At 39.7% G+C, this 144,179-nt stretch overlaps 1 protein-coding gene across 2 annotated transcripts; it reads right to left on the reverse strand.

Annotated features, from left to right (window-relative positions):
• Nucleotides 1–744: 744 nt before the first annotated feature.
• Nucleotides 745–113,224, reverse strand: LOC134220037 (hormone receptor 4). Of its 2 annotated transcripts, XM_062698981.1 has the most exons (8): nt 111,239–113,222; nt 42,790–45,065; nt 20,634–20,786; nt 20,309–20,564; nt 19,405–20,084; nt 19,145–19,337; nt 18,957–19,072; nt 745–1,467 (listed from the first exon to the last, which is right to left on the reverse strand). In XM_062698981.1, the coding sequence occupies exons 1-8, from the start codon at nt 111,249–111,251 to the stop codon at nt 1,387–1,389; spliced, it is 3,768 nt and encodes a 1,255-aa protein (XP_062554965.1). In that variant the 5' UTR covers nt 111,252–113,222; the 3' UTR covers nt 745–1,386. The 2 variants fall into 2 exon arrangements, with proteins under 2 accessions (XP_062554965.1, XP_062554964.1); XM_062698980.1 differs by having other exon boundaries at nt 18,957–19,337; nt 111,239–113,224.
• Between the last annotated feature and the right edge of the window lie 30,955 nt (nt 113,225–144,179).

Below are 144,179 nucleotides of genomic sequence, written 5' to 3' on the forward strand. Positions count from 1 at the left end.
AAGAAGAACAACAATGAATCGATCAATTAAATATATAAAAATATATGTGTTTATATACGCTCGTTTCATGCACGACATATCTTCGGGGCATTCTATTTCATTTATGCGCATTTTAATACGAATATTTGTTTGATGTTGTTCAAATATATTTCTGAAGGTGAGAACTTTCCTTTTTTTACTCGAATTTCCTCACTTATCAATTACACTTACGTTCACGTTTTTTCCTCAAATTTTTCTCTATTTATTATATAGAAGGCATTTAATTTCAGACTTCCTAGTAATGGAAAATTTCGCATTTTCCTCGAATGTGAATCCATGCTATTGTGTTTGTGTGCTTTTTTTTCATGTTGTGTTCGATTTGGTTGTTGTTGCAGCAATCATCACGCGCAATAAGCGTCTAACCAGGCTCACGGCAATCGCAAGCATTTTCTTTAGAATTACCATTTACATTTAATCGCCCGGGCATCAATGCACAATACATTCAGGTTTAGAGTGAAACTTTTTCGTTTATTACATTAGGTATATTTCCATTTACATATCAGTGACAAAGTTTTTTTTTGTTCTGTATATATGGGTGTGTTTCGTGTATATGCAAAAAATGTTTACTTCTCTCTATTTAATCCAGTTTTGTATATAATGCTTTATAACTACTCTGTTCATGTGTTAAAAATTGTTTTCACCTCTCTATTTTACGACACTTTCAACGCTCAACGAGAAATCGCAAAATTAGAACAAGGTAATCGGTAAAAGGTAAAACAGTTCATATATTAAAAATGAAAACAAAACGAGAATCGACTCGATCTTGGAACAAATTAAAACAAATAAAAAAACTACTTTCATTTTCCTCACTAAAAAAAACACAATCGTTCCGATGTTCCTCACTGGGGCTGGTACTTATGATGAATTTAAATCGTAATTAGGCGGAAATCAGAATCACTCGTCAGGTAACACTGTTTTGATGACGAAAATCGTCACAGAACCATTGTTGTTGCTGCTGTTGTTGTTACTGTTGCTATTTACTGAATTGGGCAGTGTTTGTTGTGATGGCCGCGGTTGCAGCTGAACGATTTGCTGTTGCTGTTTGACGATTGTGGCTGATGGCAGTGTTTCACGCTTCGGGACGCTCCGTTCTGGCGCGGCTAAGGGTGATGATAGCTGCACAACCTGTGTCAATGGATATTGTTGTTGATTATGCTGTTGCTGCTGTTGTTGACTAACGAAATCCATGTCGTGCAATTGTTGTTGCTGCTGCTGCTGTTGCTGTTCTTCAATAGCTAAGTCATGCTGCTGCTGTTGTTGTTGTTGATGATGTTGATCTTGCTGTTCTTGCTGATGCTGCTGCAGTTCATATTGGAAAGGTTCGAGCATTCCTTGCTCGATCATCTGCTACCTAATGTTGGCGGAATTCAGAACGAAGGGTACGTAGAACATTTTACTTTCCAAAAGTAAGCTAGCAGCGGTTTGAATCTGAAAGAGTAAAAATAGTAAAACATATTATTCAAATGAGTTTTAGTTATCGAGGAGAAGAATGCAAACTATCGATAGGAAGAGAACCAAAACCCAATACAAGATATTCAATTCACAAAGAGAAACTGTGATATCATCTTAATCCTCTAGCCGACAACCAAAATGTTTGCCCTTCTCATACAACAAAGATGTGCCGAAAGGATCACATCAACAAAGACCCAGAGTGATACATAGCACCAATTGACTCAGTTAGACGAACTAAGCTGATGTCTATCACCCATATTCTTGTTTACGTACGTATGCGTTTTCAAACGAAAGTTGGAGCGCATTCTCGTTTACGCCAGCAAAATCAAATGTCGAAACGGTTCGAACGAATCGCACTGATGATCATGCGAGGACCATACTGTCACGCTTTGCCTCATCCTGGAGCAGGTCAACGAATTTCAAGAATCCCTCTATTTAGTACTGATTGACCATCGGAAAGCAGCGCGGGCGGTCGCGCTGCATCAAGGTACCCGGCAGAACGTGGAACGCCTTAATGCCGTCTACAAAGTGATATCCCAGATCATCTTCCGATGTCACCATTAGTGAATGAGTTCGTGGGAAGTTATCAAGCCGGCTTCGTTGATAACCGCTCGACAACGGACCAGATCTACACTGTACGGCAAATCCTCCAAAAATGCCGTGAATACCAGGTCCCAACGCACCATCTGTTCATTGATTTCAAGGCGGCATACGATACTATAGACCGCGTAGAGCTATGGAAAATTATGGACGAGAATAGCTTCCCTGGGAAGCTTACCAGACTGATCAAAGCAACGGTGGATGGTGTGCAAAACTGTGTGAAGATTTCGGGCGAACACTCCAGTTTGTTCGAATCGCGCCGGAGACTAAGACAAGGTGATGGACTTTCGTTCCTGTTGTTCAACATTGCGCTAGAAGGTGTCATGCGGAGAGCCGGGTGTAACAGCCGGGGTACGGTTTTCAACAGATCCAGTCAATTTATTTGTTTCGCGGATGATATGGACATTAGACTGGCCCAGGAAACAAAAAGTTGTCGATATCCACGGGACACCCCCCAGGATTGTGTCTTTGGGTGAGAAAATCAATCTCAAAATCAGAAGGGTTATGTACAAGACACAACCGCCCAACGTAAACTACGTAAGGCAGTTTTGTTCATTGAGGATTGTAGTGCCATCATGCATGAATTTTTTTAGAAAATTCATTTGATTACTTATGTCACTGGTTTCGAACAAAACTAGCGTATCTTAAGATATGAAAATTGTTGGATACGACAATTGTTTAAAAAATTTACTATGAAAACCCAAATTTAGTCCTCAGTGGTGATGATGCCTTTCTTGGATCCGAATTGCCTACATTTGGGTTTTGAAGCATTTGATGAAATATTTCAATAGAAGAAGCCCTAGGGAAGCATCCTCTTTTCCGTTTGCAACATTTATTATTCAGAAACATTCCAATCATAGGCTTGTCATATCTTGTTTTTCGTGCATCACTAGAAATCATAAAATGTCAATCATGTACCAAAACCCAATTAATTTGGTTGTGGTGCGCGCGAGTAGTAAACGTTGCGGACGGGAAAAGATAGTGTGTGTGTTATTACATTCTAACTCCTACTGTCTGGCAGTGTCACCAGTGTTGGTAAAATCTCAAAATCTCAAATCTCATCGGCGATTGAAACCATGCGTGATTCAAATCCCATCAGAATCATGGCCGAGAGATTTGCTCATGATTTGAATCGCAATTTGTAGCATTGCATGATATTTACGTGTTCTTCATCGTTGAATGTACTGAATTAACTATTTTTCGTCTAAAACAATGGCTAATAATTATATATAAACAAAACATACGCCTCGATTACGTTTTGACGCTTTTTAAAACGAAATCTTTTTTCGATGAGTGAGGGAAGCGATGCGATTCTGGCCGAGAAACTCAAGCGCGATGCTTTCCCTACAGTATCGCAGGCGAGTTAGCTCGTGCATGAAACCTCGATGATTCAGATTTGAGTATGATTCTACCAACACTGAGTGTCATTATGGATAAAATATTCGTGCAAACATTTTATTAATATCATTGCAAGACTTCTGAATCAGGGATCAAGAAGGTGATAGCTCTATTGTATCTCATACAGCCCGTTTTAAGAACGTATGCGTTCCGAAGCTTTTGTCGTGTACAATAAGTACCGCATTATTGCACCCACGTATTATAAAAATATCTTAAGTGCATTCACACTTCCTGAATCAAACTTAAATCCTTCTGATTCAGGCGCGCATTTAATTGGACAAAATATTATTAGGCCGATATAAATATTATGTTTTAATATGTCTTACCCCCCCCCTTTCCAATTGTTTTGCTCAAAAATAACAACTTGAGGGGCAACAAAAAAAAATTCCGGTAAATTTTGAAAACTTTCAAAACATTCTTTAACAAATCCGAGGAGTTTTTTTTATTTTTTTTTTTCATTTTAATATTTATTTTTTACTAGCAGACCCGTCGAACTTTGCTTCGCTTAAAATTGATTTATTCTCTGATTAATTCTCGAGTTATGCAGAAATTTTTGGTTCATTTGCATGGGAGCCCCTCTTTCCAGAAGGGGGAGGCGTTGCAAGCCACCACAGAAACATATCTTCTCTTCCAAAACCTCCACACGCCAGATTTGTTTCCATTTGCTTGATCTCGAGTTATGATGAAATTGGTGTTTCATTTGTATAGGAGCCAGGTTTCAAAGAGGAGAGGGGTCTCTAACCATCTTAAGAACTTTCCCCGGCCCCAAAAACCTCTGCATTCAAATTTTCATGCCGCTCGATTCAGTAGAAGAAGAAGAAGATTACCCCCTCCCCCTTGACTTTGCGGAGACCATAATCTTCTATATAATAAAAATTAAATGGTCTGTGTTCGTATCCGCATAACTCGAAAATGGCTGGATGGATTTTATTCATTCCTTCAGCAGTTACATTCGTTATAGTTTCCGACGGGTTTATATGATATTTCCTCAGTCGAAAATCATTAGTAAGTTGAGTAAATCGTGAAAAACTAAAATTATGAATCGTATGGAAATTTCGCATGGGCAGCTCAGAACGCGCATTTTTTAGGACGCGCTATGCAGGACAACGTCTGCCGGGTCGACTAGTTTTTAAAGGGTTTCAATAAATATGTGTAACGGCCTTATTAGTTTTCAGTTTGCAAAAAAAATGCATTTTCCAAAGTCGTTTTTTAATATAAATTGATTGCATTACTAGCAAGGGCATTGGCATTGATAACAATTGATCGTCTCATGCCTGCACAAACATGCCCCTATCTGGATCACTTCTTATACACAATGCACTACATTACGTATTTTTGTTACATTTGTTTCGACGGCGGTCACTGGTCCGGCTCCATTGTTCTACTTTTTGTGCGAAACACCGCACAAAAAGGAGAGTCCAAAAGCCAACCGCACTGAACGGCGACGGCCGAAACGAGACTCTTGCGGACAAGAAAAGAGGGTGCTGCCAAAATGATCCGATACCCTATTTTAATATTCATTTCCCAAAGTTCCAATATAATTGACAAATTGGTAGATAATTTCGGAATCGATTGATATATAAATCTCAAAAATCCATCGGAAGATAAAGGCGCTACTAAAGTTCAAAATCTTACATGATTTCGTGACGGTCTCGAATTTGGAAATTTTCATTTGTCACCCTGTATCCGAGTCTTCCCTTTAGACGTAGTTTACGTCAAAATTTCAGCTCAATCGCTTGTTGCATAAGCTGGCGCATTTGATTTTAAGTTTGTATGGGGATTTCAGACAAAATATATAGGAAAATACACCTCCATCACTCATTTGATCTGGTTTGAAATTGGTTCTGATTGCTCGATTGAGCTCAGATTGAGCTGGGCCAGTCTAATGGACATTGTCGGCCGAACATTTGCAAAGGTGGCAGAACTGTACACACCCGCTTGAAACGTGAAGCAACAAAAGTTGGACTGGTGGTGAATGCGTCAAAGACAAAGTATCTGCTTGTGGGCGGAACCGAGCGCGACAGGGCCCGCCTGGCAAGCAGTGTTACGATAGACGGGGATACCTTCGAGGTGGTCGAGGAATTCGTATACCTCGGATCCTCGCTAAATGCTAACAACAATGTTAGTCGTGAAATACGAAGGCGCATCATCTGTAGAAGTCAGGCCTACTATGGGCTCCAGAAGAAACTGCGGTCGAAAAAGATTCGCCACCGCACCAAATGTGTCATGTACAAGACGCTTATAAGACCGGTTGTCCTCTACGGACATGAAACATGGACAATGCTCGAGGAGGACTTGCAAGCACTCGGAGTATTCGAGAGATGGGTGCTTAGGACCATCTTTGGCGGTGTGCAAGAAGACGGTGTGTGGCGGCGAAGAATGAACCACGAGCTCGCCCAGATCTACGGCGAACCCAGTATCCAGAAGGTAGCTAAAGCCGGAAGGGTACGATGGGCAGATCATGTTGCAAGAATGCCGGACAGCAACCCTGCAAAGATTGTGTTCGCTTCCGATCCGCCAGGTACGAGACGGCGTGGAACGTAGCGAACGAGGTGGGCAGATCAGGTGCAAAACGACTTGGCGAGGGTGCGGCGCATTCGAGGATGGGGAGATGCGGCCTCGAACCGTGTATTGTGGCGTCAAATTGTTGATTCAGTGTTATCTGTTAAGATGTAAACTAAATAAATGAATGAATATACCTGTTGTTGAAAAAAGAGAGGTGCAGCTGCTGGCCGAAGTATCAGTCAGTAGCCTGCCATAGAATGGAGTAGAGGGAAGGAACTCTAGTGTTTGTCTTTGCGAGGAAGTTCGCTTGTTTTCCAAAAATGTTTACCCATTTGGACGTAAGGACTATTACAATACTAGCATATATCTTTATCAGCATAAATATCCTATACCTATAGGGTCACGAATATCAAGAAGACTTTTGCATACAAATTATGTCTGAGCTCCCTTGAAATATGTGGCCGAACCATTTCTATCCACGTTCTATTTTTATCGGTATTTGATGGCTTTTATTTTGAGCGGCACACGATATCTAGCTATAGGGCCATCCAAATTATAAATTTTAGTCATCATCTAAGTTATCTTTGCTTATATACAACACGTTTCACGATAGATTACAATCGAATTTTGATGCGTGGATCAATCCGGTTGGGTCTCCAAATAATAAATCGCGAAGATAGTCCCAGTCTTTCTAATTCTTGCTTCATGTCGAGTCAATGAATGGCAAATAAAGCGACACTTCCAACTTGTTGACCTGCTCCAAAAAGATGCGGGGCAAAATATTGCATAATAGTTGCTACAACATTTGCACAGAGATCATAGAGAAGGTTGAAAACCAAAGCCTGCCAACATCGGGCGGTGGACCAAGATCAACATAGAACATGGCGATTCAATCGGTTCAGACAATGCACCAAAGCAGGTGACTTCAACGCTTGGGCGGTGGACTGGGGGTTCACCAACGCTAGAGGTCATATTCTGCTAGAGTCTCTAGCGGGACTTAATGTAGTCCTGCTGAATGAAGGCCAAGTGTCAATATTCAGAGGACCGAACGGTGAATCATGCATCGACGTGACCTTCTGCAGCGCGGGATGGACGTTGAATCCGGATTGGAGTGTACATGAAGGATTTACAGCTAGTGACCATCAGGAACTTCGTTTTATGGTTAGCTATACCCCCACTGGTTCGAGAGCTACGAGAAAGGTCAGAGGTGCTGACCAAGGATGGCGCACCTCAAGTTCGATCGAGAACTGCTGATTAAATCATTACAGTGGGAAGATCGGACCTTGAACCTTAATAGTGACGAGTTGACCGATGTCTTGACACGAGCTTGCGACATGGCTATGCCAAGGAAGTGTAAGTCATATGGGAACCACAAACCAGCGTAATGGTGATAGCTGAACTTCGTAGATCTTGCCTTAAAGCCAAAAGAAGACTACGACGTGCAAGAAACGAAGTTGTTCGATTTGATAGACGCCGGACGTTCCAAACAGCAAGCAGAGCTCTAAACTACGAAATAAAGTGTAGTAAAAGAGCCTGCTTTGAAAGGCTGTGCAGTATGGCAAACAACACTCCATGGGGGGATGCTTACAGGATAGTGATGGCTAAAGCAAATAGCACGCCTCCTGAGAGATTTCCGGAGATGTTAACTAGGATCATTGAAGGGCTGTTCCCGAAGCATGATTTACCAGACTGGTCTGATACACCGTATAAGTCGGTTGACGTGGTCCCGTTAGTGACTATCGAAGAGCTTATCGAAACCGCAAGAGGTTTTGAGGTCAATAAGGCGCCTGGTCCGGATGGTATTCCGAACGTTGCCCTTAAACACGTGATTCTTGCCGATCCAGATATGTTCAGGAGCTGCCTCCAACGTTGTCTGGATGAAGGACACTTCCCAGATCGTTGGAAACCGACAGACCGATTTGCTTCCTCGATGGAGCTGGTAAGCTGCTTGAGAGGGTTATTCTGAACAGATTGTCGACCTATACCGAGCGTACTGGTGGGCTATCAAACAACCAGTATGGCTTCCGTAAAGGTCGTTCCACCGTCGAAGCAATTCGTTCGGTAACGGATACGGCCAATATAGCGAGAGATTTGAACAGGCGAGGTATTAGATACTGCGCATTGATTACACTTGATGTAAAAATGCGTTTAACAATGCTAGCTGGGCAGCTATTGCTGACTCCCTGCACCGATTGAGAGTTCCGGATTACCTGTGCAGGATACTGAAAAGTTATTTTCAGAATAGGGTGCTGATATACGACACGGATGCTGGTCAAAAGTCGATCGTAGTGTCTGCGGGTGTTCCACAGGGATCGATCCTCGGACCGGTTCTGTGGAATATTATGTACGACGGAGTATTACGCTTAAGTCTCCCGGCCGGTGTGAAAATAGAAGGCTTCGCGGATGACGTAATGCTAGAGGTAACAGGAGACACTCTCGACGAAGTCGAACTGAAGGCTTCATACGCGATTGGCAGAGTGGAGGAATGGCTCAACTCGAGGCGGTTGTCCCTTGCACATCACAAGACGTGGTGGTGCATAACCGCCATGGGTTGCAGCAAGCGAGGATAAGAGTAGGGACCTGCACAGTTAACTCCGTGATGTCTCTTAAGCATCTGGGCGTGATAATCGACGATAAGCTCAATTTTACGAGCAACGTCGATTATGCATGTCAGCGGGCTTCATTGGCGATAAAATCTTTATCACGAATTATGTCCAACAGATCGGCGGTGCATAGTCAAGTACGGAGGTTGATAGCGGGCGTAGCATTGTCTATCATCCGCTATGGATGGCGTACCGGCTGGGCCTGTAAAGAAACTGATCAGAGTACACCGGCTGATGTGCCTACGTGTCGCGAGCGCATATCGCACCTTAGCATATGAGGCGGTGTGCGTTATAGCTGGGATGATGCCGATAGATATACTCCAAGAGAAAGATGTGGAAAGCTACAACGAAAGGGACTCGGTGCAAGTGCGACGTGTCATGAAAGCAGCCTCGTTGCTCAAATGGCAAAGAGCATGGGACACCGCAGTCAAAGGTCGTTGGACCCACAGACTGATTCCGGATGTGTCCAACTGGGTCGATAGAAAACATGGTCAGGTCAACTTCCATCTTACACAGGTGTTGTCTGAACATGGTTGCTTTTAAAAATTCCTACACAGGTTTGGCTTCGCAGATTATGCGGAGTGTCCAGAATGTGTAGGTGAGGTAGAGTCGGTAGAGCATGTGATGTTCGCATACCCGCGATTCGAGGTAGAACGCAATGCCATGCTGCTTGTTAGCGGTATGGATACAACCCCGGACAAATTCGTCGAGAGGATGTGCCGGGATGCAGTTATATGGAATGCGGTGAACACAGATTATGTCGAAACAGATTATGTCGAAACTGCAGCGGTGGTGGCGCCTTGAACAAAACCAACGAATGCAGTAAGGGCACCTGTGATGCAGTGACCACTTTGCTCACCCCGACAACCAACATGTTGCGGGTGGGCTGCGGGGACCTCCGTATGTAGATATAGAGGTCATTGCGGTCCATGCGCGGTGATTGTTGTCGGGGTGCTCGTCTCCAAAGTGAGATTATGATACGGACCGCTAGGTTACTATCATAGCTTGCGATCGACGGGTGGTGAGGTTACCACCCTTGAAGTCGATGTGTATTAACGTCAAGTGCGTTAGCATAGGCGTGAGCGTTCTCAATAGCCCCCCCCTGATGTATTGCTTAATTGCGGGCCGGGGGTACGGACTGGCGAAAGGGTTTCGGTTTTAGTGGGTCGGGTAAGAGTTACATGACATACCCATCCCCACACTACCTGAGTTAACCTCCTCAGGTGTCTGGATGCAGATTTCCGTTTACCCTTGCTAAAAAAAAGGCAGTGCACCAAGCCTCGAATACTCAACTCTCACGTAAAATTTGTGATGTGAGATTTGGTGCGTATTAGCAGAGATCACATAGATTTGCAAGTATTTATCAACGATGTCTACGTTTCACAGCTCGGGCCTGGTGGCCTCACAACTGGTTCCCGCATACTGAGCCTCATCGACGATGCCATCGGAATCCGATATCGACAGCGACTCCACAGTGTGAATGTATGGAGACGAAACCTACAAGCAAGCGCTGGATACGAATCCGGCAGGACATCGCAGACCTACGATCTACTGGCGACGCAACCTTAAATCAGACGTGGGCCCACGCCAATGATGGAAACCATTTATTTTGGGTCTATGAGCCCCAAAAGGTGCTTAGAACAAAATAGTCAGTGTGTGAGGATTGGATTTCACTTAATGAATGCCACATTAGGGCAGTTTAAATTTCAAAAATATTCGAAAATTCCAACTCCCATATGTCTACTTGCATCAGTTTGATAATTTCATTTCATTTATTGTCCAGTAGTGTAAGATATAAATCTTTTTGATAATTACTACCTCCGATTTGGCAAACGACACAAACATAATTTCTTAATAAGAACATAATCATTATTAACTAATTTAACTATTTATAACATCAGCCGGTTTCAAAAATAGATGCAACCTCTCTTAAAACTTACTTCCGACGTAGATCGTTTTACCCCGGATGGTAACGAATTCCAATATACCACACCTCGGACGAACAATGAACTACCATAACATAACGTTCTGTTAGCTGGAACAACTAGGTTCTGTAAACGACGACCACGGGACTGAATAAGCCTTTCATGAAGAACCGCTGGAGACTGTGTAAGCATTAAATTTCTCAGAAATATGCAGGAGCGATGCGCATAAAAGCTTTGTAGTGGACATCCAATAAGGTTTTGTTGTAGATGGCTCACATGATCATAGCGGTCTAGGTGATATACATAAGGTATCCCACTTAAAATCGTTTTGAAGGACGAAGCCGAGGTTATTTGAACTTTCTGACCATCCATCTCGATTCCAGGGACTGGCGGGGTAAAACCACCGGCAGTACGCCTACTAGTGATAAACAACGCTTTACTTTTAGCTGGATTAACATGAAGATTATTTCTCCGTGACCACTCTGCAACATGTTCAAGGTCCACATTCACCATCCTGATGAGTTCTCGCGCGCAAGGGCCAAGCCGAGTAATGTAAAGTTCTACATCATCGGCGAAAATTTGTATTGAGCAGTATTTGAGTAATGTTGGTAGATCATTGATGTGACAGCTGAAGAGTGGAAGACCAAGGACTGAGCCTTGTGGTACACCAGATGGGAGTCCCGGCAAAATTTCAGGCAATTCGGTGGCCATTTAGGGGTGGCGCGAAATCAATTTATATTTATATGGAAATTTGTATGGCAAAAACTTAAAATTTATTCTAGTCTCCCTACAACTGTCAAATCGTGATGAATTCAAATAAACATCCGTTTAGAGATTGGGAAGCGTCTGGGCAGTAACCGCCGTGGATGAGCCGAAATGACCTCCTTACGACTATACAGAATCCTGTCAGCTCATCCACACATGCATCTTGCATGGGTGAGTTTACTCTACAGACTCTACGGGTTTGTCCGAAGTCGTATCTATGCCGCTAACAAGGAGAATGGCATTCAAATAATTCTTGGAACGTGGGCATGCTGATTTGGAAGCGTCCACAAATTATGTAACGCTTAGAGGTAGAGGGGGGGCTGAGCAAAGTGTGACGATCCATACAAAATTTTGAGATGTTTCATACAAAAAGTGTGACATAGGGGGGAGGGGGGTTTGAAAATTCCCGATTTTTGCGTTACGTAATTAATGGATCTTCCCTTTGACGTACTCCACCGATTCTACTTCACACTTCACCTATGTATTTCGTGTAGTCCGGGATGTCTGCCATTCCGAACCTGTGCAAGAACTTCATAAAACGGCCATGTTCAGACTGAAATCTGTGATTTCAAAAGTAAATCTAACCATTGCCCCTATTGATTAAAAAAAATATAATTCTAGCAGTACTTTAAAAGTTTTGGTGTTATTGATCCGACAGTTTAGAGTCCATCAGCATAAGCGTCGTTCGTATGTCGTTCGTTGATGTCGTTGTGCTGTGCACCCGTGCCTCGTACCGATTTTACTGTTTGTTATGTTGTAAATATCGTGACATTTTTCAACTGTTCGTAGTAGCGCTGCACTTTTATTGTAGTTACGTTTAAAAAAGCGATAAAATCAATCTGCTTCATAGAATCAATAACGAAAATTTGTTCAGTTTCGTCGTCAAAATACATCGTCGTTGTAAAATTCAACAAAAACACAACGGACTCTATATATTCGTGTCAAATTTTTTAAGCAGTATGTTAAACTCGCCAAATGCTTAGCCGGGGCTTACAAAACCGAAAAATGGACCGCTGTAGTAAGTAGTGGTGTCGTGTGGAGGTTTATGCACCAATCGACGTAGTTTCCATGCCAAATGTGTCGGATTATCGTACTATTAAGGATGTACCCCTTTTTAAATAGCAACATTTTCTGAATGTGCGATTCATGTAGAGATGTGATTGAATACGGACGATTCTTAATTGCTGCACCTGAGAAAGTTGCCAGAGAAATGCTGTTCGCGACGAAACAGGAAGTAGAAAGTTCGAAGACGGAAATATTAAACATAAGCAAACAAGTATCGCAAATTACTATGAAATCTTCCAATTCAACTCTCTATCGCGATTCTGAAAATTGCGCTTAGAATGCAAGAATAAACGTCATTCAACAACCACCCGATATTTTAAATCTGCATATTTCAAACATTCCAAATGACGTTACCGCATATGAAGTTCAGCAAATGGTATGTGAAGGTATAGGAACGAAAGAAGTTTTTAGTAAGAAATGTCTTTGCTTCGTTATGGGAAGAACTATTTAAGAAGGAAATAAAGTTTTAGAATATCAATTATTTTAAAGTGAATTTAGTTATTATGATACGAGATTTCGTTTTACCTGTGTTCATGCTATGGGTAAACGCAGGTAAAACGAAATCTCGTATCATGCTTACAAAAAATTATGAAATTGTAGAGCGGAAGTACACGAAACAAAGAATATAAAAAAAAGCAAAATAAAACTTTGAATAACTAAATTCACTTTAAAATAATTGATATTCCAAAACTTTATTTCCTTCTTTTTTATTATTTTGATAATCAAAGACTTCTAATAAATATACCGGATATTTTAAAATGCTTTCGTAATCTTCAGTGATCATATTTACGGTACTGCAGTTGAGAAAATGAAAATTATATGTTTAAAAAAAAAATTCAAAGCCATGTTCATTCTACAGAATTCCGCGCAGTTGATCCAATTCAAATTTCACATCTACTCACGGTTACTGGCTAAAGCCCATTAATGGATAAAAAAGTATACATTTTTTGATGATCTATGAAACTGTCTAAAAAGGGGTAATTTTAAAAGTTGTTCAATGGGTAAAAAAATACCCATGTTCAAAATTAGAAAGAAGTTTAAAAATGTATATTTTTTACCCATTAATATTTTCAAATTGCTTTTCTGTTTTCTCCCAGTTAAAAAATTCAATCAATGAGCCCTCGTATGGACGTAAGTAATCTACTTTAATTTTATTTAACTAATATTCACTATACTAATGTTAAAACTATATAAAACTACTAAATTATTTTTTTGTTAAATATCTTGGCTGTGCATATGCACAGCATATGTTTCGAAATGGACAAATTGATATGAAATTTGCGAAAAAGAATCCACGTGTCTTGGAGGGACTCGAACCCTCAACCTCCTACTCTCTAGATAGGCGTGATAACCCCTACACAACAAGACCACTTAAAGGTCACGTTTGCGGAAAAGCCATCAGAATCCGAGTACCAACCTCCACCGCGGTTAGCTCTCTTTTTTGCAAATTGAATATCTTTCGGATGCTTGATTTGTCCAATCTCCACATGTGCTTTACTATTGTATACCCACAGCCAAGCAAGTGCACATTGTTTATTAAACGAGAGGATCGCACTCCATGCCCCCCAGTAACTGTCTGGGCGGGACGGTATAGAATGCGAATGGTAAGTATTTGGAATAAATCATTAGAATTATGTTTCAAACTGGTTGATGAATCTGAACTATAGGAACGCGCGACCGGTAGAGAACGCGGATCATCGTCCAGAGACAAACCATCGCAATCATGGACAAGATTGTCAACCGTCATAAGCATCCGGACTTCGGATCAAGTCTAAAGCAGTCATCACAACTTTTTGGATTTTTGGTAGTGATTAACTTGTTTGTTATCATATATTAACAAGAAGATGAATAAAAATGTGTTTTTCCACTGATTTTAAATTTTATTGCAAAAACAAACCGCAAAAGGCTACTGCAACTTATATGTGACCAGATTCAGTCACAATCAAGTTGCTGCAACCATTTATGACTAACTTGTGCTGTTCGGGCTAGTTCTATGAGCGTCTAGACAAGACCTACAGAGAATGCCGAAAACACGACGGGAAATTCATCATCGGTGACGCAAAGGCACAGGTCGGAAGGGAAGAGCTTTTTCGCCCAGTCATTGGAAAAAAGAGCCTTCACGCAACCGCCAATAACTTGAGACTGAGACTCAATTTTGCCGCATACAGAGGAATGGCTATCTGTAGCACATATTTGCACGCAACAATATTCGAAAGCACACCTAGCACCCAAATGGCAATACGTGTTCTCAAATCGATCATGCTTTGGTGGGCGGTTGGCATTTCTCAGATGCCGTAGATGTGAGGACCTCCAGAGGACCAAATATCGTCTCTGACAACTATCTGGTGCTATGTAAGATTTGCACAAGGCTGTTCAGCATCACCGGTTTTAGGCGTGAGAGAACATACAGGTGAGGTTGAACATACAGCGACTGTCGGGCGAGGGCGTTGCGGAGCAATTCGCTCATAAGCTCGACGAAAGAATCGAAGGACACAGAGGTACTTGGTACCACACAAGGAAGCAACGGAAAGTCTAGTTTGATGTGGAGTGCCAACGAGCGAAAGATTAGAAACATCAGATCAGGAGCCACATACGGCTACACGCCAAAATGAAGAACGATATAACGAAGAAAGGGCAGCTGAAAAAAAACTTCACCGGCGTAAGAAACGGGGATACGACGAAAAAGTACTTTCGGAGGCAGAGGGAAGCTTTGCCAGAAACGACGCACGGAAATTCTACATAGCGATCAACAACATGCTCAAAAAAGCGCACCGGCGCCAGTCATGATCAATAACAGCTCCGGAAATCTTTTGACCGACCGAGCTAGTAGGGTAACTAGTTGGTGGAAGGAGCACTATGAGTTATTGTTGAATGGACAATCGGACAGAGAGGGTACAAGCAGACCGGCCGAACGAAAAAGAACCACCAAGAGATTACCATGAAAGAGAGGGGCAGGGAGAAGCAATGCCATCGAGCTGGCTTGATGGCCTCATATGTCTCATCTACAAGGAAGGGAACAGACTCGATTGTGCTATTTATCGAGGTATAACACTCCTCAATATCTCCTACAAGTTAATATCACGAATTCTGTTTAGCAGCCTGCATCCGTTTTAGAAGACCTTTGTCGGCGAATATTAAAGCGGTTTTTGAGAATGACGATCAACAACAAACCAGATGTTTACTTTGCAACAAATCCTTGATAAATTCCGGGAATATAACTTGCGGACTCATCATCTGTTTGTAGATTTCAAAGCAACGTACTCAGTGAAACAGAAAGAACTGCAATTCGAACATCTGGTGTGCAAAGAAACGGAACCATCATCAACAAGTCTTGCATGCTCCTTGGTTTTGCGGATGAACGGAAGACTGAAAGATTAGGACTGATCATGAAGTCTGTCAAAACTAAGTACAGAGAACGTGGCAGTCCAAAAGGAATTGGTCCCGAGATGGAAATGGATGGGATGCGATTTGAAGATGTCGACGAATTCATATACCTTGGCCCGAGTAGCTCCCTTTTTTCAGATTTGGTTGCAGCAACTCAAGCATGACTATATATCGTTAATTTGTTGATATTTTTCGGTGAAAACTAAACACACACTTTGCATAATTTTGCATAACGTTACGGCCTACTGCTTTTCAGCCATCATCAGATCTAAAATTTATTAAAACAATGTTAACAATTTTCATTTAAAAAAATTACAAAATACAATTTTCATCTACCCACTTGCAATTAATCAAACGTTCACCACCAGTGTGGTTTTCAAACTAAAAACCCCCCTAAATTTCTGCATCCCACACGATGCTCTGCGTGACGTCACCCATCTTCTCTTCGTGTTGTATGTGTTCTGAGTGATGGGTAGTGATTGGGAGAGAAGATGGGTGACGTCACGCAGAGCATCGTGTGGGATGCAGAAATTTAGGGGGGTTTTTAGTTTGAAAACCACACTGGTGGTGAACGTTTGATTAATTGCAAGTGGGTAGATGAAAATTGTATTTTGTAATTTTTTTAAATGAAAATTGTTAACATTGTTTTAATAAATTTTAGATCTGATGATGGCTGAAAAGCAGTAGGCCGAAACGTTATGCAAAATTATGCAAAGTGTGTGTTTAGTTTTCACCAAAAATATCAACAAATTAACGATATAAAAGTTCACGGTGACCCAAACCCTACCAAGTCAAGCATGACTAGTTTTGGTCGTTCACAAGTCACAGGAACTTATTTCTATCCAGTGCGTTGCTTGGGGGAACACTCGTTACATTTGATAAAGATTTTTGCCGCGAGGTGATAATACGTATTGCGGCCGCAAGTAAGGCTTTCTACGGTTTGCGTAGCCAGCTAAAGTCCCGCAGCTTACGAACACGGATAAAACTAGCTCTGTATTAATCGTTGGTTCGTCAGGTCGCTTTGTACGGTCATGAAGCATGGGCGTTGAAAGATGCAGACTATCGAATTCTTGGAGTGTGGAATGGCACAGACGCAAGAATTACGAGCTGTACCAAGTGTATAAAAATGCAGACATCGGCAGGCTGGTAAACTAAGACAGATTACAGTGGGCTGGATATGTAGTACGTATGCCGGAAGAGAGACCACCAAAAATAATGTATAGCAAAGATCCTGGAAGAGGACGTCGGCTTCGGGGTACCTCGCACTCACTAGCTGTGTACAGTCGCGGAAAATGTGCGTGCGACCGCTGTACAGGAAGACTGGTGATTGAAGGCCCAAGTACGAACGACCTGGAATATAAAATTACATTCGGTTGAGCTCCAGACAAAACGGGAATCTCCGAAGTTCGAATTAAAGTATTTACAAAAAATGTCTTACGGATTTTCCGTGAATTTGTGGATAATTTTATAAAACAACACTTGAGAGAATATTTCAAGAAATTTCTGAAGGAATTTCCGAAGGAGCCCCTGAAGTAAATTCCCAAGGAATTACTAAGAATATCAGAAAAAGTATGATCATGATGGTGAAAAACCTGCAATATCGATATTTTAAATTTTTTTTCTCGTGGCATGCAATCTTAAATTCTAGAGAAAAAACATTAAACTTCTGCCAGTTGTAAGACCCGGTTTAGACTTTGGAATTAAGACTGCATGCCAACACCCTAAATCGAGATTACAGTCGATCCATTATCATACGTCTTCAGATATTCTCAGGAATTCCATAAATGGGAAGTCTTTGGAGAAACATTTTAAAGAAAGAAATCCTAGAGACTTTTCCAATAATGTATTATATATTTAATAAAGATGAGATACAATTAAAATTTCGTAATATTTGAAACTGAGATGATAATGTTTATCTTCTCTTCTATCTATATACATAAAAATGAATTTCTGTCTGTCTGAACCTTATAGACTCCGAAACTACTGAACCGATCGGCGTGAAAATTTGTATGCAGAGGTTTTTGGGGCCGGGGAAGGTTCTTAAGATGGTTCTAGACCCCTCCCTTCTTTGGAAAGGGGGGCTCCCATACAAATGAAACAGAAATTTCTGCATAACTCGTAAATTAAGCAGAGAATTAATCAATTTTAGGCGACACAAAGTTCGTCGGGTCTGCTAGTATTGAATAATTGACGCCGAAATTGCTGGTGCCCCATAATAACCAGAACTCTGGCGCCACCAGTGTGAATGTTGTATGCAGTAAATTGTGGAAGTATCCCTTCCATGTTTGTCGAACAATAAAATAAATCGGGACTGATTTGCGATTTGGGCGTAACTTATTTTGTAAACAAACATTGCTTTATGGATTACGAAGAATGCAAGCGTTTTCATCCTAAACTAATTCCCTTATCTGGTGGAGGAAAGCTTAATCTGTCGGATCCATACCGTGGTTTCCTTATGAAATGCTTGTTTTAGCAGGAATTCGCCTTCCAATGTTTGTTTACAAAATAAGTTACGCCCAAATCGCAAAGCGGTCCCGAAATGTCGCATGAAGTTGTGTACGTTGGCGTATTTTAATAACTAAATATGGAGTCGCTTGGTCACTCATTGCGAAAAGTATGACTTAGAAGACCCACTCTTCAAACTCAAATACAGGGAGTGTTTTGAGTGGATTATGGGGCTTCTATGAGGTTAACAGACATCTAGATATGCATTCCGGTGGCATGTCATCGGTTATAAGGCAGAGATACCTATTACAAACATTTCAGACTCTTGGAAGGTTGGCATCGTTGTAGTTCGACGATGTGTTCATAGGCAACAATGTCAATCAATAGGTTAAACGTAAAGTTTACTAACAATATGCCAGCACGAATACGGATTTCAGGACAAATTGACATGCTTGTAATGGACGCTCCCGCTCGATCGATCAGGAATCAGGAGACATCGAGACATTTGGTTCGATAAGACGATGGAATAGCGAATGTGAAAACTGTTAGAATTGTTTTGTTTAAACTGCATGAGTCATATGACGATTCAAAACACATTCTCCAACTATAGACTTGTAGTGAATGTTTCTAATCGTTTGAATTGTTTATAGTTTTTGGTGTTCTCTATTATTAATGATTATTCTAGCATTGAAGTGGAAACCTGTGTAAGGATCTATCCGATCCCATCCTATCCATACTTTGTGAATATGTTCTGCATTATAAATCATGAACTTACCTCAGGTATGTGAGCTAACAAGTCCGACAACCGGTTCGGACTGTGTGGCACGGTATGCTGCAGATAAGTTCTAAGTACTTGAACATACCGTTCCTGTATGCTTTCCAGCTCGACTTCTATAGGAGAAATAAAATAAGAAACATCTTTGAGTACATTTGCGAACATCATTCCTCCTCGAATAGACAAACCTTTGTTTAACAGAATGTAAACCTTCAGGCAGACGTACTCTTCCATCCTAAGTTTACTCCGTCGAAACATTATCGTAATCTGGGTCATCTTTTCAACCATTTGACCGACGTCAATTTTTAGCTGCTCGATCGAAATCGGATGCCCCATTAGGGTTGTTAAGCAGGATTGTAACGTATGAAGGTGGGCTGTGATCTGTAATGATGGGATTAACGATAGTTTTGTATTTGTAATAGATTTTTTGTTTAACCTTTCTGTTTACCTCTTCGACAAACTCTGCGTCCTGTTTGTCAGGCGCGAGGACCGTTCCACCTCCGGGACCGTTCCCGCCTATGCTTTTGTTGCCGTGTAACGCCTGATAGGCGGCGGTCGTCAACACCAGAATCTCGTGCCACTTGTCGGTGAGCAGCTTGGTGTGGATCTCCACCGGGATGTCCATGTAGAAGGGCAGCTTGCGAGTCCACGAGACGAGCTTATGTACAATCGAATCACCTATATTACAGAGCTTATCGCCAATTTCCGACTTGTCGGCGAGGAATTCACTAAAATGCGGTAGGGTCGCTATGTCTTCCATAGCATCACAGTCTATAAGGGTATGTATCATGTTCAAGGCTTGCTCGTACGAGATCGACCGATCCTTGGACGAGCTGACGGCGTTGTCCAGTCTATGGCGTAAATGCACGATTTCGCTCGGATTGGTCAGGGCGGTTTTCAGTATCGTCCCGTTGACCAGGTGCGATGGCAGACTAATACTTTCTGACTTGATCGGCGGCGTCGTTGACGACGTCAGATACAACGACTTTGGATTGTCACCGGGCAGGCCGAGCTTCTGGTGGTTGTTGCCTTTCTGGTTGTTTTTCTTATGTTTCTTATATTTTACTTTGTACAAGTTGTAAACCGCGCCACTGTTCCGCCCACCCGGCATGCGATCTTCTCGAACAGCTGAAAATTATAAATTATTTGACATTGTAATACAGGAGAAAACAAGTACTGAAAAGATGTATTGAGATCGTCAATTTATTAATTTAAATTTGTGAATTTGTTTTGCTTTTCTATCACAGACATCAATCAAGAGTACAGATTCATTGCATCCGTACATACGAATTTCCGATGTTTTGAAAGTTTTGTGGCTGTATGAAACACAAAATTGACGACAACGCACTTACCTTGAAGCACCATCCCTTGTTCGATACACTTCTTAAACCTACAATACTGGCAGCGGTTCCGCTGGGCTTTAGTAATTTCACAGGTACCGTCCGCGACGCACGTGTAGACCCTTCGGTTCTGCACGGTTCGCTTGAAGAAGCCCTTGCAGCCTTCGCAGGTGATGATGCCGTAATGCAATCCGGTTGCCTTGTCCTCGCAGATCATGCACACCAACGGTTGTTCGTCCTCATCGGGCGGCATATCGTCGAGTAGTTCCTTAAAAAAAGGAGTGACGATATTTCAATATTTTTAATCTTGTTGCACGAGAGATCACAGAGATAATACCTTTTTTGGACCCGGTGGCATATTCCACGGTTGCGGCGAGGTGAGATTAAGAGCATGCATTTGATGACCAGTGGGAAACTGGCTGTAATCCCCTGCCCACAACCGTTCCATATTCAGGGGTAAGCCGGATCGACTGGGAGTCCATGGTTGAGCCTCGAAGAAGAGAAAGAAAAACGATACAAGCGCCATTATAAAGAGTTGTGGCTCAAGAATTGTAAAGCCAGATCAGTTTTTTTCTTTTTCAAATTTTGATAATATCGACAAAACACTGAAATGTGGTCAAATGCTATGTTAGAAGATGGTTAACATAATTATTACCTTTCAGATTTCGTCTCCATAAAAAAGATTTATTATTAATTATTAGCTTCCGCTACCAACGATCAGAACTCTTTCCAACCCCCGAAAAGCGACACTTGCTCGCAGTTAGACCCCGCGATGATCGGATGTAATAGATGCAAGGTCCTGTAGAGGCCTGATCATTGATTGGGGCCACTATCTTGTAGAGCACGACTATCCAGCGTCAACAAATACCAGGCATATTTTCTTTAGAATCGATCAGCAACGGATCAGATGATTAACCTGCGGATGATCTTTGATAAATTCTGGGAGTACTACTTGCAGACTCAAGGCAGCGGTTCAATGAAAACAATGTGGCTGATAATGTCTTAACATGGTTTTCCGGCGAAACTGATTAAGCTGATACATGCAGCATTTGATGGCTCGAAATTAAATATTTGGCCGCTGTTCAACGTTGCATCAGAGGACACGATTTAGGTGATCTAGAGTGCAGAGAAACGTCACTATCATCATACGGTGACCTTTATGATCATGAGCTTTGCCGAAAGCATCGACCCCATTAGAATCGATCCCAGGGCAGTAGTGGAGGTTTTTATTCTACTATACAAGAAGACGACGAAGAAAGATTCAATCAATAAACAAATTAACATGAAAATGGTTTGTGGTACAGAGGCCTGAATCACGAGCTGCGTCAAGTGTTCAAAGGGGAAACTACTGTGAATCGTCTGAAATACAACCAACTTCACTTAGAGCCGTATCACTGTCACTTAGAGCCGCATCACCTTGAGAAAGCTCTTGTCGGTGATGCTACTGGAGTCATCGGCGTGAAAACAATCAGCGATGGAAATAATGACCATGCCATCGTTTGCTTTCTGGGACCGAAGACAATTCCCAACGAGGGTTTCGGTAAGTTGGTCGAATCCATCAATAGCCATGTAAAAACCTGATATTTCTCAGCCAAGAGCTAATTGGTGTCTCCAAATTCATCATCGTCCATTTGATTTCTCGTTCGACAACCAAGAAACAGTGACTATAAAGCGAGGAGAACTAACAAGCTACGAGGCTACAAATGCTTATGCGATGGGCACGGTGTGAAGAACTGCCTATCGAAGAAAGCCTGTTCGAGATGCAACAAGAGGCACTGAAAACTACAACACAATTGGTTGCTGCGTACCAATGTTCCAAGATCAGGATCCAGCAAAAGCAGCTCCGTGTACGCAAAGCCCTGCTAGACTACGGATTCCATAACAGTCAATCATTAGTCACCATTGTTGGTATTGGTGTAAAAGAAGTGAACATTCTAAAAGCAGGCATAGGCAGTGTAAGGTCGACAATTAGACAAAAATGTACAATACACCTTCACTCTAGAACAAATGATGTTTCCTTCACGTTCAATTTTTTTAACATGTTGCATTGCTCAAGATGCAGATGCAGAAATATTGGGAGGTACAAAGAGTGCAAAAGAGGATAATCTTTCCAGTGAGGAGCAGCAGTGTGGAAGGACAGTTTGCTGCAACTTATCGTCGAGACAACAATGGTCGTTTCATCGTTCAATTCCCATTCTTCAAAGCGGCCGGATTCTAGCACCATGGCTTTGTGGAGTTTCTCTAAGGTCAAACCGAAACTACAACGCCATCCGTATTTGAAAGCTCAGTATGAAGACTTCCTGGAAGAGTGCGAAAACCTCCGACACTGTTGAGAAGGTACGAGAACGTGATAATCCCCCCGGAATGTTGAAATAGATAGATATGTGATACGCTAGAGGCGCTGTTATCCCAAACAGCATTTGTGATCAACATGATCATAGTAACCCGGATTTTGCATAAAGGGTTTGGTTGCTACCTAGGATGTCAAATTTATTGTTTTGGTTTGTTTGTTCACAAGTATAAAATTTGGCCTACTGTGATGAAAAACATGAACATCTGACGCATAAAGTAACGTATTGAACAAAACATGTTGATCACAAGATTTGAAGCCCCATTAGCAATCTAATACTTATGCATCTACTATTGAAATGGTAACTGCCTCACCGCGCGTTTACGCCCTTGCTTCGAACACAACAACCAAGCGTCGCGTTGTTTTTGACGTGTCCGCTGAAGTTTCTTTTCTGTCACTCAATGATGTTTTGTTGATAGAACCTACCGTGCAAAGTCTTCCGACGATCAAATGCGCGTTCTTGAGCTTTCAACTGTGACTTATGAATTATGACACCGCTGCAGCTCTCTTCATGGCTACTCGGTCCCTTCTACAGCTTGCACGTTATTAACTAAAAAGATTTCCAATGACTCCGTAGGTCGCCGAGAAGAATATCGACATAGATGACACTCTCTTCGGTTCGGATGACTTTCATCAGGCGCGTGAAATAGGATCACTACATTTTAGTTTTTTTTTCTCTGACAATCCCAAGAAACGAGCTACTATCTGTTCATTTTGTACAAGATTGGCTATCAAGGTAGAAGCAGTTTTGTAGATAAATTTCCACTCCATTGTCCTATACATGGTCTGATAGCCAAATTGTGTTGGCGTGGATGCGTAAATCTCTTTGCAATCTTCAATTATTCGCTTGCCATTGCGTGCGAACCGCCGCTACATTTGAAAGTATGTCCGTACCCAGCTTTCCACGTTCGCCATAATGGCGGATGCTATAAATTTTTTGACATTAACTGCTTCCCGATGTTGTGTCTCGATATGAGATACGTTCTGAAATAGACTGATGAATTACATACAGTGTGCTGAATTATCACTTTTGCTTCTTCATTATTATTTAGTGTGTAATGTATATGTCATTTGACAAGCTATTAATGTAGCGTCAGTATATAAATATACAAATGTATATGTATGCAATTTGAGTTGAAATATAAACCAACAGTAATGAACTGGTGTCATTCCTGTTCTGGACGTCAACCGATTTAGATATTATTTCAAGGTGTTATCCCGAAAGTTTCCCTCTGCAGTACTTATCAAGTGGCGACGAGGTAAAAAGTTATTGAAACGTGCTTATTGACGAACGCTGAGCAACTTTGGTTAGTGGTGATTTTGGTGCGGTGGCCCGGAGGATAATCTGCATAACTACGGCGTATATACGGGGTCATCGAACAACAAAAAAGAACGGATCGAACTGATTTCGGGTGCAGTGGTTTAGGACCTATTATCTCGCCTAATATTGAAGTTGATCTGCCGCTAATTTGTTGAAGTTTCGTTCGGCGGGGTCGGTGGCCATTGAAACGCGAAAGAACAGTGTACGTTAACGCCGAAGTTGACGCTGATTGGCATCCATACACTCTGCTCAGTGGCGAGAGCTTTGGTCATCGGCGATAAGGACTCAGGCGACAGGTGAAAATCGGGTGAATAGACGAAACTGTGGTTGGACACATCTCCGCCGCATCCTATTCGCTAGCTAACTGGCTAGTGCGAGTTGAAGTTGGCAGATATCTGGTAAGCTACCTCCTTATTTTTGCGCATTTTTATTTGAATCGCTTTTGTGATGGCTTTGACAACCATTATGGAGCCATATAGGAAAGGTACTCCTTTTAATGAATGGGCCGAGCGATTGGCCTCTGTTTTTCGATTAAATAAAATTAAAGACGAAGATAAAAAAGATTATTTTGCCACTTTGTGTGGACCAGCTGTGTACAGTGAAATTAAATTGCTATTTCCCAATAATAAATTTGAAGATATCGATTATACCGAAATGATACAAAAGTTGAAAAGTAGATTTGACAAATCTGAATCGGATATGATTCAGAGATTTAAATTTAACCACCGTGTGCAGCAGCCAGATGAAACAATAGAAGATTTTGTTCTTTCTGTAAAGCTGCAGGCGGAGTTTTGCTCATTTGAAAATTTTAAACAAAAAGCCATCCTAGACAGAATAATAGCAGGAGTTAAAGATAAAGCGTTACAGCAAAGGCTGTTGAGTGAGGATAATTTAACATTGCCGAATGCCGAAAAACTGGTGGTTACTTGGGAAATGGCATCCAGCAATGCAAAAAAGATAGGGTCTAGTGACAATTTCGGACAGATTGCTTCCCTTCGGCAGCAGGGACCAGCTGGTTTAGCATTCAAAAAGCTTGCTGAAGCATATCAGCTAGCAGGTCATAGTCATTCGAGGTGTCCAGTAAAGAGTCGGTTAGGATACCAGCAACAAAAATGGCAGCGACCGTATAATCGTCAGAAACAATTAAGCTGGAACAAAGGGTCCCCGAAAAACAGAGAATTCAGTGAAGACAGAACTTGCGATTTTTGTGGCGTGAAAGGGCATTTGAAACGTAAATGTTTTAAATTAAAAAACCTAAAAAGGGATTCTGTACAGTTTGTGGATGAATGGAAAACGGATAACAACATTGATAAAGATGGAGACACCAGCATTAGCGGACTGTTCAACCGGCTTAAGACTGATAAATCCGATAGTGAGGACGACGACATGGATGCAGGTGAATTTAAATGCATGATGGTTTCTTCAATCAATAGAATTAACAATCCATGTTTAGTGAGTTTATTGGTCGAGGGTAAATATTTGAATATGGAAGTAGATTGCGGGTCTTCGGTCACGGTCATCAGGAAAATCAATATTTACGGAGTGTAAATAAATCGTTGAGCAAGTGTAAGAAACAATTGGTGGTAGTAAACGGCAATAAGTTGGACATTATGGGGAAGCAAATGTTTCAGTTACTTTTAGAGGGAAATCAGCAAATCTGAAGCTTTTGGTTATTAACTGCGAGAACGAATTTATTCCATTGCTGGGCAGAACCTGGCTTGACGTATTTTTTGGGAACTGGAGAGATTTTTTTTCAGGCTCATTGACAATAAATGGATTAGCGGAACACAATGCATATGCGACAATACATGAAGTGAAACAGAGATTTCCAAATGTATTTATAAAAGATTTTTCGACACCCATTGATGGATATGAAGCAGAGCTCGTATTGAAAGACGAATCACCCATATTCAAGAAGGCTTATAATGTGCCTTATCGTTTACGGGACAAAGTTATTGAATATTTAAATCGTTTAGAGCGAGAAGGTGTAATTACTCCAGTCAAGTTTAGTGAATGGGCATCTCCAATTGTCATTGTTATGAAAAGGAACAATGACATACGACTTGTAATAGATTGTAAAGTGTCGATAAATAAACTGATCATACCCAATTCGTACCCTTTGCCAACAGCTCAAGACTTATTTGCTGGTTTGGCAGGCTGCAGGGTGTTTTGCTCGCTTGATTTGGAAGGGGCATATACTCAACTATCATTAACAGAAAAATCTAGAAAATTTATGGTTATAAACACGATAAAGGGACTTTTTATTTACAACAGGTTGCCACAAGGAGCTTCCTCGAGCGCAGCGATATTTCAGCAAGTGATGGATCAAGTGTTGGACGGTTTGAAATATGTATATTGTTATTTGGACGATGTGTTAATCGCAGGTGTTAACTTTAATGACTGTAGAGAAAAGCTTTTATTGGTGTTACAAAGGTTAAAAGATGCAAACATTAAAGTTAATTGGGAGAAATGCAGATTTTTTGTCGCAGAGCTTGAGTATCTCGGTCACGTTTTAAGTGAGAAGGGTTTGTCTCCATGTCCAGATAAAATCTCGACAATACAAAAGGCAAAGGCCCCTAAAAACACTACTGAATTGAAATCCTTTTTAGGATTAATAAATTATTATAATAAATTTATTCCTCATCTTCCTTCCAAGTTGTATTATTTATACAACTTGTTAAAAAAAATGTTAGGTATGATTGGGATGAAAATTGTGACAAGGCTTTTGAGATTGGTAAAAAATCCCTGCTGGAAGCAAATTTTTTGGAGTTCTATGACCCGAAGAAACCGATAGTCATAGTGTCGGATGCTTCGAGCTATGGACTGGGTGGAGTTATTGCTCACGAAGTGGATGGAATTGAAAAGCCTGTGTACTTTACGTCGTTTTCCCTGAATTCTGCTCAAAAATCGTACCCTATTCTTCATTTAGAGGCTCTGGCGTTAGTATGTACGATAAAAAAATTCCATAAATATCTTTATGGCCAGCATTTTAAAGTTTTTACGGATCATAAGCCCTAGTTGGAATTTTCGGGAAGGAAGGAAGAATTCAATATTTGTTACTAGAATCCAACGATTTGTTATGGAATGCGCAATTTATGATTTTGACATATTTTATAGACCTTCAAGGAAAATGGGGAACGCGGATTTTTGTTCTCGATTTCCCCTGGACCAACCGATACCAAATGGTTACGATATTGAACATGTAAAAAACATAAATTTCTCAAATGAGTTTCCAATTGATTACATAATAATTGCAAATGAGACCGAACAGGATGAATTTCTAAAAAAAATTATGTTTTTCATGCAGCATGGCTGGCCAAAGCGAGTCGAAAGACAGTTTGTGAATGTATTTGCCAATCAACGTGATTTGGAAGTTGTAGACAAATGTCTCATGTATCAGGGGCGAGTGGTTATACCACGTAAAATGCATAAAGACATACTAAAATTAATTCATGCCAATCATAATGGGGTTGTTAAAATGAAGCAATTAGCACGACGTACGGTGTACTGGTTCGGCATAAATAGTGACATAGAAAAGTTTGTGGCTCAGTGTGAAACATGTGGTTGTATGGCAATAGTACCGAAGAAAACAATAACGTCTAAATGGACACCTGCCAAAAGGCCTTTCAGTAGAATACACGTGGATTTTTTCTTTTTCTCTAGCCATACATTTTTGTTAATAGTAGATAGCTTCTCTAAATGGATTGAAGTAGATTGGATGAGAAATGGAACGGATTGTCCAAAGGTGGTTAAGAAATTAGTAGCCTTTTTTGCACGTTTTGGATTACCTGATTGTTTAGTATCTGACGGCGGTCCTCCGTTCAATTCTAGTTCTTTCGTTCAATTTTTAGAAAAGCAAGGCATAACTGTGCTTAAAAGTCCTCCTTATAATCCAGCCAGCAATGGCCAAGCGGAAAGATTGGTAAGAACGGTCAAGGAAGTTCTAAAAAAGTTTTTATTTGATCCAGAGGTTATGCAACTAGATTTGGAGGACCAAATTAATTTATTTTTGTTTAATTATAGAAATACCTGCTTAACGGAGGATGAGAAATTTCCATCCGAAAAAGTTTTATCATACAAGCCAAAGACAATTCTTGACCTAATTAATCCAAAGATGAACCAAAAAAATAAAATTTCAAATAAAATTGATCACTCAAATGATGATTCCTTAGTAAACCCAGTTCGGGTGAACAAAAATGATCCTCTGGCAAATTTGATGAGTGGCGATACTATATGGTATAAAAACCATAATCCTCATAACCCAGCCAGATGGTTAAAAGCAATATTTATAGCGCCAATTTCTCGACATGTTTTCCAGGTGGAAATTGGAAGCGTGCGAACAACAGCTCATCGCACACAAATTCGACCGTTTATTGAACCGACCGTGCCAGATCGACCTAACTTGATGCTCCCTATGACGAATACTCGTAGTATGACTAGAGCAATCGGCGAGTCAGCTGAGATGCCTACACCGGACATTAGTTGTGAAGATCCTGGAGCGGATGCTGGGAAGCCAACTCGCTCGAGGCGGAAGAGAAGGATGGAGAGCACAACGCCTATTGAATTAAGGCGTTCGAAACGATCTAGGATGAGCAAGACCGATCCGGATTTCGTGTATTTTAATTAGAGTTTGAAGTGTGAATAATTGTCCGTTCGGATTGAAAGCGACAGTTAGAGAAGAACTTGCGTAAGGGTAAAGGAGTTGTTGTGTCTCGATATGAGATACGTTCTGAAATAGACTGATGAATTACATACAGTGTGCTGAATTATCACTTTTGCTTCTTCATTATTATTTAGTGTGTAATGTATATGTCATTTGACAAGCTATTAATGTAGCGTCAGTATATAAATATACAAATGTATATGTATGCAATTTGAGTTGAAATATAAACCAACAGTAATGAACTGGTGTCATTCCTGTTCTGGACGTCAACCGATTTAGATATTATTTCAAGGTGTTATCCCGAAAGTTTCCCTCTGCAGTACTTATCACCCGACAGTGAACTGAAATTTTAGTCTAAGCAAACATTGATGTTTGCCGTTGCCACTAACAACCAATGCGTTGTTTGTTTACCGTCAACAAGGAAAAATTTGGTGATCAATATCTTTCGAAAAATACTATTTTTATTTCTAATACTACAAAAATTAATATGTTTTCTTCTATTCTAGATATATAGATAACCTTATAACGCCCACACATTTATTGCTTGAACGAAATATCATACCCTCAGGAACGGCGAATGATAAATCAGTGATGTACATTTACAGTTTTAAAGTTGACGCTATTCTAATTTCAAAAAGATAAATACAACCACTTCCGTAGAATTTGAATTAAGATTGTACCTTTAAATATGAAGCAATACACGAGCAAGATACTTTGAGCCGAATTTCGGTGTGCGGAACCTTTCACTGCTCATCGTAAATTTATTTGATCCACATCGAAAATCATTTGCTCTTCGTGACTTGGGCAAAGGCCGGAGTTCCGTAGATAAAGCTTTATAAATTCTTATCCTATGTGCGCCATACATGTTTGAAACAATAAAATGAAAGATACCCGCTCTTCCTTTAGGTCCGCTGACTTTTAGGTCAAGATTTGATAGTTAGCCCATTTATTTACTGTTAAAACTTGCCCTTTTCGTCAAGTAACATATATGTTTAGTTTATCATTCATTAAACAATAAAACATTTTACCTCATTCTACAAAAACCGTTTCGCTGTCTGAGTAGAAATACCTGGCCTGGATTGTTTAAACATTTCATTGCTAAAGATTTAATCTGGTTTCGAGCATTTCTTTGATACCTTAACCACTCGTGAGAGGCAAAACCTATTATGTATCGGGAAGAGTTTTCAAATAAAGAAAAGACCTTTGTGATGGGAGAGCTGGTGACGTTCTATTCAACGCTTAAAAAATTTAATGCACACATCGGATATAAATTTATAAAATATTTAGCTGTATGGATGAAGTTGTGAGAGCTTCACCTACTAAGTCCCAGCTGCATCCAAGCCACGGAGAGCAAAAGAACTCCGATGTAGGCTAATTGAAATTATGATGAGCAGTGGTTCAGTACTCCAAAATCTGGGTCTTTTTTAGGTCCATAATAATTCGGTTCAGCGTAATTTTTAAGTAACATTGACATCAAAGAATTACTCCAATTCCAGCATGACCGGCATGTTCTTTTTCAATAACTAACTGTAATCTCTATCAATAGAGTACTGTCCTGGAAGTAAATATCATGTTAAAAATTCGAGCAAGCGGGAACTATTTGGATGTCCATTCTATAAATGTGTTGGCCTCATAAGTGGGGTATCTCAATAACTAGAACGAAACAAAAGTTAGTAAAATAAATAGTATTTGTCGAAAGACATTCATAGCCAATTTTTTTCTTGTTGACAATAAACAAACAACGCATTGGCTTCTAATGGTAACGGCAAACATCAATGTTTACTTAGACTAAAATTCCAGTTCAGTGTCGGGAAGCAGTTAATGTCAAATATTTTATAGCATCCGCCATTATGGCGAGCGTGGAAAGCTGGACAGATTAGAATCCCGTCAATAAAGTCTTCCGAGGGCAGTCCGCCAACGACTTGATCGTTAACGACCAAAAATTGTAGAATGGTTCACACTCTCTGAACATCATCGACTATCGAGAAAAACGGCGGCAATCGCTGCAGGACTGTGAAATATCGGAGCTGAAAACAGAAGTGACGGCACTATCGATAATTAAATGCCGTTCCCGCTATTAACTACGTTCGCTTCATTTCGGAATACGCAGCGAATTGTAGCCTACATGCTACGGTTTTTGTCGAACGCCAGGAGGAAGAAGGAATATCGATTGGTGACTCGGTACCATACCATTCCAGTGTTTCGCTTCAATCGTATTAGTCAGAGACATCCAGCATCAGGAGTTCTCCAAGGAAATTGAGCGTATCAGGCCAGGCCTATCTAATCACAATAATTTGAAGCCGTTTTTAAGGGACATTTGCTGCGATCGGTCGTTCTCAGCTCCCATTCAACGCAAGGTCAACGATTCGAAAGGTTCTGAGAAGCTGTTTTACTTAGATGTTTCAGAACCAAGTCCCTCACAATCAATCAGCAGATGGGAGATTTGCCACCTAGTTGGATTATTCCAGTATCAGTCATCGAGAGAATTGGGGTCTATTTTGATTATGCTTGATCATAACTACTTTCCTGTGAAACGACAGCTTTTTTTATAATAAAATTACGTCACTCCATGTATTAAAATTGTATATGATTTCCAATCAATAACACTCATGTTATTATGTTGTAATGTTTAAAACTGCCTCCCTATTTTCAGAATTCAAGAATTCTATTTCAAATTCAATTTTTCAATACCATGGACGCAGTTGATCCTATTTGAAGGAAGCAGTATGACTGTATCAGCTACCAGAACTTCCACAGCTGCTAACCCAGTATGAACAGACGCAGCCTCCAAATCGGCCATAGTTGGGCATTGTGATCAAGTTTTCAATGGAAGCAAAGGAGGACAAACTAAGTTGGTGAGCATGTTCCAGTTGTTTCTCTTAGTGCTTCAGAATATTATGTTCATGACATTTTACACTAAATACGCACAGGGCATCGTTTGCTGCTATTGCCGCGGATATTGTGGGAGTCCCAGGTATCCGGTTCACGCTTTGGTTTGCAACGGTGGCTCTTCTCGACCTTCTACTCCTTGAGTAGTTAGTACGAATAAGGGCGTCCTTGTGAAGTTTTGCTGTACCTGTTATGAATAACTAGTACATCCCATTCCCCACACTACCTGAAGAAACATTTCTTCCTTCAGAAGTGGATCCTTTTTATGGTACTAGTATTCGTAACAAAAAGGGCACCGTTACGGAGCATGAGATTTGATCAAATTATTCGTAGTACTACTTAATCACCACCCCCAGCTGGGTGAGGGATAGAGGATGACGCACACACACACATAAGTTATCGAGAGAATTGGGCTTGACTTTGCAGGCCCTTTTTTCGCCAAGCAGTCGGTGTGAAAAGCAGCGTCAGTTAAGGTGTACATCATTTTTTTTTCTGTATACGGTGACTAAAGCCATTCATTTGGAGGCCGTCGAAGATTTGTCAACGGATTTGTTTTCGGCCCCTCTTCGATTCTTTGTATCCAGCCGAGGTTATCCAAAACAAAAGTTCGGAGACAATGGCACAAATTTCATTGGTGCGAGATCTGCGCTGAAAGAACTGTTCCAGTAGTTGCAGAAGGAAGACACCCAAAAGAAGATCTTTGAAAATTGTCAAGCGAAGCGAAGATCAAATGGAAGTCAATCCCCCCAAAAGCCTCACACTTCGGGGGACTTTAGGGAATCGGGATGAAAGTGTGAAACCAGTGCCGAAAAATGTTTACCAGACCACCTTCTAACGCTTTCCGGACTATCCACCCTGTTATGACAGATAGAAGTAATCCTCAACTCGAGACCATTATATTCCCTATCTAACGACCTGAAACTGGAAGCTTTAATTCGTGACCATTAGATCATCAATCTTCTGCTATTTGTTAATCCTGAGGTTTCTGTGGATGGTATTAAGAAAAATCGTTTATCCAACTGGCAGCACAATTAACAGCTTCGAAAACATTTTTGGAAATGATGATCGAGAGAGTATCTCAGCGAGCTTCAAGTGCGAGAAAAATAAACCAAGCAGAAGGTGAACCTGAAACTAGGTATGATTGTTGAGCTGAAAAAATGATAATTTGCCCCCACAATGTTGGACTCTGGGGCCAATGGTGACAGTCCATCCTGGAATGGATAGCCTGGTAAAAGTGGTGGAATTTAAAACTAACAATGGGGCCGACCGGATTAACCAATCCGCGACGACGAACAGAAGCTTCTTTTGAAACATCGTACGAGTAACAGCAGCAGCAGAAGTAGAATCCACTTTCTGGCAGCAAAGAGTTTAAGATAAGGAAAAGAAGATAATGAATCGTTTAACCCTTTCGGGACAGATGGGTCTTATATACCCAACATTTAAGATTGGCTGTGCAAAATTACAGAAGAGAGCTACTGTCTTCAGCAAAAATGTTCATCAGGATGTCGGCTTCACAGGAAAAATATCGGAGGTCAAGATTGACTATACCCTGAAGATCCAGATATCCGAAACATTGGGAACATTTCGCTTCTGAGACCATGCAGATGAATCCTATACCACATCGTTTGATATATTGTAAATACTCCATCAAGATTGGTCATCCTGATCGTTGAGACAGTGATCAATTTTCAGGAATACGAGACGCTCAAGGTACTTTAAAACGTTCTCGAATTCAACCTTAAGTATCTACCGGCTCAACCAAGGCTTTTTGCAATGTCCTCAACATCGATATGTTCTTCTTCTTATTGGCATTACACCCTACACAGGGATAGAGCCGCCTCGCAGCTTAGTGTTCATTAGGCACTTCCACAGTTATTAACTGCGAGGTTTCTAAGCCAGGTTACCATTTTTGCATTCGTATTATCGTGAGGCTAGCACGATGATACTTTTATGCTCAGGGAAATCGAGACAATTTCCAATCCGAAAATTGCCTAGACCGGCACCGGGAATCGAACCCAGCCATCCTCAGCGTGGTTTTGCTTTGCAGCCGCGCGTCTTACTGCACGGCTATAAGGAGGGCCCTTGATCGATATGTATTCAATCTGTTTTAAAGAGAGAGACAAGAGAGACAGGAACACCGTCTTCAACCAGAGGTCGTACAGATTGAACACTTAACACCTAGCATGAGACAACGGACAGGACACATAACACCCAGTGGACCAGTGGAGAATTTTCACGAAAAGTTTCCTTCTTACCGGGGCGGGAATCGAACCCACGCTCCCTAGCACATGCGTTTAGACGATTGACGTCGCTAACCGCACGGTCTCGAAGCCCATGATATGCGCCCAATGTAAATTCAATTTTCTTGAATACGAGATGTTCAAGGTTCTCCAAAGCGTTCTTGAGTTCAACCCAAGTTATGTACCAGATCAACCAAGGCCTTTGCAATGTTCTCATCTTCGGCATATACCCAATCCGGTCCAATAGGCATATGCGCATAATGTTAATCCAATTTTCTTAAATACGAGGTGGTGCTCCAAGACGTTCTTGATTTCAGTTCAAAGTATGAACCAGGTCAATCATGATTTTTGCATCGTCCTCATCGTCAGTATGTACCCAATCCAGTCCAAAAACCATATGACCATAATTTCCACGAACATAAGATGTCCGATGTCCTACAAAATGATCTTGAGTTAAGATCAAGATATTTACCAGATGCATAATAACTAAGGAGGTGTTTGTATCGAGCAATGTCCACTCGAATGGGACTGTGGACTTTTTTGTTGGGACGTAGAAGTCATATAAGCTCAATGGATCTATTGGGATATCATATGATTCATATCTAACATCATTCATAAGTTGGGTCATTTAAAAGGTCAAATGATCTAAGCTCCAGGACGTTTCGAAGAACCAAAAAGGGTCTGTAATACAGTCGACCCTCGATATGTAATACAGTTAATATCTAGATGTGAAACAAAAGTTCCTTGGAAAATTGTTTGAAAGGATTATCAGAGTTTTCAAGAAAATATTTTAATATGGCTTTAGGCTTTATTTATTTGCATGAGCCGATATCGAGTCTTAGAACATTGGCTCATGGGGGTCCACTGTAGGTTGTACAAGAAATGAGTGAAAGCAAAACGTTTTACCGTTTTACCGTTATACCGGGATTCGCACAGCCGTGCCGCAGTAAATATGTTTTTTGTCGAGATTTCTGTCAAAGTTGCTTAAAATCTGCAAATAATTTGTCGAAAATCAGCTAACAAACGCAATTTTTGCCGGAATTTCAGCTTTTTCACGGCTATGGGGATTTTTGCCAATGTGATGGAATGGAATTTGGTGAACGGAAACATCATTCAGGACTTCGTTTGATTGATTGTATAGATAACATGTTTTGAGCTCCAGGACGTTTTGGAGAACCAAACAGGCCTGTACTAGCTTGTAAAAGTAATAAGTAAAATCCCATCGGTTCAATGATGCACGGATACATCGTCCAGGGCTTGGTTGATCAGGTAGATTACAAATGCTGAACTCCAGGACGTTCTGGAAATCCGAAAATATCTGTACTGCCCATGATCGCATATTTGTAACATTTGCATTTCAGTTGATTTTGCCAATCCTCCCCACAAACTCAATCATTTCCAGCTTACCACAGATAAGGGAAGATCCATAAAGTACGTCACGCAAAAATTGGCGATTTTCAACCCTCTCTGCCCCCTTCGTCACACTTTTTGTATTTAACCGCTAAAATTTTTGTATGAATCGTCACGCTGCTCGAAACCCCTCCTCTCCCCTAGAAGTGTGACGTACTTTGTGGATGGCTTTATAAGCAAGATAGTAAAGCCTATTTTACTGTTGTGGGATTAGTTGCAGTAAATTGAGCTTTCTGAACGATTCACAGACTTTTTACAAAATGAACAAAAATGCGAGCGTTACAAATATGCGATCATGGTTCTCGTGTCGATTGTAAAAAAAGTAGTCGGAGTGAAATCCTACCAAATCCTAGCTCGATGAAACTGCTGTGATTTTTAGTGATACACGGATATGTCATTCAGGACCAGGGATGGGAAATATAAAATTAAAAAAAAATCGAGGATGATCAAAACTCACCCGCGATCTTACTTTTGAATTATCAAGTGATAAAAACTTGCCCGCGATTAAGAATCGTTTGAAAATCGTATCTTGATTTGAAGCATTTACCGTTACATTTTGATCTCTTTTTCCTTACTACCATGAAACCATAAAGTCAAATAGAAGATATAACGGGACTATTGATAATTAGCTGATATTGGTAAAGATTAATGTTTGAATGGAAATTCTGTGTTTATTATCGTTTGAGTACAAAATTTGAGAACAACTCGGTAACAACTCGCCTACTGTTTTCACGTGAAAAGTTTTCACATAAAAATTGCAATCATTATTCAGCACAACACTGTTCAGCACTTGGTTGATTGGGTAGATTGCGTGATCTGAACTCCAGGATGTTTTGCAGAATCAAAAAGGTCTCTAGTAGCTTTGAAAAGTAATGAGTGAAATCCAATCGGCTCAATGGACCTGCTGGGATGTTTAGCGCTGAACGGATACATCGTCCACAACTTGGTTGATCGGGTAGATCACGTGTTCTACACTCTAGGACGTTTTGAAGAACCTAAAAGGCCTGTAGTAGCTTATAACAGAAATAAGTGACATTCTATCAGCTCGACGGACCTGCTGAGATGTTAAGCGATGCACGGATACATCGTTCAGGACTTGATTGATCGGGTGTTTTGAACTCCAGGTCGTTTTGCAGACCCTGAAATAGTTTACGTTTATTCAAAACTCTTACAATTTATGTCTTATGAGATTCTCAGCTCAGAACTTATTGTTACTAGAAATTTTTCCTAATACATTCGAGGATATGTACTCCAGAACAATTTGGACAGCACCCCGAACAAAAACATTTTAACGCTTTTTTGGTTATATCTATACTAGTTTTTGGCAGGATCTAGTAAAAACCCCAAATTCGCACTTTTAATCGCCGTAAAGAAACGTCCTGAAAGGGTCCTTAGAGTCGTCATGAAAGGGTTGAAGCTGTTCCACTCTTTTCTCAAAGTTAATCCAAATAATAAGACTTTTTGAAGGCTAACAAAGAGTTAGTTTGAAGCAGTTTCGGTTGCTGCTAGCCGGAGTGCTAGTCCAACCCCCCAAGCAGCACAAATTGTTTCACTACTTAACCTACGGAAACATCATACGATTGCAGTAAAATTGCAATATTGTTGCAAAATACTACAGCGGAAAAAATAAAATAAAAATATAAAACTGGATTCAATTTATGGATCTTGTGATTGATAGTCCTTCACTCTACCATTCAACACTTCGAGGGACTGCATGTTGACTCGCCATAAAAAAACATACGATTATGAAGTTTTGTACTCGGGTTTTCTGTTACTTGATTGCACCATCACAGGAAAAATTGTAAGTAACGTTGAACGATGCTAAATTAAACATGAAGACACATTCAACTTATCTGCTACTTAATTTAAACAACAATTAAATTTTGAAAGACGCATTGAAGTTACATGGTAAACAAAATGCAACTTAATGATTTTGTTTCGTGTTTGCAACATGAAGTGCAGTATTCTTTATTTGTTTGTTTCCAAATGTCAAACACGTACAGCATTGCAATTTTAATGAAACATTGATCACAATTCGAACGTTTTTGACGTTTTGATGCAACTTTTTCGTGCTTTGATATTTTTCCAATGCCTTCAATGAAACTGAATAGAAACAAGGTGCCTTCAGGAAGATATTGCTTGTGCCACTTGGGTCAATCACCAAAGAAACCAAGGATCCTGATCCTACCCGTGCGGTTCCCGAGAGTAATACAAACATCCACCAAGGGAAATCGGCTGCCATACTCGGCTGCTGCCATGACGGAGAACGAACGTTAAAAAAAAGTATACACGGAAGAAAAAAAGTACCCAAAATTGAGTACTTTTAAACTTACTTTTGAGTTATTTTTTCTCTTCGTGTTCATCCACTCTTTCTTTTGTTGTCAAAAACAAAAGAGCCAAACAATCCAACGACGCCAGTTCAATACGGGAAGCCAATTTTGAGTTTTATTACCTGAGGTCGAAATTGAGTGAATTAAACTTAAATTTGGGTCAATAAATTTTGCGTTGGGTACTTTTTTTACATGGGACTAAAGGCAAACTACTTCGACCCTACTTACTCAATTTTGGCTTCCCGTACGGATGTTCGAGGTTGGGTGAATTAAACTCACTATTGGGTAGTTTATTTCTTCCGTGTAACCGAAACAACCAGAGAGGAGGAATAAGCAGCCTCCCAACGAAACGTCGCTGTCGTAAGGAAAAATCTAACGATGGAGATGGATGGTCGGAAAGCGTATAGGTTTCTGGATACACTGTAAAGGGAATCTGGTTCTAATGTAGATGCGGCTCATATGAAAATCATTACAACGTACAAAACGGTCGAACCAGTTGGCAGAGGACTTGTAGTCCTGATAGTGCTGTAGTGTGATAGTGCTTCTGAAAGTAAAGTATTTGAAGGATAGTTGATCTCCGTCGTATAACGCAGTACATAAAAGGTGCACTGATGAAAGACATCCACCACCTTCAAGATAAATCGGAACCACGAAGCCTGAAGGAAGTGTTAGCTACACAAGGTTATGCACAACAGTATAGCGAGGGCTACCATGAAATATTTACTCCGGACACTACGCAGACTACAGTGCGCATGTTTTTGGCGGTGGAGTCCCTGCGGAGCCTAACTCTACGCGGGATTCCAAAAAAGCAGCATAGAAGAATACGTTGCGTACTTGACTGGTAGTGTAGACCGCGCACTGTTGTCCTTCTAACATCAGCTAGAGTGAGGAGTGGCGTCCTGTTAGCCTGCCTAGACATCCTAGGTGGGATTTGACAGTGGGCTATGTCAAACTTCCAAACAAAGCGAGCATGTGCCGCTAAGAGCATACTAGCCCAGTCCTGTTGTGGTGTGGGACTATAAGCAAATATGACCCGATTCGAGCATCTGTTCACCAAAGAGGTACGACATCAACAGCGTCTATTCCGGCATCCAGCGGCTGAATAAGAAATGCTATTTCCGCTATCTAAGATGGCAGTCCTATCCTGGAGGATAGGCTAACATCCTACTTTTCCAGAAACTTAACAAGCCGTTGTAGTAATCATCGAAGAAAGATGAAGAACAGATAACGGCAACGACTTTTGGCATGAAACAAAGAACACGGAATTGTTTCAGCGTTAAGCTCAGCAAGGTAAGCTAGCACAACTCGCCAGCAAGGCGCGGCGCAAGATCTCAGAATTCTGGAACTGAGTCTAGGCCATTGGTCAAACTTTGGAGAACACAAACTACCGTTGGGATATTTGTTGTTATATTTGAGGGAATAAAATGGAAATCAATTAATGAGAGAAATCATTGTCAGATCCTTAACACGGGCTAGGAACCTTATACGATTATCCAATGTTATGCGCCGACCGTTGCTGCCGAGTTAAAGAAGAAGGAGAATTTTTACTGTTAATTGAATGCCGTCGTGGAGTGTCGAAGGGTGGTATCAGGACGTACTATGAGTGTCTCATGGGGACTCTACGACACTACTCATAATTCCATTACCCTGAACGCCATTACCCCGAAAGAATCACTACCCGAATGGGACACTGCCCCGAATGAGCCAGTACCCATAATTAGTCATTATTTCAAGTTTATTCTTCATTTCACTCAATAAACGCGTTGATTCTAAGAGAGCATTGTCTTCTCAGTTCGGCTTACACCGGGCAAACGCGTTCATTCATAGAAGGTATTTTCTACTGTCTGCTTTGAACCGATGATGCATTGATTTAAAGAAGGCATCACCTCCTCTGTATGCAAACCCGTGCATTTATAAAAGATTTTGTCTTCTATCTGCCTTATTCCGGGCAGACGTGTTGATTTGAAGAGGTATTATATATTCTGTTTGCCTTATACCGGGCAGACGCGTTGATTTAAAGAAGGCATTATTTCTTCTTTTTATCTCATTCCGAATAGACGCGTTCATTTGACGAAGGCAACAAATCCTCTATTCGAATTATACCGGTCAAACGGATTCATTAAACCCTCCCTTCTCACGATTTTTTTAAAGAAGGAAAAATGCTAGAACAAAGGTTATTTTCCGAATAGTGGAAAATGAAAAAAAAGTTTAATTATGAATCAATAGTTACTTGAATGTTTTCAATACTTCCACTATTTTTGAACACAAAATATAGTTTTCTTAACAAAAGAAACTTATCCAAAGAAACTATAAAGCTTAATATTGCATTATGCTGTTGAAAAAAATTGATGAATGTTGGAAGCTACCATGGGAAGGAAAGGGTTAATAAGGGCATTATTTCCTCTATTTGCTTCATGCCGGACAGAAGCGTTAATTGCAAGAAAGCATTATCTCCTATCAGTGGCGTAGCCAGAAAATTGGTCTGGGGGGGGGGGTTTTCTGAACATTTTTTTTTTCGAAAAAAAAAATTCTTCCCAAAATTTTGTCTCTGGGGGGGGGGGGGTTTTGTACCCAAAACCACCCCCGTGGCTACGCCACTGTCTCCTATCTCAGACAATAGCACTTTCCCAGATAATAATGGCATAGAATGACAGTCCAACTTAATTACACGTAAATAAAAAAGTTGGTTAACCAGAATGTTTATTGCGTTTCTCAAAGTAACTCTAAGTAGTTTATTTTTTTATGCTTTGCAAATATTTTCATTTTGCAATTAATGTATCGAAATATTTTCGATGTAATGGCCTTTCGGGTAATGGATTTCAGGGTAGTGTCCCATTCGGGGTAATGGCTTTCGGAGTACTGTACCATTCGGGATAATGGAACTCGGGTTACCGTCATTCGGGGTTGTGGGGCCTGTCATGGGACGTCATGGTATTGGAAAAATGAGTGAGAACGGTTAGCTGTTTGCAGAATTCTGTGGAAATAACGACATGGTGATTGGAGGATCGCTCTTTCCCCATCGACCAGTGCACAAAGTTACGTGGGTCTTTCGTGATGGATATACTGAAAATCAAATCAACCTCATCAGCAGAAATTGAAGAGCCTTTTTGAACTCCGGAATAAACGCAGTGTTGACAACGCTTCTGACCATTACCTTCCAATTGGCGAGATCCGATCACGCATTGCTCGGATTCAGCAGCGGGAGGAGAGGCTCGAACGGCGATCCAACACACGCCGACTAGAAGGTTGTGTTGGAAGGGAGCTAGGCATTCCGCAAAAAGGGTAGATTACTGATACAACAGCACCTGAATGGCGATATGGCAGACCACGGTGGCGGTATGGTAATTAACCTAGGAGCACGCGCACAGGACTTGCGACTTCCGGCTCCGAATCTCCAGGAAATCCAGGAGGAGATCAGCCAGCTGAAAAACAACAAAGCCCCTGGAGTTGACCAACTACCAGGAGAGCTGTTTAAACACGGTGGTGAGGCACTGGCTAGAGCGCTGCACTGGGTGATTACCAAGGTTTGGGAGGATGAGGCTCTGCCGCAGGAGTGGATTGAAGGTGTCGTAAGTCCCATCTACAAAAAGGGCGATAAGCTGGATTGTAGCAACTACCGCGCAATCACATTGCTGAACGCCGCCTACAAGGTACTCTCCCAAACTTTATGCCGCCGACCAATTGCAAGAGAGTTCGTGGGGCAATACCAGGCGGGATTTATGGGTGAACGCTCTACCACAGACCAGATGTTCGCCGTACGTCAGGTATTGCAGAAATGCCGCGAATACAACCTGCCCACACATCATCTATTTATCGGCTTCAAAGCCGCATATGATACAATCGATCGGGACCAGCTACGGCAGCTAGTTCACGAAAATGGATTTCCGGATAAACTGATACGGTTGATCAAGGCGACGATGGATCGGGTGATGTGCGTAGTTTGAGTTTCAGGGGCATTCTCGAGTCCCTTCGATGCGCAGAGGGTTACGGCAAGGTGATGGTCTTTGATAGACCAAGGGTGCGACACATTCCTGGCATCGACTTCGAAGCCGCTTCACTGCAGAAGATTGAAGCAGTCATCCGAAGCATGAAATGCAACAAGGTTCTTAGGGTCGATCGCAGAATTGCTCAAAGGTGACTTCAAGCTATCTGCGCAAATGTTACATCATCTATTCTGCAATATCTGGGGAACCTCGATACATCAGAAAATAGGCACGACGGTAGCAAGTAGGATTTTGCCTCAGTAAATCATGTGTTGACTATATTGTTACTCTCCGTATCATCTTGGAGCATGCTGCAGGTCAACGAATTCTAAGAGTTCCTCCATTTGGTATGATGATGATGTTGCTCTACCAGCGCAATGGCGCTCTGATATGCAGAGTAAACGGAACGACCTGGCCGAACGGTCGTCTACGGTGGGTCTCATTATCAAATTGAACATGACAAAATCGTTGGATGTCAACACAAACAACCCCTCCAAAATTACGGTAGCCGGGCAAGCAGTGGAGAAGGTCAAAAACATTCAATATCTCGGCAGCCAGTCAGCGTCGGACGGCGGAACCAAGATCGACATAGGCGCACGGATCAAGATGGCTAGGATTGCTTTTGCGGTTTTACCAAATATATGGAGATCCAGTCAGATTATTCAAAGCACCAAATTTCGAATATTTAACTCTAACGTGAAATCTGTGTTGTTGTACGCTAGTGAGACGTGGTGTGTATCAGGGCCTGGTGAACTCCCAGTTGGATCTCGAATGCTGAGCTGCATCCACGATGCCATCAAAAGCCAATATTTAAAAAAAATCAAGAGCGTAGGTACATGGAGTTGTGTCGGCAACTCATGAGGAAAGATCGTTTACGAAATTCGCAAGTACACGCTGGACTGGAATCCGGCAGGATATCGCAGCAGAAGCAGACCTTGGAGTTCATGGCGACGAAGTCTTAACAAAGAAATGAAAAAAGTCGATAGAAACATAAACAGTGATATTTACCGAATGTTTAAATCTAAAATCAATTTAATATATGTCCATTATTTGAATTGAAAAGTTGTGCTGGAATTCAAAAGTTCCTCAATATATCTGTAGGAACTAAATCGAATCTCTTGACTTCGAAATCTTGGGTCCCGGAGTTATTTTTCGATTTTTCTACCAAATGTCCACAATATCAAAAAAAAAATCAGTACTGTTATACGAAAATAGTGAAAACCTGAAAAAGAAAACCGTGTATATCGCAGATGCGTTCCCTCATGCTGTTATGGTCATTAGTGCCCGCCCGAGCAGAAGAAGTTTACCTCGTTTTGCCTTACGGTTTGTCCTAAGCTTAGAAGTAGATGCGCCGCCTCTTCGTTGTTGTTGGTGCTACTGCTACTACTGCTGCTGTTGCTGTTCTGATGATGGTGACTGCCCGGTGAAGGGGGAATGGTACCCATCCCCAGTGCGGACCCAGGCCCTAGCGGGCCTTGCGATCCGGTCGTGTTGGTCGCCGACGGCGGCATAATAGGCGGCGTTGTGGTTTGTACTTGCGGTGGGGAGTCGTAGCTCCAGACCATGGTCCGGACACCGCACGACTCGCCCATGATGACTGTCGGAGTGTTGCGCGGTGGCGTTTGCGAGGCGATGGGACTGGGACTTTGATGGTGCTGCGGGGATTGCTGGGGGGACATTTGGCTTCGTAGCGGTGGCAGCGGACCGCCGATCACTTCAGGTTTGACGCCGTTGATACGCTGCTGACCACCAGGCCAGACGTTTATCCTATGATTCATACCCGGTGGTTGCTGTTGCATGAGATTTGGTATTTGTGCTTCATTTTTTACACGAAATAATATGGCAGCGTCCCGCATGGGATGTCGTATCTGCATGGCGGGATTAAGCGGAGATGTATTGGGGCTGACTTGTATAGGACTTGGTAACCGCTGGTTGTTTGGTGATAGTTGCATAACTTGGTTCGTCATTGGGTTCTGACCAGGTGCTTGCCGTTCACGCTTGATGATGATGTGCGGCGATTGCCCCATATTGGTGGAACCTACATGAACGGGACTTTGCTGCCTGTTCTGATGTTGTTGACTTGGGGACATCGGTGGCTGCATTGGAGACGTACTGTTGCAGATTTGAACAGGACTGCTCGGTGGTTGCCTTTGGTGATTAGCGGGACCAGCCATTGAAACAGGTGGCATGTTCACAATTGTGTGACTCTGTCCAGGTAACGATCGTTCACGTTTGACATACATCTGCTGCTGTGGGCTAGGAATCATCTGGATGTTCTGCTGCCGGAGTTGACTGCCAGGCAACAATGGCATGTTGGGGTTTTGGTTCACTATCGTGTATTGGGGCATGCGTTCCTTTTTTATCCGAATTTGCTGTTGCATAGCTTGCAGCATCTGTTGTTGGGCGATATGCTGCTGCTGTTGTTGGATATTTGAATTGTTTGACGATGATTGACTAGATGAGAATTTGGACATGCCACCGATGGGGGGCTGCTGAAACATTTGAAGCTGAACGGGTTGATTTGGCGACACACCAGATATTGATGACGATGAGTTTGTAGATGACGACGAAGATGAAGGTGATGACGACGTTGAACTCTGCGGTGTCGATGTAAGTCTATTAGGCTCTTCGTTCTTATTACTACCGGCGTTGCTATTACTACCGTTACAATTATTACTACTAATAGTGCTACTGCTGTTGGTGTTGTTGGTGGCATTTGCTAATTGATTAATTGACGGCGGCGCTTGTTTCCGCATCCCTAGCGTTACCAGCGTCGTCGGTTGATCTGGCTTTATTCGCGATGGGGTTACAAGCACGGTCACATGTTGCTGCTGTTGATGATGGGCAGCGCCAACAGAGCTACTACTACTGCTGCTTCCAGCGTTGCTGTTCGCATTGTAGTGTTGCTGCAGCAGTTGAATGGAATTCATTAGCGCTAAATTATGGCTGTTTGGCGGACTCGAAGACCGGGGACGCTCATCCGCCACCGAACGTATCACACTAGCGCCCCCACCGCAATTGGAGGAATTAGGATGTGCACCCGGCGTACTACCACCGGGGTCTGAAGGTTTCAGTCTCGAAGGAGGACGTTCATCAATCAACAAACCCGGAGAGTCGGGCGACGCCCTTTCGCTTTCGCCATCTTCTTCCTTCAACAGACCACCATCATGGTCTAACTTTGGTGACGTCAAACAGTCGTTGTTGTTATTATTGTTATTAGTTAACGTGTTGTTATTTTCCATATTGTGGCTACGATGATGATGATGGTGGTGGTGATGGTGGTAGGGGTGACTGGCAGGGTGCTGGGGATGATGGTGATGATTTGCAGCAGCCGTCGGAGCTGATGAACCATCGTCATGTTCGGTGGGGTCATCTAGCTCCAATTGGCCTGCCGGCTGCTGCTGATCGCACATCTTCGGTGACAGAGGCTGCAAAAGGTCGGGTGACGAAGTGCTGGTATCCGCTATGGACTCCCCATCGCTGCTACATCTTGAGTCAACTTTTCTTCGTTTCAGCTTCAAATCTTGGAAAAGGCTCATTTTATCGAGCTCGCTGTAGGGTCCACGGCTCAGGGTCATAATTCCTGTAGGAGAAGGGGTAGAGAAAAAGAGGTATTCGTTAGTTGAGCACTTTCAACGGCATATTATTGGAGCTTAGTATTATTGAAAGGCGGAAGTGTAGCACCATTAACTCGTTAGAATGATTTTCATCGTCACGCGTTTATTGACATTTGATAAGACATGGAGTGATTATCCTCAATGCCAAGCGTAGTAAAAGGTTACCCGGCCGCAATGCATCTTTTGCACAATTATTCACAATATATTGCGATTATAATGGACTCGCAATGAGGTTGATTATAAAGACCATTTTGAATGCAGTGCACGATCGAAAGGCGCTGATGGGTTAATCTATGAGTTAACTCGCATGGTCGTCTAGCGAACAGAGAACTATTAATCAATTTCGCACTCTCTATTCGCTTTAAGATTGTGCGCATATATGTACTGGATTCTATCCCATTTGATGTTCGGAATTAGGTTCAAAGACATGATCAAGTAATGACAAATAAGATGTCGGTGATTTTGACAAAGCATTTTATAACACTGCGCGATACACTGGCGTTGTAGCGATTACTGTTATTTGCCTCGAGGATTCTATGACTAACTCAGTTAAGGTATCACAACTAAATGATCAATAGTTCTATTTTAATTCACTAGAGTATATGTTCCATTATTCATAACATTCTCCTATATCAATAACATTCGTAAATTGGACAATTTCAGTTTGATCCGTGTTAATGCCTCACCGCTAAAAATCACATCAATGAGAAACCAGCAGTCTGCACTCCAAATATTTGTTATTGGTTTTTACCCAGGAATGCCTATTGAATTTTGGATTTGGATTGCCATCCAACAGCTAAACACCAATAAATCAGCTGGTAAGGATGCTATCGGAGCTGAGCTCATCAAGATGGGCCCGGAAAAGCCGGGGTACGATTTTCAACAGATCCAGTCAATTTATTTGTTTCGCGGATGACATGGACATTGTCGGCCGAACATTTGCAAAGGTGGCAGAACTGTACACCCGCCTGAAACGTGAAGCAACAAAAGTTGGACTGGTGGTGAATGCGTCAAAGACAAAGTACATGCTTGTGGGCGGAACCGAGCGCGACAGGGCCCGCCTGGGAAGCAGTGTTGCAATAGACGGGGATACCTTCGAGGTGGTCGAGAAATTCATCTACCTCGGATCCTTGCTAACGGCTGATAGCAATGTTAGTCGTGAAATACGAAGGCGCATCATCTGTGGAAGTCGGGCCTACTAAGGGCTCCAGAAGACACTGCGATCAAAAAAGATTCACCACCGCACCAAATGTGTCATGTACAAGACGCTAATAAGACCGATTGTCCTCTACGGACATGAAACATGGATAATGCTCGAGGAGCACTTGCAAGCACTCGGAGTATTCGAGAGATGGGTGCTTAGGACTGCTGGACAGCAACCCTGCAAAGATGGTGTTCGCTTCCGATCCGGCAGGTACGATACAGCGTGGAGCGCAGCGAGCGAGATGGGCAGACCAGGTGCAAAACGACTTGGCGAGCGTGGGGCGTATTCGAGGATGGAGAGATGCGGCCTCGAACCGTGTATTGTGGCGTCAAATTGTTGATTCAGTGTTATCGGTTTAGATGTAGACCAAATAAATGAAATGAATGCTATCAATATCGTTTTAACTTGCAGTGATGGTGATACTGAACAACTTTGCCTTCACGTTATTTTTGGTTCCATCAACATCTGTCTCTAAAACGCTTCTGTACGATGAAACTTTATCTGTTTCAAGCTTAGGATGTAAACTGATTGCTTATTGTAAAATATTCGGTTATTTTTAAATTGTTCTTATTTTTGAAAGATTCTCACTTTTTATGTGGTAGGCTTTGATGGTCTTTCGACTTTAGAAAGGTAATAACCTAAAGCGGTGACGACTTTAAAAATTTGGTGTGGCCCTGGTGAGGCAAGTTCTCGATCCACTTAAAATCTGGATTCTTTGTTACACCGCTCCTAGATCCGTTATCGAGCCTTTTGATAGCAGATTGCCTGGGTAACTTTCGGTGGTGCAGTGGTGTAATCTCTGTTACGATCATTAACATTAAAAACGTGAGAGATGGGAGCCGAAAAAAATGTACCCAGGATTTGACAAGCGATTTGCTGCTACAGACGAAGAAATGTGAAGTTTTCGTTACAAATATGTCTATAAGCTCGAAGCTCTACATGGAGAAATAGCCGAAAAAATAAATTCTACCATTACTCATACAACAGTCCTTTATTTTTTTTGGCCAGATTTTTTTCTAGCTGGAACTTCAGAAGAAAGACATCTCAGTGATAGCGTGACAATAGGTTGGATTTCGTCGATAAAACCTTGACCCACAAGCTGCCCCAATTTCTGTCCAGTCGAGAAATATTGGGCAATAATTGAGCAGGAGCTGTGAAAGACTGGAAGAGTAGCTCGAGATAATGCTGAATAAGGAAATGGGAAGAAAATGCCCGCAAGTTGGACAGATTGTTAAAAAAACACGCGAGCTGATTAAAAAAAGTTCGTTACTTTATTAGAACACAACGGAATCAGACTGTTTATATTTTTTCCTGAGAAACCTTCATTTCCTCAATTGAACTGTCTTAATTCATTAAAATAATTCCAAGAAAGAAATTATTTTTTACCTCCAGATATTAACGGCAACGCAGAATCGCTGGACAAAACACGATTTACTACAGTAAAAGCTGCGTATTCCTGAATTGCAGATACCTAAAGCCAATCAGCCAGCTTATGAAATCAGTAAGTTTCGCTCGATCATCCTCATTTTCTACTTCCTTGTTAGATAGAGATTTCCCAAGGAAAGTAAATCACTGTGGTGTCATCGGTAAAACTACAGTCTAGAACTGGACACAGGACACAGGTTATCCTCGGTTAGTCGTTGACTACCTTCTGCAAAAAAAGAAAATAAGTTCATTGGATAGGAGACAATTCCTAAACAAATATGTCAGCCATGCACATCGATTTACCAATGGATCTATGCCTTGAGCCGATGTCATAATGTTCAACAATATTTGTCTCAATCTTTGATGTTCGGTCTCTACTTCCGAACCTGTACATTTTTAATACGATCTGATTCAGTGAATGCAGAATCAGAACGTCATTATCCAAGTATTTACATTTAAGAATGCTTTTTGATTAGGATTCCAGGTATTCCTTTGACATGATTTCGGTAGATCAATTGATCTGAACTGATCTCGAAACAAATTTGGAGAACCCAGCACATCTGTTGTAGACAAATTTGAATTGAAAATCATACGAATGGTAAATTTTGCTCATATTGAAGTTGTTAAATCTAAATTTCTCAGGTTTTGCGTAACAGCCTCCTTGTTTCTGCCGATACAGCAAAAATAAAAGAGCTTCCCTAGAAACATAGATAATCAGCAAAATAGATGAAGCTAGTCTACCGTAGAAGAATTGTGAGAATAGTTAAGACGAAGCCCGAGAACCATCTGTTTGAACTTGTAATTGCATGATTTCCTGATCGCGGTATTCGACATGATGTCAAAAAAAAAAACTTCAGGCAAGTAATAAGGTCCTTGATTCTCTCAATGCACAGACGAGATGGAGTTTGCATAGAATCGTAATAAGCGGATAGACCAATGCACCATGCGTCTCCATATGCTCATATGCTTATACTTATACGAACACGAATGTTTTTATTCCTACCTACTCTGCCTTCTAGGAAACTTGTATTTCTCTGAAAAAAAAAAAACTAATGGGGACAAATACCTAAATATCGAAATCACTAAGTATTCAATTATTCTAACTTTTATGCTGACAAACCATGCTAATGATTTCATCGTAAACCAAGCGACGAACTCTAAGCTATTTCGAGACCAAACAATCTCGATTTTGTTTTTCATTCAATCAATTATTTATCGATTATATTATTATATCAACTTGTTTTTGAATCTCAATTAACTTTTATTGTTGAAACGATACTATCTAAAGTTTAAAATATTTTTTTATGTTTATTGCGTTGGAGAGAGGGTCAGTATGAATCAATCCCAATTATTTCATGTACTTCATTGGTTCTCTTATGATCCTTAACATCTTTCTCAATTTAGTTGCAGTTCTTGAAACTTAATATACCTAGTCCTATATTCTGAGGTTGGTGAATTGGTAGATATTGAAGGGACCATCGAGTTAGGGAGGTATCGAGATAGGGAATAAATTTAGATTTGGCTGAATGCCGTTTGGGCGAATAGTTAAAATTTGTTTCTTTATTAAGTGAAGTAAGAAGTGAGATGTTGGAAAGGAATAGTGAATAGCGAGAACTAGGAGTGAGAAATGAGATGTTTGAACTGAGTACAGAGTAGTGAGAAGAGAGTACTAAAAAACGGAAATGAGTATTTAGTAGTGAGATGTGTCAGCAGAGTGGCGTAGCCACGAGGGGAAGTGGGGGTCTTTGGAATTAGACATTAAACCAACCCAGAGACAACATTTTTACAAGAAAAAAATTGTTAGAATCCTCTCAAGATAAAAAGTTAGAAATAGAACTTAAAGTACATATATAGATCATTTTTATTTTCAAACCAAACCAATTTTCAGACTACGCCACTGGTTCAGTAACATGTGAGCAGTGGAAAATGAGAACTGAATTGTGAAAAGTGAGATGTGATATTTGCGAAGTGAGAAGTAGGATGTGAGTAGTGAGGTAAACAGAAGCAAGTAAGTAAGTAAGAGATGATAAATGGGAAGTACGATGCGAGATGTTAAGTAGTGAAAAGTTAGTGGAGAGATGTAAGACAGAAGAAGGAAGAAAAGAAAAAAGCAAAAAAATAGAATGAATTTTGTTTTTTAACTTCCGTTCTTCGTTCTCACAACTCACTTCTTACTCTTCATTTTTCTCTTCTCACTATTTACTTCTTACTTCTCTCTTCGCACATCTCGCTTCTCACTTCCTCACTACTCGTTTCTCACTACATGTCGGACTCGATTATCCGGAGTATCGATTTTGTTTTCACTCCGGATAATTGTATCACCAGAAAAAAAATTAAATCTGCAATTGAATAACGAAAATCTTATGTTTTATTTTGTTTGTAGTATGAAATTATTTAGCAAAACATACTGATTAATCCACTTAACGGTATCGGTTACTTTTTGGTGTATTATGGAAAATGGTATTTTTGCTAGATATAACTTCTGAGTCCATAGTCCGATCCAGCCAATTTTCAATATGAAATGATAGGACAGGATTCCCATTTCGATGCAACTTGTTTTTTGAGAATGAGTGCTAAAAATATCTGGACTATTTACGTGCTTTTTATGCAAAAAAATATATTTTGGTCATTATTTCTGATCTTAAAGTTTGATCTAGGCAATTTTCAAATGAAAGCAATGAAACTTTTGAGTCCATTGTCCAATCCCCTCAATTGTAAATACGAAACCATATAAAGGCTCCCCCCGACTTAAGGCTCAAGGAAAGTTGGGCAAAGAAAACAGCTTTCTGAATGATTCACCACCGGCGGTGTGTCATCTGTCTCTTTCCGTCCTTCGGAAAATTGTGATTGTGTCAGTGCAACACCGGACAATATCACAAACACTAATTAAAAAAATACAGATTTATGTAGTGGTGTGTTGCCCCTTGTCATTCCCCCTTAAGCGATTTCATCACCGCAATGGCGACAACTAGTCGCCCCGATTCTATCGTTGGGTCCATTTACGCCTTCGCACCAACGGCGACAGGATTGCATTCGCCAAGCGATAGAATCGCGTCGCAATTGTTTGGTCACGTGTGTTTTGGGGAACCCTAATAGGATTTCCCATACAACTATTTGCAAGCAAATCCGATGAGGATAAGTGCCAAAACATGGGTTAGATTTTGTGCACTCAAACACACAGATATCACATCAATTCGCTATATATAATACTATGGATCTCCAAGCCGAGCCATCTAAAATATGTTTTGGGGCGAACATCTAGCCTTTCGGTACACTTCATGTTCGAGAAAGACAAAACTTGGTCTTGAGAATAAAAAATTTGACAATAATCCGAACATAAAATAACCATTTACAGGTCGTTGTAATGCATACTTAGTGACTGTTGTGTTTCCGTTTGTTGCTGGAGATTTTCCCATGGAAATTGATAAGAGCTTCCGTGTAGTTTCAAAAATATTCACGGTGGAAACTCAAAAGAAACTTTCGCTGAAATTCAGAAGAAATTTCAGAAAAAAGAAAATAAATTGCTAGTGAGAATTCATTAAAAAAATACAAGAAATTCAGACGAACTTTTGAATAGGAAATAGGAGGATTTTTTCCTGGAAATTTAACCTTCTGCCTGTGCTCAAAAAAATTTACGTTGTCTGTGCTCTGGAGTCAAATTGACCCCAAATTGAAATTGCTATAACTTTTTTAATGTTTGGCCGATTTTAGATTTTTGGGACTGATTCGAAAGATAATTTAATCATCTTTCAGGTCATTATCAAAGATTGACTATTGGTGGGCTGGTACATCGCGGGGAGGGGTTTTAGTGAACAAGGGTACAAAAACAGTGATTTTTCATGACTGTTTTAGTTATATCCGAAAATCCTACCCATTTTGAACTGCACCTTTTTAAAAAAGGTTATGCAGGAAGGCGTGTGCTTTGGCATGAGGCATTGATAAGTTTAGAACCTGGCCGCCAGGTGGTGGTATATTTGAATTCATTATTTTAGACTACTCAAGTAATTCCGATATATAGAATTGCACAAATTTAAAATTTGTTAAAATGGCGTCTTGATCAAAGGTCGTCTAGTGGGTCGTCTTTGGTAACGACCTGAAAGGTTTCAAATTGGGGTCAATTTGACCCCCGAGCACAGACAACGTAAGTTTTTTGAAAAAAGTACACTGTAGCGCATATTTTCAGGATTTTTCGAATGAATTTGCACCTAGGAGACAGATCTCGGCGAGTTTTATCAAACTACCAAAAATTAGGAGAATCGGTTGAAAACTAAAAAATGGCAGCCACTCAAAATGGCCTGGGGTCATATTGACCCCAGAGCACAGACAAAAGGTTAAAGGATCTTCCAATGGAAATTTGAAATATTTTTTCAGGCTTTTCAGAATAAAAAACTTTCTCACATATCACTTTTCACTTTTAACTTTTCACTTCGCACTACTTCTTCACACTTCGAATTTCTCATATCTAACTTTTCACTTCTCATTTCTTATTTCCCACTATTTCTTCTCACTTCTTACTTTGCACTTCTCTCTTCAAATTTCTCACTTCCAACCGAAGGGAAAGTAGTTACCTCCAATACATTTTTCAAATCAATATCTTCCATATAATGACATATTTACATATGAGTTTTCAGAACATTGTAAATTAATGTCCAAGTCGGGTGGTTAATCCCCGGAATATAGGCAATTCACTTTGATTGAACCACTTCTTATTATTAACTTTACATTTCTTATTATTCATTTCTCGCTTCTCACTTCTCATTTTCACTTCTCGCTTATGTCTCACTTCTTATTTATCTCTTACCACTTAGCACTTCTTACTTTTAACTATTCACTTCTCACTACAACTTCGCTTTTCAAATTTCTCACTGCTAACTTCTAATTTCTCATTTCTCACTTCATTTCAAATGTTTCACTTCTCACTTTTAACTTTTACTTCTCATTATTCATTTCTCACTTCTCCGCACTACTCATTTTTCACTTTTCACTGATAACTTCTTACTTCTTATATCTCACTACTGACGTATTGTTTCTCACTTAAAACTTTTCTAACTTTTCACTTCTCACTTACTTCGCACTTCCAATTACACATTTCTCACTTCTCACTTCTAACTTATCACTTCTTACTTCTCATTTCTGACTTCTAATTTCTTATTTTCTCGTGATTTATATCGTGAATGTATCTGTTTCTGGCAACATTGAGTTAGCGAGGTGAAAAGGCATTGGAAAATTACTTTGAGTAAAAGAATAAGCGAGAGTAAGGGAGAGAGGGAAGTATTGGAGGGAACGCAGTATGCTAGGTTTAAGGGACTATGAATTTCATCGAGTGAGGAAGAATATCGAGTTACAGAACATTGTGTCCCGAGCAGCACAAGTCAGACTAAAATGGTTGCAGCAACTTGATAGTGACCAAATCTAGTCGCATATCCGTTGCAGTAATCTATGTGGGACATGTGTGCTACTTGGGTGTCGTACACTTATTACCTAAGCAATTTTTCTGGGTTTTTCGACCCCCCCCCCCCCCCCACATAAGATTTTTTTTCATACAAATGAATTTTTATTTATATGGAGCGTAAGATATTGACCGACCCCCTCCCCCCATAAGTGCTTACGTAATATGTGTACAGCCCCCATCGAGTTAGAAAGACTTCACTGTATTTTAACTTTTGTTGCTCATCCTGCTTTTAGTATGGCATCGTCACAGTGTCCCTAAGTCAAAATATTATTGCGTAAAAATCAGTATCTCTAAAATACCCACTACGTCAAAATATAAACTTCTATTTTTAATGCCAATTTTGGACATCTTTTTTAATGTAATTTCGGTGCCAGCGAAAGTGGTACATGTTACATTGAGTAAATTTTACAAGAGACGTATTTTTCTTAAAACTTTGAAAATAAAATTCAAATTTGCAATTTTCTACAACTCAACTGCACTAACGTGCTATGACTGATGTACCTAAAGGTAGTAATGAGAAATATGCAAAGTTTCTTGACAAATTTCAAGTTTTTTTTTGGAACAAAATGCACATGCACCACTATTAATGGGAACAAAATGGAACAGAAACCGAAAACCGACTTGAAATTAAAAATAGAGTTAAAATATGTTGCGAAAACATTTATGTTGTAAAATTTCCTTTTCAATAAGCTAATCTTAGTGGGCAGAACTGTACATGTACCACTTTTCCTGGCAACGAAATTGCCATTGTGATATATACCGGAAAATAAAAAGTGCATATCTCCAGATTTAGTTGTCAGAAATCACTTTTTCGTTATTCCCTTACTAGATCTTTACTAACAGAAGCCGTTGCACAGTGGTTCGCTCTAGAACAAAGGGTGGCCAAAACCTCAAAATGTCCCTAAAAGTTGGTTTTATGGTCGTATCATGGTATTTCGAGGCTATTTGTCACATACAGACTTGATCGTGGGTGTTGGAAGCATTACTTTGGTAATATATAGCCGTTTTTCGGCATCTCTGTGAATAGCGAATACTTCTATTTTACATTTAAATTCGGTTTTTGAAAACTGATCGTTACAGAGACGATCTCACATGCCATAAAACTAGTTAGTACTATTCCATTCAATTCCACAATTTGATTATTATTTTACAGATACGTATTTCGACTCCAACAGCAACGCCGTCTTCAGTGTTTCGTACTTGACTCAAGTGGTGGAATTAAAAAGAGTAGTATTAACTCGTCCAAGTAACACTCGGCAAGTGAAGATATTCCACAAAAAAACTCTAAATAGTTTTCCTATCACAATAATTGCTTGCTAAATATTGGCTGTTCATGTGCTAAGACTAGATAAAACAAAAGATGATCTATTTGTTTACAACGTAATAATATATTTTAAAAGGTCAGTGGACAGTGCTGCGAAACGTTGTTTCTTGACTAAAGTTACTGTTGTAGTAAATTCCATACAAACGTCAAACGGCTTGTGCTCTGTTCAATTACAATCAACTCTCAAAAATTTGAAAGACTATTGAAATAGCAAATGTTAAACGATAAACTAAAATTGAGAGAGTCTCGGATGCCAGGAACAGATTTTGGAAGTAAGACAATTCAATCTAATAATTAGAAAAGGGCATTTCTAAGGCTCTTGTGAACAAAAAATACGCATTTGTAAGGTTTCAATTAGAAACAGACCAAAAAATACTAGGCACATTTCATACAAAAACGTTTAAAAAGCAGCTTATCGTTACTTTTCGCAAAACAAAATAGTGATTAATAGAAAGCTATTGCTTTCAGCTTTGTAATGAGCATAGAATCATTATGTGCACTCATTGGCGCATATACTTTTGGATCACTTCAATCGAAAAAATGTAAGTATTTTAATTAAATTTGTATATAAAGTTAACTTAAGTTGACTTCTGTCACCTATATTTGACAAAATCATACTATTTAAGACCCTGATAATGAAGTCTTGAAATAATATTGGGGTTAGCGATGTAATTGAAGCCGTACGACGCTGATCTAAACGCATTGTCAAACAGCGTTTTCAATTAGAAATCAACACTCATGTTCAATTAAAAATGATGTAACAAAGTCAAAACTCAACAGAACTTCTTCAAATTTTGAATTTGAACCACATAAGTATCCTATAAAATGAGAAAAATATAATTCCGACCGAAATACGAATTTCGATTTTTGAGGTTTTGGCTGCCTTCGAACCATTGTGCGTTGGTATAAAAAACACAAAATCGACAAAAATTGTGTATGTACCACTTTCGCTGGCACCGGTTCATGTGATAAAATCAAGTAATTAGTAGCGAGTGTTCAAAGATTGTAATTTTCGTTCGCCTGGAATTGAACATAATTACCCATACTCGACCGGTACTTTGTAGCCAACTGCACTGGACAGGATCAGTTTGTCAGCTCGAAACGTTTATGTAACACGTTAAAGGGTACGTAAGACAAGGTCGTTCGAATGTCTTCATTGGGAATCCAAAGTCTGCAACGTCATGCTATTAGGTTTTGCTCGGAGATATCTAGATCTCAGAGCTCGCTTTTCTGACCGGGTAATTCCTCAAACGAAAATAGTTTCATTAATAAATCTGTTCACATAAAAATGGCTCTACGGACGCTGCAGAGGATACAAAGAAAACAATTTCAGACCGATAAATCGATATTATACTTGTGACACATATACGATACCAATATCACTGTACAGCATAAAATCATATGTCTGTCACCCAGAATCACGCTGGTATCACGATAGCACGATGATTTCCGTACCCTGCCCTTCGACCGTTGTATTGTACGAAACAGAACATAATTTGTTGTTTTGAAATGTCAAATACGCCGTTTGACATATGAAATAAAAACAAACATTTGCAAGCTGACTGAGTAAAATTCGTTTTTCTGCAATTCCGGATGATATTTTTCACAACATTAGCAAAATAATTATTCGTAAGCCCATTATTTGCTACAATTACGCTCTGAAGATGTCTTCCTATTGATTTTGCCAGTTCTTGGGTTGTTTCCGGGAAGATCTACCGTCACTTTTGCATGATATTCAATGGTTTGAGTTCTGTATCGTGTGATTTCGAACATTTTGTGCAAGGATCCCATGGGTTTTAATTGGAATGAGGTCTGGGGATTGCGAAGGATGCGGGATCTTTGATTTGCCATTAGCTCGGCAATTAGTCAGCATCTACTTTTTTAGATGGGAACCATTGTTGTACCGTTGTTTTGGACAAATTCGAAATTGGATCTATGACCCAATTGAACGGTGCTGGCTTTATCCTTCATAATGTCCAAATGAATTGAACGATCAGTGCCGTTTGCACTGAAATCACTCCAAACCATAGAATAGAGTGATTAACGTCCGCAGAAATAATTGCCCTGCGGAATATTTGCTAGAACTCGCATATTTCTATACGAAAAATTGGGAAACTATGACGCTTTCATATCGGTGAATGAACTGCTGACGCGAATCCACAATTTATTAAAAAAAATATGGGTTAATATTGTGTAATACTCATAAGAACTATAGTAACAGTTTATGATTTCTATACATTTTGATGAAAAATATGTTTTGGAAAGCGGTAGAATCAGTTTCAAAACAAGCTGTCAAATAGATACAACGATGGAAAGAAAAGATGTGTGTCATCTTTTCACTGTACTCGTACAGCGTGATATGAAAATCATTGTGCGGAAATCATATGTCTGTCGATAGTATTAAACGGCCCTTCAACGGTTCATTTGAAATGAACTTGATGTAAGGGCAAATGCACAATTCTGCACCGCTCAAACGTCAAAAGTTTTGTACACATTTTGCATTTCTAATCTAATCTGATCTGATCTCAAAACCTTCGGACACTTTCATAGAAAATCTGTTAATTGACGAATTTAGCTGTTACGTGCAGAGGCTAATGAAAACCAACATTTTATTTAAATGTTTTATGAAATTTTAATTTAAGCCACTCTCAATCATGTCCTAATGTTTGAAGGTATTATTGTTGACCAAAGCCAATTTCAAATTCTAACAATTGACAATCACAAAAAAAAAATAGAGTCTCCCGTCTAAAGGCGCACTTCATTTGTTCCGGAATTAAGCTCTTTCAAACAACCTCCAAAAACTGTTTAGCTTTTCTAATGTTCTATTTTCAGATAAACCCAAGAATTCCCATTGGAATCGAATTATAAGTAAAAAACCTAACTTAATTCACCGAGTAGTGATACTGCCTTTCTCGCGTTTAGCTAAGACACCCACCTTATATTGGTTTATATGGTTCGTTGTACCCTTTTCTTTATCATCACTTCTCGGTGTCTAACAATTTGTCATTCATAAATATTGTGTGTGAAAGGTAAAGGATTATTTAAGTTGTTTTATGTAGTCATGTAAATTTCTTAAAAGAAAATATGAAACAGATTTTGAACATATGCTGTCTCGATGTTCACATCGATGAGTCAGAAAACCTTCTACAACCGATCAACGTTGTGAACTTTGAAGAATGATAACAACCCTAACCTCGCCCCAACAATAATGTGCTGCACCGACACCACAACAGGAGAAGCTTGATCTGTCGACAACAATGCAGTTGGTACAAGATTCCGTTACATGATTTGTACTAAGTGTTCTGCTGAAATGTCTACAGGTAGTGACAACCGTCTACTAGTGGTTGTGTATACTTAAGAGCAAGTAAATTTGCACTTCTGTCTGCGGTGGCAATTTCCCTTTCTTGTTAGCGAATTTTACAACGCCTAACTAGCTCTACCTATATACATGTGCTTTAGAGGTATTTCCGAGTGCGGTTTTCAATGGCTCGTTCGCTATAGAACCCTAACCTACCGCAAACTTTAACCCACATTCACACACAGACATGGCGCATGTCTGGCGATTGTTGTTAGTAGATGATAGCCCGTTGCTGCTAGAAGTGGGAAAGGGAGAACGTTGCAAGGAGCTTCTCTGACCACATTGAAGTCGTAGGCTCTCTACACTGACTGACGGTGAATGTGTTTATTTTTAAATTTTTGCACTCTGTGCTGACTGGTTGATTGCCGGTCGGTAGGTTGTTGTTGTTGGTCGTAGAGGAACTCGGTGTGCGAAGTATGTGATGATGTTTTCGTTTCGACGTGCAGCAGTGTAAACATGGTCACGACTATTTGATAGATTACCGTTGTTCAGGAAAAACAGGAAGATTGTTGTAACTTATGTGTGGGAGTGATAGTTACGAAAAGAGGGGCGGGGTGACTTGATCCCTGGCAACCGTATTTATTCTGCAGGACGCTTTATGTGCTTTGACCGCCCTTAAGATTTTTTAATGGCTACGCAAAGATTGCACAACTTCTCCTAACAATGATTAAATGCTTTCATTTTTTACAGCATAAAGCCATAAATATGGTAAATGATTTGTACTGATAATAATGTCAACACTCCATCATAATTTTAAGGATATTTGGATTTTAGGATGTTTCCTCAATATGAGGACACTTGACCCCTCATTAGTCACCCACACAAAAATCTGTTGAATATTAAAAAAATATAAGTTTGTTACTACTAAGGATCAATCTCCCCGAATATGTTCAAATTCAATTACATTATGTATTTTTTAGATAGACTGTGCGAACAGACAGGGCCTAAGAATAGAGCCAGATTCAAACTTGTGGGGGCCCGGGGCCAAACATTTTTGGGGACCCCTGAATGTACCCAAATTTGTAAGCAATTGGTAAAACTAATTGGTTTTGGTACACAAGGTTTCGTGGGGACCCGGGGCTCTGTCCCCCGGACCCCCCTAAATTCGACCCTGCTAAGAACATAATCAAACAGCTAAATATTTGAAAGAAAAAAAATGACTGATACCGTGGTGCATCGAGACCCGTACACCTAAGCACATCAGTATATGAAAAAGTCTCTAGAAAATTCGAATTTAATGAGAATTGAACGTTCGTCATTGATCCAAGTGCACGAGGGCCTCTATTTTTTGGATGCTCCACTGTATTGCATTAAAAGCAACGCAAAATATGATAACATTATGAACAAAATCAACACCTCCTGAATCGAAATCCGTCTACCGTGGACGGATTTCGAATCACAGGATCATAATACGTACAGCTATCTAACAATATGTTTAGATTAAAGCAGACCAATTTATCTGACTTTCACTGTAAAAAGCGCAATACGCACCTTGAGAAGCGATCTCTTTTATATTTATGCTGATCTTACTCTAGGAATAGCGATTTGAAATTTAAACAAAGTCACTTTCGGTGCATTTATGTCTGACATGTGAACAAAATGGCACCTGAATCTTCGTGTTTGCAGGCTGGCGATTTGTTTGTAATTATGTTATTTAAATTTCAGAGCCTACTTTCTATTTCAATGGCCAGCAAGCTTACTGTTATGTATCAGATCAGGACAAGACAAAATATGATTTAAAAACTAATTCCTTCAAATCCCCTCTCACTTATTGATATCTCACGAAGTGGACGCATTTCGGTCCCCCGCGATACAAGAAAACTCATTTCCGGGAATATATTTAATTTTAGGGATGTTTTGTTCGGTATCAGGATGAGACACAATGCAACCAATTGATTTTTATGTTGTGATCAGTGTTGTAAAATGTCATTTGCATTCTTTTTCATAATTTTCCCAGAACTTTTTTCAGTAGTTAGCTATCAAGTATGGCAAACTTATAGCGCTTAAGTGTGGCTACAACTTTGTCTAACAAGACATTGCTGTAAATATGTAATCTGGGGCGTGGGAGGCAAAATGTCATTCAAATGACATTATGTCAAATGACACGTGACATTTTGGAGAAACTTCACTCTCTAGCCTCAGATGTTATATTTAGAGCAATGTACCTTTGGACAAAAATATAGCACTACTCAAGCGTTATGCGTGCATCTAAAATTTTGAAGTAAATTTGGCTTCCGAAGAAAATTATGAACAAATTAGTCAAATGACATGCAGAGGACATTTTACAAGCCTGGTTGTGATCTTATAGCTTTGGGCTCATTCACAAATTACATAACGCATAAAGGGGTGGTGGGTGGTTACACAATATTGCGTTACAAAATGTTATGGTTTATCTAAGGGTGGGTGGGTTTGCTTAGTTCTGTTACGGGTAACATTAATGATGATAAAATAATATAAAAAACGAAATTACTAATTAAATTCAAATTTGACAGTATTATTATGTACTATGAAGGAAGTAAAGATAGAGTTCACTAAAAATACCAATTTATAATTTTTTGTGAAATTTTAGTAAGACGTTATGCGTCACAGATGGGGGTGGGTGGGTATAAATGAAATGTTACAAACAAGTCACGGAGGGGTGGGTGGGGTTTCAAATCAGTGTTTTTTGCGTTATGTAATTTGTGAATGAGCCCTTTCATCTTTGGAACAACGTGCAAGAAATGTAAAAATAAGATCCACTATTTTGGTCTTCTAAGTCGGTAATACATAGGAAAACCGCCTCAATCATTAAACATTTCCACAGTTATTAACTGCAAGTTAGCCGAGTTATCATTTTTGAATTCGTCAAAGATGACCATGTGCATGAGTTATGAGTTATGTGCACATGCCCAGGGAAGTCGAGAAAATGTTCAACCCGACAATAAATTGCCAGGTCGTGAACGGAAGTTGTAGGGTTCCCACAGTATGCTTCACCAGCGAGGTGGCAGTAGATGGGACTTACCAGATCAATAATGCATAACAAAATTATAACAAGAGGAGTTATTTATTTCAGAAAAAAATTGTAACAAAATGTATTATAAATTTTGCTGGTTAGTTGTTAAAATAACAAAAATTATATCAGAAATACCTCTAGCCATAACACAATTGAAACAGAGGTTGATACCTCTATATCAACATTATAACAAACGTTGATATCATTTTTCTGTACAATAATCTACTTTCAAGGTACATAATTGCCTACATCACGGATAGAAATCTGGTACGCTACCACGACGGATTTGCATCCATTTATACATTCGATATGCATTCGAGTTATACTGAAGGTTTCCAATATCTACAAAAAATGTAGGCAATTATTTAGTGAAAATATCCATAACTAATGTTGTTATAATTATGATATGAAATAAAACTGGCCGAAGACACATTTTTATCGAATTATAACACACGTTGTTTTAAATAACAACCATTGATAGAATTTTGTTATGCATTCCTGTTCGGGTACAGTTGTGTCATTAGTAGATGCTTTCAGATAAGATGCGGCTTAGTTATACCCCTTCGCCCCACAGTTAGGATGGACTGCTTCGGTAGGTCAGCGATGAGGACATGTGGTGCGTGATGAGTGTAAGCTTGAGGCCAGCGTTAGATCGTCCATGGACTGACGAAGGTTGCAGTAGGGCAAAGCAAGTGCATAAGGAGTGTCAATGTCTGATAATTCGGGGATTACTTATTTTTCGTCACATTTTTCGAATAAGTTCTGATGAAAGTTTGTTGTGATTATTTTATTTGTTTGAGAGACTCATGATCCTTATCTAAACTAAGTACCAGGTTTGACCTGTTGGAAGTGCAATATAGAAAGTTTTTTGACAGCCAACCTTGAACGACCAAAATGAACAACATATGTGATAAACTTAGTTCGGAAAAGGTTTTGGAGGGTAACCACTCCCTTCGGTGGGGTTTGATCCCACGAAACCAGTACGCTAGACAGGTGGTTTCCCTACTAAGCTACGAAGAACCTCCGTCGTCCTCCGCAGCTTAGCGGGTTCTGATGGAACCAAATTCCCAGAACCTGGCACGTAGCCGAACAACGGATTGTGGTTTGGAAAATCACAAAGCGCGTTTGGAAGACCGCTGGAAAACGGGTTGTGATTTGGAAAAAACGACGCAAAGTGCGTCGGCGTCGGGACGACCACTGGAAAACAGATTGTTTGGAAATTACAAAGCGCGTCGGGACGACCGCTGGAAACGGGTTGTTGTTTGGAAAATCATAAAGCGCGTCTGGAAGACCGCTGGAAAACGAATTGTGGTTTGGAAAATCACAAAGCGCGTCGGGACGACCGCTGGAAAACGAATTGTGGTTTGGAAAATCACAAAGCGCGTCTAGAAGATCGCTGGAAAACGGATTGTTGTTTTGAAAAACATAAAGCGCGTCTGGAAGACCGCTGGAAAACGAATTGTGGTTTGGAAAATCACAAAGCGCATCGGGACGACTGCTTGAAAACGGATTGTGGTTTGAAAAATCACAAAGCGCAACGAGACGACCGCTGGAAAACGGATTGTGGTTTGGAAAACCACAAAGCGTATCGGAATGACCGCTGGAAAACGGATTGTGGTTTGGAAAATTATAAAGCGCGTCGGGACGATCGCTGGAAAACCAATTGTTGTTTGAAAATCTACAAAGCGCGCCTGGAAGACCGCTGGAAAACGAATTGTGGTTTGGAAAATCACAGAGCGCGTCGGGACGACCGTTGGAAAACGAATTGTGGTTTGGAAAATCACAAAGCACGTCTGAAAGATCGCTGGAAAATTGGTTGTGGTTTGGAAAATCACAAAGTGCGTCAGGAAAACCGCTGGAAATGGATTGTGGTTTGGAAAATCACAAAGCGCGTCGGGACGACCGCTGGAAAACGGATTGTGTTTTGGAAAACCACAAAGCGTATCGGGACGACCGCTGGAAAACGGATTGTGGTTTGGACAATCACAAAGCGCGTCGGGACGACCGCTGGGAAACGGATTGTGGTTTGGAAAATCACAAAGCACGTCAGGAAGACCGCTGGAAAACGAATTGTGGTTTGGAAAATCACAAAGCGTGTCGGGACGACCGCTGGGAAACGGATTGTGGTTTGGAAAATCACAAAGCGCGTTAGGAAGACCGGTGGAAAACGGATTGAGGTTTGGAAAATCGCAAATGGCGTCGGCGTCGAGACGACCACTGGAAAACGAATTGTGGTTTGGAAAATCACAAAGCGCAACGCGACGACCGCTGGAAAACGGATTGTGGTTTGGAAAATCACAAAGCGCGTCGGGACGACCGTTGGGAAACGGATTGTGGTTTGGAAAATCACAAAGCGCGTTAGGAAGAGCGGTGGAAAACGGATTAAGGTTTGGAAAATCGCAAAGTGGGTCGGGAAGATCGCTGGAAAATTGGTTGTGGTTTGGAAAATCACAAAGCGCGCCTGGAAGACCGCTGGAAAACGGATTCTGGATTGGAAAACCACAAAGCGCGTCGGGACGACCGCTGGAAAATGAATTGTGGTTTGGAAAATCGCAAAGTGCGTCGGCGTCGGGACGACCACTGGAAAACGGAAGTTCAAGTTGTCGTTGTTCGGAAGTTCAACATCGATATGTTGAAGGTCAGCTTGAAGGTGTTACTATATACCGTGGGGCATCGAAATCCGTACACTTAAGCACCTTAGAATATGAAAAAGTCATTAGAAAATTGTAATCGAATGTAAACAAAACGTTTGTCATTGACACAGGGGCATAAAGGCTTCTACTTTTGAAGTGTTTCACATTTACTCATTAAAAACTACGAAAAACATGATTAAATAATAAATTCCGTCCACCGTGGACGGATTTTGAATCAAAGGATCAAAATCCGTACAACTGTTTTTTAACTAAATATTTAAATTGAAACAGTCTGATTGACTAAACTACCACTGTAAATAGTTCGATACGCACATTGAGAAGCGATCCCTTCGATTTGTATTCCGCTTATCTTATGTAATGATTCGCAATAAGCAATTAAAACACAGTTACTTTTGGTGCAATTATGCTCTACCCGAAAACAAAATGGCGGCACAAACTCCGCGTTTGTTGGGTGGAGATTTGTTTTTGATTTTTGTTGTTTTAATTTTAAAGCTTTCTTTCCAATTCTATGCCCTAAAAGCTTACTGCCAAAAATCTGAACAGTATAAAATTAATTATTTCTACATTAATTACCTTTATCCCCCTTTAATTTATTGATATCTCATGAGGTGGACGGATTTCGGTGCTGTACGGATTTCGGTCCCGCACGGTACGAGGATGATAACTGAATTTAATTTTGGGAATAAGATATTTGGATTATTGCTGCAATCTTTACGTTTCTTGAGAGATCGATATCATAACACTAGGTATTAAACATTTAAACGATACAATCTATTGACTTCCAGATCGTGATTTTGCGATTAAAAACCACGATGTAAAGACAAAGTTTATTTTGGAGTTCAATTTTCAAAGGAATTAATCGGTTTCACAAATGCAACATGATCAATGTTCATCTTTGTCTCGCACAAATAACTTAGGAAAAAATAATTGCGTCCTATGCTAGAGGATTTTTTTGCCTTTCGTTTTTTCGTTTTCGTAAAAACGAACAACAAGCAGATTTTCGTTATTAGACATCGTACAACTGCCCTGCTAGTAAACAAGTCACCGACTTGAGTGAACCCATCAGGTCCGGAGATAACATTAAGAATTCTTGCCAGCGGCCTCTTAGCCGATTTAGATGTCAGGGTTCGAGACGTTGTTCACTTTCCTTTTGCAGTTCCTGTAGACATTCAGCCTGCCACTGGTGCCAACATTATTTCTCGCAATGACGTAAGCTCCGAGAGTACTCCAGACGATTTATGGGAATTCTACTAACATCAACTTCTGGAAGAGTGGACATTGCAGTATCTATTAGGAAGTGGGGTGGTGCAAAGATGACGAGGTCATTCGAGTCCTGCTTCGATTTCCGCCAAAGTTGTTGTCATCTCCTCGAAGGTGACTCTTGAATCGCCCCAAGTAGCATAATTCAGATCGATTTAGTTACAGTAACTTGATTTGGTAGGACCTTGCAGCGAGAAAATCGGTGAACATCTCTTGTCGGGGAATGGAAATCATTCTTTAAGTGGCGATCCAATCTTGTTCTTGGAATTGCAATGCGGTAGCTAACCCGCTTTGCTAGGATGCCATCAGGAACTGCTTCGTCTTATTCGCAGGGACGAATTCCAAGAGCTCCTGTATAACAACTAGTGATGTAGGACAACAGGTCAGGGTATTTGAAGACATCCGATAGGATTGATCGCTTGATTGGTAGATCACTAGGTAATTGGATCGAGATTTTTCACCCCTATGTTCCCTATGGCTTTGCATGTGTAGACTAGACTAGACTAGACTATATTCCCTAGCGATTTAGCAAAGATTCGAATTGCAGTACGTGTACTACTATTACTAACTAGTTGAATCATTCAACGATAGATCCAGTTACTTGCGAGACAACCATTGCTATGATGATTGTGTTGATCGCTCCTCAGTGTTTGTTTTCGCCGTAAACCGTAACCACTACAAACAAATATCTACAAACAACGCGGTGCTGCACTCACTGTGACTTAGGGATATGTACGTACATATTATTGTTATCGACAATAAAGTTAAGGTTGGTCATAACCGGAAGGGTTGAAATTTGAACGCGTTTCAACGGCGACTTCCAGTATGTTTTATGACCGACCGGACTATGTTGATATTTATATTGTAATCATGCTGGCTGAAGTGAGGCCATTTAGAAGTGTGATGATTTCCTTATTCCTTGCTTCTTCTTCTTTAATGGCTCGACATTTCTGCTGAAACTTGGCGTGCTTTTCAATTTAGTGTTCTTTATGCATAAGAAGTCTAAAATGTTTCCTACACCGTAAACATCTTAAACCGGATTGACAATCAAACAAACTTTTATCGGATTGATAATTCTACGCCACTCCTCACAGGCTAACTGGAGACCCCCAAAACCTCTTTTCAATTTTGCAGCTTGATTTCTGATTAATTTTCTGGGAAAATCACAACCAGAAAGTTCGACAAATATTTATTTGTTTTTTTTTTGTTGAAAGTTGAATAGAATCTTTTTTGACTCAAATTTTGAATAAACGTTCGGTTCCATCCTAGTCTGAAATTCAGTCCCTTGTGGCAAGACGAGCAGCGGAAAAGATTTTTCATTCGGCGCTCAAAATCGCCCGGCACAGTACACTCTGCAATACCTACCTAGAGCTATCATCGACCGGCGCGCGATGTTGTGACGGCTTGTTGGCGTGGCATGGCACATCAGCACCAGCGCGCCTGTAATAATGCTAATAAAAACTTAAACCCACTTAACTATTTCAAGGCAACTGTCGATTGGGAAATAGATGGTGCGCCGGTGCATTTTATGAATGCACAGCACACACAAGTAAGCTGAACTGCAGTTTGGCTGTCGGTTATGGTGGAACGGGAATCAGATGCACTCGTACGGTAAACGTTCATACATAGATTCGATTACGTTGATTTGTTTCTCCGGTTTTTTAAGATCAAATATCCTGGAGCCCGGTAACATTATCTTTGATAATCAGTCAATCTTCAGGTAAAACTTGAGCGCCAAATATATGTTACGTCATTCTATCCACTTTAAACGATTCTCTTCCTAACATCACACATTCATGGAAACGATGAAGACGGCCTGTCGTTTACCATGCGTCTCCATCGAATGGCAATAGTTGAAGTTGTCCAAGGGATCATTCCGGTGGCGCTCAAAAATTTGGGTTTGTCGTTCATTAAATGCCGTGATCAGATTTGCGCTCAACATGGTAGGGACACGGCAGGTATTTTCGTCTGTTCGTCATAGTCTCGAAAACCAATAAAAGATACGCTTTTTTGTAAAACTCATACGTACCAAATCGTAAGCTCAGGAGAAACGTTCTGCTATAGTGGAGTTCTAGCAAATGTACGTTGCTTTCGTTGGTTTTAGCCCCTATGACGATGGACGGAAATACCTGTCTTGTCCCTATATAACAAATGTGAGATGATCATTTCTTGTATTACACAGAGGCTTATTTGCGGGAGAAGTAGTGCGATTTTCCTTGGGTGAATCCGGAACACCTTGTGCATCTGTCTAGTCTTTCGTTTGTATTTCGAATAATTTAGGGAAAAACATCACAAATTTAAATCGTTTCGACCTGCAAGCACATAAATAAGATTTGGAACAAGCATCGTATCGATGTTGCCGCGGTTGAATTACTCTAATAAACGCGTAATAAGTCAAATTCGCTGAAATACGTCAACTATGATATCATGGGCAGTCGTATGATGCTGCTAACTACTCGATTTCATAGAAACAGTAATCCTGCAAAGATGGTGTTTACATCCGACCCGGCAGGTACAAGAAGACGTGGAGCGCAGCGAGTCAGGAACAGCTCAGGAGAAGAAAGATTTGGTGAGTGTGGGGCGCAATCAAGGATGGAGAGATGTGGCCTTGAACCGTGTCGTAATTATTGATTCAGTGTTATCCGTTTAGATGGTAATTAATAAATGAATATATGATGAACGGCAATTTCCTCAACTTGTAGAATATTGCAGAACGAATGATCTCTTTTTTGTATCAAAGCAAATATATTTCTAGACCAATATTGCACAACAAGCGATGTGAACGCGAACGGATGTTCTTAAATGTTTGTGTTTTGTTCTAGTTTAGTTTCTAGTTGGACATGTCCGGGAATCTTCCGGAAACCTGGCCCGCCGGTTAAAATGGCCGGTTTCTATCAGCGATAAACCCTAGCTTGCGACATCTCCAACTTCATGATTTTACAAAACAAGATCAATGTAGCTTATTTTGAGGGTTGCTGCACAAGTTGGACATGTTCCGGAATCTTCCGGAATGGTGCTCCCGAAGAAAATTATTTTTTATCATTTATAAAGCCTCAGGTAAAGCTTCATGATTTTGTAAAAGAAGATTATTGGAGCTCAATTTGGAAGAATGTGCGCAAGTTGGACATGTTCTGGGATCTTTAGGTATCTTGATGCTCCTGGAAAAATGACCATTTTTGATCATTTATAAAACCTTGCTTGCGACATCTCAAACTTCATGATTTTGCAAAACTGGATTGAATGAGATCATTTTGGGGGTTTTGAACAAGTTGGGCATGTATGGAATCTTCTAGATACGTGATGAAATGGCCATTTGTAATGAATGTAAAACTTCGCTAGTTACTTCTCATACTTCATGATTTTGCCAAGCAAGATCGGTGTAGCTTTTTTGTGGTTTTTGAACAAGTTGGACATGTTCCGGAATTTTCTGGTATTGGAGGCTTAAAAAAAATAGTGATTTTTGATAATTTCTAAATCCTCGCTTGCGACATGTCAGTCTTCATGATTTTGTGGTCTTTGGGCAAGTTGGTCATGTTTTGGAATATACGTATTTGAAAATTCCTTTACTCAATTTGCAATTGTCTAAGTTAGATCGACGATTTTCGACAACGAATGTTGTAATCAAGCCCTGAACAAGGTGTAAACCCAACTCCGAAACGTCGGTGCTGATTGAATAGAAATCATTCAGCTGACTTTCAAAAACTGCATGCAAAAAATTCCGAGGGTCTATCGCTGATAGAAACTGGCCATTTTAACCGGCGGGCCAGGTTTCCGGAACAAAGAAGCGACATATGAGAAGTGAGAAGCGGGAGGACAGATGTGAGAAGTGAAAAGCGAGAAGTGAGAATGAAAAAATGCAAGTGAGGAGTGTCAAATGAAAAGCAATAGGGTAAAATGCCCAATAGTGGACCCTCCAGCCTTTTTTGCATTATTACAGCACAATTTAAACATTTTGCTACGAAATTCCATCGGGAGAACTTACCTTACAATCCTATGATTTGATTATATGCATTGGAAATGCTATGGAAAGTAAAACTATATGATATTTTACAATTCTATAAAAAATAAACACGAGAGTGTCCATTATAGGAATATTTTGGGGGGTCCATAATAGGGTAGAAGAACGTCCCGAAACGGGACATGAAAATCAAATGAAGTGTCGACTATAGGGAAGCAATTTCCTATTATGGACCCCCAGGGGGTCTATTATAGGGCGAATTCAGTCAGACTTTAAAATGTTAATTTCAACGAATAACGTCGTGTATTAGAGTGTTTTATGTATGTATCGTGAAGAGGAGATGCAGAACTTGTTATCAGATATCAAGCAGAATTATTATGTTGAAATTTTCTACTCCTTATGACCGGAAGAGCAAAATTGCGCTACTAGGGGTCCACTATTGGGCATTTTACCCTAATAGGTGAGAAGCTCGAAGTAAGACGCAGGAATGAAATGTGAAAAGTGAGAGGTAAAAAACGGGAAGTGAGACGCAAGGCGTGAAAGGTGAAAAATGAGAAGCGAGACGTGAGAAACTTCGATTTTTTAAGAACTCTAATGGAGATTCTCTTTAAATTCGTCCAATAGCTTTTTGTTTTCATGAAAATATAATCACAAACATGCCGGCTGTTTTTCACGATAGTCTTCCTCAAATTTTACAACATTGTTGTATATGAAATAAAGAGAGCTGTTCCAATTCTCACGAATTCGTGTGAAGGTTTCTTCATAAACTCCATTTAACAATTCATGCATCCCAGCTGTACCAAACCTTTGCCTCAGGGAGTCCCCCTCCAAGCTTTATATTATGTTGAGATTTTACTGGAAGAACAAGGTTCTGCAGGGTCAAAATACATTAGTAACTACTTATATTTCACTATCGTTTTGCCTATTTAAATACTGATCGTTATTTCGGTTACAGTTTCAAATTTTTTCATCCTTTTACATATGTACGATATGTTGCATATGTAAAATTATTATTCTGAACATAGATAGATATAGTTCTGAATGTATTCTTGGAAATTGGTTTTCTATTTTTTATTATGATGATAAAAAGTCGATTTTAGATGGCAGCAGCGTCCAATATTTTTTATAAATTATTCAATATACGGAGGATTATGAAGAACTGTCGTTGAACCCTTGAAAACATGGCTGAAAATCAAGATAAATAAATAAAAAACCACCAAGATTCAAAGAAAAGGTATAATTTAATGATTCTAATTGCTTGAATAACCCAGATTGATCCACTTAGCAGTGAAGATACCTTTCTCGTGCATTAAGGACAATAATGAAAGCGATCACATAACAAAGGGCTAAATAGCACTTTAGGTAATTGAGTTTTTTTTTTCAATGATTTACATTTAAAGCATTCATCCCTAGTAACACTTTGGTTTTATACTGGTTTTATAACACTCTTGTAACTATGGTCTTCAAGAGTATTATAAAACTTAAAATGTTACTTGGGATTTATGTCTATTACAGTAAAAAAATATATTGAGAAAAAGGTTCGAAAATTGCCGGCGGCGGCGTTTGTCATTATTTTAGTTGACGGCGGCGTGTATCGGGGTGGCGTTTTTTATGGCGTACGTTACTTTAATATTTTTTCGGACTATTTTAAAGACATTATCGGAAGAATCTTTTGAATTTCGCCGAAAAAATCTGAAGAACTTTCCCGAAAAAATCTCTTAGATTTTCCAAATTATTTATTTGGAAATTATTTTTAGATTTTAAACGGGAACTATTTGAAGTTGTCACGAGAAATTATTTGGAAATTCCATGGCACGCTTTTTGGAAATTCAAAGGATAATTGTTTGGAATTTTTGTGGAAAATTCTTCGTAATTTACATGAAAAATGCTTCTAAATTTCTTAGGAAATTTATGTTGAGTATTCTTCAAATTTCACAAAGATTTTTTTTTCAAAATATCAACGAGAAACTTTAGAGGGTTTTCAGGGGAAACTCCTTGCAGCTTCCACGAGAAATTCTCCGGAACCACGGAAAACTCATCGGAGTTCAAAATTTGGATATAAAAAAAGCACCTGTCTAGTGTACTGGTTTCGTGGGATCAAACCTCACCGAAGGAAGTGGTTACATCCCAATAAATTTTTCGAAAAAATCTATCACATGTTCTGCATATGCGTGAATCAAATTTTAGACATAGGAATTAAGACCAGTTGATTTTCTAACCATAAATATTCATCTTTTTTTTTGTAGAAGATGTTTAATTTTGATACACATATGTCGATTTGGTTTTTAAAAAGTTCCAACCTAGGTTGGATCCAGTTCCAACCTAGGTGCTGTCGAAGTGTTTTTTTTATTCGCTCAGGTTGGAACTAGTTCCAACCCCAAAGTTGTCGCGTTTGCACTGTGTTGTTTTACAGTTTCACACCAGGTTCACCAATTCAACTGCATTTCAACTGTCAACACCATGTGAGTATGTGGGACTGGTCGGAATAAACAAGCAAAACCAAACCAAATTGTCCGTTTGTTCAAATAAAATGCGCGCTGAAATTCTTTTTTTCGGGAATGTTGTTATATTTGTTTTAAATAAAGTTAATCCGGTACAGTTGTCTTGATTCAGTTTTAAAAAGTTATTTAAATGTTTATTCAGGGTTTTCCTCACAGATTGTGTCCTAAATTAGGTCGGTGTATGGAATTAGTTTGGGAATTGCCCTTGAAAAGCGTTCACTAAATCCGCTAAGAATTGACAGAAAAGTATATTTGAGGGATAGAACTTTTTCTTAAATAATATCCAAAATTTCTTTTGAAATTCTTCCAAAAACTCTTTCGTGCGTTTCAGAATTTCTTCTGGAATTCTGCCAAAAATTACATCAGTAATTCTTTCTTGAATTCTTGTATGCATTCATTGGCGATATCTTTCAGGCATTCCTCCATATTTTTTTCAAAGGATTCCTTTGGAAAAGAAATGAATTCTCTAGGAATTCAGGAATTCTTACTATTTCAGGATTTTGCCCAGAAGTTGCTCTAGGCAAAATTTGGAAATTCCTGAAGAGATCTCCAGGAACTCTTTCTGGAATACAAGAACTTACTCGAAAATTTCTTCAGGAAGTGCTCGCAAGTTTCGTACATAAATGCCCCCCGGAAGAAATGGAGCAATTCCTCCGGAAGATTCTTAAGGAATTCTTCTGGAAATTCTTTGAGGAATTCCTATGGGACTTCCTTGAGGCATTCCTTCGGAAGTTCCTTGAAGAATTCCTCCGGAAGTTCCTTCAAGAATTCATCCGGAAGTTCTTTGAGAAATTTCCTAGGAAGCTCTTTGATCTATTCCTGCGGAAGTTCCTTGAAAAAGTTTCTTGAGAAATTCCTCTGGAAGTGGAGGAGCTCTTCCGGAAGTTCCTGGAAGAGTTCTACCAGAAGTTCTTCAAATAAATCCTCCGCAAAATCCTTCAGGAATTCCCCTGGAAGTTTTTTCACGAGTTTCACCGGAAGCAGAACACAGAACAGAACACAGAAATTTCTACGAAAGTTCCTCCAGGAAGAAATTCCTGAAGGTTAATGGAGGAGTTCCTGAAGGAACTTCCGGAGGAATTTCTGGAGGAACTTCCGAAGGAATTACTCGAGGAACTCCCGAAAGAATTCTTGGAGGAACTTACGAAGGAATCCCTGAAGGAACTTCGGGAGGAAATCATGTAGAAACCTTCGGAGGAATCCCTCAAGGAACATGTGATGATCAGGTATCAGGTATCAGAACGTCGGCTCCAGGGGCACGTTCACCTCAATTTGGGAGATTTGAGCCATCGCCTTCACAGCCTTTTTCACCACACACCTGACGGAAAAGGAAGTGAACAAAAAGGAAAGGAATGTGGATGGGAGAACAAAAGGAATGTTTGGAGAAGGGCCCTTGAAGAGGGCATACAACGCATAAGCGTACAAGAGCTTATAGCTCCTTACCACAACGGGTTATGCACAACAAAATGCTTCAGGTTTCTGAAGTCAATTTCACTAAATAAGTGTTTACCAAATATTTGGAAGCGCAATTGTGCATAGACTGGGCGGTTACATATAAGCTGATAAGAAGTTCTATAATCGGATTCAGAACTATCACAAACAGATGATTCAACGCGTTGAATATTTGCATGTGATAGTTCAGTCGGCAGTGACCTGTCAAGGCCTTGACTAAGACACTGCAATTCTGTTTAGACAGATTAGCTAAATAGCTTGCTACTACCGGAGAAGGCTCCCGGATGTACAATTTTGTTTGATGACATGAATCCGGACTACTCCAATGCCATTTGTGCTGAGTGACAGCCCAAGAGTTGAAGAGAGATATTTTGTTACCCTGTTCATGGCTTGATGCTTTCTTAAAATGGGAGAAAATCTCAATTATATTGATGATATTTACATTTAAAACCCAGATCAATCCACCTAGCGTTGGTGGTGCCTTTCTCGCGCATTAAAAAATAAGAATAACACATAAGAGAACACATAATTCTTATGCATTTGCGGTCATTTGAATGCAACAACTAGACCGCAATCCGCGTCGATTACAACTTGTTGCGAGCAAATTGGATAATGCCAAGTACCTAAAAGTGTGTCTCACATTTTTGTACACACACATATATATATATATACATACAGACATCACCTCAATTCGTCGAGCTGAGTCGATTGGTATATAACACTATGGGTCTCCGAGCCTTCTATCAAAAGTTCGGTTTTGAAGTGATCCTATAGCCTTTACATATACTTTGTATACGAGAAAGGCAAAAAGTGGTGTTATTTTGTTGCCGAAAAACTCATGAGGCAAAACGCATTTAAGCCGGCAGCTGGATTCTCAACATGTCACTGGAATCAGGATGTTTTCCGTTAATATGGAAAAAATCATTTTTAGTTCCAATTTTTAAATCTGGTATAAAATCCAATGTTCGTAACTATCGTGGTATTGCTCTTATATCTTGCATACCGAAATTGTTCGAAGCAATTGTTAATGAAAAAATATTTGTTTAAATTAAAAATCGAATCACATCTAAGCAACACGGTTTCTTTAAAGGTCGTTCGACAGCCACAAATCTAACAGAATTCGTTAATTATTCTTTGGATGCAATGGATAGTGGTCACCATGTAGAAGCCTTGTACACAGATTTTAGCAAAGCTTTTGATCGCGTTGATTTACCTATGCTTTTGTTCAAACTGCAGAAGATGGGAATTCAACCAAAACTTCTTCATTGGCTTGAATCGTATCTAACAAGTCGGGTTCAAATTGTAAGATTCAAAGGAAAATTATCAACCCCAATACAAGCCTCTTCTGGAGTTCCTCAAGGATCTCATTTAGGTCCGTTACTTTTTATTTTATTTGTAAAGGACCTCCCTCTTGTGCTTCATAAATTGAATGTCTTAATTTATGCAGATGACATGAAACTTTTCCTAAAAATCAAAACTGTCGAGGATATCGATACATTCAAAGATGAAATATTGGTATTCCATACATGGTGTAAAAAGTCTTCTACAGTTGAATATAAAAAATGCAACTCAATAACCTTCAGCAGAAAACGAAACATACTCAGCGCAAATATTAGTTTTGATGATCAGAACGTAGTAAGAAGCAATAGAGGAAGAGATTTGGGAGTAATATTGATTCAAAACTAACTTTCATCGATCATTATAACTTAATTGTAAGCAAATCCAACAACATGTTAGGTTTTATAAAACGATTCTGTTACAATTTCCAGGACCCATACACAATAAAAACACTATATACAGCTTATGTAAGGCCAATCTTAGAATATTGCAGCATAGTTTGGTCCCCATTTTCAGCTATTCATGCCAACAGAATTGAGTCAGTTCAAAAACAATTTTTATTATATGCACTACGAAAGTTAGGGTGGACCGAATTTCCATTGCCACCATATGTAGCTCGTTGTAAGCTCATCAATATTCATTCACTGAAAGTGCGTCGAGATTTAGCAATGGTAACTTTTATAAACAATATTGTTTCAAACAGAATTGACTCAACGGAGCTATTATCAAAACTTAATTTTTATGTTCCATTACGATCTTTACGACATCGTCAAATATTCTCCGTAAATTATCATCGAACAAACTATGCAAAAAATGGCCCAATGAATCAAATGATGATCACTTATAATAAACATTGTGACACTATTGACTTATCGATGTCCAAAACACAGCTGAAACAGATCTTCTCTCGTATTATAAGCTAATGACACTTTACAATAAGTTTAAACAGTATCAACATTATTTAATGTTATTTAGAATAGTTAAGAATATAAATGTAAATAAAATGAAATGGTTATTAGATCGTAAACAATTTGTCCGAAAATTTCATATGGCCAAAGCGTTTGTCCTAACAAGTCATTTGTCCTAAATGGTAGTTTCACCGAATAAGTCAAAAATTCCGTTGACATTGTCATTTGACCGAACAGGTCATACGTCGAAAATGTCATTTGCTGAACAGATAAAACGGTCGAAAGTGTCGACCTGTTTGGCCAAATGATATTTTTGGTCAAATGGCTTTTCTGTCGAATGACCATTTCAGCTAAAGAATCATTTCGGTTAAATAACCTATTTGGCCAAACAACCTTTTCGACCAAATAACCAGTTCGGTCAAACGATATTTTCGACCATATGCCCATTTCGGCTAAACAACATTTTCAGCCAGATGGGGTTCGGCCAAACGCCTCCGCCTAAGCATCCCTTCCCGTCGTTTGGCCGAAAGTCATTCGGCAGAAACCTATATGTTCGAATTGATCGTTTGGTCGAAAATTATTTGGTCAAAAATATCATTTGGCCGAAAGCGAGATACAGCCGAAAGGGACATTTGGCCAAAGTTGTACTTTGGCTGAAAAAGTTGTTTGTCCTTACAGGTCATTTAGCTGAAAATCCCGTTTGGTCGAAATGTCGTTTGACTGAACAGATCATTTGACCGAAAACCGATCGGAAATGGTATAAAGGGTCTTTTGACGGAAAGAGTTTTTTGACCCTAAAATGTCCTTTCTCCTAAATAATAATTCGTCTAAATGGCATTTTCGGCCAAATAATCTATTCGGTTAATCGATTTTTTTTGAAAAAATGATCAGTTCGGTCAAATAAGGTTTTGGTCAAATGACCCAAATGGCTAAATGAGCTATTCGGCCAACCGACTTTTTCAGTCAAAGGAACTGTTCAACCGAACGACATTTTCGGCTATTTAAGGGAACAAAACGATGATTTTTTAATAACTTCAGACGGCAGTGTCCGATCGGTCCAATTTTTAATGGGAAACAATGGGACTTGATTCCATGTCGATTGCAACTTGCTGTGAGCTATTCAACCGATGCTTAGTTCCAAAAAGTATGTATACAATTGCTAGACATGCTTAAAAACAAACAAAAAATCCTCGTTATTTCAATCAATTATATCTAAACACTTCTAACAAAATGCATACATTCTTCTTCTTCTTCTTATTGGCATTACATCCCCACACTGGGACAGAGCCGCCTCACAGCTTAGTGTTCATTATGCACTTCCACAGTTATTAACCGCGAGGTTTCTAAGCCAGGTTACCATTTCTGCATTCGTATATCATGAGGCTAGCACGATGATATTTTTATGCTCAGGCAAGTCGAGACAATTTCCAATCCGAAAATTGCCTAGACTGGCACTGGGAATCGAACACAGCCACTCTCAGCATGGTCTTACTTTGCAGCCGCGCGTCTTACCGCACGGCTAAGAAGGGCCCCAACTGCATAAATACGTTATTAAAATAAGTTGTGATAACCATATCAATATCGAACGATTTGTCAACAAAACAAGGGTGCCCACAACCGAATTTTGCAGCCTTTTTGTAATGTGATTTTTCCTAAGAACCCATGTTTTTTCGCCTAATAACTATTTCAAAAATCGAAAACAAAACATCAAAATAGTGCTGCAGTGTTGATCGGCCTGAAGAATAAGCTTGATGCTCCAATTATAACGAATATCAGTTCAAAATAAGATCTCAGCACTTATTAGATTTTTTTATTTAGATTTTGAGCTAAAGAGCGCATATATTTTCTTTGGAAAAGTTGACCTGAAATTTGTCAAATAATCGAAAATGATTTTAGCCAAATGAAAATGTTGACAGTTTTTGGATACTTCCAAAGCTCATGATTTCGTTCTAGCCTTGTATAGTTCGATCGACTGCAACCCAGGTGCTTTTGGGGTAATTTGCATGAAATTGGATTACTAACATCATTTAATAAGATGTGGATGATTAGAGCGAGTGTGCAGAATTTTTTCGCACACCTGCTGTTCCTTCGATTGTGTTTTTGAAACTACTAAAATTTTCACAATGAAACTCACGCAATATAAATAACACACGCTGAGGCCATTTTACACAATATTTCGTTATAATTGACCCATTGTTATCTATATTGAAAGTGATGCAATTTAACTTTGGGCGCTCTTCATTGTGATAATACTGTCTGGTTGTTCAATATCCGATAATTTATTGTATTCAAAAGTTATGACAAAAATAATTATCAAATGGCTTCCCAGAAATTTATATCTTGGGTAAGCACGACAAAAGCTTTGTTCCCTGTGTAACCTGATGAACAGCACATTAGAAAAACCATTTCGCCCTGTTTACATGTTTCGATTCATTACGTTATAGCTTTACATCTGAAAGCTTGAAATCATTTCGTACTTCCCCCGAAAACAAAAACGGAGTCAATGACCCATTCGAAGCGTGGTGATGTAACTCCGAAAAAAACAAACCTTAACATTTATCTGTGCACCTGTCCGGCGGTGTATGGGGTAGGTAGGTAATTGAGCAGAGAGCTGCAGGCTACGCAAAAAGTTTACAAACTGTTCGCTAAATCATCTCGGTCATTGACTTAGGTGTGCGAAACGGTTACATCACAGCGCTACTGAATGGAGCCCCGCCGCTTAAATTCAACCATAAACTTCGCGCGGCAAAACACGGCCGCGATTTCACCTTTTTCGGTTACATAATGCTTACATTCACCTCACGTCGGTGACCAAGGAGGGGGGCGCGGGGCGGTTTGGCAGCAGACATTTTCTGCCAGTTTCACACGTTTTTCCACACATCCACCGCCCCACATCTCCATACGCGGCACGGTTCGACTCGACTTCTAGCTGCAAGCCAAGCAGCAGCAGCAGCACTAGCAACAGCGAGTGGCGTCAATCGAATGCAGCACGCGAGGGAGAGGATGTGTGGAAAAAGTTTTCCACGAGCTCAAGTAATAAGTAGAGGCACGCGATGATAGGAGGCAGAAAGGTTTGCGAAAACAAACTCTTCTTCTGGTGGGTAATTCAGGTGGTTCGATTTCTGAAGTTCGACCGATAATCGACATCGTTGATGTTGGCAAGTAAAGTGCAGTGGCGGCCATAGCGAATGCATATGAGGAGACGCACATTGGCCGGGCAGAGCAAAAAACTTGTATAATTATGGTTGAATTATCATATCAGTAAAATGTGCGAACTCCTAGCTTATAGCATTTAGCTTGAGATCCCTATAGGCGTAATTATAGATCTGTTGGCAGTTTAGTAATTTTATCATCTGGCATACATTTCGATGTAACGAAAATGTGTTTAACAGTGTCTGGAAATTTGCTTACTCCTTAAGTCAGGTCAACTCATCTGCAATCCAGTAGAGATGAATTGGATCAAATCCGTTGCCCAACAAAATCAAAGTGGCTCAACCATTTTTTTCTGGTTTTATCCGGCCACTGTGCGGCAACGCAGTGCGATCGAAACAAGGAAATGCTCATATGGAAAGCGTTTGCCCCACTCTAGCCCCCGTGCCACTGCTGCATATAATGGATCTAGTGAAGGCATGCAGTTCGACGGTAGCGGCGTTCAACTACTTCCTGATTTGTGCAATGACGAGCGAGCAGTCCGTCAGTGAATGTGTGTATTACAAACTATGAGGTGTGAACAAGCGACTTTCTGTGTGCTATTTTCCCCTACTGACCGATGATCATTGTTGTCGCTTTGTGAGCAAGGGTTAGCAAATTCCTGCATACATTGAGTCACAGCTTTCTGCGGCAAGATCTGCACGTATTTTGCTTTACGCGTGATTTCCGGATATTTTTGATGAGCTGAATCTAATTCTGACGAAAGATCGTTTTTCATGAATGAACCATCGTGTTGGAATTGACTTTGCAATAAATGTCTATTCATGGTGCATTCACCAGTTGAAAGGATAAATTAAAAGAAAGTTGTCTAAGTTGCAATACCATGCGTCTCTATTCGGTATTATGTCTAATAGACAAAGTTTTTACTATTTACTTGATTTTCATCATCCCAAAAACAATTTTTGATAGAATGCATTACCGCATGGATTCATGTTCCAAACATGGATTATATTTCTCACAAACGTTTTGAGGATTTTTAATTCATAAATTCAAACATGGTCGAGCTTCGTTCCACGTTTTCAGAGGAGACAAGCATTTGATGCCTCTTTTTGAGGTTGTCCTTAATTTTGATTCTGAACTGTTTTTGTTTGTTGCGTTTGTAGGAATAAATAAAAGCTGTACGGTAGTTTGAGTAGAGCTACATCTTGGTCATTCTTGCATGTTGGCTATTTTAACACTGTAAGTGGTTATACTCTATTTTGTCACCTATAGACAACATACTTGACTTGGATAAAATTTCTTTTGAAACATGTGTAGGCAATCGACCCACACTTCGACACTGTTGTTTCATAAGGGCGAAAGTCGCAAACGTAAACAATGCCTTTTCCTGCAAATTCCTCAACAATTAGGACCGCACGCAGCTAACAACCACTTGGAACTGGTGGAGCTCCGCGGCTTATATCGAACGGAAATGGAAAATACTGCCAGAAGTTTCTTATCTTCCTGAAAACAGCAGAAAAAGTCAATGTTTACGTTTGCGACTTTCGCCCTTATGAAACAACAAACAACAAAAAAAGAATGGCTCGAATATGCAATCGGAGGTGATATTTTAAAGGACCGATAGATATGGACCTGTCCAAAGGGAGGAACTGATACAAGCTCTCCTCAAGTCCTACCAAAAGGACCTCCGCAGACAAAAAATACAAATCCCGAGCAGACGAAAATAGCTCATAAATATATCAATATAAGAGATAAAAGATCAGACGACAATATCAACATTTTACACTAAAATAGCATGAGGAGGTCAAGTTATGATATTTTTAAGAAGTGATCAATATCATGTGCCATTAGTTTGTTGTTATTCATAGCATATCTTGATGTTTAAATGATATTTCCTACCAAATTTTTGATATTGTTGCCTGTTATTTTATCTCTTATGTCAATCAGGTTTTGTTTTGTTAATCTGTTCATGGCTTCTGCCCGGGATGCTTATTTGATAGAGGGGAAAACAAAGCAACTTAAATTAAACACATCAAAATAAACTTTTAATTTCGTCGAGTAATGAAAGATGGCCGTATATTGATGTAGAACGAACAATATCACGTACAGTATGAAAGGCAGTCATCCACGTGGGAGTCCCTCATTCAAGACTTAGACCGGGTGGCCAGTTATAGCAGTCGAAATCCGATGATCAAATTATGAAGTGCACTGTTCTTTGGAGATAAAACCACTTCCGCCTATCGGACCCAAACTTGGTGAATAACATCGTTTCATAGCCGTCCAAGAAAGAAAAGACACTTCAGATCGGATGGTTTTAATGAAATTTGAGAAAAGAGATTGTGTAGGACTGATCAAAGTTTCAGTGAGATATTTTTTAGGTCGCACATTAAAATGAAATACAAAGCGTTGCAGAACGCGTAAGGACTCTGAAAAAGATAATTTTTGGAGCGATATTAAATGAAAACTTTCTAGCTGAACTTGTTGTGGATACGGTTGAGAAGAAGAGGTGTTATGACTCGCGTTGACTAGCCCGGCTGATATTCTGGGCGCCCCGCAAACCTTTGCGGATGGGATTTACATCCGGATTGAGATGCCCGGGGGCCCAACCCAAGCAGCACAAATTGTTTCAGTACTGAACATTTCACTGTGTTGCAACTATTCGGAAAGAAACTATCTTTGCGTATGTGCTATCCAATATAACTCTCTTGCAATCTAAATAGCGCAAGAGGTGGAGCCTACGGAAACATCCTTCGATTGCAGTAAAATTGCAATAATGTTGCAAAATACTACAGCGGGAAAAAAAATAAAATAAAAATATAAAACTGGATTCGATTTATGGATTTTGTGATTGAAAGTCCTTCACTCTACCACAGCACCATTCAACACTTCGAAGGGATTGCATGTTGACTCACCATAAAAAACATACGATAATGAAGTTTTGTACTCGGGTTTCCTGTTACTTGATTGCACCATTACAGGAAAAAAATGTGTGTTGTCAAAACGTTGAACGATGCTAAATTAAACATGAAGACACATTCAACTTATCTGCAACTTGATTTAAACAAACAATTAAATTTTGAAAGACGCATTGAAGTTACATGGTACACAATATGTAACTTAATGATTTTGTTTCGTGTTTGCAACATGAAGTGCAGTATTCTTTGTTTGTTTGTTTCCAAATGTCAAACACGTACTGCATTGCAATTTTAATGAAACATTGATCACAACTCGAACGTTTTTGACATCTCGATGCAACTTTTTCGTGCTTTGATGTTTTTCCAATGCCTTTGATGAAACTGAATAGAAACAAGGTGCTCTTAGGAAGATGTTGCATGTGCTACTTGGGAAGCTGGCAACTCAATCTTGAAGTACAGCTTTGCATCTTTTAAGAAGCAGACGAGGGCATCACGATTACAGGATGGTATACCGTAGTTGAACCTGGAATTGAGGGCATCAGTGATCTATATGCGGAATTAAGGACAGCGCAGACTTTGCACAATGTCCGGAGGGGTCTCCCTCCAAAATTCCCGGTACGGAGGCGGGAAATAATTTGCTAGGCCTTAAGGCTTGATAGATCGTTCCAGGGGGTCGTGGATCCATTATTTTTTTCGGAATTGGGTGGTGTTTGAGGCCACTGCCTCTTCCGATCATGGTTGACGATCTTTCTTACCCAAGCTTTGTCAACGGTCGTGAGGACCGACTACAGCGAAGTTTGCCTTGGGATATAGGCAAATGTCATGAACTGAAGTTTGTACATAATAATGGCCCGGGTCAGTGATGGCCTTGGCGGAGTCCGTAAAAATATGATCGGTTTAACGGAGGGAGTAGATGCGGCGATTTTCCTAAAAAAAAAAAACGTTGCGTTGTCCGGGAGACTGTTATATATTGTGATTCTTAAGCCAACCCTTTGTCTCGAGATAGACCCGCGTCGGTATAGCTGTGGTCATGGTTGCTGTAGTCTGTGCTGATCAGCTCTGTATGCGATTTTCGCAGAACCTTCGAGTTGTCCCTTCTTTTGAAGCTCATTGCGATAGAGCTGCCTACAGACGATGGCGGAAAAGAAAGGAAGTAACCCGGCTGCTCGACGGTACTGGTACTGATTAAAAATCGGAGGTAGTAGACTGATGAGTTCTCGACGAGCTAAGTTAGTCCATACAGTAGTCAGCTGTTAATCAGGATTTTTGGGAAGGCCGTTGAAGATCTAATTCATGGCAACCAAAAACTGGGTCACTGTTAGGGGAAACCCCTGCGAGACCTCCATCTTCTCTGGGTAGGTCCTGGGGCCGGAATTATTCGATGAATATCTGGAAAGATCGGCTGGGGAGGATGATGCCAGTCCGTCAGCCACTTAGGCACTAACGGAGTTAATGTGCGGTTAAAAGCCTTTGCATTAATCAGAGAAACCAGATAGACGTGCTTCCCTTCGTCGGAGGCATTTTGAGGTACATCTGCTAGCCCAGCAAAGTAAGAGCTGGTCCCATAATCTGGGCGGAAGGCGTGTTGATGGAAGCCAAATCTTCTATCGGTTTTCCCGCAGTCTACGATCCACTAACCTCTCTAAAATATTCGATAAACTTCGATAAGGTCAGCGAGATAGGTTGGTTACCGGCGACGTCGCGGGAAGAAGCAAAGGCTGTGGGGATCGGAATGACGTGGCTGAGGCGCCAGTAGTTGGAAAAGAAGAGCCCAGCAAATAAAAAGGGCTAATTCATTGGGGAATCCAGTAAGCCTGGCAAGACTCGAAAATTCGGCAGGGTTCCGGATATTAGCCTTTGTAAGTCGGCTGGTAGTGCCACTTACCAATACGAGTAGTGTTGAAAAATATTCCCCGAGTGCATTGACCACCTCCGGTGGGTATGAGATGGTGCGGTTATCTGAATCAATGTGGATGGAGAAAGATTTGCGCAAAGCGCGTTGATTTTCTCCCATAATTCGGTGGCATTGAACCGCATTTGGGTAGTCCAGGAAACCCTCCTCCACTGTTTCCTTTTGACGTCTTGGATAATCGCAGGGCATTTCTAATGTTTTTGCTTGTAATCCTCCAATGCACTTACCTTATTGGGGTCTCTCGGAGAGCCTTCCTACTGACTATGACGGCTAGACGCGTCTCATCTGTTCACCGAGGAAGAGTTCTTCTCCCCGTTTAAATACTGGTTTGAGGAATGAAGGACCCAGCGGCGTCAAGGAAGACCTTGGAGAAGTTGGAGAACGTTAGCAGGGTGCATCTTTCTAACGCACATTGAATGTTGCTATCGAATCTGTCAGTGGCATTTTACCGCCATCGAAGCCTCTTAGCGACAGCGGTGGAAAAAGCATTCGCAGTGACCTGAATTGGGTAATGGTTGCGTCCGTAGAGGTCGGGGACAGTCTCCCATTTTAGCACGGGGAGAAGATACCGGCTAACAGTCAATTGTCACATCAATGGAATTCATCAAGATTTGACAGTTGTAGGAAGCGTCCAACAAATTCTAAGTTGTTTCCACACAAATTTCCATATGAACATAAATTGGGGGTCCGGTAGCGTAGTTGGCTACACGTTCGCCTTACAAGCGACTGGTTATGGTTATCGTCAGTCGCCGACGCGGCTGTCCGATGATGACTGACAAAACTGTTCTTCTCGGAGGCATTCCTCCAACGTACTTCGAGAAAGTAACCGAACAAGGCAACAATCATTTGATTCACCATATGTACAAACATAAACTGCTTTTGCGCCACCTCTAATTCAGCACCAAATTGTTTGAAATGCTGCTGGGACTCCTAAATTATTAAAAAGAAGCTAAAAGTCGAACTGCCCAACTGTTGCATGACGAGCCTTGCAATAAAGTTAAACTTATTGTGCTTCATATTTCTCTTCATGAGCTGAAATACGATGGAAAATCTATAAGTTATTAGCAAATTTATTCTTTTTTTCCAATAAGTGACCCCAAACTTTTGTGATGTAAGGCATATATGATTTACACTATTTCAGTGAATAAAACAAATCAAGTTTCTTTCAACGTGTTTTCAAAAATGGTATCAAAAGAGTATAGGTATAGCATTTTTTCCCACACTTTGTTTTAAATTTTGTCGACTTATATTTCATAAATTTAGGGTAAATTTGAACAAAAGGTGCAGTTTTATTTTATTTTGCGAAACATGCGAAACACAAAGGGTAAACAATAGAGTGATGCGCTTGAAGATGAATCGTTCATATTAACGACGCCTCTGAAATTCAGCTTCTTGTATAATATAAGAGTGTATTTACCAAAGACTAGTTAAGCGTATCCGAGCTTGCTCGGGTTTATAATATTTTGCATTCTAACTGTCGGTTGTTAAGCTCATTGCAGCGCCACTCGCTCTGATATTGTATTTTGTCAATTTTTCAACTTTCTCATTACAAACTCTTTATATAACAGAGCTGATCTCAAGATGCATCGATAAGTGAGAAAATCTTCACTGTCATAAGACGAGTTTAGTACAATTCTGTTTAATTCCACCACATCGTATTACTTTTACATATACGTATTTCGACCTCAACTGTAAGGCCGTGTTCAAAACATTGTTAATTAAGTTTCTCTTAAAAAAAAAGAGCGGAATAATTTTCTTGAGAAAATCTTGCAAATTGTCCATCCGTTCGTAAATTGAATTGCCGCCATCGGGGGTGACAATGGGTCTGGGGGTGAGAATGGGTCATCGCTCTCGCCGGCAGCCTGGAGGTCAGATAGCAAAACCGTTCAAAAGGTCTCTTATATTTTAGTCTTCTTGCCCTCAGATACATTCAATCTATTCTACAAGCATTCTAAGTACTTGAAACAGCGACCCATTCTCACCCCCATTTGACCCATTGTCACCCCCGACGACGGTGTCTCATATTGTCTCTCTTTTGTATATAGAAAAGAAGAAGATAAGTGACTCATGCAGCCTCGGTAAAGTTTATTCAGAGCGATTTCAGAGTGTGTAATCTGGAACGCCTAAAAAGATTGTCCGCAAAGGCCCGTATATGTAAATCATAATATAGCATTAGTCACATTCCACCATCATTGTCGTTTTTTAGGAAGGCATTGGCGTAAACAGCTCCGATACCTAGCCCAATAGCCTTCCATCTATTTCCTCTTTTTTAGGCTTCTTTCAAAAATTAGCTCAAAACTTTGAACCAGCTTTCTGTTGTATAAAATTGTGGTCTTGAAAAGAACCGGTTTATTTTCATTTTCAACCATCAACAGCAATAAATTTAACAAGAAAATTGCAATTAGGATCTGCTGATGCTGACAACAACCATTCGATCATTTACAGCTGAATTACTACAGCCGTCATTACTGTGAATAGGGGAGAACAGTCTACCATTTCAACGTGCAGATACAAAATTTACAAAACTAGCCACATTTTACAATGATCTCCAATCCAAAACAGCAGGCCATTTTGCCCCGTGGTTGCATTTTGCACTGTTCTCCCTTAAGTTTTCTACCCGGCATTAGCAGCCAGTGGACGCAGCCATATCAATTTAAGGCGGAAATAGCGAATTATAATTCTAGCATATATAGGGAAACGGTTCGGCACTTCATCCCATAGCTCCTATTTCCATCCCATCAAAAACAAAGCAATGCAAAGGAATTTGGTTATTTTCTTATTTTTGTGTTTTTTTTTTCACCAGTGAGCACGCGTCTTAGCAAAAAGAAGCGACGAGATTGGTGCTGTATTTATTTTTTTTTGCGATGAGATGAATATATGTTCAGTGAGATGAAAAACGGAACAGTTCCCCTACAACTAGGAGCAGCAAAACGAAAGTAAGCAATTTGCGAGAAAATTCACGCAAATTATTCAAATTCAAATACGGCAAATCAAACATTCCTTTGTGTGAAATGGTAGTCCTGAAAAAAGATCGAATTATTTCCAATAACATGCCCTTTTTCACAACATGTGAGGAAATTTTACTTGAACGCTGCTGCCACCACCAACGGTCACCATTGTTTTCTTCATCATTCTGATGCTTAGCAGTTTTCTTCTTCTGTGTAAAATGGTGGTCCCAAAAAGGACCGACTTATTTTCAATAAAATAACGCGCCTTTACAACCAATAATAACTGACTGCAACTACACGATTACTAACTGCCTGTAACCGCATAGTTATCCCATCATTGTTGGGTTTCCTATTCATATGGGACAGTTATGCGATTACAGGCAGTTTACCGCTGAATCACTGCAGATGCCGCCGAGGCGAATGCAATTTTACAGCAACCACGTCGCCATCGGAGCTGGGACTGCTACCGATGCAAAGAAAAAACCGTGGGTTGAAAAGCCGGTAACTGACATAAATCAGATGTCCCTGTTGGAAATGCATGAAAGGGATAGGTCCCAAAATCATTATAAACAAAATCCTAGGGGTGCTAATTTTTTTTTCAAGGGAAGGCTAAGCCCCTCTTATTTATGCCACTGCCGAAAGGGTCATTTGACCGGAAATGTCATTTGGTTAAACGAGTTTTACGGCCGAATATTTCGTTTGGCCGATCAGTTCATATGACCGAAAATATGTTTGGCGAATAGGGTAAAAGACCCAATAGTGGAGGAAGTAAGCACGTTCTTCCACTATTTGTCGGTTTACACCAAGCCTATACTTCATTTCACCTACCTCAAATATGCAAACGAATAGTCACTAATTATGCTTCAGAAGAAAAGTTTCGCAATTGCAGCACCATCCATCGTTGTTGCCTAAAATGATACCTCCAATTATTGGTGCAGTGTTCCAATAGTTGCGATATTTTTTAATTCATGTTCCTATAGTTGCGAATCCCATTGCTTTTATATTGGACTCGCAACTATGGGAACACTACCGCAACTATTGGAGCAAAGACGAGAAAAAGCTAATGTATTTCAGTGATAATTTACCGATTTTGAGGGAAATCAAAACCGTTTTACATTATTTCATCTAATGACAGGACAACGGTTTGATTGACTATATGGGTTGCTGCGTTAAATACGTAGATTTTGGGGAAACAACACTACCGCAACTATAGGAACACCCACGACTATCGGATCATTTGCCCTAATAATAAATGTGAAAAGTGTAGTGATTGATGATAATTTGTAAGTGAGAAAAGAGACATATTCGGCCAAATGACATGTTCGACCAAATGGCCCTTTCTGCCAAACAACCATTTTGGATAAACGGCATTTTCGGCCAAATGACCTGTTCGCCCAAACAATTATTTCAAGCAGTGTCTCATTCGACCTAGGGTAAGACGGTATAATGCGCCCCACCTGGCCAAAACGCCCCCCTTTGATTTCTAGAAAACTATAACTAATTGAGGGTCAAAATCAGTTGGTACCTATAAGTATTTGTAAACCCATCATACTATACATAGATATAAAATTGCTTCCATCTTCAAAAATGTAACGATTCTCGAAGACATGTTTCACTTGCCAAAACGCCCCAGTGTAGGCAGGACGATATGCCCTTATCAACTGGACACAAGTGCAGCGAGCCTGCAGCAGTTGCTTCCAAATTGTATGGAAAATATTGAAATGTAATTCACAACTGCTTGAATGGACCTATGTTGGTTTTTAATGTAAAGCGCATAAGGATTTGTAGCCTTTTTATTATGGGATTGATAAAATACTAAAGAAGGGCTATGAAACGTCTTTGGTTGAGGTGGAGCGTATTGCCCAGGCACTTTTTAAAATTCATTTTTTCACGACTTTTCAAAAAAGCTTTATTACGTGTTATCTGTAATATTTTTATATGACTACACACGGGCAATGCATTTGCGACTTCTTGGACTACCAAATAACACAAAGTTTGCATAAATTGTGTTGAAAAGTAAAAAGTTATCAAGGAGTTTCCTTAGGGGGGCATATTATACCGTCTTACTCTAATTGCATGTTCGAACAATCCAAAGGGTTAATCGGCCAAGTGACTTTTGGCTAAATGACTCTTCTCCATGATGAGGTTAATTCTGCATATAATTATCTTATTGTAACCACACTAATATTGAACAAATAAGTCTAGAAAGTATTCCCTTCCTATTTCAAAGGATGGATATGGCAGCATGGGGCAAAGCATTATATGATTATTTTTTCAAACAACGCATTATTCTGATTGGTAATAAAATCATTTGTTTAATTTCTATCGACGGGGGACGTTATATTTATCTAAAGAGCTTGAATTTCGTGGAATGGTTAATCTTACTAAAAGTTATCGTGTTGAAAACGCGATAAAATCTATTATAGGCGAAATCGGAATCAGAACCTGAATAACATTTCTATGCAGCAGAGTTCAAAGTTCATGATTTATGCAAATCCGTAGTTCGTCAGAACGTTAATTTTTGTGACAATCCATCAGAATAGTGAAAACTAAAAACGGTGAACAAATTGTTCCAAGAAGCTATTTAGCTAATGTTTAAAAAATTGTTTTGTGATTTTTTTCTCTGGCCTTAACCGACTTTTCCTGACATTCCGGTACAAATAAAAATTTCTTCACTTTCCATGATTTACCAGGTAATCTACACGCTGAGATTAAAAGCAATCGCGAATAAGTTCACAGCGATTTAGAGGAATCTATATTAAATTTTGAAAGTTCGTAATTCTTGGAGGATCGAAACTGATTTTTGACTTGAAAAATTGGAAGATTTCTTATGGACTTCTGATAATTCACAGAAACCCCAAGAAAATAATTCAAGATTAGCACTGGGGAAAATATTGTCCGTTCGTATGGAGCTGTCAGTCAACATGTGTATACAATCATCAACAATTTTCCAACGACTTCACGGAAGAGTTGGCAATGACAGCAAACAAATTGTCGATCTATATCAACACCTAAAAAACATGAATGATTTTCAACCAGGGCGTATGTCTTAGCTATTTACTCTCTGGCTGGCAGTTAACCAAAGTGAGCCCAATCAAGAAATCTGGGGAAAAACCAGAGGGAAGAGAGAGTAGCCAGGTCAGTTTCTAAGTCGAGACTAGAAAGAAACTAAAATTTTCCACCTGGTCAACAAGTTAAGGAACAAATATGATGACAATGTACCATGCGTTTCCACTGTAAACAGCGGAATCCACTAAAAAAAAAACATAGAAATAATAATCTCAAATAATGTTGTCGCTGAAATATAAGGAAGCAAACGCGTTGTATGTTGCTCACCATTCAATGTTTCACCTTTAATGGGTTTATTAGCACTATGAAAATGTATTATCGATAATACAATCATATTACTATCGATAATACAACCTTATTATTCAACAAGTGTTGCAATCATGGACAGGTTAAAACTAGAAAAAAATGAGTGCAATGACCAAGTTCACTCTTCATCAAAGATGCATGCACACTACATTATAGAGTTACGCAATCGATACAACTCAAGTATCGCTTTTGATACAATGCTCTCACCCATCTATTTCTGTTCCCACAGTCGCGCCGTTCGGCTTTATCATCCAATTTCGCCTTGCTCTACGAAAGGGGCAAGCCTTCTACCGGATACTTAATTCAACCCCCGGATTCGGCACTCAAGTTTCGGCGTGCGGAAAAGTCTCTTCCGCCTAAACCACTACGGCTATATTTAGTGCCGTAAAGCTGCTTCGTCAGCGCTTTTTCCATTCACAAACCGTTTCCGATCGCCTCGCCGCGGTAGAAGCTCACCATGTTTCATAAATGTATTAGTAAGGGGTGAGAAACATACCAGCGAGCGATGAAAGGCTTGAATGGAGGAACCGACGCAACGATGACGCTCGTTACGACAGCCAACAGGCGAACGTTCGAGCGAACTCAACCAACCAGCGGAAAGCCTACGCGGCGACGAACGACGAGTTCAATGAACTCCACTGCCATTAAGCTTCAACTCACGTGCTTTTGGGGGTGGGGGTTGCTGCCGACAACGACGCGTCGTGAAGGAAACAAAAAAGCATAAAAGCTTCGTGTCGTGACGACTAGACAGTCTAGGCAATGCCGACGCCAAGCAGCTGATGTAATTGTGCAAGCTTCGGGCACAATGAGAGACGAGAGAATGAGAGAGAGGGGTAAAACGTTCGTTCGGAAGAGAGTAAATGTCCGAAGAAGGCCGAACGTCGATCGAGGGAGTTTCGTGATAGCGAAGCTCGATGGCACGAAGCTAAATCAAACGAGTGCGGATTGCATCCTAATGAGAAAAGAAAAGCTTTCATCGTTTACTGATGTAGAATGAGAGCTGTTCTAGGAAGTAATTCCATTGTTATGAATTTTATGAATGAATGTTGATTTTTCATGTTCGGAAATAAAATTATTCATATGCTGTTACATTTATGGTTCAATTTGTTTGGAATGAATACGTTTAAAATAATGGATGGTCATATAACGATTTGTAGAGTTGTTTTCAGCTCAACGCAAAGTGCAAGATACTACTGTCGTCATCGGGGGTGACAATTAATGAATCTAGGGGGTGAGATTGGTGCATTGCTCTTACTGAAAGCTTACTTCATTCACTAATTTTATCAACATAACTAAAAAAAATGTTGAGTTTATGTTGAGTTGTTTACCCCAGTTTGACCATTCTTCTGATTGTCTCAAATGCCAACTAAATGCTATATCCTTGTGAAATGTTTTTTATCTTTATTTGGAGCAGGGAAAAGTTCGTTCTTCTCCTTATAACAAGCTTAAAACGTTCTTGTTTTCGCTTCATGATACGCTGAAGACAGAAAAGGCATGAAAAAGACGGTAGATAAAAAACGAATGAAACTCAAGCAGCACAAGTCAAGTGAATTTGGTTGCAGCAATTGTGACTGAATCTCGTCATATATAAGTTACTGTGATCTTTGTGTAACATGTGTGCTGGTCGGGAAACGAGAATGCTTTGGAAAATTTTTTGGTAGCTATACCAAATCTTCACAAATAATTGAAAATTTGTTATAGAAAACTTGAAAAAATGTTTAAGACGCTGTAATTTTGCGAAAACTTAAGATACTTTTTTTTAATTATTATAAAAAGTTTAATATCATAAGAACTTTAAAAAACAGATGAATTTCGACACCAGTCTGCATCGTTGAAATAGACTCACTCTTTTGTGATCTTTTCTCTCCAAATTGAAAGTCAGAAGATGTTCTGACTTTGATTTTTGGAATTGATAATGAAGGCAAAACATAGTTAATGGAATCTAGCATCTAAGGGAATAGATGAGGCAAATTTGCGGCGAAAAATTAAAAATTTCCGTAATGCACAGTTTTAAAAAACTCTGAAGTTTTGGCGTGATTTATCGCAAAATCCTTCTAGAACATAATTTAAATAGAAGGGGCTTTTGGAAACAATTTTTTTATGTTTTTTTTCTAACACAAGATATAACTACTGCTCACGAATTTATGTTTATTCGCAACAAACGGTAAGCGACAGATAGTCAAAATTACACGCATTTTTTTTATAAATTTGGTCGTCACGCATTGCTTTATATGAACTAATCGTTCTTGTTATTTGGGGTAAAAAACTTAATACAAGAAAAACTACAAAACTTCCAATCATACTGTTAAGATGTCGACCGCACAAACGTGTAACATTTGAATCTTTTAAAGTTTTTTACTTAATTTTCCACCGGTAAAACAATGCTCAAACTCCCGAAAACAAAATCAGTAATATATTCCAGAAGAGATGATTGATATTTAAAGACCCTGCAATTTTTAGTATATTCTATTTTTGTGCTTAATTTACGACCAATTTTGTGAAAAAAGAGCTTATGCCGTATGAGCCATATGTATCTTTGAAAAATTGTAACTCAAGAACAAGGATCATAGAAACAAGTTTTTTTTTGGAAATTATAAAGCTCTTTTAGTGGAATGACTTCACTAGTGCTCGACTTCACTAGTACTTGACTCGACTATGTAAGTCGATTAAAAGACACTGAAGACGGCCTTGCAGTTGAGTTCGAAATACGTATCTGTAGAGATTACTTAAATTTTTAAACTTCTTAATACGTTTGAAAACGCAGCGATTTCCAATTTTTTCGAAATATTTGCAATTTGACTACAAGATATTTTGTTGCGAAACTTAGGTTTTTGGGTGCCTTCAAGCGATCAAAACTTTGAGATTTTTACCCTTATTCACCTTTGAAAAAGTAAATCTTATTTTTCGATGCCAAACTACTTGAAATGCATAATAGATCTGTCATGGTCTGATGTGATATTGATAAAAAAGGGTTTAGGTGAAATCGTTTGTTTTGTTTAGAAGTTTTTTACATCAAATTGTAGGAACGTGCATTAGGACGTTTCTTCAGCCCAAAATATGCCTCTATGCCAAATTTGAGCTTAATTGGACATGATTTAGGGGTGCATCTAATTAAACGATCGAAAATATTCAAAGGGAACATGTTTTATCAAAATAATATCAGATCTTGACGTTGTAAATATTTCGCCATCGAAAAAAAAAATGTTCAAAAGTATACTTGGGCAACTAATGAATATTTGGATTGTCCGGTAAATCAGTGTATTATAATGGACAGGGCCAGATTGAGACTTGTAGGGGCCCGGTTTGAAGAATTGAGGGATCCCAATTGGATCCTAAAGCCCTACCTCGTTTATGGTTGCAAACGATAGTGCATCGGTGAAGAATACATGATCCGATATTGTATAAATTCTGTTAATAGTGTACGTGAAAATGATATTTCTGTGTTTAAGACATTTTAAGACATGTTTTGGGCTTTGCAACTTCTGTTGCTGAAAAGGCAAAATTTCCGAACAAATGAACCATTAACCCAAAACGTCAGTCCAATATATTAGCTGTCAAAGGTTGAGTAAAGTGCCCTGCGGTGTTTTGCTAGTTTGAAACCATATTATACCATTTTATTCTATACGTCAAACAAGATCGAAAATGGAGAGAAAGAATTTTCCATCTATTTTTAAATTTCAAATTAAACAAGGTTTTTTTTCCGACTTCTGAAATTCCAAGTCGGAAAAAATCTGACGCGTTCAGGATGATTAGTTTCATCGTTCTCTGGAGGAAAATCGAATATCGATTCTTCATGTTAGAACCCAATTGCACTCAACTTATCTTATCCCTGCCAACTTTGTGACGAATTTTAGAAGGCGGGAATTTTGCATCGGCCCGCCGCCATTTTAAATCTGTCAGGCCATCAATCTATTCCGTGGAACTTCTGAATAACCAATAAAATTTCCGGTAGTGTTTCCGAGTTCCAGATATTCGTGAAAATTTTAATGATTTGCTTGAAAATTCTAGATAAATTCCGGTTGAAATTTCAAAAAAGCTTTCCGTAAAAACTAAGAAACACAAGTCGACGTTTTTGGCACTATTACTTGTACAGCAAACGGAATTTCGGCCAAATGGTCCTTTCTGCAAACAACCATTTCGGCCAAACAACCTATTCGGCCAAACGACCATTTCAGCCAAACGTCATTTCCGGCCATATCTGTTAGGGCAAACGACTTTTCCGGCCAAATTAGTAGTTCGGCTCTATGTACCTTTCGGCCGATGTTGCTTTCAGACAAATGCCATTTTCGGCCCAACAACCGTTTTGACCAAATGGATTTCAACTAGATGACTTCTGGCTTGCGGTGTTACTCGGCCAAGTAGCCACCAAAATACTTCTGGTCGGAAATGTAATTTAACCGAAAAGTTCATTTGGTTGAAAACTCCGTTTTACCGAAATTGTTGTTTGTCCGGAAGGACTATTTGGCTAAAAATGTCATTTGACTGAAATGGACATACGGCCGTAAATGTCTTTCGGCCGAACTGGCCACCTTTTGGTCGATGAATTCGATCGGCCAAAATGGTCGTTTGGGAGAAAGGCCCACCCACTCTGAAATTACATTTTTGACCGTCCGTTCGGCCAAATGACATTTTCGGAGAAATGGACCTTTTCGTTTGATCGTTTCGGCCGGTTGTATACTATTTCGCCGAAAAACATTTCGCGGATTTTTTTTTCGCGGTACGACATTTCGCGGAATGTATCAACTCTCCGAAACACATTTCGCGGAATGAACCTTTTTTCCGAAAGACATTTCGCGGAATGTACCTTTTCACCGAAAATCATTCCGCGGAATGCCATTTGGCGGAATTCAGTTAGAATAATTATTATTGAAATGAAATCCGGGCTTATTTTTTTGGATTTAATGCACAACCAAACACGACCCTAACGAGAATTTTTGCATTCGTAAGACCGTACTCGACCTGAACCCAACATAATTTGATAATTTAAGCCCGACACAAAAGTTTTCCCCGGAAAATTCATACTAGATAAATTGAAAAAAATGTAAGCCCAAACAACAAACTAGCCTCACAATTAACAAAACTGAATTTCAGTATTTTATTTTTTAAACCCGTAATTGACCCGAACCCGATATTGTACTAAATTTCAAACCCGAACCCGACGCAAACCCATCGGGTTCGGGTTCGATTCGGGTTGCGAGTTTCAAAACCTGAAACCCCACCATATCTAATGCCCGGTATGAGGCGAAAGAAGTTGCTATTGTCTTCTTTCAAAAAACGCGTCTGCCTGGTATAAGGTGAATGGAGGAGTAACACCTTCTTTAAATGGATGCATCTGCGCGGTATAAGATGAAAGGAGTTGATGATGCTTTCTTTTAAAGAACGCGTCTGCGCGGTATAAGGCGAAAGTAGGGGTAACGCCTTCTTTAAATTGATGCATCTGCTCGCTATAAAGCGAAAGGAGTTGATAACGCCTTCTTTAAATGGATGCATCTGCCCGGTATAAGGCGAAGGCAGAGGTAACGCTTTCCTTAAATGGATGTATCTGCCTGGTATAAGGCGAAGGGAGGGGTAACGCCTTCTTTAAATTGATGCATCTGCTCGCTATAAGGCGAAAGGAGTTGATAACGCCTTCTTTAAATGGATGCATCTGCCCGGTATAAGGCGAAGGCAGAGGTAACGCCTTCCTTAAATGGATGCATCTGCCTGGTATAAGGCGAAGGGAGGGGTAACGCCTTCTTTAAATGGATGCATCTGCTTGGTATTAGGCGAAAGGAGTTGATAACGCATTCTTTAAAAAAACGCGTCTGCCCGGAGGAGGGAAGGGTAATGCCTTCTTTAAATTGATGCATCTGCTCGGTATAAGGCGAAGTAAGAGGTAACTCCTTCTTTAAATGGATGCATCTGCCCTGTATAAGGCGAAATGAGTTGATAATGCCTTCTTTGAAAAACGCGTCTGCCCGGTATAGGGCGAAGGCAGAGGTAACGCCTTTTTTAAATGAACGCGTCAGCCCGGTATAAGGCGAAAGGAGGGGTAACGTCTTCTTTAAATGGATGTATCTGCCCGGAATAAGGGGCAATTGAAATTTTGATAACTACTTCTAAATATTCTAGGAGGCCTTTCTTAGCCGTGCGGGAAGATGCGTGGCTGCCAAGCAAGAGTATGCTGAAGGAGGCTGAGTTCAACTTCTGGCCCGGTCTAAGAAATTTATCGAAAAGATTTGTTTCGGCTTTTTAGGTATAAAAGTTTAAACGTGTTAATCTCGTGTTTAACGAATGCAAAAAAAATGTAACCTGGTTCAGAAACCTCGCAGGTAATAATTGTAGGAATGTTGAATGAACAAAGGCTATTATTATTATTATTCCGCGAAACGGTGCATTCCGCGAAATGGTACATTCCGCCAAAAGTCATTCGGTGAAAAGGTACAAACCGCTAAATGTCGTACCGCGAAAAGTTACAAACCGCCAAATGTTATTCCGCGAAATGTTCAACCGCGAAAATGAATTCCGCGAAATAGTTTTCGGTGAAATGTTATACAATCGTTTCGGCCAAATGTCATTTTTAGCCGCATGACCTATTCGGCCAATTGACCTGTTAGAGCAAACGACTTTTTCGGTCATGATTGAAAACTGATACAAATATCTAAACATAAGAGCGTTACAAAAATTTAATAGACATTTTTTAATTTTTTTTCCTTCGGTCTTCAAAAGTTGACCTTGATAATGAAAAATACATATTGAAATGAAAGAAATAAAAAAAAACTCTTCGGATTTATTAAAGCATGTATATATTCATTAAAGCAAAAAAAACAAACCTAAAATATTATTAACCCCAACCCCCCATGTTATTTTTCTAAAAAAAATTCAAGCCCCCCGGAAGACTTTAATATTTGTATCGCCATAAAGTGCCCACTTGCTTTTTCAAACAAAAAGGGTCAACTTTGGACCTCTAAACCGCGGTTGCTCGTAAACCGATATAGCTGAAAATTTTAGCAGGGCTCTGATATGACTTGAATTTTACAGTTAAAAAAAAATTGCCAAAAATTTGAATTGAATTCTACAAGTTGTAGATTGATCACATGTTCAGCAAATACGCGTATTTTGGCAATGAAAAAAAACTTGCTGAAGATTCTTGTACACTACGAGTTGTAGTTTTCAAGATATTTGAAAATCAATTGCCAAAAAAGATCATTATGGTATGCAATTTTTTTCTACCCGAAACTTAGGTATGGTAAAATTCAAGTTATATTTGAGCTCTAGTCGAATTTTCAGCAACATCGGTTAACGGTTCACTGAGCCTCTTTCCGCCTTAACGTGTTATTCGGCCAAGGTGCATACTGTCAAATGGCTTTCCAAACGACCATTCCCTTTTTTGAATACAAAGAACAAAATACAAAGAACAAACAGTTTTCAGAATTTCACGTAGCACATCTGAAGAATTGTAGTGGAAACTCCGGAAAAGTTCTTGAAGAAATTTTCCCACAGATATTAAAAAACAGTGCGAATTTCGAAATAAAAACTCCTAAGGAATTTCCGAAACATTTTCTGTGAAAATTCCGAAAAATACCCATTGAAAATTCCGAGGAATAATAATGAATAGTAGACCTCTTCATGTTTTCAAAAAGTATCAAAAATTCAACCGGTCAGCCCAGAATCGCAATTCTCATGCTAAAATAAGCCTCCTGTCAAATTTTCAGCTAATTCGGATAAAATTTCGAGGTGGCTCAAGCCGATTTAGTGTTTTTGGGCTATTTTCAATCTTGAAAAAAAAATTGACGAGAGATATAAACGCCAAAAATTATCGCAACAATCTCTAAACGGAAGCTTTTGATGTGCTCTACAAGTCTTGTGAACAATGCGATTCGTTTCGTTTACGTTTTGACCATGTGATTTCCAAGCTTGGTCTTTACTATTTAAATTTGACAGGAGGCTTATTTTAGCATGAGAATTGTGATTCTGGGCTGACCGGTTGAATTTTCGATACTGTTTGGAAACATGAAGAGGTCTTATGCATAGTTTTTTTTTATTGTCTTTATTAAGAAGACTGTCAGCCCGAGGCTGGCTTGAACATATCCAAAAAAAAAAAACAAGAAAAAATCTTTAAGAAACGAAGGCAATAAAAAAACGCTAACATTTTTCGTGCAACAGAACAAATTTTGCTAGCATAGATTTCTTGCTAGATCTAATGAGTACGAAATCTTGAATTGCCGAAGAGTATTCGCGAATACCAAGGTAATGCCTCTACTGACTCTTATGGCAAAAACCTCTTGCTATCTGTCAGACTGTGCGTGAAACATGGCCGCCAATCACCCCTTCTTGTCCCTCCACAGTAAAATCCCATAAGGCACTGTCAGACTGTGCGTAAAGAATTTACCTTTGTAGTCGCGAATACAGTCTGCATAGTAGGCGAGAAAGCACGATGTGAACTGCTGATGCACAATTACTTAATTCTAGCTTTTCACGGTTGACTTATATTAACCCTTACAGGCGCAGGGCGATTTTTGTAGAAATCGTCGAAAATATTTTTAACGCAAAGAATTTAATGGTTATGGTTCATTAACAATAAACTTATTTTCGGTTTGTTGTTTTACAACAACATTGCGCATTTAAGGGTCTCGTGATTTTCGCATGAGGAAATAGGTATCATATAAACCCAAAGAAGAGAAGAATATGATAATGAAGATGAAGAAGAAGAAAAATAAGAAGAAGAAAGAAAAGAAGAAGGAGAAGAAGAAGAGAAGAAGAAGAATATCTTCTTTTTCTTCTTATTGGCATTACATTCCCACACTGGGACAGAGCCGCCTCGCAGCTTAGTGTTCATTAAGCATTTCCACAGTTATTATCTGCGAGGTTTCTAAGCCAGGTGTTACCATTTTTGCATTCATGAGGCTAACACGATGGTACTTTTATTTATGCCCAGGGAAGTCGAGACAATTTCCGAGATCCGAAAATTGTCTACACCGGCACCGGGAATCGAACCCAGCCTTCAGCATGGTATTGCTTTGTAGCCGCGCGTCTTACCGCACGGCTAAGGAGGGCCCCTAAGAAGAAGAAGATACTTCCTCGAAAAAAAACTTCCGTCTTAACAGCTGGTGCAGTCAAATAAGATTTTTGACTTTGGATTGACGTTACTTTTGTCAAATAAACCAGCTCAAGCGAAAATGGCACATGTCACATTAGGTAAATTTTACAGGAACGATTTTTTCCGAAAACTTCGAATAATAAATTAAAATTTACAATTTCCTGCAACTCAACTGTACCAATATGTTATGGGCAATATGCCTAATGAGAAATATGCGAAGTTTCTTCACAAATTTCAAGTCTATTGGAACAAAATGCACATATGCCACTTAAACGCAACAGAAACCGAAAAGTGGCACACGTACATTCTAAACGGTAGTGAACCATATTTAAATTAAAAATAGAGTAAAATTTGTTGCAGAAACACTTATTTTGCCGAGTTTTCTTCTAAATTAGCTGATTTTGATGGGAAAAACTGGACGCACATGTACTGGCAACAAAATGCAGGGCTGTTACAAACTAAGCAAATTCCAATTTGCGAAATCTGCGACTAACAAAATGAAATCCGCAAAAGCAAAACAAAATAAAAGGAAAAACAAAAATAATGTCCTTTTTATTAAAAAAAACACATTTTAATATTTTGCATTGGTTTTGTTTTCAATGTATCGACACATCGATCAATTGGGTTGCTCAGCCCAATAACCCAAATTTGAGTAAATTCAATTTTGAGTTGATAAAGGTCCACTTTGGATAAATTAAACTCAGCTTTGGGTAAATTGTTTACATGTGATTAAAGGCAAACTACCTAGTGCCAGAAAAGTCATTTTACTCAAATTTGGGTTATTGGCCCGAACTACGGTTTTAAGTGAAAACAACCCACTTTTGGGTAGTTTTGGTTTTCAGAGCAGCTTTTACGTTTGCCTTGGTGATGACCAGGGTTTGTATAAATCGCTCTCAATAGATAACGAACAACGATAAAAGAGAGGCAAAAACCTCTTCGAATCATCTCGAGCAGCACACATGTTGTACACGAGTCACGGTAACCCATATACAACCGAGTTTAGTCACATTTGAGTTGTTGCAACTAAATTGGTCTGAATTGTGCTGCTAGGGATAACAAGCCATGAAAACAAGTCTATCACACTTGTATACAAGTTGAAAAAAAGAACTGATTCTGATAGGCGGCCCCCACCGGTTTAATAAAACGCTTTGTTCTCGCTCTTTTTATGATGGGAACCATGTTTTTTGCACAGCTGTGTAAACCATGTTAAAATGCTTTATTAGAACCGTTGCCCCCGCAATTTGGGCTTTAAAAAAAAAAGTTTATCAAGGGGTATAGCACCTCCAAATCAGTTCATTATCGTAACAGCTTACGAAAAACGTCTCTCACGGTGATAAGTGAGAGATTTTTTATTCTCCTTTGGATTCAAACCCTGGTGATGATACGAAAAGGTAAGGATAGGAAAAAAAAACAAACAATTTTTCCGCGACAATCGAAATGAGCGAAAGATGACTATCACTCTCCAGAATGTTTTTTTTTTCGAAAAGCGGTTTCTTCCCGACAATTTTCGCGACGGAGCATCCTGAGCTCCTTAGATTGAGTGAGCGTTACAAACCCTGAGTAGTTTCAAATTATGCTGTTCTTTATCATTATTTAACAAGATTTTGAACAACTAGGACAGTTAGATTTTAAAATTTGTTGGCTAATATTAGAAGCTAAGAATCAAATTCTTCAAGAACTCAAAATTGAGTCTACAGCTTGGTGCTAGAATCCTACACAACAAAGCTTGCAGAACTCTTTGACAAAAGGATGCAGCGGCGGACATAAACTGCTGTAAGGTATGTGGATCAGAGTGTAAAATAATCGAAATTTTTTGGTGAACTCCACCTTTCTTCACTTGTCAGCACACTTCCAGACACATTCATAGTCGGCTCTGGACTGTCAATATTCAGTTGAATATTAGTCATTGAATATTTATACACATTTTACAAATTGTTAAATTATCTGAAATCTGAACACGTTTCAAACGAGTAAAGTAATGTATCACATAGAACTGAAAACGATTTTCATTCGCGAGGCACTTTCAACGGTAAACATCAACATAAACAATGCTAATTATGTTTTTTTCTGCACATAGCAAGCACACTCAGTGACAGTCGAATGAATGAGTTTGTGGAGTAGTTGTCTGACTATGTCATTCTATGTTTTGAATATTCATGCGATGTTTGTCAAAATTCGGACTGAAGTTGCTTCATGAAGATGAATATTTTATGCTCTGATGTGGATTGTCGAACAAATTGGCAATATGCTCAGTTCATGTTGGAGCAGAGGGTTATGCATAGACTAAAATAAAAAATCCCCTCAAAAAATTAGAAATTTTCCATAAAAAATGGGAAGTTGCCAATAACAAAATTCCCATTGAAACCCGAAAAAGTTCTCGTTGAAATATAAAGGTTGTTTGACCGAGTACGCCATTTGACTAAACAAATAATTTGGTCGAAAATCGACATCCGGCCGGCAGAACAGTTCGTTTGGTTGACAAAGTCATTTGGCCGAAAATTCCATCGTTGGTAGACTGATCATTTGGCCGAAAAGGATATTCGGACGAAAGTATCATTCGGTCATTTTATCGACTGGTCATTTTATCGAAAAAGTCGTTTGGTTGAATAGGACATTTGGTCGAAATGGTTATTCGGCAGAAAGAACATATTCGTGCCAGATGGCTCTTTCTGCCAAACGACCATTTCTATCAAACATCTTTTTCGACCAAATGATCTATTCTATCAAAAGACATTTTCGATCATTCGACCACTTCGGAAAAACGGCATTTACAGACAAATGACCTGTTAGTGCTAATAACTTTTTCGAACAAATTACCAAGCTGAGACTATCTTAGACTTATACGGCGTGCTCTCAAGCCTCACGACGACAACGACTCCCGGATAACTAGCTCAGTAGAATGAGACCCCTGAACTGTGTCGCAGGGCCGGCATGCTACTGGGTAATTCGGAGGGGCTTCGCGGAACAACGGGTACGCAAACTGTGGAATTCTTTAAATGGGGATGAACTGTACTCTATGTGTGGGTCTATGGGTTTATTAGAAACAATTATGGATTGGGAGTTTAGTTTTATTATACTATTGCAAAATGGGGTCAATCTGGGTAGGTGGCATCCGTTGTAGGTACGTACCGTTGGTGATGTTCGACGACGTTGACGAGCGCTCGTATTTGTTGCGGAGAGGAGGTTTGACGACTGGGTCCGTTGGGATGGCGGGTTACTGGCTTGATCAGCACGATCCAATGGCGGATTCGAACGTTTTCTGGGCCTGGCGCGACGGCGGCGCCACCGAGACGCTAACTTCGTAGCTGAGGGTCAACGGCGTTCCCTTCTTTGACGCTATCGACGGACCACGGACGAGACCGTATTGGTCACACCGAGAAGGGTTGCTCCGGCGGAAGTGGTGTCTGGAGTTTCGCTCCTTTACTGTTAGGCCAACTCAACTTAGATTGTTGAATTGACCGATCGTGCACTGTGCGGTTACCGATCTGTTGGTTTAACAAACGGAAAAACAAAGGTCCTGAAGACCAATCCAGCTTTAATACTAGCCTTTGGCTATTTCCGGTGGTCTAGTTTACCTGAACGAGTTTTTGGGAACAGAAGAGGTCGTTCACTAAAGCCAATTTCACTTTCGTACTACTAAAGCACTTTGGATAATCACGCACTCACAAATGTGTCGCACGAACGCCGATTTACTAGTGAGCCAACTACTCCCCAAAGGTATGCTAGCTCCCCTTTTCATACAGTTTCCCGCGCAATTTTTCCTCCTTCCATTTTCCTTCCACATGCCTTCCATGTCGACTGTTTCCACCCATCCAACACGAATCCTTCTCCCACTTTCTACCACAGTTGATCAACCTCACCCATTTATAAATTTTGCATACATTTTCGAACTGGATTTTATTACTAATAATACAATTCGTCTTTCCCTAATCCTACTAACCCAACACAATTATAATAAAAAGGACACAACAGTTTGGAAACATTTCAACACACACCTAATTTTAAATAAATGCAAGGATTTTGTAGCCGAACGGTTACAAAGCTCCATGTCCATTTCGGCTGTATGTCGCTTTCTGCCAAATGAAATGTTTGGTCAAACCATTTTCGACCTAACAACTGTTTTGGACAAACGTTTAATTCGGCCAAGTGGAATTAAAAAATGGCTTTCCTCAGAATGACTTTCGGTAAAACGACGGGAAGATCCGTCTGGCTATAGACCACAAGGCCGAAATGTTTTTGACCGAATATGTAGTTTGGTCGAAAATGTCATTTAGACGAAATGGACAAACGGCCGTAAATTCGGTCAAATTGATCCTATGGCCAAAAAAGTAGCTTGTCTAAATAGGTCATTTAACCGAAAATGCCGTTTGCCGATATGGTCGTTTAGCTGATTTATTTAACTATACTTCCGTGAGTTTTGAAATGACTCCAGTCCTCCACCGTTGGCTTAAAATTTCATTTGGTTATACGGCCGAAAATGGCGTTCGGCCAAACTGATCCTTTGGCCGAAAAAGTCGTTTGACAGAAATGTCATTTGATCGAAAATGTCAATTGGTCAAACGGATCGAGATTTTTGATCATACACAATCAGTTTTTATTTCTGGAAAATCCGCACAACCGTGTGCCCAACAAACAAACAGATATCTCGGCATAAATTACCTTTGTTAAGTGGCTTTCGGCAAACTATTTGCAGATTTTCAGTAACTTTGACAGATATCTGAACAAAAAAATGTGTGCTGGGGATTGGCTGTGTGGATCTCGGTAAAAGTTTAACAAATGAAACTTTTTATTGAGATCAAAGACGCTGAAGACATGAACACATTCAAACACGAGATCCAGATATTTCATAACTGGTGTATAAAAAGTTTGTTACAGCTCAATATAAAGAAATGCAACTTAATTACTATAAGCAGAAAACGAAGTATTCCAAATATGACAATCACTTTAGGTAGCCAAAAGGTGACAAGATGTGATAGAGTTAGGGATCTTGGCATAATTATAGACTCTAAGCTTACGTTCATTGACCATTATAATACTATTATAATCAAAGCTAATAATATGTTAGGATTCATAAAAAGGTTTGGCTACAACTTCCACGATCCATACACTATAAAAACATTATATATTGCATATGTCAGATCGATACTTGAATATTGCAGCATAGTTTGGTCACCTTACACAGTCACGCATGACACAAGAATTGAGTCGGTACAAAAGCAATTTTTATTATATGCACTACGCAAGTTGGGGTGGACTCAACTTCCACTCCCGTCTTATAAAGCACGATGCATGCTAATTAGTATACAAACATTGAAGGAACGACGGGAATATGCGATGCTATCTTTCATTAATGATGTTATCTCGAACAAGGTCGACTCAGAGGCAATATTATCTAAATTAAATTTTTATATCCCACAAAGACCTTTGCGAAATCGAACTTTATTTGCCTGTAGTAGTCATCGTACAAACTATGCGAAATTCGGACCCATAAATCAAATGATGGCTGCTTATAATAAACATTGGAATGCTATTGATTTCAATACATCTAAGACTAAATTGAAACAATACTTGCGTACTCAGTAAATGCTTGGTGTGTATAATTTTCATATCGGATAAGTAAAATTGTTGTGTTTAGTAATTTTAAGTAACGGAGAACTATATTATAAGACTAAATCTGTATCAAACGGTCTACAAACATGATTGACGACAATAAATAAACAAATAAACAATTGCTGAGATCTACCGCAAAATGGCATTTTCAACCAGATGACCTATTCGCCGAAAAGACCTGTTGGGCAAACGGGTTTTTCTGACAAATTTCGCTTTCGGTCAAATGAAATTAACGGTTTTCGAATCAATAACCGTTTCGCTCAAATATTAATTTCGGCTAGATGACTTTCAGCGTGCCCTGTTTCTCGGCCAAATAGCTTTTCGTCGAATGACTCTTGGTCAAACAACCCTTCCTCTTTTTGCATTATTACCGAAGAAATCTTAAGAAACTCCCTTAATTTTCCAAAAAAATATAAAAGAATCCCGCGGGACTTTCAAAGAATTTCTCATGGAAATTCCAAACAATTTTCCTTTAAAATTCCTATAAAAAAATTATTGAATCCTTTTTTTGAACAGTTTTCCGTGGAAAATCCGGAAAATGTCCCGTAAAATTTTCAGAGAGTTTCTCATGAAATGTCCTAAGAGTTTCCCGCGGATATTTCGAGGAATTTTCAGTGAAAATATTCAACAGAATTTTCGAAGTGCTTTACCAGGATATTTTGAACAATTTTCTTTAGGAATTTGGAACAATTTCCCGTGACACCTCTAGTTTTGGGTATAAAAAATAGTATTGGGACCATAGCTTCTGATTCCATAGTCCGATCAGGCAAATTTTCAATAGCAAACAATGGGACATGATTCCCCGTCGAATGGAACCTTCTTCTTCTTCTTCTTATTGGCATTACATCCCCACACTGGGACAGAGCCGCCTCACAGCTTAGTGTTCATTAAGCACTTCCACAGTTATTAACTGCGAGGTTTCTAAGCCAAGTTACCATTTTTGCATTTGTATATCATGAGGCTAGCACGATGATACTTTTATACCCAGGGAAGTCGAGACAATTTCCAATCCGAAAATTGCCTAGACCGGCACCGGGAATCGAACCCAGCCACCCTCAGCATGGTCTTGCTTTGTAGCCGCGCATTTTACCGCACGGCTAAGGAGGGCCTGTTGTGAGTAATTCGGACAATTTTAAGTTCCTAAAAGTGTGTCTACAAAATTTGTACACATACACACATATACACACACACATACAGACATCACCTCAGTTCGTCGAGCTGAGTCGATTGGTATATAACACTATGGGTTTCCGGGCCACCTATCAAAAATTCGTTTTTGGAGTAAAACTGAAATTTTTTCCATAGATTACATCTCCTTTAAAAGCGTTTAAAGTACATGGAAAAAATTATCAATTTCATTGCTTTTTTGTATTTTTTTCTTATTTTTTTAAAGCTCTTTATCAATTATTTTTTGGAAAATTTTCAATTTTTTATGGAACAAAAGAATTATTTTGCGGAAAATTTTGTAATTGTTTATTGCTAATATTGATTTTTTTATGGAAATTTTGTATTTTTTTGTGGAACCTTTTGATTTCTTTATGAAAAAAGCTTCTTTTATAATTGCAATTTTTGCTTTTAGAAATGCTTATTTATTTTTGTTTTGTGGAACATTCTCAATTGTTAAGGTCACTCCTGACAGAATCCAAGTTTCAAAGTGCTCGCGTATTCGGGGGCACACCACTCGATACGGAGGCGGCGGACAACTGTTATTTTTGTTGATTCAGCTTTGCTGCGTCGCAGCATGCGTGAAAAAAATAAAAATGACAGTTGTGCGTTGCTTCCGTATCGAGTGGTGTGCCCCCGAAAACGCGAGCACTTTGAAACTTGGATTCTGTCAGGAGTGACCTTAATGGAATTTTAGCATTATTTGTGGAAATTTTATATTCATGTATTGTCCATATCCTGATTTCTTTATTGGCAATTTCTTTTTTTATGGAACATTTATAATTCTTCATGGAAATTTAATGTTACTGCCGTTTTGCACGAGTTTCGGCTAAATTACTAGTTCTGCTATGCCCAAATGAATCTATTCTCAATGGACAAAAAATGACCACGTCAGTGATTTCCCTGGAATCTTTACTTCTGGAATGACTGAGCAGGCACGAGCTAACGAAAATAAGGGATATTTTAGACCGCTAAATAACAGAACCGCCTGGAACCGAAAAAATGGCTGATGGGAATAGAGCTATGACAGCACAGATAGCAAATAATTGTAATGAGCAGTCTATAGTAGTGGAAGTCAATAAGGAGCAGAACTAGATCCAACAGAAGGTCGTAAAGATGAAGAACCTCTTTATCTCTCAAACGAGAAGCCAGAGTTGCTAACATGTGTACATACATGCGATATCAGTTCAGTCCCGGCGGTAACACCCTTGGGGAGCAAAATAAGCAAAGTTATTGCCGTAGCTATCTCTGACGCCTATAGAGGGCTACAGCCCCTTCAGCTATTTTCTCGAATTTGGGCTTCTTTTAAAAAATTCTCGTCGATATCGACAGGAATGCCGACGGGAATGTTTCAGGGATTCCAACGGAAGTCCTTCAGGGACTCCGATGCGAATCCTCCACGGATTCCAATGTGAATATTTCAGGAATTTTTTTATGTCTTTACTAACGTGATTTTTTATAAATATTATAAGCTCATCACTAATGTTTCAGGGATTTCCCGAAGCAAATGGTCGAAGGATTCAGAAGCAATTCGTCGAGCGATTCTAAATTAAATATTCAAGGTATTCCGAAGCAAAACGTCAAAGGGCTTCTAAAGTAATTAAAAATTTCGAGAGATTTCGAAAGAAATCGAAAGCAAATCGTCGAGGGACACCGAATCAATCTTCCAGGGATTCCGAAAGGAATCTTCCAGAGATGAGATTCCGAAGGGAATCCTCCAGTGATTTTGACGCAAACCGTCGATGAATTTCGAAGCAATTCGTCGACTGACTCCGAAGCAATTCGTCGAGGGATTCAGAAAAATCGTAGAGGGACAATTAATTGCATATTATTCGGCAACTCGGCCGTACGAAAACCATTTTTTTGTTAAATATCTTGGCTGTGCATATGCACAGCATATGTTTCGAAATGGACAAATTGATATGAAATTTGCGAAAAAGAATCCACGTGTCTTGGAGGACTCAGACCCTCAACCTCCTACTCTCTAGATAGGCGTGATAACCCTACACAACAAGACCATAAAGGTCACGTTTGCGGAAAAGCCATCAGAATCCGAGTACCAACCTCCACCGCGGTTAGTCCAATCTCCACATGTGCTTTACTATTGTATACCCACAGCCAAGCGAGTGCACATTGTTTATTAAACGAGAGGATCGCACTCCATGCCCACCAGCAACGGACTGGGCGGGACGGTATAGAATGCGAATTCAATCGCACTCTGCTGTGCCAAAGGCTTGCTTGGCTAAAGCATTTGATGAGTTTGATTGCCTTAACGTAAGCGGTCGCGTGTACTCAGACGACTAATGACGGTGAAAGACCGACACTTGATTACAATTAATTGCATATTATTCGGCAACTCGGCCGTACGAAAACCATTTTTTTGTTAAATATCTTGGCTGTGCATATGCACAGCATATGTTTCGAAATGGACAAATTGATATGAAATTTGCGAAAAAGAATCCACGTGTCTTGGAGGACTCGAACCCTCAACCTCCTACTCTCTAGATAGGCGTGATAACCCCTACACAACAAGACCACTTAAAGGTCACGTTTGCGGAAAAAGCCATCAGAATCCGAGTACCAACCTCCACCGCGGTTAGCTCTTTTTTTGCAAATTGAATATCTTTCGGATGCTTTAATTGTCCAATCTTCACATGTGCTTTACTATTGTATACCCACAGCCAAGCGAGTGCACATTGTTTATTAAACGAGAGGATCGCACTCCATGCCCCCAGCAACGGACTGGGCGGGACGGTATAGAATGCGAATTCAATCGCACTCTGCTGTGCCAAAGGCTTGCTTGGCTAAAGCATTTGATGAGTTTGATTGCCTTAACGTAAGCGGTCGCGTGTACTCAGACGACTAATGACGGTGAAAGACCGACACTTGATTACAATTAATTGCATATTATTCGGCAACTCGGCCGTACGAAAACCATTTTTTTGTTAAATATCTTGGCTGTGCATATGCACAGCATATGTTCGAAATGGACAAATTGATTTGAAATTTGCGAAAAGAATCCACGTGTCTTGGAGGACTCAGAACCCTCAACCTCCTACTCTCTAGATAGGCGTGATAACCCCTACACAACAAGACCACTTAAAGGTCACGTTTGCGGAAAAGCCATCAGAATCCGAGTACCAACCTCCACCGCGGTTAGCTCTCTTTTTTGCAAATTGAATATCTTTCGGATGCTTGATTTGTCCAATCTCCACATGTGCTTTACTATTGTATACCCACAGCCAAGCGAGTGCACATTGTTTATTAAACCGTCCCGCCCAGTCCGTTGCTGGGGGGCATGGAGTGCGATCCTCTCGTTTAATAAACAATGTAACGCGCTCGCTGTGGTGCATCAATTTGCAAAAGAGTAAAATAACGCAGTTGCAAGAAAATTATCACAAATTCAAACAGTAGGCAGTATTCGAGGAACGTAATATGAAGGACTCCGAATCAAATTTTCGAGGGATTCCGAAGCAAATCGTCAAAGGGTTCTGAAACAAATCGTCGAGGAATTCCGAAACCAATCTCCGAACGAGTAAACACAGTAAACCAACAAGCAAATCCTGCATGGATTATGGGGGGAATCCCCCAAGGATTCCTAATGGTATCCCTTAATGATTCCGATGGGAGTTCTTCTCTGATTCTGATGAAAATCTTTCTCGGATTCTAATGGGATTTCCATTATAAAATAGTGAATATGGGAGATAAAACTTTGGCTTCACTGGCCTACCGACTATTCAAATCATAGGGGAGCTAATTTTTTTCTAGGAAGGGCTAAGCCCCCGCTAGCCCCTTATTTACGCCAATGAGTAAAGTGTCGTTCTCCAAAACTTAATGATATTCCGCGAATTCCGTAACAACACTTAAAGCGTTGGAAAGACTGTTAGAACACAGTAAGTAAACAGTAACAGACTACCAAAATTCAATTTCAATCAATTTTAGCAAATTCGAAAAACGCGATTTTCGCAAGATTGTAAATATAAATTTGCGATTTTCATGACAACATTTACAGGAAACGCGATATTCGCGACTGGTAGAGAAAATTCGCAAAAATCCCAAAAAACTCGAAAATTTGCAAAATCCACAATTGTTGTAACTGCCCTGAAAATTTGCGTAACTCCAGTTTTAGTAAGCAAAAAAATTGTTTTTTTGTTGTTTGTACCCAAACTAATTGAAGTTGTAAGAATTAATTTATAACTACTATGCGAAACGTAACGCCAAATGGCAAAAAAATAAAAAAAAGTTTCGGAGCAGTGTTGAGAAATGTAAAAAATCATGGGATAGCTTTTCTACCGCTAACCGTAAGTCAGTTCCATTTGTTTATTAATGCCATATACGGAGGCGACATGCAGTTAGCGGTAGTATTGCTAATTTGTTAATAACATTGTTTGAAAGTTACTCACAATTCGGGATTTTTGATAATCATGTAACATTAAAGAATACTAAAACTTTGTCTAACAAATCATTGTTAAAATACAAAGTGTAGAGCATGAGATCAAAATTACAAAAAAATGGCGCGAAATGTTATTTGACACAACTCTGGCTCTCACGCCGAGTTCAGATTTAGAGCAATGACCTGTTAGACAAAGTTATAGGATCATTTAAGCTTCACATGTTCATGAAAAGGGGCCCTCCATAGCCGTGCGGTAAGACGGGCGGCTACAAAGCAAGACCATGCTGAGGGTGCCTGGGTTCGATTCCCTGTGCCGGTCTAGACAATTTTCGGATTGGCGATTTTTTTTTCAAGTGCAATGTTGAAAATCCTTCATTTGATGTTGAAAATTTCAATGCTTCGCAAAAGCCAGGCGTAAATAACAAAAACGGAAGCATCACAAATTTATTTTGTGAAAAAAATGTTCAAAGAAGTTGATTAAAAATATTCTGAAGCCACTGAAGCCCAAATTCATCCCTCTCGGCTACGGGGCCTTACTCGATAAAATCGTTTGATTTCGCCTTAATGTAGTACATACCACAAATAACTACCTTATAAAAACGCTTTATAGCAAATCACAAACGCTGGGAAAAAATAAGCAATGGTTGGCATCATGACAAAGCGGAGTAATAATTCAATGGGAGAACAAAAACTTATTTTTTGAAAATTGAAAATATTGAAAAATAAGGCTTAAAATCCAAAACAGTTATCCCTTTGAAGGTGGAGGTGGAGGGTATAGCGAATAACATAATCTTTTATATCTTCTATATATAATAAAGTTTGCATTTGTATGAACGCGAGTGATGACTCAAGAATAGACAGCCCAATTTTTGGTTATGTTTTTACGAAGAAACCGGAAAAAAATTAAAATGAAAATCTAATCTCTTCAATGAAATGTTTTTTTTGTACATTTTGTATGGGAATTTCAAACCTTCATCATCTGTATATATAATACGAAAATGGCATTATCATTCGATTTGTACTAATTTTCGATTGTTCATATAACTAATGTTATGATAAAACTGTAAAAAAATTGAAATCATTCTAAAGAACCGATTTGTTTTTTATATAAATTATATAAGAAAATTGATCAATTTTTGGCGAGACAAAGTACGCCGGGTCAGTAGTTCAATATATGAAGGACAAAAATATTTTTGTCATCTGAAATTAAGTAAAATATGGTAAGCAACTACATAGATTTATTTTGTTTATTTTGGTGAGACACTTCCATATTTTGAAACCTTTTGATTTTGCATGTTCTTAATTCTAACCACCTTCTGTTAAAATTATTAATAAACTAAGCACATTTAAACATAAATTAGAACTTACATGTTAGCCCCACTGTGTACTCAATAATGATCTAACCATACGGGAAACGTAATCCAGACTAATATTGATCGAACTCATGTTGTTCTGACTTCAACCTGCCCGGTTCAGTTGTTAGTGAATTTGATTTCATGTAGCTACACAAAATTGACGCGTGTGTTTTTTTTTCATGTGAGAAAACCAGACCCATGAACCAGAATAAAATAGAAATTAAGAAATATTAACAAAACAAACATGAGAACGCATAAATAGGAAAGCTGGTTGCCAAAATATTCTAAGCCAATTGGAAATACAGAAAATTATTCTAATATATACACAGGAATAGAAACCAAAACAAAAACAGAAGAATAACTTAGTAGTTCAGAAACAAAAAAATAGAATGCAAATTTGAATTTTGATTACCTAGAGACGTCATTTTCGTTTGGGTTTTCTGGATTTCTGACCGCGCGCGTTGAAGTGGAAAAATTATAATCAAATCACTAAGCGAGCGTACAGATGAACAACCCGCGCACCCGTTCGAACTGTTCCGGAGCGCTGTTCGGCACCGTCGCTGAGGGTTGAGAGGTCTACCTCCGCTATCTTAACACACCGTTTCAAACAGGTCACACACTCGCGCTAAGACATTGTTCTCCGCCGTAGTTTTATCAGGTTCAAACAACTGCAGTTGCGATAACGTCACATTCGCAAGCATATCGACCGGGACCGGGACCGGGACACAAAGGCGATGGTGACACGCGGTGAAGAACCCTGGATCGACAATTCTCGTGACAGGTGCGATCTTTGGCCGAGGAATAGTACTCCACGCTCGTTGTGGTCGCCACCTTCAGCCGATTCATTCACACTGCACTGTGCGCGGAGGAAGGTTAATTGGCTCTTCTCGGGTGCGTTTTCTCTTCTGTATCAGGAAGCACTTTTTCCTTGCGTTCGCGCAGTCACTTTGTAAATATTTTGATAAACTTGAGAAGAATCACTTATCGCGCGAACGAACTGAGTTCTACCACTGCTTGTTTGTTTCCCAGGGCTCGCACTATTGATACCGCACGATGAAAAGGTCATTCGCTAATAAATATTACTATGTACGGACACTGACAGTTTTTTTTTCTTGATTATTACTATTTATTATACAATCATGCACTCGAGCTACGCTGTATCTGGTTGCTCCTTTCAAGGTTCAACGACTGATAAAAATACATTTGTGCACTTTCCTTTCCAACACTGACTCTTCATCTGTCGAAGGAATCTAAGTTGTTGATGAATCACTTTCTGTGGTATCCTTTGTGTGTAAAATGCAGAACTAAAGAGTTTGCGAATCCTGCGGATCTGCTACGTGAGTCGAAGTGCTGCTTCGGCAGTGATAATTACAAAAGTAGAACGGTGGACGGTTCTTCAGATTAACAAGACACTTTCATTATATTTTACTAGGATCACATTGAATATCTGGCAGTGATTGTTGATAGATGCATTCGTGGATTGTAACTATTTCATTCTACGTATATTTGATGCACTGGTTTATCACATTCAAGATTCAGTCTTCTTGGTGAGATCTGCTAGACGTTGAGATGTTCATCTTTAGGAGTACGGTGTTGATCTGCTCCCAACAGTGGCCAGAAAACCACTGGCCTGCGACAAGTTTCCGGCATCATGATGATTTTTCCCACTTGCTACATGTTAATCCGTGTTTTGATATTTCTTCCCGCAGTTAACTGCTGGCACTTTAACGATCTACCTTCAGAGCGAGACACTTCAAAATATATTTAACGTCGTTCGTCACATCTTGTTTTTCTCTTCTCGGTAGATATTGTCCTTTGATGCACTTGTACATTCACTGTAAATAATGTTGTTTTTGTAAACTGCACTCTTTAAAAGGTGACAATATTTTCATTCACGTCCCACACTCTCCAAGCACAATAACACTAAATACAAGACTAATGGTTTAAGGTCATTGTCGATCGAATCCCCTGTGCTACAACGAGATCTCTGCTGCAGTAGTGCTATTTCCGGATTCAGAATTCAAATAGCTAATGAACAATTCACTCGGCAACCCTCTTCTTCTGCTAAACTCCACACCGTAACCGTATTTAACTACCAGTTTTCAAATTCGTCACTTATAAGAAAAATCTTAAAACACTATGTGCAATATATAGGAAGCAGTTAAAACTATAACACAAAATGATGAAGACAAAGTACTGCGAACAATTTGCAAGAATTATCCTTCCACCGGAAAGTCAGAATCAGGACCCCGGAAGGATTGCCACAACCGCGCGAAGGCCCACGCGGAACACGGACACAGGAAACTGAGGAAAAGTGCACACGGAATTGCAGAACTTTCGTCGGAACGAGTCGGGAAAAAACGTGTACTAATCGAAGCAAAGTAGGTTACCAACTGAACGAAGCTGAGTCAACCGGGGCCCGAACGAGGGTCCAATAACAACAACATCCACCGATCGTGTCTGAAAGCGTTGTGCGGCAGCCAGACGACGACGCTCTATGCTGCTATGCTGCCCGTCCGTCGTCGGTCGTCGGATCACCGACAACGACGCTCAGCGCGCGCGGTGGCGATGAAGAGAGAAAGAGCGCCGCCCGAGCTTTCGGGAGAGTTTTTCCACGCGGCGGGGAAATTCCTCCGCTGACCACCCACCGGGGCCCAACGAACAACGCAAATATGTAAGCTCTCGCAACAAGCACATGTTGATGCCGCATGATGCATGGGAGACTGCCCCGACCGCGGGCAAGTGGGCTGCCTCTGTGTTGGTGCGTGAGAAATGTCGGCCTTAGGGGCGCGCTTCACTGTTCGGAATCGATCGCCACAGAGAGTGAGGAAATTCAGGAAGCGAAATTCGATGCGAAAGAGAAAAATGTTCTATATATTGGATGTTTTTTTTCTGCCTTTTTCTTCTGGTAATGCAAGTTGCCGATGATGCGATTGCATTCAGTGGGTTTATGTCGCGATGGATGACACGCTGCCGGGGATATTGAAAGTGGGAAAAGTTATGTACAATGATGAGAAGTTATGTTAGAAGGGATAAAGTGCAAGAGCATTGAATGTATTTTAGAAATATGAGGTGACAACGAGGGAACAATAAAAAAGCATGTTATTGTTTGCGTAGACAATGTGCAACGCTATATTAACCATTTGAAAATGAGAAGCAATTGTTTCTTATCACCAAAATACTTATCCAATGTTCATTTGTTCTATTTGAGGAAAAAAATCGGAATTCTTAAGATAAGAAAACTTTTAATGATTTGGTACTGCTTTGCCCGATGCTCACTGAAAAAGAAACTTAGCCATTGACAATAAAAAATTAAGGTTTAGGCAAGCTATATACATAAAAATTAATTACTGTCTGTCTGACCCTAATAGACTCGAAAATTACTGAACCGATTGACGTGAAAAATTGTATGCAAAGATTTTTAGGGCCGGGAAGGTTCTTAAGATGATTCGAGACCTCTCCCTCCTTCGGAAAAGGGGGCTCCCGTACAAATCAAACACAACATTCTTCATAACTTAAAATTAATCAAGCAAATGGAACAAAATCTGGTATGTTGAGGTTTTGGAAGGCAAGAAATGTTTCTGTGGTGGTTCGAGAGAACTCCCATTCTGAAAAGGAAAATCTGGTATATGGAGGTTTTTGAAGACAAGAAACGTTCATATGGTGACATTGAGACCCCTCATCTGGAGATTTATTAATCGTCTTCTAAATAATTTGCGAATGTAAAAAAAATCTGAAAATTAATCAATTTTAGGCGAAACGAAGTTCGTCGGGTTTGCTAGTAACTAAATATATATTTTTTGCAATTCCCGATCATAATACCTGGTTTACAGTTGGCGTTTGAGTGATAAAACGGCCTACTTTTCCATACCAATGACATGGGTGCTTTAATGAACATTATGCAACTCAAATGGGTTGCATAAAATCCATTATAGCACGCATTTGGGTGCTATAATGGAAAACCAGCATTAGAACAATAGTTACATGCCCACATTTAGTTAAATTGGCTTGGGTGAGAGTTCGAATAGTGTATAGTGTCACGTAATAAATCAAATAATTTGATGGGATGACATCCAATTCTCTATCGATTTATGGTCTGTCGAACAAACAATGGGACACGATAACATGGAATCTGTTTGTTTTCTGCAGCAACATGATTTTTTGGTATAAGATTGGTTATGTTAAATAAATAAAATTGTACCTTTTTGGTACAGATTTAACATATTTAAGCCCATTTTTCGGTATATCGGCAAGCCTCGTTGGATAAACGTACAACTCGTGCTAAAAAATCATCTTTTCACAACTAGTTGCACAAACTACTATTTTAGGGTAATAGAAAATGCATAAAACAATGTTCAAAAACCGAGAAGTTTTGAGCAATTTTTAATGTGAAAATCGCAATTAAAATACACCTACAAAAAATAACACACAATTTGCATAAACGAATCAAAATTAGATTAAATAAATGCAAAATCATAAAAACTATGAAATTAAAATTAACTAATTTAATCTACAAAGTTGTTCTGGATACTTGGGCCCTTGTTATAAAGTTATTAAAAATGGGGTGGCCCATTTTATAAAAATGTGAATTTTATTTTATTCTGCGGTATATTGACATCAAATAATGTACAAAATTGTAGCGCAGCTTGTGCCAAACAACTTGTTACCCGTATCGGCCTGAGTGAAGGAAAAAAATCAAATCACTGCCATTTCGTCATTTTTTGTCGTATTGGCCTGGTTTTATCACTGTTCTGCTCGTACGGATCCCAGAATTCAGAATACATGTTGGGACTTGTGATGTGGTCCTCCTATCCGGAGTTATTCCGGTAGATCACTGGGTCAGATGTACTAAATTTGACCATAACTTCCTTTTTTGGCTCTATAAGTCCATGGTGACACCTGTTCCAGAAATGGCCAACAACGGGGTTTCTTCGAACTGATCCTTCGGGAACCGGCCCAAAATGGACAGTTCAATATTTTTGCTCCATACTACCAATATGGGTATCAAACTTCAGCATTTTGGAAGACTAGTGGAATTATGACATCCAGATATGATATTGGCCACACTGGAGCCAGTTCCGAGGCCTTTGGGGAAGCATTCCCGGGCACAAAAAATGGCCAATTTCAAAATATCATAAACTATGGAATATAGGTATCACACTTCAGAATATTGAAAGACGAGTGTAATTGTGACATCCAGATATGATTCTGGGGAAATTGGCCAACCCTGTTGTTCCGAGGCCCTTAGAGAAACCTATGGGGGAACCAAAATCGGCCTTTTCCAGCATCTGCAAATCAAAATTATTTTATTGCATGGAAAGACTTCAGATATGTGCTAAGAGTGGAGAATATCTCCGTAATCCTTACTAGATGTCATGATTCTTCTTGTCTTGCGAAATGCTGATGTGTGATTCCCATAATTCCCTAGTTTCTGTTTTTTTTTAAATGGCTGTTTTTGGTGCTTCCAGAGGCTTCCCCAAGTGCCTCGTAACTGACCCCAAGGTGGCCAATATCATATCTGGATGTCATACATTCACTCGTCTTGCAAAATGCTGAAGTTTGATACCCATATTTCCATAGTTCGTGATATTTTGCAAATGGCTGATTTTGGTGCTTTCGGTGGCATCCCCAAGGGTCTCGGAACTGGCTCCAGGGTGCCCAATATCATATCTGGATGTCATAATTCCACTTGTCTTCCAAAATGCTGGAGTTTGATCCCATTTTGCCATAGTTTATGATATTTTGAAATTGGCCGATTTTTGTGCCCCGGGAGGCGTCCCCAAGGGCCTCGGAACTGGCCCCAAGGTGGCCGATATCATATTTGGATGTCAAAATCTCACTCGTCTTGCAAAATGCTGATGTTTGATACCAATATTGTCAAAGTTTGTGATATTTTGAAATTGACCGATTTTTGTGCCCCCGGAGGCTTCCCCAAGAGCCTTGGAATTGGGCCCAGGGTGGCCAATATCATATCTGGATGTCATAATTCCATTCGTCTTCCAAAATGCTGAAGTTTGATACCCATTTTGCCATGGGCCGTACACATATTACGTAAGCACTTTTGAGGAGAGGGGGGAAGTTGTGGTCAAATTTACTACATCTCACCCAGTGACCCACCGGATAGGAGGACCACATCACAAGTCTCAACATGTATTCTGGGATCCGTACGAGCAGAACAATGATAGAACCAGGCCAATACGACAAAAAATGACGAAATGGCCGTGATTTGAGTTTTTTTCTTCACTCTGGCCGATACGGGTTAAATAAACTGTTTCTGTAGCTCTTAAGTTCACTGATTTAAAGCAATTTTACTTACTAGGATTAGGGTGTCCCTTAAAAACAATATTTTTGATCCGCTTGTTTTTTTTTCATTGTTTACAAATGTTTTAAAAATGATTTTCCAAGACTCGTATTTTGCTATAAGAACATCGTCTGTGTCTTTTTCCATTGTCGAGTTATTTCAATTTGTTTTAAAATATATGACATTTGTTAAATTGGTAAAACTTGAGATACAAAAATAACACATCTCCATTTTTTTGACATAATAAAGAATATAAGTTGCTCTTTCAAACATTTTTTTGGGTTTGCCCTAATCGAAGATATGAACTTATGAAAAAAAAGTGATTTAAAAGCAAACGATTATAACTTTTGATCGGCAAAAGATATTGACCACATTTATACATGCAAAGTTGCATTTGTTTTGAACTCTGAAAGTCACCCGAAGACGAAAACAAAGTCTCAAAAGTCACCCGAAAATCGAAAACAAAAAAGTAGATAAACATACTGTTTTTTTAGGAACATCCTAATTCAAGCAGGTAAAATCTCTAAATTAGCCAACTTGAGAACTATAGAAAAGTTTTTTTTCAATCCAATCCATAAAAATAAATTAGAGATAAATTATGAATAAAACCTCACGGTGATGATGTCTTTCTTGCGCGTATAAAAGGGTTAACAATCAAATCTTATTTGTTCTTATTTTCTTGTTGACCGGCTTTGCTATGGTCTAAAAGTAAATTATGCGAGTCAAATGTTATATTGCAGCACAAAACGTACATTAGTAGAAAGATTGACGGAAGATAAATCGATACATAGATACAACTGGCAACTGGGTGGCTTCCTCCTTTATTCTCATTTTCTCTCGATTTATCTTTTTTCTTCCTTTCCCTTTTTTTCTTTTCATTTATTTTTCTTTTTCATTGCCACTTATTCCTTTTACCTTTATTTACTCTACTCTCTTTTTCTTCATCCATCTTTCTTGTGCCTTTAGCCTTCTTCTTTTCTTTAAATCACTCTGTGCGTGCTTAGTAAACTACTACTCGTTTCCAGAAAAACCCTTTCCCCCTTCAACCAATAACACTCCTACTCCCTATAATCGTCTACTTAGAACAGAGCACATGTGTCCCAAATTTGGTTGTAGTCAACTGAGAGGTTCCAAATTCAAGAGGTTCTGACCACACCTGCCTTCTTTTCTTCCACACCTGCCCTATATGATCGTCTTCTCAGGATTTGGTTGCAATCGATTCAGGGGTTCAGAAGTTACACTGAATTGTCCGTTCTCTGAACAATGCCCCTCCCTCCAGACCCTCCTCATCTCCTCATAGTGAATATGTGTACATAATTTGGTTGAAATCGGTCTTGGGAGTTGAAAGTTACACTAAATTGTTTATTTTCTAAACAAAAATCCTCCCCATCCCTTCCCCTTTTCTATGACCCAGCCACCCCCTTTGTTATCTTTCGCTGAGAGTAGAGAATATGTGTACCAAATTTGGTTGAAATCGGTCAAGTGGTTCAGAAGTACTTAGCGAACACATACATACAGACATCTTCTTCTTCTTCTTCTTATTGGCATTACATCCCCACACTGGGACAGAGCCGCCTCGCAGCTTAGTGTTCATTAAGCACTTCCACAGTTATTAACTGCGAGGTTTCTTAGCCAGGTTACCATTTTTGCATTCGTATATCATGAGGCTAACACGATGATACTTTTATGCCCAGGTAAGTCGATACAATTTCCAATGCGAAAATTGCATAGACCGGCACCGGGAATCGAACCCAGCCACCCTCAGCATGGTCTCGCTTTGTAGCCGCGCGTCTTACCGCACGGCTAAAGAGGGCCCACATACAGACATAGATTGGTTTATATATAGAGTAGAGTGGGGCAAGAGTACGCGGGGAAGGACCGTTTCGCCGAATCTCGTTCGGCCGAATGCCAATTGGCCGAACGCCACATCTCACTTCTCGCTGTGAAAATGTCATGAGTAGTGAGACTTCTTACTACTCACTTTTGACTTCTCATTTCTCACATCTCACTGTAAAAAGTGAGAAGTTGGGTGTCTCACTACTCACTTTTCGCAGAGAGATGTATGACCCTAGGAGTGTGAAGTGAGACGTCTCACTTCTCACCCCTCATTTCAAAGAGAAGAGCAAAGTGAGAAGAGAGTCCCCTCCTTTCTCACTAATCATTTCTATCTTCTTATTTCTCATTTTTCACAGTGAGAAATGAGAAATGAGAAGTGAGACCTGTCATGTGCGAAGTGGGTAGTAAGGCGTCTCACTATTCACTGTGTACTTTTCACTTTGTACAGTGAGATGTACTTTGTACAGAGAAATGAAGAGTGAAAAGTGAGACGTCTCACTCCTCATTTCGTACTTCATCACTGTGAAACGTGAGAACTGAAAAATGAGTAGTGAGACATCTCACTTCTCACTCCACACTGCTCACTTTTTACATAGAGAAGTGGGATATACATAGTGAGAAGTGTGACGTCCCATTTTCAACAAATCATTTCTTACTTTTCAAGTGACCTATTCGGCCAAATGATCTGTTCGGCCCAATGACCAATTTAGCCAAATGATTTATTCCGCGGCTGTTCGGCCACATTGAGAGCTGATGTAAAGTCAATGTCAACTTCTCTCCACGAACAGCCTAGATAGCCGTGTGGTGTCGGCAGCTGGTTATCTGGCTAAGAATAACATTACGGATTGCCTGTTCCAGTGGTAAAAGTCCACCATACAGGTGACCCCTAATTCTCACTGTGATGCGGCTTTATGCTTACCGTGCCTACGAATGAATGGTTAGGGGGGTCTAATAAGAACCTAACCGCAAACGGAGCCTGTGAATCACCAGGGCCCCCTTCACAGTATTTTAGCCCTCGCTGCGCTAACCAGAGCTATGGCGTAGTTGACTTTTTACTTCTCCGAGATAATCTCATCGTAATGTTAAATAAGAGTGGGGTTATGAATATGTGTTTTAATTAGTTTTCAACAAATTGTCACCTATATGGATTCGCTTTATGAGTTTTTTACAATGTGCTTTGTGTATGTTACCTTTATGTATTCGCAATATGCGTTTTTCACAGTGTACTCTGTGTCTCGTCCTTGACGTTTGGTTTCGGCTACTCTTGTTCAATCTCAACGTGAGGTTAAATAAGAGTGGGGTTATGAATATGTGTTTTACTTAGTTTTCATCAAATTGTCACCTATATGGATTCGCATTATGCGATTTTTACAATGTACTTTGTGATTGTCATCTATATGGATTCGCATTATGCGTTTTTCACAGTGCACTCTGTGTTTCGTCTTTGACGTTCGTCCTTTGTAACGTCCTCTGTGTTTTTGTGACACCTATCTTTAGTCCCTAGCACCTGTGATATGCGTGTGAGTTCTTTTCCGTCAGGAAATGATGAGAAAGGCCAGTGAAGCCGATGACACAAATCTCCCAAATTGAGGGGAACGTGCCTCCTGAGCCGACGTTCTGATACCTGATACTTTTCAAGTGATCTATTCGGCCAAATGATCTGTTCGGCCCAATGACCAATTTGGCCAAATGATTTATTCGGACAAATAGCCTGTTCGTCCTGTTAGGCTAAATGACAAGTTGGGTTAAATGACCTATTCACTTAAATGATCTGTTCAACCAAATAATCTATGGGGCCAAATGTCGTATTCGGCAAATGTCCTATTCGGCCACATGTGCTATTCGGCTAAATGTCCTATACGGCCAAATGTCCTATTCGGTCATAACTCGGCTAACTGGCCACAATACTTATTCAGCCAAATGACCTATTCGGCCGGATGACTTTCACTGCAAACAATGAGAAGTGCAAAGTGAGAAATGAGAAATGAGAAGCGAGAAAAGATGAGTGAGAAGTGAAACTCAGCGGTAAGGGCAAAATGAGGTCTGAGAAGTGATAAGAGAAATGTCTCTCTTTCGCTTCTCATATTCAAGGTTGTGAAACATTTTCCGCGCTGACCAAAATCCGCGCCTAATCCGCGCGACTCAGAGCTAAATTCTGGACCAATACGCGCGAAATATCATTTTTTTTATAATGTATCACAATTATCACAATTTTCTGAACGTTTTCCATTGAAGTGCGTATTATACAATATTATTCATTTTTTAATATGATAGTAAGCTACTTTCATACATGTTTGTATCAAATTGAAAAAATAATAATAAAAACGCAGAAGTACCAAGGCTAAGTAAACCAAAATTAAGCAGTTAAATAATTTCTATATTCACCGTTTTTATGGGTCAGAATGGTTGCAATTTTATTGTAATTTTTGTTCATAACACAAACTTGCGCAGAGATCAGGTAAAAAGATCATGTAAAAAAAAACATAAAACTCTCCTGAAGAAAGTTGTCATGCGGAAATTCCAACAAGATTTTTTGCAGAAATTTCTCTTAGGGTTATTTACAGAAAATCTACTGAAAATTTTAACAGGAACTCCTGTGTCAGTATTACTTGAATTTCATTGGAAATCTCCAAGGGTACTTGCAAAAAACTTCTCAGGGATTTCTGTGGAAATTTGTTTGGAAATTGCTGGTAGATCCTCCGAGAATTTATACAAAAATTCATTCGAATACTTTTTCATATATTCAATTTGGAGGAGGAGGAATTCAAAAAATTCAATCTGGAGGAATTTATCTAGAATAATCCGCAGGATTTTTTACGACAATACATGCGAGAACCCATCCATGAATTCCTGTTGAAATTGCTTTGGATTTTTTCACATAATTACGATGGTAAAAACACAAGAACTTCCGGGAATTCTCCAGTTAATTCAAAGCGGAATTTCTGCGGATTTTTTACAGGCATTCCTGCTGTCATAGCTTCAGGAATTTACGAGGAAATTGCCACGTGAATTCATGAGTAAACTGCTCCAGAAGTCCCTGCACAAATTCCTTTGGAAATGCATGTGGAAATTTCTTAATAAATCGCTTTGGGAATTCTTGAAGACATTTTTTGATCATTTTTTTTTGCTAATTCAAGGCGGACATCATTGCAAGACAAAAACTAAAAGCTAGAGACGAGCCAGCCTCGGGCTGCAAGTCTCTTAAATAAAGTCAAAAAAAAAACAAAAACTAAAAACAATACAAAACATTTGGCGTACGGAATACAAACATTCACTTTTCATAATAAAATATTCATCGCAGTTCTCGTCTCGTCCCGTCATTGAAGAAGTCGTCTGGTCCATGTCGGCTGACTTGAAGTCTATGTTTGAAGGTTGCAGTGTTGAAGTCAAAAAGCTCGTAAAATTCGTTGAAGCTCCTTGACATAAACCTAATTGGGTCATGTAATCCATACTCGGTGTTCCTGGCATTAAATCTTAGAAACTATCGTTGTCGAAGGACCCGCTCCAGAGCATATAGGCCCAGCTGAGACAAAATGGGCGGCGAATCGATCTCTCCTAACAGTATTTTTGCAACGAGTTCAGCTTGTGAGCATTTCCTTCTTTGCTCAAGGGTATCGATTCCAAGAAGTCTACAGCGATCTTCAATTCGTGGTAAATTTAAAGGATCACGCCAGGCAAGACCACGTATAGCAAATCCGACGAATTTGTGTTTAATTGCTTCGATCCTAGCCATCCAAGTAGCTTGATACGGACACCATTCAACGGCATTGGATCAGGAACTTGCGAAACACGAGAGAGAGCCTGATTTGTGATTGAATAATCGTAGCTAATGGGCTGTTGTCTACGGTGGAAGGATATGACGTAGCGTTGATGAAGAGCAGAAATAAAAACGGGCCAAGGTTGCTGCATTGGGGAGGGGGATGGGGGTGTGGGCGACGTTAGGCAGAAGTACGTTAGGCATAAGGACGTTAGGCATAAGTACGTAAGGCATAATGGACGTTAGGCATAACTGACGTTAGGCATAATGGACGTTTAGCATAATTCTGCCTTCTTTATGTCATGGGCTGTTCTTAGAGTCATTTTATGCCTATCGTCCATTATGCCTAACGTCCGTTATATCTAACGTCCATTATGCCTAACGTACTTATGCTTAATGTCTTTATGCCTAACGTACTTATGCCTAACGGGGTATACCCGCATTGGGGCACGCCAGATGGGTTAGTGAAAATGTTGGATGTTTCCGTTCCTATCTTCACCACAAGCTGTCGGTTCGTCAAATATGATTTGAGCCGGCAGATGATATTTTGGCCTATGCCAAGTTTCTCAAGCCGGGCAAGCAGTATTCCATGATCAACTCGATCGAATGCAGATTTGAAATCGGTATACACTGTATCGACTTGTGCACCGGAGTCCATATTTTGCAAGCATAGTGATATAAATTGTGTAAAATTTGTTGCATTTGACCTTTTAGGATAAAATCCATGCTGATACGGAGATATATGTGCTTTACACGCCGCAAATAGTATGTCGTTCATGATGATTTGGAAGTTTTGGAACAGGAGCATAGGGATGTGACGCCTCGATAGTTTTCAACGTTTTGCTTATCGTTCTTCTTATACACTGGAGACATCACAGAAAATTTCCATGATGAGAGAAACTTGCACTGACTTAGCGAATGGTTGAAAAGTATTGTTAACGGTAAAATCAATGCCTCACTACACCTTTTAAAAATGCATGACGGACTGCCATCAGGACTGGCTGAAAAAGAATATTTGAGTTAACAAATGGCTGAGCTCACTTGACGAGGAGTTATCTGCAGCTGTCTAAGGGTAGACACAATGTATGGAGTGTCTAGACAAGCACGTTCAATTTGCCTCGCTGATGCTTGACATACGTTAAAGGCATCCATAAAATGGGCTGCAAATAGATTGCATTTTTCTGCAGCGGTATTGACGTACTGATCTCCCAGGAACATCTCAGTCAGCAATCCATCCTCTTTTCGCTTAGTGTTAAGAAAACTCCAGAATAGCTTCGGGTTGCTTCGTAGATTGTCTTGCATTCACTGCGTGTACCTTTTGTACAAGAATTGATTGTAAATTCTATGATTATAGCTAGCACGATTGAATTGCTGCTTAGTTAACAGGCAGCGTAGTTCGTAGTACTGTGTAAGCGATTTTGATCTTATTCGCTTGAGCTGTCGAAGGCCCCACGGAGCCTTACGAGCAGGTCGGTGAGGTGGGACAAATTCAGTTATTGCATCGAGCATGATGCTAGTAAAACGAGAAACGATCCGATAATAACGCAAAAATTTCTTAACAAGTCCTGTGGATTTTTTTCCGAAAATATCTGTGGAAATTGACCTATCAATCCCTTTTCAATTACTGCGAAAATTCTTATTATAATGAGACATGTGCATCAAATCAAAGAACATTTTTGTTTTTTTTTCAATTGATGTATATACACTGATTCATTCTAGAGAAATGCTATGAAAGCAATATAAAACCTTCAATACTATAAAAGAAGAAACTAAATACCGACGGGAAATTTGACGAGATGGATTTTAGAAATGGATTTTAGGAATCAATAATTAATGACAAAAAGTGACGGGCATTTTTGGCCAGCATGAGATTTTTATATATTCCGAATACAAAAAACAAATTTTGTTCGGGAATGTGTCAAATCGTCATGACGACATCGAAGCACGAATACTTCAAATCAAACCGTTATTCTTCAAACGACAGCTGCCATGCGAAGATTTTTATTAATCCTTTTAAAAAGTGAGTTTGAAGTAACGTATGAAAGCGTTATAAATGTTATCAATACATTTATGTTACCAAAGTTCCTACTATTTGTTTATTTGAGACGCCATTATGTTTTTAACCAGTCCGTCTATAATGACGTGCGATCAATTGTGTGAAGAAGTGACGACGAAAATCGTCATAACTTTTAGTTGCGCGACTATCGACGTGGTACGCATGCGGTGCGAAGAAAACGGATAGGTGTCGTGCAATGTTATGACGAAGACTCATTTTTTTTCGGTTTCTTCATACGACGAGAATGATTATAATCAGCCCTGGTTACTTCTCATTTTTCGTTTCAAACTCTTACTTTTTACTATAGATTTTTTTGTGTGTCTTTATTAAGGAGACTTTCAGCCCGAGGCTGGCTCGTCTCCGGCGAGAAAAATTTTTACTATATGGATTGATACTTTCTAGGAGAGGTCGACTAAGTATGATGATTATATTTGAGGTTATGGCTTTCAGTTTATTATTACATTGTCTAAGCATTCTACTCTATAGAAGTGGCGCCAAAAAGTACTGCACCATAGTGCCTGGTATCCGGATAAATTCAAATTCCGCAGCCCCTACCGAAAAATAGACGGGGCAATTATACATAAAGTTGTGACAAAACGTTCTATGCTAAGACAATGTAACAATAAAACCGGACTTAGTTAACTCCTTGATAAAGGTACAACAAATATATGTAACCAAAACGTTAGATAAAACGTAAAACCCGAGCATAAGAAGACTGAAAACCATAACCTCAAATATGAGGATTGAGGAATGAAGAATGAGATGTGAAAAGCAACAAGTGAATAGGAGTGAGATGTGAGATGAGAGTGGGATGTTTCACTTCTCTCTCCTTATTTCTCACTTTTCACATTTTGTTACTTCTCAATTATTAATAATCACTTCACACTTTTCCCTTTCACTATTATTCGGCCAAACAACATTTTCGGCCATATCTATGACCCGTTCAGACGAGTGACATTTTCGGTCCTATGATCTGTTCGGCCAAACGACACTTTCGGCTACATGACTAGTTCGACCAAATGGCCTTTTCTGCCAAACGATCATTTCGACCAAATCGCATTTTCGGCCAAATATCCAGTTCGGCTAAGCGACATTGTCGTCCTACGCCTTCGCCCGCAAGGCTAGTTGGAGACGAAACTGCTGTAACACCAGTAAAAAACCTTAACTTTACTAGACTAACTACGAAGATAAACAACGCAAAAAAAGTTTACGTTGCGGAACATCGAGTGAGGTGATCAAACTCATAATTTCACGGCGAACAGCATACCCCACTACCAGTTGAATTTTTAATCGTGGAAACTCCAAAACCACTGACCTTACTCTAGTTTTTCTCTTCGCGGACTTTGTTTGCAAGGTATGGACAGACAGCTACACAGGCGTCCGGATCACCACGCCGACAATAAGGAGACGAATAAAAGTCGATGGTCGTGAATGTGATGATAAATTCATGTGACGATGAACTGCTTGTTTCCATTCACCGATCGTACCCCATGGGCAAACAGAGCCAACTGGAGCTCTGATGCATTAAAAAAGCAGCTAAAATAAACAACGTATTTAGCGAATATTTACGCGTAAGTAAGATTTTTGTTAATTGTTTTGCTTTTCAAAATGTTTTTCTCGCTCCCTTTCTTATCTTTGGTGAGAATGAAACTCGTGAGTATTCCAACTTTTAATCTAGAGTGTAATAAAATATGGTTCATAACTTTGGATGTTTAATACGTGAAACGAAAATATTAAAAGAATAAGAATTAGACCTTATCCTTAGGAGTTCAATTTAGACCATTCCGGTTGCAGCAACTCAAATACCTATGACCAACTTTGGTCAACAAAACTTTCTGTCCAAAAAGTATGCTGCCTAGAATTGTTTCCAGTAACTTCGGAAACAAACAACTATGCAGCAGCCCGTCTGCATAGTTCGTTGATAATCTCAACACATTTATTAGTAGTCTATTCACACATTTCAGCCGGACGGTGCACTACACGGCTTCGTTTATTTATGCATAAAAACGGAACAGTTTATGGTGCTCTACTTTTGCGGTGGCAAGCATTACCCATCCCGCATCTTCGCCCAAAACCTTGCCCTTCGTTTCGTTCTTCATGAATTCAACGCGCGGGACGATGGCACAATATGCACTTCTGCCAAATAATTTCACTACATTTTCCAACAAATGTGTTCGCTTATCTTTTTTCAAATTTTCAAAATGGCATGTTATATAATGGAAAATAAAGGAAAAAATATCTTGTGATTAAATTGAGATTTTTGCTTAAGAATTTGCTCCACAAAGCGTCTTGTTCGACTTCATTCAAGTCTCAATTGACGATATCGTCGAACTTATTCTACTGGTGCGTTTTAGATCATTCTCTCCCGAGCATTTGCTATGCGGAGAATTTGTACATGGAAGTAAAAGTACAGAACGAACACTACGACACGTACGACGACGACGGTGGTGAACCGAATCGGGAAATCTCGCTCCAACCAATCGAGAATTGGTACTATTCTGTCTAGTCGCGCCAAATACTAACGAGGCAGTTGTATGGCAGTCGGTCGGTGGAGTAAGTCCATCGCTTGGATGGGCGGAGGGTAACAAACAACACACCAAAAAAAGTAATAACCACACACGCACATTCGTCGAAATAAACAAACCCGGGGCTTGCTCTTTCTGGGTCAACGTGAACAAACGAAAACGAAAACGCATCGCGGCGCGTGTGTTCGCTCTCATCGCCGTTTAACCGCGCTGGTTGCGCCCCGTACCGTAAGCGAGTAAACAAGCGGAGCCGAGCAGAGCAGATGATTTGCGAGTCTATGCCGATCGGGCTCAAATTCGTCACTAGTGGCGATATTGTCGTGAAATTTAGCTTATTCATCTCTACATGACAGACAGTAATAAGGAAACAATAGTCGAATAAGTTACCAAGGGTATATTGTGAAGACAGAGGGAATCAATCTATTTGGCTGATACAATCCATCAATTAAAAAAATATCTAAATCATATAAATAATGTTACTTTCAAATGTGAGCAACTTGCCGAAATTTGATGCCGTTAAAACTGCTGATAAAAATCCAAGGGTGCAGCAACGTGTTTGCATGTCTCTTTATTGCGAGAAAAGCCCTATTACGACGATATTACCTTGAAGCGGTTTGACTTTGCGAAATTCAAATCAGTCATAATTTGGAAAATCAATGCTTCATTTAAACCCTTTATTTTCTGAACAATTGCACATTTGATCTGCGTAACTCGAGTGGGTTGTCATGAAATATTTACTTTATGCGTTACCATGCGTTTCCACTGGGTCAATATTTGGGGGAATATTCATGAATTTTATTAATCGGATAAAGCAGACCATGCAGATAAAACCTCGACAATGCGATTGATTGTATCCGAGTGCCAAGCACAATTCGATGCAACGATTCGCGGCACTACAGGCTATGCAAAGAATACCAGTACCAAGTTGAAATACTTTCGGTGATGTGTTTCAACCATTCAACAGCTTGGTTCAGAAACAAAGAAAACAGAAAAAATAGAAAATAGCTCCGTGACCACCTCGGATCACAATTTCAATCAATTCTTATGGGTACTTTGAAGGTGTAATGTTGAGTTAACTACTGTAGAATTTTTCAAAAATTTAAGAAAAAATATCGAAAAATAATATACTAAAAGATTGGATGTGGGAAAAATATCTAATTGTCTGAGTTTCGAGCTCGGCCGCAAGATTTCTTAGGCATCTCCGAGCGCACCGAAAACTTCAAACTATTTTTTAGACTGGCTTCAATTCGAAAATATTGCGGTACATTTTAAATCACTGTCTCCGTAGGTTATTTTGATATCATGTGTATTTTTTATTTGAGAACCATTTTTGTAATATTTTTTTTGGTCAAATTCCATTTTTTTTAAAAGTGTCACCATTTCTCGCATAACTTTTCAAAAGGACCTAAGTAACATTTTTTTCATGAATTAATTTGAGTACTGCAATCAAAAGCTTTCATGTTTTTCTGTTGATAGCGCTATTCAAATTAATTCATGAAAAAAATGTTACTTAGGTCCTTTTGAAAAGTTAAGCGAGATTTCATGAAAATAAATTTATCAGAAAATTCCTACGTAGGGCTACTGCTCCTGGACTTCATCTCATAGCTCCGATATTCATCACACGAAAAACAAAGCAATAAAAAGGAATTTGATTTATTTCTTATTTTTGTGTTTTTTCAGTAGTGAGCACGCATTTTAGCAAAAAAAAAAGCAACGAAATTGGGGCTGTATTTCTTTGTTTCATTTATTGAGAGGGAGAACGAAACAGTTCCCCTGTGTCTTTTGCTACTTTGGAATATAAAATACTACATAGCTGTCATTTTGTTTTCGAATAGACTATCTAGATTGTTTGTTTATACTTTGTTTATACTTTAAAGATATACTTTAAGATTCAAACACTTTTTACCGAATTCCAATATTTTTTTTATTCAACCAAAAAATAACCAGAGATGTGCCTTTTTCTCTGTTCCACAGTGCGCAGTAGCCAAAATCGTTTTTGAGTGCATTTATTTAATAATACTTTCAATATACGATTCAGCCTTATGGTGTCTTCCAAATATTTCATCAGTAAGTTAATGCACTTCTTAGGAGGTATTCAGCTCAATGGTCGATCCACCTAAATGTGAGATGAAAATAGTAGTTTGTGCAACTAGTTGCAAAAAGATGATTTTTTCTGCACGAGTTGTACGTTTATCCAACGAGGCTTGCCGAGTTGGATAAATACTACGAGTGCTGAAAAAATCGAGTTTTGCAACGAGTTGCACACGCTATTTTTTGCAATGACGAAAAATGACCTTTATTATGATAAATCTGTACCACAATTGCAAAGTCTGATTTACTCAAGATGATAATTCTTGCCAATAAATAATGTTGCTGCAGAGAAAAACCAGATCCTATGTTATCGTGCCACATCGCATAGCTCTACAAGCTTTGAAGCGATAGATGAACTCGCCTTTGGAAAATTCTTAAACTATTTCATTTATTACGCGACGCAGAGAATACATTATCTGAACACTATCCCAAGCTAATTCAGCAAAATGTAGTCATGTAACTACTATATTGATTTTCATTATAGCACCCAAATTTTTGCAATTCCTGATCATAATATCTGGTTTACAGTTCGTCTTTGAGTGATAAAAAGGCCTACTTTTCCATACCAACAAAGCGGGTGCTTTAATGAACATTATGCAACTCAAATGGGTTGCATAATATCCATTATAGCACTCATTTGGGTGCTATAATGAAAAATCAACATCGGAACAGTAGTTACATGACTACATTTTGCTGAATTAGCTTTATGCGCCCCGTAATAAATTAAATAGTCTGGAGGACATGACATCAACAATTTTCAAAGGCAAGTACATCTATCGCTTCACGGCTTATCGAACTATGCAATGTGGCATGGTAACATGGAATCTGATTGTTCTCCACAGCAACATAGTTTATTGGTAAGAATGATCATGTGGAGTAAATTAGACTGTACAATTTTGGTACAGATTCATCAAATTAAAGTTCATTTTTCGTCATTGCAAAAATAGCGTGTGCAACTCGTTGCAAAACTCGATTTTTTCTGCACTCGTAGTATTTAGCCAACTCGGCAAGCCTCGTACCAACGGCGACAGAATCGCTGTCGCCAAGCGATAGAATCGCGTCGCGACTGTCGCGTCGCGTGTGTTTGGGGGAACCTTTATGCCTATAAGTTTTAAACATGTTCATCATATAAAGCATATGGAGACGCATGGTGCATTGTTTCATCAACTCCTTAGAGTTACATTTTTTGTGCAAAAATTAAAGGTTTATTATATTCTGCATTCCAGTGAGAGCATATTTGCATGAAGTTATGATCAAAACAACCTGGCATGATGTTAAGGCCTACTTGAAGTTTCACAAGAGTAATGGGAAAATACCAAAGATTGATTTCTGCTTTGAACGATAGGAAATGGTTTTTGATTAAACATACCTTACATCCGCTTACAACTCAACAGTTATGCGTATGAGATTGTCTGTCACAATTTCCCCCTTGTCAAGTTTTTTTTTTTTTTTGTGGTGGTTACAATGGCAGCTGTCCCTTGCTATTAATCTACACTGTACCCCGCCCATATTGGCTTGTATGAGCCTCCTGTTTTTCATCATCACACAGACGTTCCTAAGCGATGTTGCTCATGTGGTCACTGTTATGGGCCGTGTTGATGAAAACAAGGATTTGTACAACAGCCCACCCCCATCATTATAAGCACTTAGTATTGTCAAACTACCATCACTAATATCAACATCACTCTTTTCTTCTTCTTTACCTTTACAAAAGTATATAAGTTTTTCTGCCACTACGAATCATTTCACTCAGTATAAGCAATGAAATCACGCATCATATTCACCTACTATCATTACTATCATAATTCCGTTCAACCTTTCCAAATTCACGTCACGACTTATACTATGTTCACACTAGGGCCTTGTAACATGTTATTCGGCTATCTTGATGAGCTTTCTTTTGTCGATAATTTGAATAACATGTTATTCAGGCCGTAGTGCAAACATAGTATTAATAAGTATATAAGTCACTGCTTACGATTTTGTTGAACATATATTGCAGTCGTGTGTTTAGTGATGGGTCGATTCACTTAATTCACTTCACCCATGACTGCCAACACCGCTACATCAATTTTTACATCAACTATATTTTGCACTTCTCAGTAACCTTCCTAAACAACACTTCAGCATAATTTTCCACCTATTTCCTAAATCAATTTTTAGATTATTGTTTTGATATAATATACACACACACTCACAGAAACATATATACGTTTTTCACAAATGTGCATATATATAAACAAAGTACGGTTATCATTTACAAAGTAAACACATATGATATATACATTTACGCAATGGAATAAAAATATGATAAATTTATAAGTTATTTGCACTTACCATGTATGTATTCTTTCTATCTACTTACCACTTATTAGCTTTAATAAGTGTTTACCAGATTTCAGATTCTTCCGATTCCTGACGATATTAGTAGGATCATGCTGCATTTGGTGTTGGCTCGGAGTCTTCTCAATTTCGAAGCTCCATCATAATTTATTATAGTTGAGATCGGGTTAGATAGTGAGAAAAATAATGAAAAGAATGGATATTAGTAAATGTCATTTTATTATTTATGAGGTTCTTTTAAATGGGATTCTCAAATTAGTGTAGTGTTATATTTAATATCAGTCGGATTTAATTAAGTAGCTTGTTTTTTCTAATTTCAGTTAGAGATTTATATAATAAGTGATTAATTTGGTTACAGCATAGCTGGGCCTTTCGACGATAATATCGATTTATTGAATAATTTTTCCTCAATGTGGTCCACGTTGTCTTGTAACTGATCTAGCAGGAAATAATGAGCACTCCATATTATAACTTATTTTTAACATAAACGTTGACTACGATAAAATTATGAGAAGTCTCTTCTAAAGTAACTCTCTAGTACAGGATGCTAGACTTGGATCAGCTAAATAGTATCTTCAAAACTATGTCGCATAGGACATTAAGCTACGGAGCCAATGTTGAATACATTCAAATGAATTATAGATTGTTGTGAAAGGAGGTGTCTGTATCGATTATCTATTTTGACATTATTCAGTTACAACACAATAGGAGGCTAAGCACAATTGACTGACTATTAAAAGGCTCTTTATTCAATAAATTCAGTCGAATTATACCACACCTCCCTTAGCTTCTATCCGCGACATGTAGCACGCACCCTGTCGGTCATTGAGGAAACCGAATAGGAGTATACGAACTTACAATTCAATTCCCATAATCTACACCACTTTCTTCATGTGTATTCAAATAGATTCCAACCCCAGTTCGTAGATTCCTATCAGCACAGATTACAATTCTCCTAGAATATATCAATATTTGTGGGGAATTATAATCCAAAGCCCAGGGCAATTTCCCCCTTGTCAAGTTGCAATTATATCGAATATGCCTGAAAAATCCATAAAACTGTTATAACTTTTATATTTTTTAAGTTTTCAGGTCGCAACAGTCATCAAATGGCGTATATTAATATTATATAGAACTTCATAGAACATGCAAAAATGAAGAAATGATAATAAAAAAGATTTATTGACAAAAGGAACCTTTTTAAGGGATTGTCAGCATAAAACGTGACATATCTCCAAAAATAATGAAATAACGGAAATTCTTCAGGGGAAGTTTTGCTACAACTTTTGTGAAGACACAAACCTTGTATGTTGAACAATGGAAAACATATTTTTTCATCTCACTAATAGAGGGATTGATCTTTAAGCTGAATACCTCAAAAAAGCGAATTAACTTACTGATAGAATTCCTAGAAGACATTATTACGCTAAATCGGATAATAAAGGTACTAATAATTAAAATCTTTCATGAAAATGACGTACCCGAAAACCACAAACTCTAAATTTATTTCGAATAACATAACATAACAACACATTAATTTCATAGAAAATGTTCTCCAATTTCCAAAGTTGTAGGTAGCGTTTTGCCTGAAAAAGTTAAACTTGCTCCTCATTACCAAAATGTAATGGTTGAAAGTGACTGATCAATATGGAGGCGCATGGTATTTAAAGTACCTTAATGAAGAATGAATGTTCCATACATCCACAAGAAATTACATTCATTTAGATTCCTCGTCCAGAACACGATTTGTCAATTTGTTGATTTATTCAGAAAAATTATTTTGAGGAATGCTAATTCGTACCGTATTAAGTTGACAGATTCTTAAATCGTTTTGATTTTATCTTTGAGCTGATACTGTGTGCATTATTGCGTTTATAGTTACCATACTCAATGTAGGGTAAAAAATAATACCAAATTGATTGTTCTTTAAATTTCTAAATATATGTTGGCAATTATAATTTATCCAGAGCGGCTTATAACAACTCGTCCATCCTGTTGACACAAAATTGGGCAGAACACAGAATAATTGGGCAAATTTAACAGCTACTGACTGCTGACTTCTTCTTCTTCTTCTTGGCATTACATCCCCACACTGGGACAGAGCCGCCTCGCAGCTTAGTGTTCATTAAGCACTTCCAGTTATTAACTGCGAGGTTTCTAAGCCAGGTTACCATTTTTGCATTCGTATATCATGACGTTAACACGATAATACTTTTATGCCCAGGGAAGTCGAGACAATTTCCAATCCGAAAATTGCATAGACCGGCATCGAGAATCGAACCCAGCCACTCTCAGCATGTTCTTGCTTTGTAGCCGCGCGTCTTACCGCACGGTTAAGGAGGGCCTGCTGACTATATTGTAGATAATTGATATAGCTATTGAAAGGATAAAATATTTTATCTTCATCACCCTTTGAGAATTGAACCAATTCGATCAATGATGATAGTATTTGATGAGACGTACCCTGGTTTTGACTTTGACTGACAAAGTGATGCTCTTAGAATTGGCTTTTAGATTTAGGTTTTAATAATTTATTATTTATTATCAGACTAAGGCCGGAGTGTCCTGTGCTGCACATAAAAGACTTCTCATTCAGCTCGGTCCATGGCTGCACTTCGCCAACCACGCAGTCTGCGGAGGGTCCATAAATCGTCCTCCACCTGATCGATCCACCTTGCCCGCTGTGCACCTCACCTTATTGTTCCCGTCGGATCGTTATCGAGAACCATTTTCACCGGATTACTGTCCGACATTCTGGCTACGTGCCCGGCCCACCGCAGTCTTCCGATTTTCGCGGTGTGAACGATGGATGGTTCTCCCAACAGCTGATGCAACTCGTGGTTCATTCGCCTCCTCCACGTACCGTCCGCCATCTGCACCCCACCATAGATGGTACGCAACACTTTCCTTTCGAAAACTCCCAGTGCGCGTTGGTCCTCCACGAGCATCGTCAAGGTCTCGTGTCCGTAGAGAACTACCGGTCTTATAAGCGTTTTGTAGATAGTCAGTTTGGTACGGCGGCGAACTCTATTCGATCGAAGCGTCTTGCGGAGTCCAAAGTACGTACGATTTCCAGCCACTATGCGCCTCCGAATTTCTCTGCTGGTATCGTTATCGGCGGTCACCAGTGAGCCCAAGTACACGAATTCTTCAACCACCTCGATTTCGTCACCACCGATAGAAACTCGTGGTGGGTGGCTAACATTGACCTCTCTTGAGCCTCTTCCTATCATGTACTTCGTCTTCGACGTGTTGATGACTAGTCCAATCCGTTTAGCTTCGCTTTTCAGTCTGATGTAGGCTTCCTCCATCCTCTCAAAGTTACGTGCCATGATATCAATGTCGTCGGCGAAACCAAATAACTGGACGGACTTCGTGAAAATCGTACCACTCGTGTCAATCCCTGCCCTTCGTATTACCCCTCCAAAGCGATGTTGAATAGCAGACACGAAAGACCATCACCTTGCCGTAACCCTCTACGCGTTTCGAAGGGACTCGAGAATGCCCCTGAAACTCGAACTATGCACATCACCCGATCCATCGTCGCCTTGATCAACCGTATCAGTTTATCCGGAAATCCGTTTTCGTGCATTAGCTGCCATAGCTGGTCCCGATCGATTGTATCATATACGGCTTTGAAGTCGATAAATAGATGATGTGTGGGCACGTTGTATTCGCGGCATTTCTGCAATACCTGACGTATGGCAAACACCTGGTCTGTGGTAGAGCGTTCACCCATAAATCCCGCCTGGTACTGCCCCACGAACTCTCTTGTAATTGGTGTTAGTCGGCGGCATAAAATTTGGGAGAACACCTTGTAGGCGACGTTCAGCAATGTTATTGCGCGGTAGTTGCTACAATCCAGCTTATCGCCCTTTTTGTAGATGGGACACACGACACCTTCCATCCACTCCTGCGGCAGAACCTCATCATCCCAAACCTTGGTAATCATCCAGTGCAGCGCTCTTGCCAGTGCTTCACCACCGTGTTTAAACAGCTCTCCTGGTAGTTGGTCAACTCCAGGGGCTTTGTTGTTTTTCAGCCGGCCGATCTCCTCCTGGATTTCCTGGAGATTCGGAGCCGGGAGTCGCATGTCCGACAAATAGGTTTCAATAAGACAAACATATACTGTCGGATGATTATTTTAACAAAATAAAATATGTAACGGCTCAAACTTCATGCTTTCATGAAGTAATGTTGAAAATGGTATTTTGATGGTTCCCGGGTCGTTATTTGGGTCGAGGCCAATGTAATGTCATCGGATTGATCCAGAGTAGCCAAGAAACTATGGAAACATAGTTTTTATCGTTTATTCGTTAAATAATGAAGTATGAGGTGTAACACGAATTTAGGAAATGTTAATTTAACAGGTCTTCCAGATTGAACGCAAGTTTACCAGAAACCAGGCATTGCAATTTATCCCATCATTCGATCTTCTGAGCAAAGATACTGATGATATGCTGGGATATCAATCTTAGTTATCTATCTGCTCAGTAAACAAAGTGCAATGTTCGCCGTGGAGAAAAGTTTTTTCACTGCTTTTGTTGTAGCAACGCCCTCGCAACGTGAACAAACCCCGAACCGCGCTGGCTATCAGGATCATCATCAAATGCTCAAATGATAATATCTTTCCAGAGTGCTCTTTGATTAGGGATAATATCTTTGCACAAGCAAAGATGATATCCTGTGCTCAGATGATATTGCAATGCCTGCCAGAAACCCTAAAAATATAATACCCAGCATTGCTTTGTGAAATCACGAAATCAAATTGAGTTGTCATCGTGTGATCTGAAATCAAATATAGGTGTCACACGACCTGTTTTAAATTGAACTTGTAAATGGTCACTTGCCCCGGGTACAACTAACCTCATTTCTTTTACTTAGTTACATCTAAACAGATATCACTGAATCAACAATTTGACGCCACAATACACGGTTCGAGGCCGCATCTCTCCATCATAAAGTGTCATAACGGGAGGGCATAATTCGGCATCAACATTTCAAAAGGGTGAAACTGCTTTTGTAAAAATTAGCTTCTCACGTCGCTGGTGAGCACCCCCACGCAATCCAACACCACTGAGGGAAGCAGCGAATCCTCTTCTTTCATTCAATTGCTCTGGATTGCGTGGGTGGGCACAAATCAGCCCACCAGCGACGTGAGAAGCTAATTTTTACAAAAGCAGTTTCGCCCGTTTGAAATGTTGGTGCCGAATTATGAAACGAACAGTTTTGTATAACATTGGGTCGCATGGGTTGATTTAAACCAAATGTGGAACACGTATTATTTATCCAAAGGAAACAATTAAAGAGATGTTGGGACAGTCATTTGGGATGCAAGAGGTTATTAAGGTTGGGTATTATTTAGAAAACGAACAATTCAGCATAACTTTCGTACCCCTTATACATCATTTGAATTCCCTATTCTTTAGTTCATCCGATTATGTACAATTCCCCGAAAATAGTAAATTCTTGACAATAACATTTTCCCTGAAAACATTTCTCCAAAATTGACTTAAACGAAAATGATATTTCCCCGGAAATGACACTTCCCTAAAAATGACATTTTCCCGAATATGACATATCCCTGAAAATGGCATATGCCTGAAAGAAGCGGGCCATTGGCATAACGCCATTTGGCATGAAGGGCATTTGGCACAATTTTTTTTTTTTGTATCTTTAGTATAGAGATTTGCAGCCCTAGGCTGGATAATCTATCAAATGATTAGTATCGATAGTGATGGTCATTTGGAATAATGGAGGTTTGATATATTTGTTTTGTTTTAACTATGTAATATGTAATAAAATGTTGAAATATGTTGATGTAATAAAAGACAGAATTACTGTCTTCGACCAGAGGTCGCACAGACTGAACAATTGACATCTAGAATGAGACAACGGCCAGGACATTCACACAACACCTAGTGGACAAGTGGAGAACTATTCGCTTTACGAGAAGTTTTCCCCTTACCGGGTGGGAATCGAACCCACACTCCACAGCACATGCGTTTAGACGATTGACGTCGCTAACCGCACGGTCACGAAACCCACCAAATTGCTACTTAAAAATAATCGTTTGCCCGGACTAATTGTGGGTTTGATCCCTTTTTCAAAATTAGTCAATGTTTTCAAAAGTGAAGTAACAAAATAAATAACAAACCCAAAAAAAAAAACAAAAAACCTAGCAAGAGCTACAGCTACTCTGGAATAGCTCTGGAACTCTACTATGGATTGTCTCGAATGACAAAAAGGCAAGTTGTTTCCTAGTAATCGGTCAAGAAATGTGGTCTTTATAGCAGTTTTATATTTGAGAGTTGAGAACATACGTCAGTTACGGAAAGGTTAAGAAATATCAATGTGATGTTTTCATAAAAAAATATAAAGGGAATAGATATTCATATTGAGAACATTTAAGATCCAGTTTGTCCCCGAGCAGCACACATATTGCACATCGATCACAGTTATTTATATATGAGCGGATTCAGTCACAATATGCAACCAGATTTGCTCAACTTTTCTGCTTGGGTCACATACTAGTCCTCCAGAAGACCAGGAGCCAACGGAACACCGATTTAAATAGTAAATTGATTCAAAAATAGTTATTCGGGGATGGGAAATCAATATTCTGAAGAAATAACCGTCATCCGTTGGGCAACATGTTGGAGGAATAGCTGGACATCGCTCAGAATGGAGATCTTTCAAGTCAGCCCTTTGCACCACCGGAGTGTAAGGACACAAAAAGTAAAAAAAAGCTGGGCGGCGCTAGTTTGTATGAAACTACCGGTTTGGTGGGATTTATCAAGTTGTCATATTCGAAAAAGTAGCTCGGTGATTAGAATTCAATATGCTGAAAATCATAGGAAAAGTTTGGGACTCATGCGTTGTGAAATTCAAATAAGTAAATAAAGAGGGTAATCTTTTCAATTGGTAAACAATAATTTTGCGAAAAATACATGGTGTTCTGGCGCAAATTGGTCATCTGACTAAAGCAATATCTCACTTTAATTCAATATGTTGTACACATAAAGTAGGAATTGCATATAGGCGACAAATGGTTTGAATATACACTGGTTTTTGGGGGTCAGGGTCAATTGGCATAAAGTCATTTGGCATAAAGGCCATTTGGGATAACGGACATTTGGCATAATTTTGAACGGCAACAAAAAAATTGATCATTTGGCATAATTTGGAACTGTTAAAGGGAGTAGTTCGAGGATACGTTCTGATTAGACTGATGATAGACATTTTTCGGAAAGCAAAAGATACTTTTGAGAAAAGGATCACAACCGTCATTGGCTTCAAATTATTCATTACATTAATCCGGGCAAACGCTTACTTTTAACGAAGGAATCACATACACCATTGCACTAATCCGGGTAAGCGTCTACTTTTTAGGAAGCGATCACATTCACCCTTGGTTTAATCCGAGCAAGCGCTCAGTTTTAATGGAGGGATCACATCCACCAATGTCTTAATCCGGGTGAGCGCTTACTTTTAAATAATAGATCACACCCATCATTGCCTTTATCCGGGCGATAATAAAAGGGTCATGCTCACAATCGCCTTATGCAGGGCAAACGAATTCTTTCGAAGAAAAGATTATATTCACTATATCCTTAATCCGAGCAAGCACCTACCTAAAAAAAGAGATTGCATCAACCATTTCCCTAATCCAGGCAAGCGCTTATTTTAAAGAAGGGATCACATCTACCATTGCCTCAATCCGGGTAAGCGCTTACTTTTAAATATATGATCACATCCACCATTGCCTTAATATGCCGAGCAAACTCCTACTTTTAAATAAGAGATTGCATCCTCCATTGCCTTAATTCGAACGAGCACCTACTTCAGTGCTATAGTTGTGAACTAAAAGCTAGTTAGTCGGCAAAAATTGGAGGCGTTACCGCACACAGGCAATAGAGGGGGCGCAAAATAACTCCAATACAGGAAAAATTGAAAATGGTTTTCGGACTCCGCAGAAAGTGAGAACGTCATAAAGCGCCTTCCATGACCAAAATGAAATCTACAACCACAAATCATAAATAAAGACCCAGGTACTGAAAGATTGAGCAATACATCAGAGGATGGGTGCGGGATGTTTTGTAGTTGCCATACTCCTAGGTGCAGGGGCCCATGGAGTGTCAATTGGCACATCAGGATCAATACCAGTGAAGTCCTGATTATGGCATTCTGGCCGCGTGTTAACGACAAGATATCGCAGTAATAGTAATTGGATTTTGTAATATTGTGAAAGCGAAGGCTGGCAGTCGGACATTCTACTCTTTTAGTAGAGCCGGGTGACCCTGACTTGAATCGGCGAGTGGGCTAATGGCTAGTCTGTCTTCCGCCCGTCTGTGGCGAGCCTTGTAGCACGCTGTTTAATCCTGGCACCAAGCTTTTACTGCTGGGTGGGAGTAGGCTCAGATGCCGTTTCCTGACTTGCGCTGATCTGGCTCTGAACATGTAGGTGTAAACCAATGCATGAACACCTTGCATACCGATAGGCATGCAAAGATAATTATGGGATCTTTGAGGGCGACTACTCCAGTAGGATTCGACGACAGCCACATGGGGGCCTAACAATAATGAGTGATTCAAAAATTAATTCTACCTAACGATAATGAGTGATTCAAAAATTAATAATTAATTAATAGCCCCAGAGTTTCCAGGTACGCTCCGCAAGTGACTACGGGATGCGGAATAATATCATCAGGTTCGCGAGTGCAAGGCAGAACATCAGTAAGGAACTGCAACAGAACCTTCAGATGCTTCGCCCGAGTTGCAAGACAAGAACAGGACGCGTTTATCAGGGTGGTGGGAAGAGAGAAGGCCGACAAGGTGACCAAACTGATGCTTTCTGCTTCCTAGGACTATGGCCCAAAAGGCGATTGATTTCGCCCTGACGGCCTCATTGGCCGGCCCGAAACAGCAAGGGCAGCAATCCGGCGAAGGCGCTCAGAGCAAAGCCAAACGACGTGCGACCATAAAGGCAAAACGTTGTCTGGACGGAACAGATTGGGATACATAGGGCATCGACCCAAGAAGGCGACTTCTCGGCCCAAAAAGGCGAAAGGCGCCTACCAGACGCAAGTCACCGGGCCAGAAGAGGGTACCAGCCGGCCGGTGCCATCGGCACAAGAGACCGAAAATCCATGGCAGCTGGTCAGTAGGGCAAAGCGAAAGTCGAGCGTATCTCGACCTGTAAGAAAGCAAAGGATAAAGACGAGGCCTTGTTGGTGAAAACAGATAAGGAAAAGTACACCGAAGTCCTTAAATCGATGCGGGCGGCAGAAAAGCTTTCGGTGCTAGGTCAGGACGTGCGAAGCGTCAGACGCACCAAGACCGGTGAAATGATCTTGATTCTGAAACACGGAGCGCAAGCTAGTGGGACGGACTATAGGAAGTTGGCCCAAGAGATCTTGGGTGACGACGTCAATGTGAGGTCGTTGGGGGCGGAAGTGACCCTTCAGTTCAAGTAACTGGACGAGGTTACGAACGCGGACGACGTCGTCTCTGCCATCAGAGAGCAGTGCGGCAAAGAGGTTGAGAAGTCCTCTATACGCCTAAGAGGCGGTACCTTTGGCACGCAGGTAGCCTACCTTAGATCACTCACGGAAGCCAAAAAAAGTCATAGAGAATGGAAGTTGAAGATCAGCTGGTCAGTATGCCCAGTAAGCAAACTCCAGCCGCCAACAGTGAACAAGTGCTATTCGTGCTTTGAGTCGGGGTACAAGTCCTATGACTGTATGGACCCAGACCGTAGTAAGCTGTGCCATCGTGCGTTGTGGTGAGGAAGAGCACAAGGCGCAGGAAAGCGATAAGGCACCAAAGTGCCTCATCTGCGCCAACAAAAAGCAAGCCTGTAACCACGTTTTGGGTGGACCTTCGTTTCCTATCGGAGAGACAAACAAGAAGAAGCCGTGCTAGTAACACAATTGAATTTTAACCACTGTACATTAGGGCAGTTCACATTTCAAAAATGTTCGAAAATTCCAACTCCCATGTGTCTATTAGCATCATTTTGATAATATAGGAGTTCTGGCAAAATTTCAGGCAATTCGATGGCCATTTAGGGGTGGCGCGAAGTCAATTTATGTTTATATGGAAATTTGTATGGGAAAAACTTAAAATTTATTCAAATCCCCCTACCACTCTTAAATCGTGATGAATTCAAATAAACATCCCCAACCACAACTTTTGGAATCTATTTGAGCTCAACCAGTGGGTAACTCATTAATTTTGATTTATATTTCTACTGCTACGTTGAGGCTAATCACACCATTTTAGCCATTTATCTCATATTCACACTGTCAATAGAATCGTTCAATCTACTCATAACTAATGTGTTATCCGGAGGTTTCATTTATATAGATTTCATAAAGGGAGATTGGGGATGTTTATTTGAATTCATCACGATTTGACAGTTGTAGGGAGACTTGAATTTTTTTAAAAGTTTTTTCCATACAAATTTCCATATAAACATAAATTGACTTCGCGCCACCCCTAAATGGCCACCAAAGTGCCTGAAATTTTGCCAAGATTCCTATATTATCAAAATTATGCTAATAGACATATGGGAGTTGGAATTTTCGAACATTTTTGAAATTTGAACTGCCCTACTGTACATCTGTTTAGCAGCTGCTGTGGCAGTCGTCCTCCTGTTCGACCCGTACAACGTTCAAGTCGTCAATTAGGTGACGAACGGATCTAGGATGGCGGCTATTTGCACAACGGGACGGTATCTGCTCCAAGAGGTGGTACATTCTTCCGCTGAGGGTGTCGTGATGGCCAAGATCAACGGTGCTTACCCATACGCTTAAACCTGGTTTAAGCACTAAGCGGAGGGGAAGAAATCGGTCCTAAAACTCAATGGCTAATTTGTAATAGTTTCTGGGTGATCTGCGAAAGTTACATCTGTTCAGGGCCAATCCCAGACCGTTTGGAAATGGCCATATTTCTGCGTATACCTTACGGATTTTCGATCAGCCAGCATTGGTCATCATACTAGTTCTAGTTTCTGGGGAAAGGATAAAACATGATGGAAGTAAACGTCACTTAAAATGACAAGCAGAAGAAAAAATGCATTAACATACCCTCGAAAAACCCGGAACATCTCCGGTGGCCAAGGACCAATCTGAGGTTTTGGATGGGGACAAAATACTAGAAAAGTTTCCAATCCGCCAGTGTGTTGATCGCGTATGCTGCCACAAGAATTGAATCCCCGTAGACTTCTAAGGTCATAGGCGAAGCCGACGATCTTGACATCAGAAGGGAACTTTAGTTTCAGAAGTCCGCCGTACATAATATTCCATAATACCGGGTCCAATAATGAGTCTTGCGGTACTACTGCATTAATTGGAGCAATTCTCTGACTGGCATCGGTCTCGTATAATAGTATACGGTTCTGAAAATAGCTTAGAATATACAGAATACCTCGCCTGTTACATTGGATCGCTATCTCAGCGGTCTTTACCACGCTGTCAACGTCAAACGTGGACACGGAAATTACTATAAAGTGGCTGGTAGAGGTTAAAAATTTTTTTTGGCCATTATGTGCTTTGTAGAATGGTACAAGGCGTTTTCAGAACATTTTCCCTGAGAGCTTCGAGTTGATAGACTCAATTGTCACAAAAACTTTTTTTTTTCTGTATACAGTTGAGAAGCTCTGGCCAAATCAGAACTCTTCAAGTAAACATATCGCTAAAAACAAGTTTGTGTTGGGAACATCTCCTCGTGCCATGCCCACATCAAACTTTTAGCAAATTCAGGCCAAATTCTACGATTTCGCTTTTTATCAAACTAACCTCATTGAATTTTAAACGACGGTGTCCAAAAGAATTGATAAAAAAAAAATATAAAAACGGGCCACCTAATGCACGTGCTTTCAAATATTATATGAATAGAGCTACTTTAGCATCTATAAGTCCTACCACAACTTCAGGCAATGTTGTGGTAATTTGGAAGTAGCACAAGGCGATTTTATATAATTTCAAGGGTCATTTGAAGGGTCAATAAGTGATCGAAAGTAATACTTATTATAGTTTAAAATTTCTACTTTAAACAGAAGGATGCAAAATTCATTAGTTCGTATTTAGACATGTTGTGATTAGAATAATGTTTCTATCGAAAGCTAGGTGAGTTATGTCTGAAAAGTTGAAGAAAAAAAAGTAAGATAATTAATATAAATAATTCATTAAAGTAGGCAATTGGCGAAATTAATATTGATCCAACTCATCATCTACGTTTCTTAGGTTTCTAATTCGTCTCCTAATCAGTGCTCATTTTTGAGATGTGGATTATACCTCTGTCTCTTGTAGCAACAAGTGTCAAACTACCATTTATTTCTTGCTTTTATTAACCATAAGGAGATAGGTTAGTTAGTGCCGTTACTGGTTTTTAAAAATAAGGATTATAAATTTTCTTCATTAAGAGCGGGATGTTTTTCCC

The sequence above is a fragment of the Armigeres subalbatus genome, chromosome 3 (assembly GCF_024139115.2).
Source record: "Armigeres subalbatus isolate Guangzhou_Male chromosome 3, GZ_Asu_2, whole genome shotgun sequence".
NCBI classification, from domain to species: domain Eukaryota; kingdom Metazoa; phylum Arthropoda; class Insecta; order Diptera; family Culicidae; genus Armigeres; species Armigeres subalbatus.

Coding starts and splice junctions, on each gene's coding strand:
- LOC134220037 (XM_062698980.1), bottom strand. Junction 20,787..42,789: donor AAACCGTAAGGCAAAACGAG/GTAAACTTCTTC, acceptor CTCTTCTTCGAG/GCTCAACCATGGACTCCCAG. Junction 19,338..19,404: donor ACGCAGAGTTTGTCGAAGAG/GTAAACAGAAAG, acceptor CCATCATTACAG/ATCACAGCCCACCTTCATAC.